Source organism: Thunnus thynnus, chromosome 6 (genome assembly GCF_963924715.1).
Source record: "Thunnus thynnus chromosome 6, fThuThy2.1, whole genome shotgun sequence".
Taxonomy (NCBI): Eukaryota; Metazoa; Chordata; class Actinopteri; order Scombriformes; family Scombridae; genus Thunnus; species Thunnus thynnus.
Window position 1 is genome coordinate 9582059 of NC_089522.1, and position 144179 is coordinate 9726237.

Sequence of the window (144179 nt, forward strand, 5' to 3'; positions counted from 1 at the left end):
ACAGACATAAAAACTGAGCTGCAATCCATTGAGCTTCTTATCATAGATCTTCTCCAGCGACAAATGGAGCTCTCTTCTCGGTTACTCTATCTAGAACAGCCAGGCTGTCAGTACCCATTGGTCTCAGCAACAACGCCACAAGGGGGTGGCATTAGCCCCGCACCTGGCTGTTAACGGTGGTGAAAGGCAGAGGAAGCTTTCCCTTCCTCTTTACAACCCCAATGGAGAAGATGATTCTCCTCAGCTCTTCACCGCTTTACACCTCTGGCTGAGGTCACTAACGACCCAGTTTCCTAATTTTCTCATGCTCTCAAAGCCAATCAAATTACAGCATCATCCAACAGGCTCTACCTGCCTAACGCTTCCAACTCCTGGGATAGCCCTTGGGTTGCCCATTGGCAAACACCCCCAACTATCAGCTTCAGTATCTGTGTGTAGTATTAATCCCAGAGTTAACTCCATTCGGGCACACAGTAACGCTGCTAGTACAGCCAACGCCTCCCTTTCCACACCGCTGTCAGACCACGAAGCCATCTTCTCAGGCAATGTCAATGCAGCTAGCATAGCAAGCGTGGTTATTGCTAATCACAAGTTTCCACTGCAGTTCTCTATGTACAGTGGCCCTGGAAACATTATAAGCCCAAAGTTCTGGTTTAGGTAACTCCATTATCAGATTTGTGGATCTACCTGGCGCCGTAACCTACTGCCTTTCTGGTGGCAAAGTAGCAAATTTTATCAAGCTCTCACCAACTGGGCAAACACTGTCTTCTATCTGCTCCTATTCCCACTATGTCAACCAGATCGAAACATTTCAGCCATCTTTTTAAACTCCATCAGTGGTTGCAAAACTTCTGTACAGCAACAGGTTATGGTTTTATCAGCCATTTAAATTTGTTTTGGACCGACCGTGATTTGTTTAAAACTTACACCCCAACTGGAAAGGGACCAGGCAACTAGTATCAAATTTCATCAACTATATAGCCTTTAACTCCTTCTGACCCACATCCCAGCAAGACCCTAACAACCTCATCTTGATTCTAAACACACCAACTCTTTATAGAGAGGGTCCTGTTGGCTCATGGCCTGTTTTTACTCATTCAAATGATAAAACTCCTAATGATAGCTGCCAAGCCCCAGAAAATCCCCACAGCATTGATAACCATTCACTCCAATTATAGTTATATCCCTGTCATAATCAGTGATAACCAAGCTGTTAAATATGACTTACAACTTTCGAAATCAGAATAACATTATCTACATTAAGCCCTGCTTTTTTACATTCCCTGCCACTCTGCAAAATGTCACTTTAAATATTAGCTTTATTAATATTAGATCACTTTCTACTAAATCACTGCTTATCCATGACATGGTAAATGACAATAATCTTGATTTTTTGGGTTTATGTGAAACCTGGCTAAATGAGGCATCACCTCCAAATTACACTAGTTTAGAGTCACATGAATCAAGAAAAAGTGGGGGCATAGCTGCTATATATGCTATAATATTCATGTTAATGGAAAATCCGAGCCAGTCATTAAAGCTTTCTTAAAGCTCATAGAGTCCACTGGTTTTACACAGCATGTTGATGTACCTACTCACCTCTTTGGCCACACGCTTGACCTAGTAAACACGTGGTCTCTTTTTCTCAGATCTTAACTATCTTACCACATTTACCTGTCTTTTAAGATCACAGCTTCTTTACTTTTAAGACTACACTGTCTAGGCATTGTATTAGCCACTCTGAAACCTACACTGCCCATTGTATTGACTCAACTACCATTCATAAACTTGCTGAGCAACTCGAGTCTGCTGTAACCACCATCGATCAATCCTGCTACCTTAACAAGTTCACTGACAATTTCAATCTCACATTGCTGAACGCATTTAATTCGGTTGCTCCCCTGCATGGTCTAACAGCCTGCTTGAATATAAACGTGCTCCTCATGCTGCTGGAACAGCTCATTTTTCTGACATGACACAAAATAATAAAAATACCTAGAATTTCTTTTTGACACTGTCACTAAACTCACTTGTAAACCTCCCTATAGGCAGCACCTCCCTTACTACAACTGCGACTTCATAGTTATTCATCACTAAAGTTGATGAAATCAGAAAAACAATATCCTCCTCCTTCTCAATTCCCACATAGGACAAGGTGGTTACATCTGAACATTCTTCTTCCTGCAAATTTACCTACTTTGAGATAATCTCCCTTGAAACACTCTCTAGACTGGTATTTTCTTCCAAGCCCACTAGTGGTTTACTTGATCCTATTCCTTCCAAGTTTATTAAGGACGTTTTTCCAATTCTCAGCCCACTATTACTACAGATAATAAACAGCTCTCTTATTAGTGGAATTGTGCCTTCATCTTTTAAAGCAGGAGTCTCACGGACACTGCTCTCTCCTGGTTTAGATCATACTTATCTGATATATTTCACTTTGTTTTACAGAACAACTGTTCATCAGACCACATTAAGATCAGTTATGGTGTGCCACAGGGTTTGTCCTTGGTCCTATTCTTTTCTCTATTTACATGTTACCACTTGGTACATTAATCAAACTAGGTTTCCATTTCTTTGCAGATGATATTCAGCTTTACATCTCCATTAAGCCTGACGCCTGTCATCAGCTGGTGAAGCTGGAAGAATGCCTATTAAAAATCAAACAATGGATGTCATCTAATCTCCTCCTTTTGAATGCTGAGAAAACTGAAATGTTAGTTCTTGGTCCAAAGCAGATTATAAAACAAATACAATGATCTCACTCTGAATTTAGCTGGTTCCACAATTTCACAAAACCCTTGTATTAGAAATCTCAGTGTCCTATTTGATCCTAATCTCTCCTTTGGAAAACATATCAACAATATTACAAAGACTGCATATTTCCATTCATGAAATATTACCAAGATTTGTCCCATTCTTTCCACTTGTTCATGCATTTGTCTCATTTAGGCTTGACTATTCTGACACCCCTTTCTCTGGCTTACCTAAATCAAAATTAGATTACAACTTGTACAAAACACTGCTGCTAAGATATTAACCAAAACTAGAAAATTTGATCATATTACCCCTGTTCTTATTTCATTACAATGGCTCCCTGTACATGCTAGATCTGACTTCAAGATTCTACCTTTTACTCATAAAATATTACATGGACTTGCGCTATCCTACTTATCACCTCTAATCACTCCTCATATACCTGCTAGGGCTCAATGATCAGAAAATGCTGGTCTCCTGACTATTTCAAAAATAAATAAAACATCAGTAGGTGGCAGGGCCTTCTCTTACTAAGCCCCTGTTCCTTAGAATTGTCTTCCTATCCAAATACGAGAGGCTAGCTCAGTTGATTAATCAAAAGTAAACTCAAAACACTATTTGTCTATTTGCATCAGCCTTAAACCTCACTTAGTCTTCCCTAAGTACTAAATTATGGTTATCCAGCTTATATTCAGTTCAAGGTGAGCATGGTTACATATTTGTACGTAAATGTGTATGTTACACATGTCTGTATGTGTGTTTTCATCTGTATCCAGGTGTGAATGTACATGAGTTTTATGTGCATATTGTGTATTGCTGTATTTTACTTTACTTTTTTCTTTTATATATTTTTGTAAGTATTTCAAATATTTTGTTTATAATGTTTTATATGTAGTTTATCTCACTTTTATATGTTTTTATGGATTTTGCTAATATTGCTCATTACTGTTTTATTATATATGTACAGTCCTTTGAGGCATACTTTGTGATATTGGGCTATAATAAATTTTGACTTGACTTGATTTGACCACCCATATACTAATACTAATATAGGGATGATCCAGTTTAACAAAGCCATTCTAAATGTTCCCATTAGTGTCAAAGCCTGGGGCCAATTGTGCAATGCTCTCTGAGTTTTGCACTAAAGATTTCAGTTCAGATTTAAAGCCTCAGACAGCTATACCAAGCAACAAATTGTTTCCTATGATAAGAAATGTCTTTTAAAAGAATGGCAGGAAGGATTGTTTTCTGATAACTTCTGTTCTGGACACAACAGTCTGAGCCCTTGTCCAGTGAGAACCATGTGTAGTCACTGCATTCTCTGTCTCTAACCCAACAAGACCACAGCCATAAACCCCCTCTGCAGCATCCAATTCCCCCTGCACACTTAAACTGTACCCACAACTGCTGCTTGAGAGTGACTCAATCCAGCTTAGCAGATACACAGCAATACTCAAATCCCTCTTCCTTTTAATTCGCACTCTCGTGGCGGGGTGTTAATAGCTTACACAACAGATGTTGAGTATGCTGCGTTTAGGTCCATGTGAGCTGAAGCCACCCGCAGTCTAAGACATGCATGACAACCTGTGACTCTGTCTCTGAGGCAAAACAAGCCTTTTCACACTGTGTCACACTTACGTTTCTTGCATGAGCCGACAGAAACAAACCCCGTATGAGAACATACACAAACGTGCGACACGAGAGGACAACATGCAAAACAGTAAGCGTGGGAGAGAGTGTGAATGAGAAGGAAAGAGATGGAGGAAGTGACAGAGAGAAAGAGAGCGATGACAGCTTCCATCTGCTGGGGAGCTACTGATGGTTTCCTCAGACAGAGAGATATCCACTTGGATCAGTATGCATGTATACCCACTAATGCAGTAATGAGGGTATTCGACAGAAGTGTGCTTTATGGCAACAATTAGAGGGGGAGGAAAGTTTCTTCATCATGTATAGAGCAGTCAATTTTATAAACAGCTGCAATTCATCTGATTGAGATAAGAGTGACTGTATTCATTATACGCTGATCAAGGCAATCCTGAAGAGTGTGAGCAAAAGCCCAAATCGAGCTACAGAACCACACCTGAGGCAAAGGGAAATTTATTTTTGCAGGTTCAAAATATGAAACTCTAGTACATGTTGAGAATTTGTGCATGAAACAAGTCTAAATACAGGATGCATAAACAACTTGGCCTTGTAATATTTTTTTCCAGGAAAAGCTAGAGCAGTTGCAAAGGCTAAAACAGGTGTGATGTGTTCATTGGTTTGACACTTTGACCCCGAGGTGCACAAGAAAGGCTGCCACATTCTCTCTTTCTCTCACGCAAGAGTTGAACTTGTCATAGGTAATATTTTCACCCATCTCGCTGTGTGGTCATCAGCACATTGATTCTAATGTAATGGGATTTTGCCTAACGCTGACATCTTGTAGTACAGGTGTGCAAAAGCCTCCAGGATGGCAGATTAATGCTGCATTCATTTCTTATGGGAAACATGGTAGATATAAGCGCCCCCTGCCCCACCCCCACCCACACGCACACACACACACACACACACACACACACACACACACACACACTAGAAGGTACCCTTCATTTTAGCATTTAGCTGATAAATAGTACGAGAAAACACAGTTGACCTCAGCTAAGGGAGTTATTACTACTCTGAAGTTCAGAGTGTTGTGATGGATCCAGACGTCTAAGACTTCCTGAATTCTGACATCAATAAACATCTGTCCATATGTATATATATATAGCCTGGTATATATTCTGTTTTTTTTTCTACCCACAGCAAATTTTTCGGTCACAACTCTTGGCATGGCAGGCCGTTATTTTTGGATGAGGAGCAACCAAAGCCTGATCTTTGAAGCACCTTTAAAGCTTTAAGAACAAATCTTTTGTACCGATTTTAACGAGTCTGGTGAGACTCTCTGCTGCAGTTTGGTTGATAGTTAGATGACTTTAAGTGGCTTTTAGTGTTTGTAATTGTTTTGTATAATTGTCACAGCAAGTAAAGTAAAACACTTAATGATTCCATAATTCATCAGTGTTATGTAACCTGCCTCTTAATATTTTGGAAGTATAATGAAGCATAAATTGCTTTACCTCCACTCAGTAACAATGTGCATAGTATTATTGTCTCCTGCACTCTTGTGGTCTGAAAGGTACGTGACGGCTTAATACTCAAAAACTCGAACATTCTATATATTTATAGATCCAAACCTGGGTATACCAAGGCTACAAGTCTTGAATTTCCTGACACTATCAGTACTCGCTACTATAAAATTGGTGAGGGATAGTGTCCTCAGAGCACTAGTAACATCTATTGATTGGATGGAGCACCAGCACATATAGAGGTGGAATCTACAGGTAGTATGAATGCAGTACAACCGTCCCTGTGAGACTCTCTGCTGACAGAAGAGGCTGGCAACACAGTCGGGGATCAGACAAATTGGAGATGGGGTGGGGGCATTTTATAATATTAATAATAGAATAAAGACGTATATAAGGGTTTCTAAATATGTTTTAGTTTGCTTCTTTTTTTTTTTTTTTAAATTTGGTGCCAATGTGATGAGATTCCGCCATCATATTTCAACCGAATAATCTTGCTGCAACAATAAAATCTTAAAGCAACTAGTTTTGCAATCTACCAATCATTTCATGACACTTTCACTTTTTTGAAAAAACTCCCAAAACTATTGATGCAGTATTAGAAACAACTGGATTTGTCTGACCCCATTGGCATATTTTATCATTTCACAACAGTTCCTATACCTTATAATAGATAATAGCGTATCCTCTTTGCATAGGCATAAGGACACCAAATAGCTACACCTATAACCTGGCCACCAGGGTCCCACCAAACACGCAAACTACAAGCAAACTAACCTTAATTTTTCAGGATAAGGCACATTATAAGATATTAGATGTCAGACTTCAAGATGGTGCCCATTCATTGCTATGAAAATGCTTACTGAGTGCCAAAAGAGTTTTCTCAAGTCCTGATTTTCTTCCACAATGTGGCCCGCTGCACATGCTTGTTAATGTTTATCTCCTTAACCCTGCCTGCTCATATCCCATAGACTTCACATTAGGATGACATCACACACATATAAATAGCTTTTCTAGTTTTGCTAATATGAAGCCTTGGATTTAGAGATGTTTGGTTTAAAAAATCATGGTAACAAGATGGGGAAATGGGAAAAATACTTTTTGGTCCAGCTGGTGATTTTTTTCTTTTTTTTTTTTGCAGTACCGTGGTTCGCCACTGGAGGAAATTGGCAGCAAAGCTGAGCAGCTGTGCCAGCTCTCTTAATACATTCATGGGTTAAAGCCACTGTGTAGAATTTGAATATGTCCAAGTTTGGTGGCCACCTATGCACACTACTACCCCCTCTCCCTCCATGCATCTGACCCAGGGAGACAGAGAAGAATGGGCAGACAGCAATTGGCTGCACAATTTTCACTGGGATTTTCTGGAAACCTACCTGTGTGCCATTATGCCAACTATTTGAAACATCAAGTAATCACTTTAATTTAATTAAATCACTTAAATTTACTTTTGTTTCTTTCAGTGATTTCAACTGATTCTTGTTCTGCTTGTTTCAACTTTTTAAAAAAATATTTTTTTTGGAAACCAATTTAAAATGCCTTCTATGCTGGTTTGCAATGTTAAACCATGCTAATGCCACTGTGCCTGCCAGTATAAATTATAATAATAATTACAATAGTAATACGTGTATTAAAAATATAAAATATAAGCATCATATTAAGAACATTGTAAACTGTTCCTTCTTACTTTTTTAGGGGTGGGGGACTCAAATGCTACTTATTAGGTCAGATTAAATGATTACAAATTTGACTTTAGGTGTTCTTTTATTATCACTATAAAGGTCAGCAGCAGCCTTGGATGCCTAAAACAAAAGGCCACATCATATATTATTATGAACACTGTAACTCGGTCCTGAATGCCAGCTGATGTGACAATATGTTTTTGACATAATGCTGTATATTTCCAACAATTTACACACAGTCGTCACACTTCACTCATATGACCATGATGCTTCAGTCCTTTACTGTGCAGCTCTGTACAGTTCTGTTTTGTACTGGACACTGCTGCCCATAGTCACACTCAATCTGACACTCAAGACTGTGCACCCATATGACGTGAGACACTCCAGCACATGACATATTTGGCTTTAAAATGACGTCACGGCAGTGTGGGGCTCAGCAAGCAGGTCGCTCGTCAGTCTGAGAGAAGAGGAGCAGCAGGAGGAGACGGACCAGCCTCCTCTCCTCTCGAATGACAAAGCTCTCATCCCCCCCTCTCTCCAACTCCTCTGAAACAACTCTCAACCTTCAGGATTCTCCTTCGTCGCTCCCCCTCTTCCTTTTTTCAGTTGCATCCTAATTTTTCCTTTTTTACTTTGTCTTACCCCTCCGCACCCCTCAACACCTCCAGAGATGTGAGTAGATAACGAGGACCCCCTGCCAGCAGTGACTTGTCTCCTCCGTGCTTCAGAGAGCCGAGCATCCTCATCTTCCACCCTCAATTTCTGGACGTTCATCTGTCTTTCAACAATGTAGGAGAAGGTGCGCTGTCATTTCAGCGACGAGGATGCCAACTACATGGCTTGTTTTTGTTCTCCGCAGCAAAATATCTGTGTCTTTGCACCCTGGGGGAAAATGAAAGATTTGCGTGAGGGCAAAGTTTGAGCGTACCTCTTTTGGTTTCCCGCTCACCTGTCCCCCTGCACGCGCGTACCTCTCTCCTTTCAACTGATAAGGAGGAAGATTATCGCCAATTAGAACAATTGACGAGCAACTTAAAAGAGACTTGACTCTTGTTGTGGTATTTTTTTAGAGGGATCTGGCAGCGTTGTTGGATGAATTCTGTGTGCGCAACGTTGAAGGATATGGCTTAAATAATGTTTGCGTTACTGACAGCTGGAGTAAGGTCCGTCACTTGAGTGTTTTTATCAGCCATTGTCGACTCTGGTGGAAACCCATCTAAATGGGAGGATACCTGAAGGACTGAGTCGGATTCGGCAGTCGAGAAAAATGTGGATAAAACGGAGTGTTGCGCGCAGGTAAGACTTCATTTTATTTCATTTAATAGCAGTTACATGGTAATTATCAAATAATTAGGGGGTAACCGAAAGGCGTAGATATTCTTTTACGTTGTTTCACATTTGACGCCGCTGTTCGACAACATGTTGTCTCAGTTTTTTAATCTACGCCACTGCAAGTTATGAGTCTGCCTGAATTGATGATTGGACTACATGTATTTTATAGGTCTGTAAAGAACATGCACACATAGGGTCTGTTCTAGCAAAGTTATTGAAATGTACGCCGAATACTCTCCGCTGTAGTGTTGACACTGAGGAATGTTAAGGCGGAGGCTTATATATGGATATGTTTTGTGAGGTTTAAAAGAATAATATGATCGAAAACTTCACATCCTGTACGCTTGGGGTCGCCAACAGTACGGCGCAAGCAACACACATATATACACTCGGAGACACGCGCGCGCGCGCTCTCAAAAACACACGTGTACAGACGCACGCGCAGACCCAACGTCAAGGTTAGGTCTGTCAGCTCCTCCCCACCTGTGAGAACAAACAAACGCACGCGCTCTCATAGAAACGCGCAATTAATGAGGTAATTAGTTGGTGAAATTATAGGTGAAAAAATGTATAAATTGATGAATATATTTCTGTAATGGTTTATGATTCAATTAAAATGTTTTTAATCTAAGAGTTTTTTACTTTAAAATTCTAGTTGTTGTTTTTTTTTTTGGGCCAAAATATAGAAGTGGTTTCTGTATTTACTGAGGCAGAGTTTATCCATGATAGAGGAGAGGACGGCATGTAGCCTGGATGGAGAGGTAACCTTTACCGTATTCATGCCAACAACAACCACTCACACTTAACCCCTGGTCTCCTATTGTTCTAACAGTACAATGAAAAAGGAAATAGTCACTGAACAAAACAATACATTGATATCTTCTTTGTTGTCAAGATAGATAAAACGATAGCCCTGAACTGAAGCAGAGGGAGGCCAGTCTACATACTTTGACTTAGTTTGGAGGTCTGCAAAAAAAAAAGAAGCTAAAATTGAGCTCATTCATTTAGCGTAAAATAGGCTTAGAGGTAATGACACGCTGTGAAATGAGACCAAACCTGCCAGCGGTGAGATTTTCTTGCCACCTGCTAGATCTCATCCCCACCGGTAGATCTAATTCCTGCCCATTTGCATCCATACATTAATTATGCATGACACACACTGTACATCTTAGGGCTGACCTCTTAGGGAAATGGCAATATGCGCTGTAGACAGAGCAGCTGTACAAGATGCAATGAAATGTATTTAGGTCCCATATCTTTATATGGTTCGGTCAGAGGTACAGAGAAACTGATTTACATCTTCAGGAATTTCTCTGTCACTTGCTGACATGATGTGGAATGTCAGAATGGGATGTGGGATGAACTGTAGCTGCTGTCATGGATTGAAACCGCTCTATTTATGTAGTAATTCACCATGTTCCCGATTGTGTTCGCAACCGCAGGCTGAAATCTTGTTTGTTATTGTCATTTATTACCAGACAGTGATGGCAACATTTGGATGGAAGGTTTTTACTGGGATAAATTCTTGCTCTCCATTAAGGGCTGTGTTTCACATGATTATTCATTGTTTTGGGAATAACAAGAGGACACAATGGGCAGTGAGCATGTGCAGAGAAAGCTACTGTACCTGTTGGAACAGACAAAGAACCATCCACCTACAGAAACTAGATATGTGGGCGTAAACACAATAGCAGTGACTTTAGCAAACCTGGAGAGAATGAGTGATAGATAGATACCTAAATAAATTAAAACCAAGGATTTTGAAGATTACCACTGTAGTTACTCTTCATGTAATCTGGGCACATTATCTCATTAAGACACCCTGCAGCCTAGGGTTGGGTAATATTTCAGTATCATTCTTTAGAGACTTACAGTTGAATGGTGTAGTGATTACTATCGTCTGATCATGTCATGTTATCATTTCACAAAAGTGTGGTTAAAAACTAACAGAGTAAGTAGTTGTATGTATGTATGTGTGAGGTTTTCACTCATGCTTCACAGTGGAACACAGTTAATTCAATATCATATTGATTACATATTTGTGATTTTTCATGCATGTGATATATGTTGATATTGACAAAATATCCCGCAGTGTGATAACTATTTCAACTGCCAAGCAGTCAACCATATTGCCCTACCTTGCTGTATAGTAAGAGACTTCTTCTGTAATGAATTTAAAAATATATATTTTTTTATGGCTGGAACTAACTTTGATTACTTCATTAATGTATGAATTTTAAAATATTGAAAATAATAAAAAAGCACTTCACAAGTTCCCACAGCCCAAGTTGTTATTTTAAAATTGGTTGTTTTGCTTGACCAACAATCTGAAACCCCAAAATATTTAGTTTGGATTCATAGAAAAGATGCTTAATAAATTACTTAAATCAATTATCAGAATTGTGGTTGATTAATTTTCTGTATACATCATATATCGACAAATCTCAACACCAATGATGTTGCAATTTTAAAATATTGCAGTGCACTACAGTGGCACATTCATGCTTATTGTGGAACACAGTTGCTTTGGGTCACAGTCAAAAATCAAGTAAAACTCTCATCATTACCAGTAGTGGGAAGGTTCTCTGTTCTAATTAAACCACTCGACACTCAAACTCTGTCAAGAGGTTTGTTTATTGGCTTGACTAGTGTATGTTGTTAAATATTGCCGGCAAAGCACAAACTATTGCACAGGATGCAAATGAAAAAAAAAGAGTTATTTTAGGAAGATGCAGTAGACCAACATGTCTAGTTGTTGAATAAAACAGAACATGCTCAACCTGAATGTACCATTTTACAGGCAAAGCAATGTGTTCCTCAGGTTTCAAACATGGTATATTTGTCTCAGAGAAGATAAATTTAGTTCTGATTGAAGATGGGAGCGCCTGTAATGGTACAAAATTTTAACAAGCTTGAACCGGATAGTGTCTCACTTGAGGGTTAACCAGCAGGGATTCATCTCTCCCCTTCTTGGCATCTCCGGGCTCAATCTCTCATTGATGTCACACAGTTTTAGGTTTCCCACAGTGAGCTCCCATATCGCTGAGAAACTGGAGATGCTATAAAGCCGCGGCACACTGCAGCTGCAAAATATCACTGGCAGAGACACTAGTTGCTCTTTAGGTGGGCCTCATTTGTCTGCTTCACCTTGACTTCAACAGGATTGTTAAGTAAAGGTGGCTGTTCCTACACATATCTATCTTATCCTGTCTTCTGGCCTGGATAAATTCTTAATTCCCATAATAACTGGAAATGGGGTAACTGTGATATGTCAAGTGATTAGAGTGTTAGTTTGAAAGGATGCTTAGAATATTTTGTAAGAAAGAGAAAGAAGGTGGCTGAATTGTGAGCAAAAATAAGTCAGAAATTCTGTTCTCATTGATATTCCCGGTGAGCCTGTGCTTAGTATTCTGTGTGTTATCCCTGTTTAAAAAAGAAAACTGTTGTGGATCTGACTAATCGTCTAATTCTGATTAATATCGCTGGCTTAATGAACCAGGGTTCCTAATATATTATACTCTAAGCTGAAGTGTTTTCACCAGTGAGAAAAAATTGCTCTTGCAAGATAGAAGTCTAGAGGTTCTCGGCATGTATATGACCAGTCGTAGTGTTCACAGCTAGTGCTATGAAGAACTCCAGGGCTAAACATGGCATTACTGTGTAAGAAGCCATCAGATATTCAGATATTCCTGTGATTTAGGTGCCATCTTAATAGCCTCTATGAGGGTTATTAACTGGGCCTCTCTGGAGCGTGATTAACCTAATTTGCAGTGAAATAGGCTGTGTTGCTTCTCTGAGATCCTATCCTCTGGAGATGTGTGTGTGTGTGTGCGTGTCTGTAAGAATGTGAGTGTGTGTGTGCGTGCGCGTCGTAAACACCCTGTGCTCAGCAGTCTGTTAAATCCAGAAGGAACAGGTTGTCCCTGTGAAATAGCGTAAGAGACAAGACATGGATGCTGGTTCATCTGACCATTCTGGAAACACCATCAAGAGAGAGACAAGAGAAGAAGAGAGAAACTTGCTGTTGCTAAGCAAAGGAGGGAACCATAAATGACTCGCCATTGACTGGCAAAGCAATTAGTACAGAAGAGACACAGGCAGAATTGGACCATACATAACTGCTATTATAAGGTTCATTTTCCCACCAAAACAAATAACTGCATAGTGAATGCTTGACATAAGAGGGCTGGGGTTCACCTCATATAGGTTTTGGAAATTGAATAATTATATTTGAATGTAAGCTCTGATGAATAAAGCATTGTGTAAATATTCAATAACAGGTATTATAACTGTATTACTATTGTTTTTTGGACTTGAAAACACCGTGAAACAAGATTTAAACCATCATGGGACAGTAAAACTCTCCACTGAAAACCAGACAAAACAAATTCTTGTACAGCTACTTAATGCAGGTTTCTGTGCAGGATGACAACCTAAGGAGTTGGCCTAACCAGAATGATGATCAACTGAATATTTGAAATTATGGTAGTGAAAATATGGTAATATATCTTGCTGTATTTCACTCAGTTTACTTTAAACTCACATATGTTGTATAAGCTCTTAGGGCTAACAATGTTACTGATCTCCTAAACACAAATCCCCACATTCAGATCTCATAAAATTCGGGTTCAGGTTTCCACCATAGTGCCAGCAGCCCTCAGCCTGACTGGGTTTAATGACCAGCTTGTCCAGTTTGGGCTACATGAGAAAGTGTGTGTTTCTATTCCACTGAAGCACATCCATCCCACAGAGTGAAGGAACTAACAGCACAGAGCTCATACTTGATTCATGTAGTGAGCTTTTGCTGGATCAATACTGCCTCTACAAAGGATCAGATTTATCCGTCATGGCCCTTCTCACTAACTGGCCTTCTCCTGGTGTGGGGAGCATCTCTCAGCGGGCCACTTCCACTAAAATACTTAATAAATGAACAACAGAAAGTCCCCCCACCTTCTTTATTTTGTTCCCAGCTACTCAGTGGTAATTGACATGGATTGAGACATAGGCTGAAATAAAAACTTTGACAGTGAGGGGCTGAGTTGATTGGAGAATTGCCCTGTTTGTTTGATTCTTTTTTTTTTCTTTTTCACTCTATTCCCATGCTCTTTACAGCCCTGCTTATCTTTCTGAGCATGTGGGTCATGTACACTGTAGTGGAGGACATTGTGCAGTGGGAGTAATTAATGGGATGATGCAACACTCTTGGCTATACACACTCCACCCACCCCACCTTTTTTTTTTTGGTTTGTTTGTTTTCCTCTATGAATTATGTTTCGACTTAAGCAATGCAACAGTGTTCTTTCAGTACAGCCATAGTATTAGCTGCAGCTGCTCAGTCTTACAGGCAAGGATGGACTGTACGTGTGTGTATGTGTGTGTGTTGCACACTACCAAAACATTTGGATTTTTTGATTTCATTGGATATTTGCCTCCCAAAGGCCTGCTGCACTGAGGCAATCCATAAATCTCTGGAACTCTTTGGAGAGCCAACTGTGGTATTTATCTCCCTAATACTGGATATCTACTGAGGAGAGCTTAACTCCTACACCTCAGAGCCTGTATTTTTCAAAGCTACACAACCACATGCAGCTGATATTCTGAAAATGCAGCCAAGGCGTAGAGATAATTCCAAACAGTGCGTTTTGAATTATGATGAAAAGATGTTTAGAGGTAAAATTTGTTATAGAAGTCCAGTGGAACACAGTTTGTCCTCCAAAGGAAAAATGTCAAAATACAAAATTATCTATCTACAAGGATGATAGTGATTCTCCGCATCCCCCACCAATGTTTTTGACCTCTGGAGGAGTCACTTAGACTGTGTTTACATGTTCAAATAAGCTCAAGTCTTAATAAATGTTATACATGGGAAGATATCTTGGATAACCAAGGCACTCCATATTTGAATGTGATTAATTAGCCTATATGCCTAAATGTTGCATTTTTTATTTCTCAGAGTCAAATAAGAGTTTAAATGGATCGTTATAAAGGAGATATTGTTCATATGACTCGACTTGAATCAGGAAACCCCCCAGTGACATGTCTGTGTCTTTCATGTTTTGTTTTTGATCAGTGGAGGAGATGAGAGCAGGGATTGTGAACTCCTGGCCAATCTCAAGGCTTATAACACTCAGTTGATATCAGTGGCATGTCTTAGTTGGAGCAGGATCTAGGAGGATTTAGACACCATAATCAACAAATTAGAAACACAACATAATGGGAATAAGTAATTTGGTTCCTGTGTATCTTGGCAATAGAGCTTTCTATCACAGAGCTATTTGAAAGGGTGTATGTGAGTGTGTGTGTGCGTGTGTGTATACATGCTGGGTTATATTTGCCCCGTCACTTAGTCTGAGAGCTTGAGCACACAGCCCTCTTCAGTTCCAACAAAGGCGTGATTGCATATTCAACGGGCAAATAGAGACTCAAAGGTATCACAGCTCTTCCTTTTAGTGGACGCAGGATGAACCTTCTCAGCTATGCTGCATAAAACTCAAATTCTTCCACAACTGTGCAGCTAACACAACCAACAAGTGGAAAATTGTCATTTGCTTGAGTATCTGGTGCATGAACCTGACTGGCTCAGAAATTATGCAATATATTACTAGAAGACATTATAATCAGAGGTCATGAGCATCATTAAATTACAAGTAAAGGTAGGTGGGCAATAATAACCCTTATAACTGTGTTGTGCCAGATATATAACATGTTAATACAACATGCAACTTAAATATCAACTCAACTTCCACACCATAATCATGAGACATTTTTCATTTATTTTGTTATGTCATCATTAAAGGATAAGGCTTTATGCTTTGTTTTAGAAAATTATTTAACCTTTTTAAAAAAGAGAGACTATATAATTGTTACCCATTTTTAATAGGAATCAAATATTCAATAGGAATCAAAGGGCTTTAGGCTGAGAGCCACAGACATGCTGGGGAAGTCAGACAGTATTGCAGGACTCACCAACGCATTTTTGGTATTGGTTTTTCATAAGATTTGTTGACTATAATATAATACTAAGCCAATGTGATGGGATTATGATAACCATATAATGCATTTTGACCCATGTCTGAAGGCCTGACAGTTATCAATAAAAAGTAACATCTGGTTCTGAAAAATAGACACACAAAGAATGATGTTCATTAGCTGTGAGGATCAAAAATCAGTTCTAGTTTTCAGATATTGGGACCTTAACCCCCATAATCTGCCATCCCCTGATCCTCCTGAAGGAGGAGGATCAGGGGATGTTGAAGCCTTATCTCTGAAAAAGTGCTCTGCACAATGGGAGAAGAGAGAGTGAAAAAAATGCCAAACAAAGGAAAAAATGAGCAGTGGATTAAAATAACAATAGAGCATTTTGCTAATGGCCAATTTTGAGCTGCTGCCACAATATGATACTGTCTGCAAAAATTATAGTGGATAAAAAAGGTGCTGATGTCTCTAGAGATGTCCTCATGCTTTGCATGCCATATTGTGTGAGAATGTTAGTGCGATGCCAGAAATATGCCGTCATTCTTTCTCTCAGACATGTTGCCTTATCAACACATATTAAGGCCTGCAGACAGATGTGATGAGTTAGACTTTGCTTTCCTTTAGTGAAGAATTTATTAATGTGAGGCACGACTTCAACAATGTGTTTAAGTTTGCCTTGAGTTTCATAACAGATTCTATTGTGTTCAGGACTGTGGGCCAGGTGCCAGTTAAAATGAGTTTTAAATGGGATAATGGAGCAAACCATGTAGCCTCATGATTCATAAATATCCAATATGCAGAACCATTCATCAAGGTTGCACAGAATTCTTCTCAGCATTTTGTATACCTTCTGACATTTTCAATTTGCTTTATCATTAACAGTTTATTGAGTTTATTGGACTGGAAAGGCAGCCCTGCCATATTTTTCATATGAATAGTGCATTTCTCTGAGGAGTTCAGCCTTTGTAATGGCCATATATTTTCCTAAATGACAGTTGGGTGTTTCTTTTAAACTGTACGCATGATTACACTCACTTGTGTGGATTTTATTTCCTTGTGCAAGTGGAGATGATTCCAGTCAATTTATGCATTGTCTCTCAACAGACACTTAGATTACACTAGACTGTAGCTCTGATTGTCTTGTCAGGTTTCAGTGCATTATAGTGAGGAAGGTTAATCAGGTGAGATCAGGACTACTTCATCAGTAAATACTTTGGACCCCCATGAAGAACAATTTGTAGAGTTGTGACATAGATAGTTAAGTGCTAGTGACCTTTGATCCATTCACTTTCTTTAGTGTGAAGCAGTCATTACAGATTTCCCCATAACCCCAGTTTATAAATAACAATATAAGCATAAAGCATATTATCAAATATCAAGCATCCTAAAATGCTGTTCACCTTTTTGCAGTAAAAAAAGCACACACTTTCTAATTTTATTTTTTTTTTATATATTTTTTTTTATGTATGTGGTGGATTTGACCTGCCGAGTGTGTAAAATCATCACTAAATTTATTAAGATTCATCCTCTGGAAACCTTGACTGTATTGTATGTAGACAATGTAGTCTGGACCAAAGTGTTGGACTGACCAATCAACAAACTCTAGTGTGGCCAAAAATTCTTGCTTGGCAAAATATCTGATGCAGATTTAGATGCAGGCACCAGGTTTGAGTCTCTTAGTGATCTAAGAATATCTTTGTAGCTTATACTGTAGTAAGACCTCCGGGTAAACAGGTGGATGAGAAGTAGATTAGAAGTAGATACATTATTTATGCATCATTTTTGATATAAATAATCTGTTAAAACCTCAAAATTTAATTCTTTAAAGAGCTTTTTCTATTTCCATCTATGGTTTCCTTGTTTTGTTGTCCTCAGTTTATGTATAGAACAATGCAAGAAGAGGAGAAACCCCTGAGAGACAGGTGTATTAAGGAGAGCAGAAAGGTCAGGGAGTGTGTTTGAGTAATCATGTGTCTGGAGTTGCTTGAATTGAAGCTTCCACATAGCCTCCCTCACTCCCCTCGAGAGTTTTGCACTGTGCAAGCACCGCAAAGCATAAGAGCCTCGCTTTTGCTCTATAATCGAAACGTCCCAAAAGTCCCCAGTCCTATCGTCTGCTTTATCCCACACACATACACATATAAGATAAAATAGCAATGCAACATTAAAACCTGTGATAAACTGTGACAAGGAAGGCAGGGATTTATTGCTATATGCATTGAAAAGCCGCCAGTGCATTTCCATACATTGAAAAATTTCACATATTCACCTTATATGCAGTATACAGCCCTGCTATCATTCCCAGTATTGCATACAGTACAGTTACATACAGTATAAACAAGTACACATGAGAAAAAATACAACAAACAAAACAATAAAATACAAAAACAAGCAACAAACAAACCAAAAAATATACATGAAAAAACTGAAATAAATAGTCATGAATAAATAGAGCAGAAAGCACAGTAGGTTAGTGGCTACTTACCCCTGTGCCCTGCAGACTTATACAGTATGAGACAGCAGTAGGTAATGCCAAACACGCCATCACACATGGCACAGATTTGATTCCAGCTGTTAAACAGGAACAAAAGGCTGTTTCAACCTTATTGTTTTTATTTTATGTGTCAGTATTGAGGTAGGTATTTGCAGTTCCACCCATTACCCTCCTGTCTCTTGAACTGCAGGTTGCAACCTTACTCTTCTCTGTTGTGGTGGGAAACACCCAAAGTGTAACATGGCACCATTGTGACAACCAGGGTTTCCACCAGTGTATTGCAAGCCTGGCGGGCTGCCGGGCCTGAGTTGACCCCCTGCCAGGCCTAAGCATCAGGGATTTTTTTTTTTAAAGTATTTTAAGATGTTTTCTAAGCTAAAATGTGTTATACATCTTACTCCTTTAAGGAATAGCTCAGTGCATAGCAAGTGTGTGGTCGAGAGAGAGAGAGAGAGAGAGAGAGAGAGAGAGAGAGAGAGAGCAACCCGCCTACCATCTGAGAGCAGGCTGAGCAGGCGGAGAGTGGGAGAGTTTCTGCTGAAAACACACAGAGATCCGGGGAGACATGAGAGCAGCTGCTCGCTAACAGCTATGTGTGTTTACAGCAGAGAGCAGGAGGGAGGACAGACGTCTTGCTGCGCTACTCTGCTGCTGCTCTCTGGTCACAGAGCAGACACTTTCACTGTACAATTGTAGTGTCTGTTGTCCAACTAAGTATTGATAACACCCTTAGTATTTTACAAATGAGTTTCTTCATTTGATGAACTTGGACGCTGATACATGGAAATTAACTAAATGGGTTTTATTTCTATAAAAAAAGCAAAATGGTGGTGGGGACGATGGGAAAGTAATGTAGGCTAATTGGTGTATGCCTGAACACCGTGTATCACCAGTAACACCTTTACACATTGCCACCCCCTGTTGGGCCTACCAACTTTTTGGCAGAAACCCTGGACAACACTTTGACAAACTCAGTCCTTGTAGGCTGCCTTTAAAAACTCTAAAGAAGCACAATGTTTGGGATAAAAATCTGTCTCAGACAGAGCATGCATGCAACTTGTTGTAATATTAGCTCTTTGGAGAGCTAACATTCAACCCTGCTCATTTAGTAGTGATTTGCAGAAACTGTACTTGAAATTTCAATGAACAAAAATGTGCAAAATAAAATAAAAACAAAGAAAAAGGGTTTAAAATACTGGTTTTACAGAACAGTTTTCTGACTGGAAGACTTGCTTTACTTCTATCAGTTTTTAAAGCACTGCAGTATATCACTTTAACCTTTCGTAATACATCTTTTTAAACAATTAGAGTTGAATGTCTGAGATTGACATTCCAAGAATTCCCAGCATTTCTCCCCAAAATCTGCTCCCATTTCCCAGGTAAGATACCTGTGAGAATGCAGGAATTTAGCATGTGTGTGCACCATCTACAAAAGACTATGTACTAAAACAAAGATGCTTTCTCCAAACCTCAATAACCTACCACTTATTGGTCATAGCTATATATCAACCTTAAAGTGCCGTTATTATGGGATCATAACTGCATCAAATTTCAGCTGCAGACTAACTGTGTCCTTAAATATTGTTTAAAATCCACGGTTGTGCTTTCAGGCATTGTCTCACACTCGCGACAAATCCACAACTTAATGAAAATGAAAGTAGGCTTTACAGAAAAAAATATGTCCATCAGGCTTTTTTAAACATTTCATTACAGATCTATAATAAACATTACAGAGAGCAGAATATATACAATTTGCATGGCTTTAATTGATAGAGGCACACATTGTCCTTTCCAAAATTACAAAAGTTTTCATATGTTTTGTTTTGCCTCTTATGTTTTTCTCTGTTTTGTGTGGATTACATATTGAAATGTCTATCAAAACACAGCTTTCTGAGATTAAAACTGTAACATGTTAGATTACTGCGTTTTACCAATCGTAAACAGTAAAAATCTATATAATGCCTTTCTAGTCCTCCGACGACTCAAAGCACTTTACAATACATGTCAACATTCACACGCTGATAACAGAGGCTTCCATGCAAGGTACCAACCGGCTCATCTAATCTAATGCACATTCATACACACACTTACACACCACTGGTGCAGCCACTGGGAGCAATGGCTGTTCAGTGTCTTGCCCAAGGACACTGCGACATGTTGACTGGAGGAGCTGGGGATTGAACCACTGATCTTCCAATTAGTGGACGACCCGCTCTACCTCCTGAACCACAGCCGCCCCACGGTGCATGTCAGTGAATGTTGTAATTCATTGATGTGCAATAGTGCACGTCGATGAATGTTGTAAACTGGGGTTTCACTGAAACTCTAGTGCTTATAGTTTGTTTGCAATTATTTGTATGCAGCATAGTTTCCTTTTAGTTTATTAAGTACCTGCAGTCATCACACAACAGCAGGATCGATTCATGCATATTCAAATTCAGAGTTGCGCTGTGCACATTTTCATGCACGTGGCACAGCAGCAGTAACTAAATCTCTCAACAGCATTGTCAAGATCTAACGGTAATTAATGTTTAATGTTTTTCTAAATGCCAGACCAGTATGCTGTTGCACACAGATTCCAAGTTTAACAGTGAAACCATTTGTAACATAACAGCTCCACCAGCACTTTTTTTATTTTCAGCAGAAAATCAGATGATCAGTGTGTTTTTTTCACCTCAAAGATCCATCTATTTTTAAAAAGAATTGCTGTTCTACCACATAATCTAATGAATATGGAAGAAAAACATTATGTAATTAATTTCTAGCAGTTCTGTGGTTAAAATTAAATTCCATTTATGGAGAGAAATCCCAGGAATCCTAGGAAAAGAGTGATTTATTCCTGGGAAGTAATCATTTTAAAATCATGGAGAATCCTTCAACTCTATCAGCAATGGCCAGATTGAGTATTTTGGTAGTGTGTAGTACCTTTGCTTGTAGTGCTTCTCTTTTACAAAGAGAGCAGTAGTTGAGCTCAATTGTTTAGAGCGTCCATACTTGAGGCTGTCTCAGCTTTACAGCACATCTCTGCTGACCTCCTCTTGAAACCAGTGATTATTCTGGGTCAGACTCTCTTAAAGCTACATGCTGGAATTAATGGAACTGGGAAGGGCAGAGGACTGTTATCATGCCCTCATTTTCTCATAACGCTGCAGTTGAGGCAAAAAAAAAAAAATCTGCTTTCCCTCACTAATCCCGGAGGGGTCAGAGTCATTTCCATAAGATGTGAATGTATGTTTTCTGTAAGAAAGCAAGGCAATTACCAGTATATTAAAGGCGTCGCCAATAAGTGAGAGGGATGCAATTATTTACTGTGCTCCAGCCTTGTGGTTCATGTTTTTTTAGAGGTCATTTTGGTCTTTGGGGAGATTAAGCAGCATTTTCAGTTCCCTGAGGCTTCATGCACTTGTGATTTTACTGTGATGTTAATATGGCATGAACCCTTCTCTATTATTGAAAGCTGTTCTGTCTGTTATCATAGTGTGACAGTGCGTGATGTCATTTATGTACTGCATATTCATCATTTCAGCTGACCAGGTAGTGATCTGTGGAGCAGAAGACAGATGTGTTTCCTGGACAGTGGATTGGTGCACATGGAGACATGGAGTTCACTTGGACATGTATATTATTTTCTGGGCTCAGCAATAATATCATGTCAGGTTGTAAACATGTCTGAACTACTGATGCAATAACAATGTCCTGTTGTCATAAACATGAGTGTTTAGGTACATTTTTCACAATTCTTTTGTCCAGTGTAATGATTCAAAGCAATTTAATTTGAAAAAAGCATTTTAATGAAAAACTAACAAATTAGTTGTTTTGCCTGTTGTATTGCAGAACAGTGGAGCGGGTCATTGCATTGACATCAATTTGATTATATAGAGAGCTGGAGCAAAACCAGAACTTCATTCAAAACATCATTCAAAATTACATTTGTAATAATTCAAATGACTAAAAAAGCCCTGGAAAACATGGGTGGTTTTTAGCGGCATTAATGATCCCCATTCCACACAAGCCCAAGATGGTCGCAGACTTGAAGTTTAAATATCATTAGCACGTCAGAATGAAGCAAGCTTAGTCGAGCTGCTGCACCTGCAGCTAGTTCAGACCAAGCGGCACCAACCACATCTTGAAATTTAAGATTCCCGGTAAGTTAGCATTAGCTTGGGTCCGAGGTAGTGGGGCATGTTTCCATATTTGGAAAGTCCTGGCTCCAAATGGAACCAACTGTAAACAGCAACTCTGGGCTTCAAACCGGCTCCAGTGCAAACCAATGGGTGACGTTGTGCCTTGCTATGTCCATCTTTATATACAGACATAGCTTTCCAGACATAGCTGTAACAATAGCAGTAAGACTGCAGGCATTACAGCTAAAGTTGGAACTGACATTAGAAGAGAGTTGTTGGTTTTCATGGATAAAAAAACAAGGATGTAGTAGTGTTGTGTTGCACTGGGATATTTCCATGGGAGCTGTAGCTTTTCTGTATGCTAACAAGTTAATTGTTGTTTAACTTTGTAAAGCTTACAAAGGTTTTGACTAATGATACGAAGTATTGTATTTGAAAGTCATTTACAGTAAAAGTTTGGACACACTTAATAAGAAAGTGTGTCCAAACTTTGACTTCTACTGTATGTTAACATAAACTATATTTATGTTATAATACAGTATGGATAGAAAACCCCAGGAATACATTTCCGTTTTCAAAAAGGCAGATAAGAGAAGCTCAATAAGAGATTACATTGAGTTAGAGGCTGGTTGAACAGCGGCTAGATGGAAGGTGACATCAGGACTTCAGCTCTTATCATATATGATTTTGCATACATTTGCTATTTGAAAAATATTCTTACCAACATTGTGAAATTGATTTCTGTATACACACACACACACACACACACACACACACACACACACATATATATATATATATATATGTGTGTGTGTGTGTGTGTGTGTGTGTGTGTGTGTATACACATACATACATATATATATATATATATACTCTTCTCTCTCACTCACACTCGAAGGGCCTTTGTTGTAATTTGATGAAGCAGTCAAACGCAGCTTGCTTTGCCAGTGGGGTCCAATCTGCACTCCTGTGTGCACTGCCCTCGCAGTGAGTCATCTGAAAGGAGAAGTGTCCTTGTTCTATGGCCTGGATGTTATCAGAGAGTTTTTACCCCCCAGAGGGGTAAGACTGCCACACAGCTCCTTCCCTGTTCTTTCTTTTCTTTCTCCATCTCTGTCGCTGTCTTAGGGTAATGTAAATGCATACACCATATCCCCCCATCTCTATTTTAAGAGTCTTCTCCCCAGTGTGAACGGGCTGTGCTTGAGGCTGGCAGAATCAGGGGAGGTGGAATGAATGGTAACACATTGTATGAGCTCTCACCAGCATCCCTCTGTATTTAGTGCATTATCAATCCATAATCCTTTAAAGTTGTTCAATCTAGCAACACAGCAACTGAAGATACTTACTAGTATGCCTCAAAGTGTATGATTTTAAAGGAAGACATAACCAACCCACATATCCCCTGGAGGCTTTTAAGGAAAGCCATGACAGTGTTGTGTTTTTGCAGGAATAAAGGCGAATCTACAGACAACTTGGCTATAAATAACGTCTAATGCCATGATCTACATAGTCACAGAATGACAGCATGAATGTTCCCAACTGGAAACATATCTGATTGTTTAGACATTGTCAAAGAAAAGACAAACATCATATTCTTGCACATCTGGTGCTGCTTTATAAATATAACATTTTTCATTTGCAGTAACATTTGTTTGAGTAATTGCAATTTTTGCCAAAATTTGACTTAATTCCTCAGAATTGGGAAATTAATTTAATTACTAATGGTTTTGGTGTTGATCATCCTCCATATAACAGTAGTATCACAAGAGGATAACATGATGAGGTGTGGAGGGAGGAATGAGAGGTTTTTTGTCAGTAGTATGTTGATGATCTCCTTTGGACACCGACTTTAAAGGAGGGGGGGGGGGGGGTAACAGCCCCTGACTAACCTAACCCACTATACTGATGTGGGTGTGGTTATGAGATACTGTGTTTTCCTATGAGTCCATAAAGGTACCAGAGGAACACAGGTATGGCTGCCAGCCAGATTCAGAGCACCTGGGCCTGGTGCTCCCATAGGATAAAAGGCCAACTCCCAGCGTTGTTCTGGCTCTCTCTCACCCAGACTCATCCCAGCCAGCATCTGCAAGCTTTTGCTTTTGTTTCCGCTTTACAACACCTTACACCCTACTGCTCACACATCACATTTACATCACTGATGTTACTGACTGTTACACTCCACATTTTGTAGTTGTGGTTATACTACAGATGTTTACTTTATTACATGGCCTTGGATCCAGGTTATGACAGTTCACTGATTGATAATAACCAGATGTTTATTTGAAATATTGCAATTGTCATCAAAACAGGGTTAAGATAACCTGCGTAAGATCATAATCTGATTATGAGAAACATGGCTAAGATGGCCACTTACGGTTACACATAAAACAGCTTATCATGGCATGTTACTGTTTTCTGATTTTCATCATATTTTGCTTTATTAGAAATAAATTTCAACTGTCTGTCAACAGTGTGAACAAAGCCAGTCTGTACACACAGGTGATGCTGACTAGGTAATCTTTACTGTGCTGAACCCAGCAATAGAATTTGTTTTGCTCAGTTTATAGGTGTTTGGTTAAGCCTAGAGGCTCCAGTTCCTGAAATGATACAACGGTTCAGCACAAAAGCACGAATCATAGGTGGAGACGTTCCTTTATAGTTTGCTCTTGAAAGGGTTTTCTTGAAAAGTCACAGACAGGAAAACCTCCCCCTCTCTCAAAGAAAACATTCAACATATCCACTGGCAACTTACCAACGTGTTTGCAAATTGAATGTGTCCTAGTATTTGATAAAGTATATTGGGCTTGACAGCTGTTGCTAAATACTGTAGTACAACTGCACAGAGTTTTTCCTGGCTCAGAATGGGCCTTTGGGGGGCGACTATGCATGATATTAAGCACGATCGGTCCGTGAACAGTAAAGGCAATGAGTCTGTGTTACCTTATTTGACAGACATCTATGCATTTTCCTGATATTTCTGACCATTTGATAAACAAAAATGTCTATTATGCTTGAGTTACCAACATTGTCTTCCAAAAAGCTCCGCTAGCTGTCTCTAGCTGTTGTCGTTTATGAACTTGCCAGATCTCACAAGAGAATCAAGCAACCAGGTCTATGGAAACAAGCCCAAATGAAGTGACTTGGCTCTCCAAAAATGAAAAATAAAAAATAAAAAACAGCACAAACGATCTTACCTTACACAATGTGAGAGAGGCTACTTGATCAATTTATATATATACATATATATATGTGTGTGTATATAAATTTATTTTGCATTTCATAAGCAACCATTTCAAGAATACTGTTACTTGCAATTTTACATTTTTATTTTTAACTCTAAAGAAGTTGAAAAATCCAACTGGCCAACAAAAAATGAAGAATGAATATATAAAAGTATGAAATTATTAAGTAATTATATATGTGAAGGCAAAACAAAGATAACACACTGTGACACACACACACACACACACACACACACACACCTTAATAACTTTTAGCCTACTTCTGTTCCTGTTTGTTTAATCCAAGAAAAGAAAATATTCCCTTCTTAGCGTCATAGTCTGGCACCATGCATTTAAATAACATATCAAAAACATCTGCTAAGGATTTTTTTAAAGATTATGTTCTCGTTTTGCATTTTCGCTTTATTAGATGGGTATAGCGGAGAGAGACAGGATGGGATATAGAGAGAGGGAATGATGGGTTGGGTCTGAATCAAACCCGGGCCGTCGCGGTGAGGACCTAATGTTATGTGGTACACGCACTAACTGGTGAACCACTGGAGCGCAGCTAAGGATTTTAATGTTGGCTAGCACATGTGTGGTTTTGACAGCAGGCAGCAATATTTGACAACTTAGATGGAGCTCAGTCAAACTTTATTTAATGTTAGACATATAGGGAGCAAGCCCAAATAAGCAACTACACTTTAGAAACAAGCCCAAAAAACCACAACTGATGACTACAAATATTTGTAAGCGACTTTACAGGAAAACAAACCCAAAGTTGCTTATAACTTAGTTTATAGTATTCAAGTGCTAGGATTAGCCAGGAGTTCATACTTGTGCCGCTAACCTGGTATTTCCTAATCGAGTGTTCAGTGGGTGTCTGGTGTTGAGTTAAGGGAAACTGAAAGACAGTCTGAGTCAAGTTAACAGTTTGAGACAAGCATAGAGGCTGTATTATGTGTAGCTTGGAAAATAGCGATATGGAGCACTGAATTTTTCTTTCTTCCTTGTCAGATCTCTTTTCTCGGGACTGCTGCTGCTACACTGAGGAGCTGCACCGTCGGGAGGTTTTGGAGGTTTGCACCATCCAAAAATAAAAAGAATCACAGGGCAGCCTGGTGCGGTCTCGGTGCTGGGAGCTGAGGCGAGAGCAGCAGATGCTGGTGGACAGTGCAAACCTCCAAAACATCCCAAAACTGCATTTCAAATGGCAGAACTCGGCCTATCTGTCCTGCGGTGCGCTGCGGCCGGTGTGCAGCAGTCAAAAGAAAAGAGATCTGACAAGGAGGAAAGAAAAGGGCAAAATGAGATCCCTGAGCTGTCAGACGCCCCCCTCACCTCTAGAACAAGCAGGAGGAGATGGTGAAGAAGAGAGCGAGTGAGACAGAGAGTTGGTGTGTTGTGCTAATTCTTGTCTCATTTGTGGTCTGATAAATAGTCAATTCATTAAATTCAGTTCCCCATATCACTATTTTCCAAGCTACACATGATACAGCCTCTATGCTTGACTCAAACTGTTAACTCATAGTCCTTCAGAATTAATGTTTCCCATTACTCAACACCAGACACCCACTGAATTGAACATACAGTTAGGAAATAGCAGGCTAGCGGCGTGAGTATGGATGTCTGGCTAATCCTAGCGCTTGAACGCTACACAGGGCATGTCTTGCAGTGGGAAAAGCAGTGGGATCCATAACAACGCGTGTCAGATGCGTTCTCATCTACTGGGAATACTCCATTTGGTTTAGGCGAGGGGTGCAGGAGGCAGGACATGACGCAAAAAGTACACTGTGGTTGTAATTCAGCACTTTTAAGATTTTCACCAGAAATAAAGCAGCTTTTATTTTATGAGAAATCACAGGAAGTCTTCTCTCCCATTAGCGCTAGCTTCTTGGCGTATCTTTCAGGCTTAAATCAATGCAGCTTAGTTGGCTTATCCAGCACCAGCTGCATGTGTAAAACATAGCATCTGAGAGGACAGTGGATGAGAGGAGAGTTGACTGCTGGAAGTCAAAGGCGTCATATGTTCTGCTTGTTCAACAGTTTAATAAATTGCTATTAAATACATTTGGAGACGATTTGAATTGCTATTTTTATCTTCAATTCTTATTATTTTGGCACTGGTGATTTTCCTTTGGCGCTGGCTAAAACCTCTTTGGGGGGACACCAAAAATTCAATATGCAGTAAAAATCCCTGCTGCAGTATTGTTGTACCGGTGGCAGTACTCTGCAGCAGTAAATAGATTTTGAAACTTGGCAGCTCATTAATTGTGCATTTGTGATATCATTCCATCTCTGTGGTTGTTTCCAATGGCTGGACTTCAGTTTCATTATTATACAAGAGAGATAACCAGAAAACATTTTAACCATTCATCCATTGCAAAATTTTCCCTTTATAAATGTTTTTATTAACAAGTAGTAACAGCAAAACAGAGTGAAAAACAGACTGAAAAGTACAATTTAGAAATAAATGATGGTGAAAAGCTATCTCCCAGTAGACATAATATACACTGACCTTACTGAAATATATCAATGCATGCTGTGACTACCAATTTATTTTGCAAAATGTGTCCCCTGAATGAGGTAAATCAGGTATTTGGGGGAAACAGATTCATCAAAACATATTTATAATGGGTTTCAGTCCTTGAATATATTACTCAATTTACAAACATGCATGTTGGGATCAAATGAAATAATGGATTAATATGCAACATATGTGTCTGTTTACATCCTTGTATCAATGGAAAAATGAATATGATTTTATTCATACAACTAAGGAGTACTTCAACTAGGACAGTGTTGCATCCGTCTCTGCCAAAAATTAGTGTCTGTAAAATTGCCTCTGATGAAATTATTAGGCCAAGATTAGGCCATAACATTTTGGGTATAAATTGAATTTAATATTTATTGTATATCCACACATGACATCAAACAAATTAAATCATATAGAAAAGTCAAGTTAGTGAAAACAAGTTAGTTGTTGAGATGCAGTCAACACGTACATGCTCACAGTCTCATTTTAACCTCTTGCCGTGTCTGTTTGGACCCACCAGAGAAAACCACCCACTGCAGCTTGAAACTCTGTGAACTGTAGCTGGTAAACCTTTTCCCCAGTGGATCCTTTTTTTTTCTCCAAGTGCCGTTTTTAGAAGTGTGTAGGAGAGACACGGATACCATAGTTCAGCGTGTAAATGCTCTATCAATTGCTAGTGCTACCCTGAATAAAAACACTGGTTATTTTTTGTCCTCTGAAATTGTTAACACAAGGCTGAATAGCAGCACCTTTCCCGGGGCAGGAAAAACCCCACTGAGAGGTTAAAAAAAATAAACCACTGATTCAGTCTAAATCCTGCCTGACAGATAGCGTCTGCCATCACACACAGCTTTTCAGCAGAGGTGGAGTCACCTTCACCAAGGCACCTTTCAGTGGCTGTGTTGGCTAGAAAATTATGTATACTCAGTGGCAGGGCTGTCGAGACCACGCTGATAAAATTTCTATTGGTGGCAGCTTGGGGACGGAGGATGAGGGGACTGAGGAAGGCATGCCTTTTTCACCTCCCTCAGGTGGGAAGCCCATCTGCTGAGGCCTCACTTCTGCAAACTCCAAAGAAGTTCTAATTAAGACCTACTTCGCACAAGTGATCACAGTGTGATGATGACACAAGAAGTGGGCCAGAGATGTTGTGCAGAGGATAATAATTAGGTGCAATATCTGATTAGCTGTAGAGATAATAGTTTTGTTTTACTGGGTCTAACATGACGCAAAGGATGAGTTCAAAGAGTCAGATAATCCTTCATTAGCCCCTTGTACTCTCATGACAATAATTTATATACACTATAAGGAAGGAATTTGCACTAAACTTTGACTTTTTTAATAGTCCCTATGTGTAGTGCTGCTTTAATGTATTCTTAACTGTTTTGCCACTTTTTGTTAAGCTTGACTTCTTATGATTACTAAAACATCGAGGCTCTGAAGCATTTTAAAAAGGCTTCTGAAAAGCCTTTAAAGTTGGCCTCATTCACAGAGACTATATCCTGCCCTTTGTTTCTTTGCTTATCAGTGCCCCACTGGCACATGGTTTGCAGAATTGCTGCGCATAATAGCCTACACAGCACTCAACTACTTTGATCTTTTCTGGGGGAAGAGCAGAATCATCAGGCACTAGGCACTGCACGCCTTTTTCAAGATGCTTGACATGTTGGAAGCCCTAAGTATGTGATGAGTTTCCTCTTCTTTGAGAAAAACCGGTGGCTGTAATTGGCCAAAAACTTAACACATGCTTCCTGATTAGTTTATACATTTAGATAATACTGATTTAGCCCATATTTACTACTGCAAATCAGTTTTGTCAGTCTCTGTTAACTGACAACGTTTCAACCGAAATACATTGAAAATATTAATAATAAAAGCTGTAAAATATGTGTAACAAAATAATCTCAAAGGTCCACTTCCCGTGAATAACAGCACAAAAAACATTCAAAACATTGACAGGGAGTAAGTGGACGGCTAGAAAAAGATAAAAGCCATAAAGAGACATTTTTGAGAAGAACAGAGACAGGGACACGATCTATACGGGCACCTGTGCCCAACGTTCCATACTTAGATCATGTGATGACACCTGAGCCAGTTGCCGCTCTGAAAAAGCTAGTAAATGAGCTTTTGAAACAAGATTATTTTGTCACACATGCTGTTTCTATGTTCAACTGCAAATTATGGTTTGTTGAATACTAAATCATATTAAAGCTGAGAGGATAAGTCGATAAACCGATAGTTGATAGTCAGTTGACAGAAAAGAATCTGAAACTACTTTGATTATGATTTTTCAAGAAAAAAATGTCAAACATTCAGTTCCAGCTTCTCAGTTGTGAGGATTTGCTGCTTTTCTTTGTCTCATAATAAAATATCTTTGGTTTTGGGGCTGTTAACAAGACAAAACATCAATGAGAAGATGTCACTTTGGACTCTGAGAGACTGACATCTTTCTGTCTTTCTGACGTTTTATAGAACAAAGGATTAATCAAGAAAATCAGCAGATGAATATATAAGGAAAATAATCATTAGTTGCAGCTTGGAATTATATTCAGTATTAGCACAAAATATTTGTAAAAACCAGCTGTACATATCTATGGAATCTGCATTGGTGCATATTATTCAGTCTCTGTGTTTATGTGTATGCATGGTGAACTGGCCTATATAGTGAATGAAACAGTGGTTACTCTCTATGTGTGACTGTTTAAATTAGCATTTGCACATATAAAGGTTAGCCAACTTTGCATCCTATCGCTGCTGACTTCATGCATGATATGTGTCATAACACTGGTGCTAATGCACGAAGAACACAGTTGCACCAGTACAAAGTGATATAGTGATATAGTGACATACAGAAAACAGTGTTGACTAGAAAATGTGACTAAGATGATGAGTAAAGCTTTGGTCATTGTGGGATTTTCATGTCAATAAACTAAGTAGTAACTTATGACCAGGCCTAACTGTACCAATTCATGCTTTCCCTGGCATTTGAAGTGTGATACAGAGAATCTGTGTTGTGAGTGCAGAGCAATAAATTAACTCTGAGAAGTTTTATCACACCCTGACAAGTCGATCTTTCACATAAATTAACTTAGTACAGACTCAGTCATCCTCCAACTGCACAGTATAGACATCTTTTTGCTGTCATCTGTTTTAAATATCTCCATAAGATACCGTTGATCTAATGCTACATACAGTATGAAGCAGAGGGAGAGAAATGGCGCTGAAAACAAGAACCCTCAAACATTGCTCTGGCTGAATTCAAAGGTCATGAAAGAGTGAAAGAGAATAGGCTGAAAACCGCGCAATCATACAACAGTGGAAACGACAGTAGAGCACTTCACATGTCAACAATCTGACGTGGGATGTAGACAACATCCTCTTATGCAAAGCAACCTATATCTTCAAGGCATAACAGCCTGTATGAATGGCCTTTTTTTTATTAACCGCTCTCACCCTTTGCTCAAGCATTTGATTCAGGATTATGCTGTAAATCTTTTTTTACAGACTTCAAAGGCTTCCCTTCATTCATTTTGGTCTTTTGATGGCATTATGTTGGTTATATGAGGTTTCCAGTTTCAAGGGCAGGTAAATGGTATTAAGTTCTGTGTGCAATGGATTACTCAGTCTAATATTTTTTCCTGTTTGCACAGCAGTGCAGCGTTGGTTTTGAAGAGAAAAGTGACAGGAAATCAGAAACATGTCCACTTTGGTTGCAGTATTGGTGAGACAGACACTGTGTGCTGTAACTCTGTTGGCAAAGTCTTCAGTTGTACTTTGTAAAGCTTATTTTCAAATCTTTTTATGTGCAAGTATACACTTATTGGATAGATTTTTTTTGGCCATAGGCATGTTGTAAACAAAGCTGCAGAATGTTATCTATTTTTGACTAACTCTAAAATGCAATTTAGCTGTATAAATCAGAGCGCAATTCATATGCCAATAATATTGTAATAAAACAGGAAACCATAATTATGTGCTGCAGACTGGTTCCCAAGCACAGAGATCATGTGTTTAATTTGGAGTTTCTGTCAAGGCCTAATCCCAATCCAAACCCTCCCGACAGTGGCATTTGTAGGAAGATGCAGAATAAGTTGGAAGTAGATTTACTGAATATAGTACAGCTTAAACTGGCACAGAGAAGAGGGAGAAGTCAAGCTTGGTGAACCCTCCTCCAGTGCTTTTTCATATTTGGGCTAAGAAGCATAATCCAAATATATTGCTCAGAAATATCACATCTTACATACATTGGCTTTCTGTTGAAATTCAGCATGGTTTGAGTTTGATGAAGGACAGCAGAGATTGGGATCCCAGATGCACAGACGCAAACATTCATTCACACTCTATGTGTTCGTATCAGCTCCGGCTTTCCAGTATAACTGAACCAGCATGATGGATGAGCTAGATCAGTACTGTAGGTACACATATACAAAAAATATTGTGTTTGTGTTTTCATCGTAGGAGTCTGCAATGCACAGAGATTTTGTTTTGTGAGTAGAAGACCACACTGCCTCTTTTATCTGCTATCTGTCAAGTCCTGCTTAAAATCATCATTCCAGCAAGTCTTCAGCTGACCTTCAAACCTGAGTCCTCCAGGCCAACAGACAAGCCAATTAATAGTTTTGCTCCATAACTTCACAGAGTAATTTCATTCCCTGTATGTCTGGCTCTAAAATAAGCTTGGCATACTGAGATCCAGGACTTGAAATTAGCCTGTTGGGTCACTTAATACTGCCTGAATAATGCATATAAAGTAGCTTACAGTCAACTTTAACTTCCCCCAGTCCTCTAATAAACATGTACATTGGAATGTGCCCTCTTCTAGCAACTTGCAAGTTTTCAATTTTTCAGCTGAATGTGTTTTTTTTTTTTTTTCCATGAAAATCCATCTGCCCGTATGCCCCACGGGGATTGCATGTACATTCACAATGCTCTGTGATGATAGAAATGTTAGGGGAGGGCAGTAGGAGCTCAGAACCAGGAGACGTCACAATCTCCACTAAAGGGATTCCCTGCCATATTGTTAGGGCTTAACTTTATACTGAAGTTAGTAATGATGGAGCATGTGCTCATAAAATAGGACACCAGACACACATTCCACCAGAAAGCAATCTGGTATGTTCACGCTGTGAATACTGCACTTTATCTGCCATCTGTGCAGTATACTTTCAGATTATATTTTCATTATGTGGGATGTCAAAGAATATTAGAGAATCCTTCTTAGATTACGAAACCACAGGTCTTAGAAAATATTATGTGCCACTTTATCTGTAGCATATGCTGCCCTTGCTGGAATTACAGTATATAAATGGTATGGATGTTATTATGTAATTATACGGTTTGAATATGGTTTGAAAGCAACCAAGTTTTGGTATTTTAGTTTAAGATATGACTGAAATGATTATCCAATTATCAAAATAGTTGCTGATTAATTTTCTGTCAATTGACTATATCGAATAACCAACTAATTATTGCAGCTCTAAATTGTTTATCAATAATTTACAGCTATGTATTACAATTCTGAACAAAAGATAAAGGAGCAACAATAATGATTTAAAAGACAATAGGCAGGGTTAAGATTTTTATTTTTTATGTTTATCAGACAGCTGATTCATGTGGGGTCTACTATGTGGCAGCCAAAATACTACTTCAGTGAATCAGGTCTATTATACTTAAATTATTCAGTAAGATGTAATTAATAAAACACATTCATCTTTAAATGTGTTTTTATGTTAGAGTTCCACATTAGGGGCACTTAATTTCTCCATTATTGTCTCTAGATTCTCCTGGTAAGCTATTCCTCAGCTTTACTTCAGTCTGGCAGACCAAATGTAGCAACCTGAGTGTTTGACGTCCTCTTTCTTCTACAAATCAATTAGGAATGATGGAGTAAATCAGCTAATTAAAATCTAAATGTGTCAGTGCTACAACAGACAATCAATAGGACAACAAATTAGGAAAGGGAATGACAACTAAGCAATGTAAATGTTACTGACTAAAAAAACGTTTTGGTAAGTTGTGTACAAATTCATAAATATATGCATTAATTAATTACAGAATGTTGAAAGGAGAGTATATAATGTTTCACTTAATTTGTTTTATTAATAGTTATATTAATTGTGTAATTTGTGTATTTGAATGTGAATGTGTTAATTAATCACTCAAACTGTTTTTATGCTCATTAATCATTAAATAATTAATCACAAAGCAAGTCAATAACAATTAGGGGGACATCACAGCCTTCATAAGAATTTTGATATGATAACAGATGAAGTAAATAAGTGAATAGTGAAGAACAAACTAGCAGATTAACTGGGAGGCACTACTGAGCATGAGCTTGTCAGAAGTTTTAATATTTTTGGACACATTGAACATCTTATAATCATAATTTGCTTGAAAACATTGGTCCTGATCGTGATACTAAGGATGATGTCGGAGTAGCAGTAAAAACTACCATAAAACAAAATATATTATCCTTAAAATTGTTAAGTAAACATTTGGAAAAATGTTCTACAGCACCAAGGTTCCTGTTCAAGAGACATTGTTTTGACATGTTTTGTTGAAAATGATAATTTGCATTAGTGTTACTCTTCATGTATTCAGTTGTCGTTTTTATTTCTAATGAGAAAATGCACACATTTTTCTCTAAAATTAGTACCCATCTTGATTTCAATGTCAATGATCTGTGGTCTTCATTCACTGGTCTGCATTTCATTACACAGGGTGACTCTTTTAGAAATCTTACGACAGGCTTGACTATCCAAGGAGTCACAGGATTCTCCTCTGTTGCCTTTTGTTGCCATCTGCACTCAGGCTGCTCTTCCAGGCTCCTATGAACTCTCCCTCATTGTTGTGGCCGTTCAAACCCAGTATTGCAAAAAAAAGAAGATGTTGCATTAAAGATCCCAGAGATTGCATTAATTTGGCTTGGAGAGTTAAAATTCGGGTGTGCTTATTGAGAAAGTGCCAGAATGTCAGTCTGAGGTCGGGGTCATGGCACTCATAATACGAATTATTACCCATATTTTTAGCTTTCAATAATGCACTGACCTTGTCACTGCTCTTTCATGACCACATCAGTCACCATTTATGGCTCAATTAAAATGCCATTCTAAATTATCTATATTAGTTACAACTTCAATGAAAGGTAGGGTGAATAATAAAAGCATGGTCCAGAATCTCAGTATTATTATCTACAAAAAGACTGACTGAATATATTTTGAATGTTATGTTGATTTGGCCTGGAATTTAAATTTAGCGGCATGTCATGATGGAGAGCACAATTCAACATGTTTTAACTGGTCTAATATGTATATATATTAAATTATATTTTAGAACTACTCACTACACCACCAAAGTCAGTGCTTTGACAGTCACATAAAAATCAAATAATGGTATTGTGAACAGAATATAATGATCATCCATTTTCCCACAACTTGTTAATTGTCTTATTTTTGCCTTAGCAACGAGAAAAACAATAGCCTGGTTTACTCAGGGCAGCAGGGCATGCAGTGGTTCAGAGGAACAGTGCATTTTTGAAACAGCTGGCTTACAAGGCACAGCCTGTTTGAATGGTAGATTAAATTCCAATTGAAACTGATATACCTATGAAGTAGAAAACGACCAAAAAAATATTTAAAATCTATAGCAGAGGTGTTATAATCCATCAAAACTTCATGAAACCTTTCATCTGGCTTCGTACAATCTCCACTCTGTGTCCCTTTTGCTGAATATTTACACAACACAATTCACACTATAATGTGGATTTTCATGTGAGTAGAATCACTTACGATCAGATCACATTCTCAACAGAAGTCAAGTGTCTCGTCAAATGTCACTACAGTACAGCTAAAGTTGTTAGAGACTTGTAAAAACATAACTTGGTGATTCTATGATCGACAGATATCTTTGTATTGCCTCTGAGATTCGATGAACCTATTCACACTTTTCCATCTATCATCACCTTTGTGATGCCTCCAAAATGAGTGCTCTGTGTGAGCTTAAATTGGCCAAGGACAGCAGAGATGAAAGATAGCCCATAATGAGGTTTCTCCCTTAGGAATCAATGTGTAGCCTTGTCCCAGGGGCCACTGAAGGTTGTCTGTAAAATCAGTCTACGACAGGGTCCTAGCCTCAACAGGCAGCCTATCTATCAACTTGCCATCTTGTTGATGAACAGGACTGAGGTTTATACATTAACAAAGGACATTTCGGGACATACTTGGGTGATGAATAAATTAATGCAATAGCTGTATTGGTGAAGATTTCCATGATATACTTGTCATGCTGTGTCTACTGCCAGCATTGTGTGTTACCTCCCCGATCATTGCACTGCATAATCAAATTGCCCTTTGGGAATCAGATGACTTTGTGTCTGCGGGAGATAATGCAGAATATGATGATCAGCTAAACCAGGCCTGACCTTGTGTGTCGGTGTAATCATCCCTGGATTGATATGAATCTGTAACATCAAGGATAAGTCCTTACTGCTTTTGACAGCTGAGAGCAAAGAGTGCAAATCCATAATCTTTCACGTTTTACAAAATTTACTTTGTGTCTGACCTTTATACTGTAATTCAAGAGGCTGTCTGTGAAGCTAATTATTATTGAAGCTTAATTGAGTAGGAGTGTAAGAAGTTGTGGAGTAGAACTTTGGAGGGTGAATACAGATGTGAATCTTTACAATAGACTATTAAGTTGAAGGTGGGGGGTGGAGGGAACCTGATTTGTATGGCTGGAACATGTAGTGCACTGTGTCTGAATCTAAAACAGTTTCTCTCATTTACTTTCTCCTCTCTCTGCAGTCCGTCTGCTTTGAGGCCAGGCAGCTGTGTGGGGCAAAGGGTGTGGATCCTGCTGGCCATGACCCACCTCACCCTGGACTTCTCTGTGTGCAGCCCCCTCAGTCAGGGTCTGGGGATCAAACTCATGCCCAAACCGGTGCCTCGCTCGCGGCCTCGCTGGCAGCCCATCTGGGAGACACCCAACAAGCTTCACTGGAGAACAGTGAGCCCTCTCGCCCGCCGCCTCCTCAACCCTATCCCTCCACCACAAGACAGTAGGGCAGGGATAGGGCCTAAAATGAAGGGTCAAAAGCATCGGAAGCCAGCACATAAAGGACAAGCAGGGTGTAAGGAGTGCCGGTTAAGATACTCTCAAATGGAGACAGGTGATCCTGTAATCGCGGAAGCTCCTGCAGCTTTATCCAGTGGGAGCAGAGGAGACACAGTGAGGTTGTTACTTAGAGCCAGGAGGCAGCTCAAATGGGACAGCTATGACAAGTCTCAGGAGGGCCGGACTACCACGGTGGCCGGATATATCGACTGGGGACCCACAGGGACAGATAGCATAGATGATGATAGCAAACCGGAGCCCAACATAACGCTGTCCACCAGGGTCTCAACTACCACAGTGGCAACAACCACTAGTACTACAACCAGGCTCTCCCAAAGGACGTTCACTGTGGTGACCACACCAGAGCCCAAGAGGCTAAGCACCACCAAGGCCACTAACAACGTCGGGGAGACTGCCAAACCACCAAAGCCATATGGAGACCCACCAGGTAAGACGTATAAAACAGCTACATAGTCATCTAGTGTGAATTTCATGATTGATATGAGTGAGTAAGCTAAAGAGATTATTGTTTTAGTTGCCTTTGGAATGTTTTTCTTTTTATTTCAGTCACACTTTACAGACTCAAAGGTCACCTCATGTCTTCAATACAAAACAGATACAGTGCTGTGAGGGTGTTCCCCCAAGGCCAGCACTGTCCAACCCTGTAGCTTGGGTTTTGTTCTGCAGGTTATAATCTTAACAAGACACTGTCTCACTTTACCTTCAACCAGACACAATTAAAAACTTCATGAAATCAGTACTGAAAAGAAATAAGAAACCTGCATGGCACAGAAATAAGCACCACTAATTTAGAGTGGTGTCTTGAGTGTATGGTATCTAGATAAATAGGAGTTTGCTCTACAAAGTTCATGTGTCTTTGGCTTGTGATGTGATGAAGTATCTAAGGCTGACATTTGTAGAGTAGAAATATAAGTATACTCATAACTAGAATAAATTCAGAAATGGGCTCGTAGGCTGATCCAGTTATACCAATTGATCCACAGAGTGATGTGTACACATTCTGACAAGATCAAAACAAAAAGACTGAATAAGAAATGTCAAGTTTTTCCATTTTATACCAGAAAAGCATCAGCCAAATGTGTGCCTGTCATGGAGGCTGGACAAGCAAACTGAGTATGTAATCCTGAAATTCTGAGAAGTGTGGATGAATGAAATAATATCACTTTAAAGGGAACATGGGTCACATAGGGGCAAAATTTTCAAGCACCACCACCATGGAGATCCAGGATTTGATTGCAACTAGCAGTACCTCCAGCTTGGTTGTGCACACCAACAAGCGCAATTGACATGTGTTCACATGTGGGAAGCCGGTGTGGGATTACATTCTTATCATTGCAGTACAGACTTCTACTGGACGGTTTGGGTGTCTTTGTTGGGGTGGGATCCAGGGAGATAGAGTGAGAAATCACTTGTATTACACACTTCTGATGACGCTCCTTGCTGGCAGGTGAAAAGATGCATCTGGTAACATTTTGTGTCATGAAAGTTGCACTTGTCTGTTAACTCCCTGGGGCTTAAATTGATAAAGTAAGAACAAATAAAATCTCCCAGTTCCAGTCATACCTGTTTTCTGTAATGATGGTGCAGGCCAAACTCTTTTCACTTTCCCACTAGTGCACAAGTAATGATCTGTAGTGATGATGTACTTTTCATTATTTGATATTGCATCTTGAGAAAATATGCCACCTGATTCACAGAGAAAGTACTGGACCATACTGTGGTCCTCATACTTGAAATATTGTACATAGGCAAATGTGATTTCCTGGTCAGTCCCTCTGTGCTGTGGACACACAAACCTCCCAGCCCGGCATAATAGATTTACCATTTCATTAAGTCCATGAGGAATACTGCTTTTTAAATGGACCATACAGATAGTCATAAAACATAAGTCATGTTTAACAACTTATGAACAAGCACTATGCTAATTGAAGCTTTTCCATTTGGTGCATTAATATAAATGTCATAAAATTAGGGAGTGAACAGTAAGGGTGATCAAAAGTCCTTCGCCACTGCCTCAATTAAAATGAAAAATGCCCTAAGGCACAGATCACTGCAGATGTATGCTGTAGATGTCCTGCTGGTAGAAAATAGCCTTCACTGATAAAATAAAATAAAATAACAAAATATCTTTCCCAGCTCAATTATGAAGTTAAGACATATATAGTAGACAGTAAATTTATAAGTTGTGCTGATGAGGGACTTCAGTGTTTATGATAATTTCATTCCAAACACCTGAGTAACGCAATGGACATTTTTTTATAGAGCTATGCAACAATGACATCAACCATATAAGTTTGGTGAAAGTTATGTTGCATCTACGGGGTCTGTCTCTGCTCTGTGGTTCTATTTACACAAAGATGAGTGATCGTGATTGAACTATACTGTATCTCCTGTATTTCTATAATGAATGTAAACAGCACAAGTTCCTGAACTGGGACCTCTGGGAAACTTGGCTCTCATAGCTAATATTACTTTGTCCTCTGAGTACTGGCAAAAAAAAGAAAAAAAAGAAAAGAAAATAGGGAAACACTCAGCTCTGATGCCAGAACTAAAATGACTGTAGAAATAGGCTTTAATGTTAGTGGTCTAAATATATACTGTGCTTTGTGACTGAAGTATGTATAGCGAATGTGAAATGAAATGGCAGCATGTAATTGTCTTGTCAGCATTGTTATGATCTCTTCATTTTCACTTGATTGGGGGAGGTGAGTGTGAGACCACCTGTGATTTAAAATGATGGTTTGATAGTGTATCCTGGAGGAAATCAGTCACCACTAACTGAAAGCTGATGAGAGAAAAAAAAAAAAGCTCTGATTTTTCCAGCCGGCTGCACATTATTGTATCAATAAGCAGACTGTGTCTCCTCAGAACAGATGAATAGAATCACTTTTCAAAGCAAAGCCCGGGTACTTAACTGTTGTAGAAAACTTTCCTTTGCCTTCACAACACATTAACCCATGTCTGCCTCATATTGGCCCCAAGGCAAGATATAATTAACCACATAGTCGGCACAGCACTGGATTGCTGATGAACTGAAACTGTTACAGGAGAGGTGTTTCACTTTGTCTCTGTCTCTTACTCATATCTTTCCTACTTTGTCTTTGAGGGTGTTTATGGATACATTACATTCAATTTTAGCCTGATTAATGAAAACTTAGATCAAGAAAAGCTCATATAAACACCTTTAAGTGATTATCTTAATTGGAACAAGATGATTATCTGAGCTCACATAACAATTTAACACCTACAGTTCCGCTTGTGTCTTGTGATTTATTACAGCATTTATTTAATTCAGTTCAATTTAAAAATAATTTGTCCCTCAACGGGGAATTTAAGGGAAGTGGTTTTGCAAAGAACTGAAGAAAGAGGACACATACACATTGTACAAATGTCATACATAATGCATAATATAAAGATACATATATGCTTTCTACACGTGGAGATCTGAAGGTTTTTTTACTCTACAAGAAGAGAGAATTCTTAAATTGGTTATTTGAAGAATAAGGATAATTCCGCTTCATTATAATTTGGTTCTTATTTTTGCAGTTTTAGCCATCGCTTCTATTAGTTAAGAAAACATCATCTACTCAACAGTGTAAATGGGGTCAAAGAGGAGTTTTATGTTTAACTTCAGTGTCCTCAGGACATTATAGTAGTATGTTAGTTCATAACAGAGTTACATAAAATCTATATATAAACATCCTTTTATGAGTGTGATTTAGATTTTAGTGGGTGTATTAAATTCATTACATAAAATAACTGTCTCTGTCATCAGTCAGTAAGGCTACAGTATTACAGCAGATCCTATGTCAGTGCTTATAACAAAGGGCTGCTTTGACACTACTGAGAGATGTTTTCTGTGCTAGACCAACCAAAACGAGTCTGGCTCACTTCCAAACAGATTTAAACAGGCGTATCAACTTCAATTTAAGGCTAATTGTGAGTGTAGGAGTTAGACTGGTGCACATGCTCACATTGTCATGACAATTTAGATGTATTACACTGAAAAATGCATAACTGGTGCAAAGACCATGTGTATGCATTATGGATGTCTGCTTTTGTGCATGCATAGACTTTCAGTCCTGCATCCACAATATATCGAGATGTAAGGTATGTGCGTTTGGCACCCAGCTGTTTGGCTATGTGGCTTTCTTTCCATTGTTGTGTCTTGTCATCCTCCAGGCTAACCCTCGCTGTGCCAAGTTAACTGTGACAACTATCTCAGGTGAATGATGTAAGATCTACTTATTTTCATGGAAATGCTCACACATTCCAATTTTACCATTTCAATGCAAGTGAGGCAGGATGCAAAACATGCAACTCCATGAACCCCAGGTGATCTGTGCTCATTGTGAAGGAAAAAATATAACTTGGGACACCTTAGGTTGCAATTTAATGCAGCTTTACACATCTTAGCAAGTTAACCATCTAACAGCTAACTCATGCTACATTGAACATTTTCTTTAAATACTTTTGTATTTCCTGACTCCCCTATTCCCTCTGTCTCTCTCATCCAGCATCTCCAACACAAACACCTCAGCTCAGAGTAAACCTCTGAAAGAAACGAACCCAGCCACCCTGACATCCACGGCATTTTCAGCTAATTATAATCTAAAGAGCTGATGAAGAAATGACATTTGGCTCATAAGATTTATTAATATTTAATTATGGATTTAACATTTTTCAGTTGGTTAATTATTTTGTCTTTAACATGTCAAAAATAATGAGAAATACACAAGTTACCAAAGTCTAAATTAATATATTAAACTTGCCCACTCAGTTGGATCGGCAGTTATAATTTTTTTATAATGATATGAAAAATAAAAGAAACTGCAAAATGTTTGACAAAGATTGGAGTATTCTGATAAATTACTAAACCAATTATCAGCTAATCAAATATTCAGATATTTGTTTCATCCATCCTTCTGCCTGTTTTCTGTACCTACTTACCCTGTTCAGGACTGTGAGGATGGAGCCTTTCCCAGCTGGCATTGGCCAAAATTTGGAGTCTGTTTTTTTAGTGCCAACATAAACTGGATCTGACCTAGTTGTGTTTCCTTATACAACTAAATAAGAAGTTTTTAGAACAAATTCTTAATATGATTTCACAAAAAAGGCTTCAGCCACTGCGGCTCAGAAAATGTATTTATCACAATCCAGTCTCACATCAAAATGTGTAATAGCTACATTGGTCCACAGAAAACGTATTCGTTTCACAATAACGGCTCTAAAATTGTGCGATGCCTACATTTTTGTTGTTGTTGTTGTTGTTGTTTTGGGGTTTTTTTTTGGCCTGTTTTGTTTTCTATTAGTCTGTCATGCATTTGAATCATTGTCTCTGCGTTGTGTAGTTATCTGAGCTGTTATGTCATTTGTGTTATTTAATGTAACTGTTTGATGATGTTCTTTCAATAAAAAACAGATTTTAGAGCCTCTGGGATTAAATGAAATTGAAATCCAGAATTTGAAGCTTTGCGATTGGCTGACTGGAAGACCCGCCTGGAAGTATTTTCCTCACTGTCATCTTCTTAATGTTTTCTTTTGATGATATCTTTAATATTTCTCAGCACAAAAACAGGAAAGTGTCCTTAATAACTCAACAATATGACAGGTTAATGTTAAAGCCATTATTTCTCTGATTCTGAGAAATACAGTTATATCTGAAATAAATCAACATCTTTACTTTTTCTAAACATAGATCATCTAGATGCAGTGTAATTACTAATTCAGCTTTACTAGATATTTGATATATTCAGTAGATATATCATTTTACGACCTATTTGCAACCCTGCTTTGCAAACCGGAAGAACTATAACTGTGGTGCTGATTTGTATCAAGCTGCACGGTGCAGCTCTGGGGAATTGTAGTTTTTAAAAAATATTAGTGTTTTTCCTAGAACTGGAAGTTGTAAATACTGAATTGACAGTACACTGAGGAGTTTAAGGGGATGGTAAACACTGTGTTATCAGATCTTAAATATCTAATTGTTAAATGGGTGAAAATTCATTTTAACCCTATTTTACCCATATATGACAGTGCCCCCAGTCGTTGACTATACTCACATGGTAGCTGAGGTCAAGAGCTCTCTATGACAGTTAGTCTCATGTCTGAAGCCCCTTTTGTTGCTGAATTATACACCTTCAAACATGCACCGAGGTCAAGGTTCAAAGGTCAGTATTTCAAAGAGGGAGCAATGTAGAATCTTCATACTGACATATGTTACTCTCCAGGTCGAGACCTTTCCAACGATGTATTTGGTTTAGTTCTATGACAAAGTTTTAATTTTCTCATTTCATGGACACAAATATCCCAGGCCTAGTTTCAGAGAGCAGTTTGATATAAAATGAAGCTTTTTGTTTGTTTGTTTTTTGTTGTTCTCTGGACAGGAAAATGGATTATATAACTCCCTCATCAGTGCTGGTCACTCATTGACATGCAAGAGCTGTCTACATGGAACTGAGACATGTACTTTTCCCTCTAAATGCACTTTAATACGCTGTGCTGCTAACTGCTCATTCTTTTTTCGTTTTTTGTTTTCTCTCAGGATTTATATGTTTTTATAATTTTTTTAAGGGAATTTTTAGATATACAGTATATCTTTATCCTTTATTCCTTCCAGTTGCACTACTGTGGGCTGGTAAGAACAGCATTTCGTTTTTTTGTGTATGCAAATACACAAGAAAATGACAATAAACTAAATCTTGAATCTTGAATCTTGTTTTTTCTATTTTAGTGAAAATAGTGACCAAAGAAAGGCTCTGGAGGAAGCCCTGAAGTGCTTGGGTTAGAGTTTGTGTTACAGTTAGGGCTGAAAAGACCAACCTGTTCTCATTCCCAAGTCATTAAATACCGACGCATGCATCAGCTACAATTTACACAACTGGAGATTTCTTGTATGTTTATGATTCTTGGTTTTGGGCTTTTATCTCAGCATGACGTCGCCCATTCAATCAGAAGCTTTTTTATTAGCCAATGCAAGCATACGAAGAATATTTCTTGGCATTTGCTCCCAAAAAATGCAACACAGTAGAATAAAAAATAGACAAAAGTAAGGTAATAATAATAATGATAAAATAAACAAAATAATAATAAAATTAAATTGAAATGTTAATCTGTTTATAGAATGGAATAGTAATAGTTTTGAACTGGGAAACTTGAAATGAAATATTGGCTGTACAAAGGAAATATGGACTGTGCTATGGACAAAGAAATGAAGTGTTTGAAATATATGAAGGTGACAAGAGCAAAAATTAAATGTGACATGTGCATAAACATTTAAATGATGTATCAGTGGGGGTTGAATGCAATGCACAACCTCAAGTCCAGTTTGATGAAATGTATGAAAGTGACAAGTGCAGGGATTAAATGAGGGATGTGAAATGTAATGTCCAGTTTGATAACCCCGTCTTCATCCTGTTTATATGGCCATGTTACAAGATTTGATACAAACACACACACACACACACACACACACACACACACACACACACACTAGAATGCATTGAAGTGCTTTATTGGATGAAGTGGCTCAATATTAATTGAGGAAGACTCTATGTTTTGAGAAAGATGAGTTCATATTAAATATACTCAGCCACATATTCTTGGAAATATAAAACTAAATGAGCAACTTCACATTTTACAATCACAGGCTATAAAACATATTTTTGAGTTGTGGCCGACCAGCGTCAATTTGACATGGAGTGAAGCACACCGAAAACCCCAAACAGTAGTCGAACACGCCACGTTCGCCCACAACACAATGCCCTTCCTTAGCCTACTGCTATCAAAAACTGACAAAGAAACCCTTTATTTCTCAGAACTGAAGGAGAAATAATTAAAACTGATGACTTTAACATTAACCTATCATATCGTGGATTTATCAAGGATACTTTCTTGTTTTTGTGTTGAGAAATGTCAAAGATATCATTAAAAGAAAACCTTAACATGGTGACAGTGAGGAAAATAATTCTGGGCAGATCCTCCGGTCAGACACTTAACAAAGATTATGAAAATAAAATGCACATTTCTCACAAGAAATGTTATCAAAACACATTTTAATGCCGAAACTATCTTAAAATATTGCATTTCCCAACCATGTTGTTGTTGTTTTCTCAAACAGAAACTTGACAGTCACATGATGTGGACACAGGCCAATAGAAAAGAACAGACCAAAAAAAAAAAAAATAGGCATCTCACAATTTTAGAGCAGTTACTGTGAAACTAATACATTTTGCGCTGTGATTTTGATGTGAGACTGGGTTGTTTATCATTGCTTGTCAGGCTCTCGGTAACAGTGAGATTACTGTATGTGTGTTCACCCCTGCAATAAATGGGCGCCATGGACTAATTCACTGTGACTCATGAATACTGTAGGCAACCAGCACAAATGTAAGCCATTAGTGTGCTTTGTCTCAGTTGTGTATGGCATGTGTGTATCATGACCATAATCATCTCATGCTGAGTGTGTGGGGGTGTGTGCACATCACTGTCAAACATGGATGCGTTTGTAGGGAGAGAGTAGGGAAGGCAATGACTCCAAAATGCTCTTCTCACATAGAAGTAGATATAATGAGCATTAGTCTGGATCTTGTTAGTTAGACTGTGGTCAAATGTAACCACTAATACATCAAGTGATGATGCATTTTTGACAGCGTATAACACCTGTTCCATTATTAAGATAGAAAAGAAATGGAGGACTGCAAGCTTCAGAGCACACCGGAAAAGTTGTCAAAATTGCTTGCCTCCTGAAATTAAATGTCTCCTCACATTATGTCAGATGTTCTTCCTGCACAGTAAACACACAAACTTTGGACCAACAGACAGAAACATCATCCACAGTCTCCTCATTAATTATCTGTTTTTTCCATTGTGCAGAAGAGTTTCCCCCTGGCCAGTTAGTCAGTCATTTAACAATATGATCATCCATGTGATACCAGCTAGGGCTGTAATGACACATGGCAACAGAGTCGCTCCTCCGTCCTCCAGCCGTGATCCGGGAATCGTTCTCCCTCCACCATCATCGAGGATGTTCCAATCGCTGAAATGCATCTTAGTGGAGATGAGGAGAGAGGAGGTTCCTGGAGGGGTTTAGAGCGTGGAGCCATGGGTATATCCTCTGCGGAAGTTTAAATGGACAGCAACTCCCCTTTGATTGAATGTCTTTATTGATTGACAGTCAGGCTGTTGTAGTAAAACAGCAGATCAGGAAAACTACTTATGGAACAGGAATGACAGCACCAACAGCCGCTTTTCAAATTCATTCATTAAATAAAAATTACTGAATCATGAATCAATCATAAAAAACACTGTAACTTTTTTTTTTCTTCATAAGCCAAAAGGCTTCTCCTTTCTTCTTTTCCGTCTCAGTACATCTCAGCTCCTTCAGGAAAATATGATGCTGCACAGCTGCGTGTCTACTATGAAATCATCCTGAGCCTAAAAGGGACGTCAGACTTTCACAAACTAAATTAGCAATATTTTATTTAAGCATATTCTGTAGGGTACAGCTGTTTTTATTGCTCCTTTACGTCGGTCCTGTTCTTTCAGTAATTAACTGAATTAAATTGTCTATTTGTGTCTTATTCTGTGGCAGCCAGATAAAAAATGGAGCATCGCAGGTGTTTTCCTTCCAGCTATCACTATGTAGAAATTAAGTAACAATTTAAATGATTAATTAATTAAACATGAATTTTAAGTTTAAAGTTTAGAGTTTAAACTTTTACTTAATTTCCACATAGTGGTAGCTGACTTCTTCATATTTGACAGTTGAGATGCTGTGCGTCATGAGTACGTGCCGTCTCTTCAAAATTACATTGCAGTGAGTGAGGACGTCCCGTCTGATGGATTAAATTTGTCCGTCTTCACGTCTCTTCCTCATGTCTCTCTCTCGCATCCTCGCTGGGAAGAGCTATGAGGCGAGGAAGAGACGTGAGTGAGGGCTACGTGTCATAACTCCCACTCACTGTTGGCATCGATAGTGCAGGACAACAAAAAAGGAGAGTTTATTCTGTTTGTACAGAATATGCAACAAGTTTAGACCCTCTGCGTTTAGGTTTCCCTTTTGTACTATTTGAATGTTTTCCAGTTATTAATGTCATCTGTCAGCATGTGAGTCTCAACTGAAGTTTAATGACTTGAAGCCTTAGATGGCTTTAACTCTGTAAGAAATACCTCAAATATCTAATCAATATAATTAGTAAGTGAATTAATAACTGAAATTTAATGTACAATTCCCTGACAGTGTACCACCACTGTGCATAGTCAACATTAGAATTCATCTTGTGTTGTGTGGAGGTTGTGTGGATGCTGCAGTTCTTCGGGGATGACTCCTGTTGCTCCTGCCCTCACAGCGCTCTGGCCATCATACAGGAGGTGTGAGAAGAGGAGGAGGAGGAGTTGGGTGGATGGGGGGGAGGTTATAGCTGTGGTGTCTCCAGATGCTCACTGATTGTTCCTGGTGATTGTGCTGCTAGTAACTACTCCCCCCTCTACTCCATGCAGATGGAGCTGTCAGCTCCATTATGGATATGAGATGATTAAAACTGCAGTCAGTAAAGCCACTACTGATAACTTGGGGCTTGTCAGAGGTCTGAAAGTCGCAAGGTTACATTTAGAGGTTTGTGTGGACTAAGTAACAGGTACCATGTGTTCCTGACAGATACAGTAGAGCCTTACAGATTTATCCTGTGGACTCCTGAAACAGACAGATTTAGTGGATTATTTCAAATAGTAGACGGCATTCAGTGTAGGGGCCAGCAGGTGTTTAAAATAAATAGATCCATATGGCAACAGTTCAACTCACATTATCAAGTTTGTGAAGGGAATGGAGGATTAAATGAATGGAGTAAATAAATAAAATCTACATTGACTGTAGAGCAAAGTGAGCATGTAAAATGTATGTTAAGTGTCTCAGGAATCTATTTTTAAAGAAGCGAGCTCAGTGAACATTGTAATGCAGCATTTTGACCCATGGTAGAACTGTAGAGGCGTACAATACAGCCTCTTCAGCAGTGAGAGAGACACACATAGAGACAGAGAGAAACCACTTTTCCCAGCGGTTACCATGGCAATCTAATAAATTTGCCATTACTCTCCGTATTGACTCTCAATAAAGTCGGTAAAAATGAATCTCCTTTTCTCAAGCGTTAAATATGGACTTAAATGCTGATGCCCTGTGACAGGCGTACAGAGTCAAACCCCCTTACCCTGATTTACAGAAAACTCAGCCAAGAGGAGATGAAGAGGCCAGACTGAGCAGATGCTGTTTCACTTTCTGTTTCTCCACTTCTCAGCTCTTTCTTCATGGCTTGACACATCTGCCTAAAGGAAGAGAAGTGCAGATGTTGACTGATACACTATTTTGAATAGAGGAGATTGTTATATCAATCAGAAGGGATTGGGCAGGATTTTGATATGAGCCCCTTACTTGTGTGTGGTTTCATTTATTTTAGGTTTTGAGAGATTTTTCAGTTTTGTTGAAAAATTACAGAGCATTACTTGACAAGAAAGACAGAGAGAATGATACAGTATGCAGAAATATTGGACTCCAATCCAAAACATAGCAGGTGCATGTTTCCCAGCCCATTCACCTGCTAAACAATTCAGCTAAGCTTTGTTTGATAAAAAATACCTCCTGTCACCAAAATGACAGTACACAGATTTCAGTATGGTTGATTGAAGTTGCCTTAGTAACAAGGCCATTATACACCGACCTGAAAATTGCAGCCGTTTTCATTTGTCTGTTGTTAACAGGATGAGCAACTGTGTGTTCCACACTGTTCATAAAACTGACAGACACACTAGACAAGTGTATCCTCTCGTGAGGGACGCCATCATAGAAGAAATACACCCTGGCTTCCTCTTTTTGGGCCATTTTAGCAATTGCCATCCAACCTGGCTGAATTATTCAGCAATGCCTTTGACATTGAGAGACAAGGCATGTAGAGTAATTGTTTCTGATCTCACCCTCTTCAACTTTCCCCTCCTCTTTCTCTCTCTGTCCTCCTCTGCTCTCTTCCTTTCTCAGCACCCTTCACTTCTTCAATAAGTGTTTTAGATTGCCTGGTGACTCAGTGGAAATCAGCCTAGATTGACACTTTGACACCAACGTTAATTGGCAATTCCTTACTATCAGCAGGCCGCCTTTGGCGGAAATCTTTCCCCAACCTGTCCTGTTCAGGCGTCTAGTTGTGGCAATGACAATCTTGAAAGGGTCATGAGGTGTATTAGCGTGTATTAAATATGCCTGTACAAATGTGCATTGTGGCGTGTGGGAGTGAGGTGGCTCAACCTCTGTAAGCTGCAACTACATTTTACAAATGAGGGGCCTTCCCCACATTTTTCAGGAGCTTTTAAGCCAACACTGTGTGGGTGTAGGCACCATTAGCCCTAAATGGCTCTTTGCAATTCCTGATAGGGCTTACAGTACCACTACACATTAATGATCTGGTAGGCAGGTTGCTGTCTGTCATGGTTAAATATCACAAGTATCAAGAGTGATGCTGTTCCCATAAAGAGTCTGTATATGTACATGCAGGGTATAAGCAAACACATTACTGTTCTCCTGTAGCTTTCTTCTACCTGATGTATATTTGAACAACAGGATTTTTTCACAGAAGACATTTTGACATGTCAAGATCAAGATATACTTTATTTGTATCCAAAGGGAAAGGCATATTTACACCAGGAAAGGCACAGGTGTAAATAATAAAATGAATGATGGCTGAATTCCATTTGCCTGCTTCGGTTTCAGGGTTCTGGTATTGCACATGCTTTTGCTCACTGTCACACTGTCATGGTTTACTGAAGATTAGAGCCATTGTTGATGTTATTAGTAACACTGTGTGCTTTTCCCACGATGACAAGTCATAATGTCTACCATGAAAAAGGCCTATTGTCTATATAAAAAAAAGACAAAACACCCTTTATAACTAATTATTTAATGAAAAGGAAAATCACATATTGTGGATATATGGCAAATATATACAGTATATATATACAAAAGCTAACTGCTGGTTTGTCACTATATGAGTAACACCTCTCACATTGCACATGGTCATTTGTTCTATTGTTAATATAAAAATATTGATTAGTGCAGCTTTAAAGACATCCTGATCTGGTAACAAATTCATTTTAAGCTTACTTAAAGAAACAGAAAGTCTGCTGTTAATGTCAAACTGTCACAAACTCATCCAGCTCAGCTATTAAGAAGAACTGGGTTCAGGTCTGTGGTCAAGCTACACACAGTAACTCACATTAGGAAGGTTAAATCCTCACCAACTTCTGCCTCAATTCAAATGTGGTTAAGGATGTTGTGTCCACATTTTAAATATTAATGTAATGCTGTTTTTGCTGTGTTGTTAGGCTTTTTTTAACCTTTAACTTTGTAGTGAATGTGTTAGAAACCTGGTTGTATTTTCAGCTGTCTGCTTGACCTTTCTGTTGTGTTTGGTCATGTAGATATTTTAAACTGAGGCAAACATTGTATTACTAAAGCTAAGTGTATATCTTAAATGCATTCAGCCTGAAAAAAAACAAGATAAAGTGATGTGACAATGGTAAAAACCATATTGATGAGTTTCCAAAGGTGCTACAAAGCAGACATTACCTGCTATGCACATTTATTGACTCCACACTGAGTTTTTGCGTCTAAGCTTGAGATCTTTTATTAAAACTATGTAGCAAGGGGAGATGTCATTTAACCGCCATGCTTTTCTTTGACATGTTCATCAAACTGTCATGGCCAAGAAAAAATCTAATTTATTTTTTGCTGGAAGCTTTGATGGGGGCTCAAATCCTGCTGCCATAGAGGTCACAATCTCTGTCCCCTCTTCTCTGTATCCCTTTCTGTCCCTTCCTTTTTCTGTCCCTCTCTCTCTCTCTCTATCTATCTCCTTCTCAGCCTCTCTTTGTTTGGCAGTGATTTGACCAAACAAAACCTAAGCAAGGTGACTGCCAAAGGTGATTTTTCAACCTGACTGCCAGGACACAATGAGTTTTAGATAGGCAGGCCAAATTTCCTCCCTCCAACTGGCAGCGCTGGATGAAAATAGAAATGGCCTCTGCACTCAGATTTGTCACCCATGTCATTATCTGCTCTATTATTCCTGCACCCTTAAGCATACTGCCCTGAAAATGAGGTTATAATAGACCTAATGTTGGTGTTTGTGTCGCTGGACCTCACGTTCTTGCTTTCATTTGCTTCATTAAAGAGCTGTATAAGGTACGTGTGCATATGTCTGGCTCCAAACGGCAGCTTGAAGTAACTCTTTATGAGCTATTTGGACTTAAATACCCTGTAATCGTGTAACATAACATCAGTAAACTACACACAGCATTCTCAATTGGATTGGAGACTTTGATATAAAATCACAGGCTGACAGTGCTGCTAAACAGCATGTGTTGTGTCCACTGACATCACATTCATCAATAGATTGTTGCATGCACAATTTTACTCTATTTCACTTGTTCCCTGTCCATGGCTGTCGATAGGAAGTTGGGATAGGACGCAACTTAATGCAGTCCCTTAATGTGATTTAATCATTTGTGGTATTACAGGACAAAGTACAGCTTTTGATTTGAAATCTCCTGCCTAAGAAGTGCCCTCTTTCTCTCTGAAATCAGTGTAAAATGAGACAATTCTCAGTAGAGACCTCAGCTATTGATCAAGGTCAGGGGCAAGCTCTGCTATGCCTGAACTTCGACAGATGTTAATTTATGACCAAGCACTTTCAACCTAAGAGCCTTGACGTCATCCGCAGACAGGCAGAGGGGGAGATATGATGATAGAGCGTGAATATGAGGAAAATGGCTTGCCAGATAAGTTAATGTGCCTTTGCCGTGGCAGGGGACTCTGATTGCGCTGGGAAGGTAAGGCTTCCCTTAGCCAGGCGGAGATATCATTAATCCAAGTTTGACCTGGCCTGCCTTTTGCACGGCCCTGCCCAGAAGTTTATTATCCAACAGGAGGCTGTCCAGGCAGCAGGCAGGCAGAGGAGAGGCCGTGTGCTTTTCCAAAATGACCGAGCAGCACTTCCTTTTGAGCCTTCCCGAAGACAAATTGGCTTGAATCAGCAGCTAGGCAGCTGGCTGATGGAGAGGTGAGATGTATAAGGCCCACGTTGGCATTTTCATCATGACGGCTTTTCTTTTTAGTTTTTTTTTCCTCCTGCAGCATGTCACCTGCTGCAGTGTGTCATTGTGTCCTAGTCACTCTCATGCTCTATCACTCACCCACACACATACACGACACACTAACCGTGCAATAGGCATGCACTAATCCTCACTTTAGACATGTACAGTACCTCAGTTTTGTTTGTGGATTACTGTCCTCTGGCTAAAGTGAGAGATCAGCACATGCGGGAGTCTTTAGACTGTAAATAAAAACAACGCTTTTGTTCATTAGTCACACAGAACAAAGGGAGAAAGCACAGAACATTTGGTCCTCATTCATATCTGCAAGCTGGTTAAGATGCAGTACTTAAGCAAAAGGCTGCAGTGCCTCATTTAAAATATACTCATAATTTTATGGCTTTGCAATGTCCAGACGGCTTAGCAAAACAAAGCTATAAACCAGATACCTCCAGGATTCAACAAAAGTGTGTGATAATGTGTTACATACATACAGTCTGTACGAGTTATTTTCTCAACCTGTTCTTTTGATATCACTATAATTGGGTTTTAATTTTGTCCAACAATGACGTTTCCTTAAAGCAGGCAGACAAGTAGATCTTAAACAGTCCAGTGTATCATGAATATTAATAATCAGTGGGCGTGCGCTTGGAGGCAAGTGAGCTTGTGACATCTGGAGAAGTCCTGGCTGAAGTTACTCTTTCCCACTGTCACATAAATACTGCGGTCCAGATACTTAGTTTAGAGGCAGAGCATTGAATTACCACAGAAACACTGAAATCAATCAGTATTTTTATAGTTACAATGGATCAAATGATGTATAATGTGAAAAAAGTCATTTGTATTGACAGAGAATGATCACCACCTCTGCAGTTCATCTGAGTTACAGCATTGCATTGCACAGCATTTTAGCTTCTTTTAGCTGATTGTTTTGGGACTTTTGCCCACAAACTCAGCTCTCATCAACCTCAGTTTCAGTTTCAAAAGCTGTAGCCACTGTATTCTACCTGCCCAGCATCAAATGACATGACAGACAATACCGACTATAGCTGGTAAACATAGGAAGCATTTAGCAGCTAAAGAGTGTTTCTCTCAGGGTTTGGTGTAAACCAAAACAGAGCTGAAAGGAGAGAGAATATTAAACTTATTTTCATCCAGGGACCCCAAACATGACTACAAATGAATATTATTTTTAGCACTGAATGTGTAAATGCACAATTGTGCCATTTTTAAGGTAATGATACTTGACAGATGTAGTGTTTTCAGCTGTGCTGCTCCTGCTCAGAGGGACCAAAAAAACCCCCCAAAAACAGTTTTATGTAGCATGAAAATGACTTAATTGTAAGGTCTTAAGAACTATAAAAATGTCTGAAACAATTTCTGAAAAACCTGAATTGCCTGCCTTTAAAGAGTTTGATTCAGTTTACTTTGCGCAGTGTACATTTGATGATACCAAACCAATGGTGAAATCTGACAGTATGATGTGAGTGGTGCTGGCAGTGCTGTTGAATTTATTTTTTATGAATGTTTATTTGATGCAAGTTGGTCACATTAAGGTTTCATACTGCTCTGATTGTTATATTGCTCAGTTCTAGTTTCAACATGTACAGTAGCTGTTAAGCCACAAAAAGGCTTTCGGCAAATGCTTGTTTATTTTGGTATTTAAATAGTTGATAGTATGGTAAACAATTACAGTGTCTAAATTTGTCCCTGTGAAGCCCTTAAGAATAGCATGAACAACACCTAATTTCTCGCTCTAACAAACCAGTTTTAATGCTTGTGTGTGTGTCCTTATTCATCTACCCTGCATTTAACATGCCTACCTTTTCTCTTTCAGACAACCTATCAGGATCACCTTTTGATCAAATATTGTATTTGATATACTATATCAAAAAATCTGTTCTCACTTAATGTTTAAATAAAAGCCTCAGGGCAAAATCTACAGAGATTCTTTGAGGTGAGGAAAAGCATACAAGCTCTTAGTGTGTGGGGTTTCTTTTGGAGAATTCATCTGGTATGAAAAATAATTAAAGCAGATCTTACTCTAGGATTTGGTATACATTGGCATAATACAGTCAATAAACAACCACAAACATATATGAATTTGGGTTTATTTTCTTCTTTTAATGATATAAGAATAATAAGTTTTATACTTGGAGAAAACTTGGACTTGAACTTAGTTATCCATTACAGTTGGCTCTACTGTAATGGAATAATTCATATCACTCTTAAATTATGAATAGCAGTGGGTGACAGTGTCATCAATACTTACTGAAGAGCAAAATTGCTCTGGGTTGTCATCCTCTACTTTTCTAGTGAGCTGCCCTTGATACTTTGTATAGTGCTGTGGGTTTGTACATTACAGAAAACAAAGGAGAAGCAATGTGCACGGCTCTCTGCTGTGAACAAAAAGAGTGAGACCATTTCCTCCACAAATGACTGTAATTCTCTGCTCTTCTGGTTTTTTTCCATCTTTTTGCAGGTTTGGCAGTTCACCAGATAATCACAATCACTGTGTCTCTCATTATGGTTATCGCAGCCTTGATCACAACACTCGTCCTTAAAAACTGGTAGGAAAGATTCCTTTACTTTTTACCCATAAAGACAGCACACTGTAGCACCTCACACTTTGTTAGAAATCATTGTAGCTGACCAAAGGTACAAGGTATGATTTTATGTTTGTTGTTTGTCTTTGGTGCGTGTTTTTGTAGCTGTGCGCAGTCGGGAAATGGTCGCCACAATAGCCATCAGCGCAAGATCCACCAGCAGGAAGAAAGCTGCCAAAACCTGACAGACTTCACCCCAGCCCGGGTGCCCAGCAAGGTGGACATCTTCACTGCCTACAATGACAGCCTGCAGTGCTCACATGAGTGCGTTCGGACTGCCGTGCCCATCTACACTGATGAGATGATCCAGCAAACGCCCGTCTACAAGACTGCTTACAACGGAAACAGGTACACTGGCCAAGGACTGTTTATAGCATGAAAGGTGGAAGCACATCAAAACAGGAAGAAATACATGTTCCAATACTTTAGGTATCTGACAGTTACAAAGAATAATGACAATCATAGTGAATCAAGGAATATTTGAATCAAGGAATACTTGGACTCCTCACACTATTAAATGTTTTATGTTTTGTTATTACTCTGAACTGTTATCAGCTTTGGTCAGAGGTTTGTGTGAGTAAATCAACACATAGACATAAATTGGTTGTCTGTAATGCTGTTGTCCATTGCCTCATCCCTTGTCCATCTGCCTGACACCTGGAGTGCTGGCTGAGCGGTGTGTCTCAGCACGCTCAAGCTGCACACAAAAATCTTAATGTAACAGAGATTTTTGTTGTGTAATGAGTCAGTTTATAGATGTAGGGCAATGGGACTTCAAGTCTTAACAGTGCCATTTTCTGCCTACTTGATATTTCTGACAGCATTTCAAATGGCAGACAGTTATAATACTTTGAAAACTGAACTTCAATACCTTGTCTTGTAATGTAATGTCAGTCAACTGCACACAACACGTCCATGTTTACCAACCCAGCCGATCTGTGCTGCTTTTATAGCAAAGGACAGGAAAATAATGTAACACTGGTGAGTCACTGGTGTGTTTGTGTTTCACTCTGAGTTTAAATTATTAATTTCTGTGGATGAATATGTGTCCCTCTTGCGTATGTTGGTGTTATACCTCAAACTCATCATTATATGTGTAACGTGACAATAGGCTTGGTAGAGTTTTGACAGTGTTTACTAGATAACAGTAACAGTCATCTAAGCTGCTGAGCAAGCAAAGATGGTCACGCTTACTCTTTGTATTCAGACCCTGCAACAGATTCATTACATTGGCAGTGAGGGAAGGATAATTAATCTGGTATGAATAGTCCAGTGTGTGGATTTATTTATTTAAAGTCAGGAAGAATGCCTACGCTACTGGTGCCATCTCTCATGTTTAGCAATAAGATTGCTAACATTGATGAATACAGGATTTTTACCTCCTCTTCTCAGTATGTGATTACCTCAGTCTCTCTGTTTGTGTCTGTGAGTGATGGTTCCATGTTGACTGTGTCATCAAAGGCTAACTATGAAGATTATTAGGTCTTGAAGGAGGTATGCAGTCTATTGAAAAAAATGTTTGTCTTTGGAGGAACCCTAACTACACACCTGCTCCACCATAGGGTCACTTCAGAATCAATTCAGGTTAAAAGCTTCCTATTGACAACCAACATAGTACTAATGGGATAAATATGGTACCAGTCAAACTGCATCATATTCATATCAGTTGTTAATGCTCTAACCTCTCGCACTTTATCCCACAGGCCCTCCCCCACTGAAAGACAACTGATTCCTGTGGCCTTTGTGTCAGAGAAATGGTTTGAGATCTCTTGTTGACAAGCTGAAGGCCTTGTTCACTTCCTGTAGGTGGAAGAGACTTCCTGAATTCACGCTCTGGTAGGTACTGCGCCACTTTGTCCCGTTGCAAATCATTGCCTGAGTCTTAGCCACCTCCATCCCTGTGGTGATGCTGCCCCACTTTGGGAATAGAAGGGAACTTGGCATGTTTGTCATTTGTGACATCATCATGACATCATTATGCCCCCTCTCCGTCTTCTGTGCGGTTTTGAAAAAGGATTGAGAAATCCAGTTCAGTGTATTATCATAGGTTGTTAGTTGATATAAGAGACTATTTGTGTATGCATCAGCATTAACAAGCTATATGCTCATAGTTAATGATTTCACTGCTCATATCTAAAACATTTTCATTAATATGTATGTCACCAACCTCGTTCTTACACCAATAGCATATTGTTTTGAGCATTTCTAGGAGTGAAGGGGCATTTTCACTTGACTTGCGACATATTTTTATCCATGGCTATATGCCAGAATGGCCTGCATTTGAAATTCAAAGCGTGAAAGTTAAACACATGCTCTGGCCCCACAGTGTTGCTGGAAGCCCGGAGGGAGGTGTAACGTCTGCTATTGACCCAGATTTTAAAAGGAATAGATTGCCTGCAGGTAGTGTAGTGAGAGGACAGCGCCTCGCCGATGTCTGGACACACATTAGTCTCAGTCAACTCAGCTCTCTTAAGTGTGCTCCCAATGCTGAAGTCTTAAAAGACATAAGATCCCTTATTATCTCTGCAAAGTTAATGTATTTCTTAGGCTTAAGTGTGTGTTTCAGCAGGCCTTAACATTACAGATTTTTAACAAAGCATTGCTCTTTCATCTGGTGTGAGAAAGGCACTTGGTTGCATGTTTTTCAGGCCAGACTTGGATACCAATTCCCCCTAAATTAAATGGAAAGTAGGCTAGCTTTGAAAATCTTATCTGTGTTACAGTGATTTCTTTATTATTCTCTGGGCTGATGATGAGGGGTAATTGTGATTTTGTTCTCTTACATCTCCACAGGATCCAGTTGGAAACAATAAACACACAAAAACAGCTTCTTTTGTAAAATAGTGTGATCACTCTTTGGACACTGGTGAAGATATTTATTTTTCTAGAGATGACAAGCAGAGCAGCCACAACGCTGCCAATCCATATTTCCAGGAACGTGCAGTCATTTAGATATAGATCATATATAGGTACATTTACAGGATGTGTGAGGCAAGACTGTGACCGTCACGGATGTCTCAAGGAAAACATGGAAGTATATTTGACATTTGACAAAGGCACCCAAGGAGCTGCTGTGGGTGGAAGATGAACTGTATTTCTGAACAATGTGCCAATAATGCCACTATGTGCCACAACCTGGATAGAAGGAAGTTTCAACAACAACTGATGGACTAAACAAAGAGCGCTATATTAACCCTGTATCGACTCCAACTACATTGTTTTTTTTTTTGTGTGTGTTTTTTTAAAGAAATGTGAAAGTTAAAAAATGCTACAAATGTATTTGAATATGTTTTGAAATAGTTTTAAGAAATGTGTTGCAAAAGAGTCTAAAAGATATTTATATGAAGCACTATTCTATTAGTCGGGGAAGAGAGAAGATGGAAAAAAGAAACGGTATATGCTTTATTGAACAGTTGATTTTAAAACATTGTTTCTATCGGTCCCATTTTAAAAACAGAATAGTTATGTCTATTTTTTTACACAGAAGAGTCTGCCACACCCCTAACAGCGGAGGTCCGAAGCACCTGGGATTTAGCACTGTTAATTAAATATTCCCCCACCCAAGCTCAGAAAGAAAGAGAAACCATCTGAATACACATCGTGCAAGCCAATCTGATGCCTGTTCCAAATGCTTATTATGTGAGATTTGTAGCTGAATTTGCTTAAACGAAAAATACACAAAAGGTTTCTGTGGTGCAGGCTCACTGCTGCAATGAACCCCATAGCAGCAAATTCATATATAGATTGTGTAAGGACCGCTACAAAAGACTGCATGGAGCTGGACAGGACACTCATACTGCCTCAGGTCTGTCTAGCTCTCTTGCACACTTCATTTTGGTTTCAGTCTCAGCAGCTGTTTGGGATCAATTCTAATGATTAGTTGTGATTCAGATCGGAGCTGCAATGCTGAAAAGGGTGGAATAGATTCAATATGAGCTTCACATTCAAATAATTCATGTGATAATTTGCATAAATAGGAAGGAGATTGAAAAATTAATCCCCCTACAGATAATAAATGAATATCCCCACCCAACTCCCAGATTGGTTCACTTTTGACAAATTATTTCTGAAGTCTACAAGGCTGAATTATAGTCAGAGAGTCAAGAAGAACATGAACCAATTTGTTTAAGAGAATAAAATTATCCTCAGTTTTTAAACATAGACTTTGAGAAGCTGTGAAAGAGGTGCTGCAAAGGGGAGTCCCTCAGGATCAAAATGATGTGCATCATGTGTTTTAAATGCTGAGTGCAAGCAGGAAGGAATTCCCTCACCAAATGTGGTTAGTTCACTTCAGTGCCAGATCCACTCAACAGTTTGAGGACAATTTTTCTACCATATCAGAATTTCAGCTAACACAGACAGTATTTTGGGGATTGGTGACAAATAGATTGTTTTATTTTGTGCTAAAGGAAGCAGAGCGAAAATATGATAGACTTATGAGAAAGAAGAGTTGAATTTTATTCTTTTAGAAACCTAAAACACTCAGTGTCAGTGTATTGTTGAAGTAAGAGGATTATGACAAGCCAATCAGCCACCGCCAAATTGGTTTAAACTATCTCTTAAGTAAAGGTGAGGAAACTCCATGGTCAGGCAGGACAGTAAAGCTCTCCTGAGAGCATTCTAGCACCAATAATTTTATTATCAACCTCAAGCTCTGAAAGACAGATTACCTTTGTGCTCTGAAACTTTTGAGCAGGCCGCCTATAAATCTACCTTTATTGTGCTGTGGGTTTGTACAAAGCACAAATACAATTCTGTAATTGTAAATGTTTTTGGCTGCAGACAGCAATATGTACAGATCAAAAAGGAGGGTTTTATTGTGTGTCGACAGTGGATCTCCAGTAATTCTCCTTAAAGGATTCGAGAAAACAGGTTGTTCCAGTGAGATCAGTATCCGTAAATGTGAGCCATTCAGGAGGTGCCAAGATGGTGTGGGATAAACACTGTGGTGCAAAACTCAAAACTGCTTTTGCCCATTCACAACATAAAAACCACTCTCATGAATGACCCATACCAGTTCAGCCTCACATGTGTGTCAGGCTGCGGAGTTGCTTCTTTGACATAACATATATTTTTTTGAATGAAGAGTGTTATCTTAATAGTCAGAGGGTTATGAAAACTTAATGTATATTATACATGTGTAAATGTATTTTCTATATATTTGCTTCTATTTGTGTACAGGTGTGTTATATTTTTCAAAACCTCTCCTGTTTTTGGGAAGGTTTCAGCTAGGTCGGGGATAGTGTCTTTGTTTACATGTGTAACTACGGTATTTCTTTCAAAACACAAAACTAACCTTGTGCCAAGCTTCCTACCTGCACTTTCAAGCAGTACTTGTATTATATCTTTAGCTAGCCAGTATAATACTTCAGTAGACGCTGCAATAGTTCAGAGACTGGAGAGTCATTTCCAGGTGGAATGTGTGAAAGTAACAGTGCTGAGTGGTTTGAAGAAATGTTGTGATCATATCTTGGGTTCTGCTGTATTCATGGTTGGCTGGGAAACCAATGACTTGCTGTTCTTAAACATCATTTCTACATGAATTATAATATACAGTGTTTCATCACATGAATAATAAACAGTGTAAATCCAACAGTAGCTGCCAAGAAACCAACTTCACTTGATCTAGACTGGGTTGCATTCATTTGTCATATTTCTCATATTGTATTTGTATATACATATCGCTACAACTGCCCCAGACAAATGTATGATTTGTCACATACTTTACTGTAATAACTGCGAAAACTAACAAATATTATATTTTATGAGCATATGAAATAATCAGGGAAAGAATTGTAAAGAGAGGATGGCTAGGACTTTGTCTGGATTTTCCTTTTTGCTGCAACTGCTAAAAGAGGTACACATAAGGATGTGGGAAACTATTTCATTTATCAAGGTTTTTAAAGGATAATTCTAGTTTATTTCAACTTGGGCCTCATCTTTAAGTATAGGCATGGGTTGGCAATTCTGGTCTGTTGATTGGCTGGTCCACCTCTTTGGTCCAAACTGAAATATCTTAATAACAATTAGATGGATTTCCATGACTATTTGTATAGACATTCATAGTCTTCTTAATAAGAATCCTAATGAATTTGGTGATCCCCTGACTTTACTTCTAGCACCAAAATCAGGTTGACATATTTGGCTCATAGTGTAATGTCTTGACTACCGATTGATGTATTACCATAAAAATTGGTTGAGATATCTTTGGTGCCCACAAGATGAAACCTAATAACTTTGGTATTCCTCTGATCCCTTGACAAGCATGCTAACACACTAAACTAAGATGGCGAACATTGATGTTCATTGTCATTGTGAACAAGTTAGCATGCTGACATTAGCATTTAGCTCAAAGCATTGCTGTGCTGCCTCACAGACCCACTAGCATAACTGTAGACTGTAGACTTTGTCTTGTTAGCTTTGACCAACATTTCTATCGGTTATGATGACATTGTACAGCAATATAGCTACACTGAAATCCTCCAAACTGTGCGCATGTAGCGGCATGTTTAAGTAACCTACATAAGGTTAGTTATTTAACCTACAGTAGGTTAGTTAATCCTTCATTTCAACCTGTAAATTAATGTTTTCAACAGACAGTTTAGATATTCATTTTACCATTCACCTTCCTTTTCCAAATAAGTCACTAGTGTTTGCTAACAATATATCCAACTGTTCATGTTACCCTATCTGAGTTATTTTTAGTGATGTTGCCACATTCCAAGATCTCAACAATTAACTTGGTGAGTACAATGTTATAATTACTGAAAGGAATGATGGCCAAAAGTATGAAAATTAGACCCAAGTTGTACTAAACCTGAATTATCCATTAAGCATACATACTGCAGATCGTTAGCGATCTTTGCTGAAATATCAAGGTTTTCCCAATCACAGCCACAACTTTAAGAAATTCGGTCTGCTGGCCATTTGAGACCAATGCAAGTTCTGAATTGCTTTGAAAACTGTTTTATCAAAGGAGGTACTTGTGGTTGCCAAGTTTCTGTACTACTTACACTGTACCTGATAATTGTAAAATGTCAATGTGAGCCTACTGAAAATCGTTGAAATTTTTGTACCAAGCTGATAATGTGTGGGACTGACTTCTGATTCTACCAAATCTGATTAGACAAAGGGGAACTTTGACATTCTGAATTTCTTTCTGTGTTTAATACTGTGGGGAAAAGGTTTCTAGGGTTTCTAGGTAAGGTCACAGGGAAAAGCTTGTTTGCATTGATTAAAACTGTAGGGAGCTGCTAGCTAAAAGCGATCCACTTTGCATTTCTGAAGGACATTTAGATGAGGAAAAATTTAACTCGCAGCTGTGATATCAACAGGCACATGTATCTGGAGACATTGGCAAACATCACCCTTCCTCCTTTTACCTCTGTCTGAAATCCAACTGATATGCAAGGAAATGCCTTACTGCGTTCTTGCCTTTTCAGTTTATATTTCAGGATAGCTGATGAGAGTGGTGTATTACAGCTAAGAGGGAGGAAAATGATTCCACTCCACTGGTCAGATTTGATTCAGGTAACGTGAGAGCAATGCAGGCAAAGGCAGGAAGAAAGGGGAGGGGGAGCTTGTAGAAAAGTCTTAAATAGACACCAAAGACTTGACATGCCTTTTTTCACAACAAATGAATATTTTGCGGCTCCCGCCTCTGTCTCCTCAGCAAGCCACGAAACCTATGTTCCCTTCAGCACAAACAAGCTATCAATCAGCAAGGCTTTTCCTGTCAAGATGAAGGATGCAGCGCGCATTCATCTACAGGGCCTGTGATTCCTGTTTGCATGTCAGACATAAGAAGTGGACCTTATTGACATGTGTTGTTTGAATTAGATGTTGGCTCCGAGGCCAGGGCTTGTTTTTTCCATATCATCGGAAGCACTCACATGAGATGAGACGAATCAATGTATCGATTATGTTAAATCATGGCCTTCGGGTTTCTGAATTTCCGAGAAACATGTTTCACAGCCGTCAGTGATGGTGATTTAAATAAAGACAGTTATCAATAGTAGGTTTCTCAAACAACAAGGTGAGACTCAACAGAGCACCAGAGAAATAGTTAATTTAACACTGAAGAACGCAGCTCAAAGGGAAGGAAAAGGTTTATCTTTATAGACTGATATGTATCTCACTGAATCCATTTTTTATCCCGTCAGAAAACTGTAGCTCCTCACTCCGCTTCTCCTCATTGTTAAAAAAAAAAAAAAATCACGTACTGTGCGCTTACTGTATCTAAAGTGGAGGGCTCCGACTCTCCTCTCGGGTCATGTTTTTACTTTTCTATTCACAAGAGCTAAGGCACTGTCACTGTCAGTGCTTATCAATACAGTCAAAGACTTGAAAAAAAAACAAAACAGCAGCACTTTGTTTGCAATATCACAATTCTCTAATAATCCCTCTGTTAGAAGGTGATTTGCATGGAGGGCCTCTGACTGCCTTCAGAACAAAGTGAAGATCTGGAGTGAGAGACAAGGAAATTTGGGATAACAGGAAAACAATGATTCATGGTTGCATATTTTCAGAGTTGTTGAAAATCTGAGTGGACAGAGGTGTAAAAAATATAAACATAAATAGCATACGTACAGTTTCAATTTCAAGGGGTCAGGAAGTTGTACAGGATTATTTTCTTTTGGGAGTGGGGTGGGGTGTGTGGGGTATTTTCACATGGGGGCACACGTGGTTTGTTCATTAAAGCAGACTTACAATCACAATTCATACCTACCATGAAGGAACCTGAGTCGAGTTGTGTTGTCGCCATAAAAATGAAGAGTTTGTACTTTGTGACTCTTAAAAACTTTTTATATTTGTGTTTAATATATCAATGAGTACCTCTGTTAACTTTTGTATAAGACCTATTACTATAGTATATACAAACACACATACACACACAACACACCTCCACAAAGGGACTCCAGTCTGTCTCTGTGACGGCTAAATGTTGTATAACTTTTATTTTGTGTCTTATGAACCACATCTCTTCCTTTTGTAGTTATTGGTAAACGTTTCGATTTCCAGGTGACTTTGATTTGGTTACTCTTGTACTACTAAGCTCTGTATTTGCAAGCACTGTAAATGCGATTCTCATTGGATTCGTCCTCTGTACATTTAGTACTCTGATGTTGCTATTAATAAAACGTAAAACAACATGGGCTTGTGCTATAGGGAGTTTGTTGAGAAGAGTCCAGGGTGGGCAGTGATCAGGGCACAACAGCACAAAATAAAAGATTTGAATATGACTTCAAGCTGGGTTTTGTATGAGTTTGTCAAATCAAATGACATGGTTATTTTATAGTTGCTATGCTTAGTTAGAATTTTAATCAATGAATAATTATCTTGTTCAATTTGATACATTAATATTATTACTGCCAACAAATGAGACCAGCGCTATAAGGGGAGCACCATCATCTACCAGCACTCACACTGCGTGACACTGGATCAGACTTAATAAGAAATCTGCAGAGGGTGCTGCATGAACTGAGTGAAAAGTCAATGAAAGAGGTCTCACATTTTATTGCTTTTAATATAAACAAGACAAGATACATAAAACTTAGTATCAACATCATTAACAATGTAACTATAATGTTATCTCAAAATATCAAACACATATTAAAAAGCAAGCAGAACATTAATGCAGGATAAATAGAAAGTAAACCTAATATTGAAGTTTTAACCATAATTAGTTTTGGCATGATAATTAAGTTGTTATCACAGTTTGATGGTCTTAGAAAAATGCACTTTTTGCAATTACAATAAGTCATGTTCTCGAGAAAATTCTATCTTGAGATAAAGGTGTAATCTCAAAATAAATGATAAAAAATGTTTTGCAACTGCAACCGCTCTCGGCTTCCGAAAAAGAAAAAAACACTTTTCACCAGATTAATGACTTGTTCTGTTTTACAGTACATTTCAATCATTTCAATTCAGTATCATCTATTGGTTATAACGGTCATTGTTAATATAGTAATATATGACTAAGCTTTAAATAAAGCTTAGTCATATATTAAGCTTTATTTAAAGCTTAAATAAAGCTTAATATATGACTATATATCAAGCCTATATAAGACTATATATAAAGCTTAGTCATATCTTGCTATAGCTATTTGTCTGTATATTTACAATTATATGTTTTAAGCAGATGTGTGTACGAGTGAGTCTTATAAAACAATCCAAACATAGTATTAAAAAGACTACCCCAAGACATTAATCACCATATTATTAATCAATAAATATTATCAGGTGCCACGGTGCTGTGTAGCTGAATTGGCTAAAGTGTAATGCATCACTATAGTTAAATTTCTCCCAGTTTGACTGAATGTGTAATTGGCTGGGATCATCTCTTCATGGGTCTAAATCTGATCAACTGGGAGTCTATTTGGGTTCATTGACACCGGAACATCTATCATACTTAGAATAAATTGCACAAAACATTCACTGATATAATATCACACTGTGTTATTGTCAATATTATTATGGTCATTATGATCCAGTTATTGGCTCCAATGCACCATTGCTTTGTTAACTGACAAAAACAAAGCTGGCACCATGGTCCCTCTGGATAAAAAGCTCCAAAATGAGCAGTGACATATTTGTAGGGAGAGCCATAAGTGCTGCAACAGCTATTTTTCTACCTGATTAAGGTGTGAAATGTCTGTTCAGCTGGCTTTTCTTCCTATCCAGAGCAGTCAACCATTAGTAAAAGCATTGATTAAAGCTTTGTGAGCACAGCCTCTATTTGTTTAGTATTCACTTCACAATGGTTTTGCAGGCTGGGTGGAGAATCCTGTTTAACATTCGACCCAAAGTTACAGCCTGATCCCAGCAGTTCACATGAAGAAGCTTTGAAATCACCAGCTCCCAGTGGCGTTACATTTCTTCCATGATAAATTTCATTCATCTTATTTAATGTTTGTTTGGCTGCTGATCAATAAATTAACCACCATGCTTAGAATTAGTATATTTAGACTTTTTTAGCTACATTAATTATGTAGATTTTAATCCTTATTTTCACCTAAACATGACATTTCTGATTCGTCAAAGTTGGTATTGCCATGTCCTGTAGTGTGTTATAGTGAAGTGTTCTGTTTTATACTATGTGCTAATATAACTTTGCACAATTGCTGCTAATTCATGTTAGCATCTAAGTGTTTTAGTTATGCTATATTCAGTATAAAATTTGGTTTTGATTGATCAGTGTGGTTATATATTAAAGGACAAGTTGGATTATTACAATTTAGATCCTATTTTCTTTAGTTCAGACAATTTCTGAACACTGTAGTCACTAAAGAAATTGCTAAATACAAAGTTGTTCTGATCGATCAACTTTATCCTATGATGAAACATTTCTATCCTGATGGAAGTGGTCTCTTCCAAGATGACAATGCCCCAATTCACAGGGCACGAGGGGTCACTGAATGGTTTGATGAGTATGAAAATGATGTGAATCATATGCTATGGCCTTCACAGTCACCAGATCTCAATCCAACTGAACACCTATGGGAAATTTTGGACTGACATGTTAGACAGCGCTCTCCAGCACCATCATCAAAACACCAAATGAGGGAATATCTTTTTGAAGAATGCAGACAGAAACTTCACCAGTGAGACTAAACTGAGCTGAGCGAGCTGAGCAGCTCGCTGTTTGCTTGTTTATTCACAGTTTATTAATAACAAACGTGTCACATTTCTAAATTGCACTAAAAGAGCGTCTGTCTCCACAGTAAATCACCTGTTGAGTATTTGATGGTTGTTTATTTGTACTTTAGAACATAACTGCTGTGAAACAATCAGAAAATAACATATTTCTGTCATTCACAGGCTTACTCTCTCTATGAGTAAGCTTTCCAGCCTGTCTCTTTGTCACTCACTCATGCTCTCAGTGTGCTTGCCCTCTCTCTCTCTTTTTCTCGTCTTTTTTAAAATGATGAAGAGAGATGTCCCCTCCTCTCTCTCATTGCAGGGTTGTAAACCTCTGATCGAGATCATGCAATAGCAGAGCCCAAAGGCTCCGCCCTGCAGGTGCAGAGCAGAGCAGCTGATGGCTTGTTCATTCAGAGTTTAAGTTTATCAATATTTAATGTGCCACTTGTCCAAATCGCACCAAATTCGGCACAGCACTCCCTGTCTTTCCTAGCCATACAAGTACCAAGTGTGGAATCGATCTGATGAACAGTTCAAGAGATACATGAAGGACATACAGACATACAGACAGATATTCCTTCTTATAGTAGATAGATGCTATCAGTGGTGTCTGAGATATTAAGTTACACAGTGACAAATAAGCAATCTGACAATTCCAAACTCCTTACACACACACACACACACACACACACACACACACACACACACACACACAAACCTGATCCCATTGATGAGACAATAAATGTTAATTTCCCCAAGCAGTCAGTTAGTGTTTTTCCATTTAACAACCTCTTCTGATCAGAAGCTGAGATCTATCCCATTCTTCCGTGTCTTCTTGCCTTGTCTCTGGGTTGTCGTATTCATTCTGTCTCGCCCTCGCTTTCTCTCGCATGCTGTCTGGATGTTTTTGGGACCACCTGGAGATACAGTTCTCCTCTCCAGTTTGACGAATCGGCATGGGCAGAATGAGTCCTCCTCTGTGCTCCCTAAAGCTGGGCCCTGTCCTCGGGGAGGCCTGCCAGGCCGCATTAGCATGAGGTTAGTTGGATCAGTCTGCACTGACTGTGACAGGCTTGGAGCCCCCCTTGCTCCTCATACATTAAATAGAATTATGCAGCCCTGCCTGCACAGACGGGCCCGATCAATGGGGTGGACGGCACATGCCAACAGCTGCCAGGGAGATACTTTAGTGCAGTGAGATCAATCCTCACTGCAAACCTGAATCTGTCAAAGACTCTGCCACCACCAAGCCCAGACAGCGCAGTCAAAGTTGATTAGCTCCTTAGTTTTCCAGTGTGGAGTGGAGAGCAAAGGCTACTTCTGACAAGCAGCTGAGACAGGTGAGGGAGGGTGAGGAGAGGGCATTCAATCCTGTTGCTTCCTGAATCAGAGAGCATGTTCTTACTCCTACTTTGTTTGTGCTACTTGTACTTTAAACTAGTCTGCAAGCAGTGGATTTGGGTTGCTCATGAAAATGTCTTAACAGACTCAAATGCACATCTACCTCAAGCTTCTTCCACTGACTACAGCTGGTCAGGGTTCCCTCTAGAAAATACTGTTTAATCCTGGCAGTTTGGCAACTTGAAAACTGAAAAAGGTTGTGCCTAAGGCAACTTAAGTTCACAGGTGACATTAGGCTGCCAGTGTCTCAGCCATGCCATTAGCTAAAGCAATACCTGCACTCCTGGATGAAATTGGCCATCCTACGAGTCTCATCCATAGACTGTATACTTTATAAAGGTGAACGTAGCAAGGTGTGTTGTCACCCATTGGTTTGCACTGGAGCCCAGAGCCTAGAGTTGCTGTTGGTCGGCATCATCTTTTCCGTTTGGAGCCAGGGTCTTCCAAATTAGGAGTGCTGAGTGTTGCCTGTCATGCTCTGGAAACCATGCCCCGCTACCTTGCACCAAAGCGAACACCAACCGATGCACTCTTGGGCTAACATTAGCTACTTAAGCTAAATTGTGCTAATAGAGCAGGTGTCATAATCACTATTGCGACAATAGTCCAACTCATTGCCATTGTCTTGTTAGTGTAATTCCTTAACTACAAACACAGTAGAACTGCATATCTGGAGAAAAATCACGGTTTATTCTTTAAACAGAAGCTACAAAGGTCCAAGACAGAGTGACTCCAGGGGCCGGGGAGAGCAGCAAGTGAACGAACTGTCAATCACAGCTGTCAATCGCAACCACACAACAGACATCAAGAACTACTATAAGTCTTCAAATCTTATTAACAGATCAATAATTTCCAAAATGACCATCAGCATACTTATTAGAATGCTTGAATTTACCAATTAAGATGATAATGACTGATGAAAAAATTATTGACTTAGTATATCTAGAGAGAAGGTGGTGCTTTTTGAATGGGAGTCAGTTGGAGCCAGGGATTTTTAGGAGACGGCATCTAGCAGCTGTCAGTGGCATTGCACTTTAAGGGACTTCCACATTGGCTTCAGCCTCAAGCTGTGGTGGTTGCCGCTTGGTCTCATCTCATATCCTACTGTGATTGTCCTTCTTCAACAAAGTGTCATGCAGGGTCCCAAATTGTCTCTACCTGGTAAGCTTGTAGCATCAAGGCAGCATTAAGTGCATAAGGGCTAACCACTTGTGGCTGTGGTTGGGCTCAGGTTTGGGTGTGGTATACTTTTTTTGAGCTGCAAGTATGAAAAATGGCATTGCTTACTAGAGAGAGTGGACGTGCTACTAGCAGCACTAGCCTTGGGTACCATCTGGTGTCTCATCCATTGCACGAAATATAAACTAACCTGGCAGAATCCATACAATCCAGGTCCAACAATTGGGTTAGCAGCAGGGAGAACTGGGAGTGCTAACAATAGTACTAACAATGAGGTGTTGCCAAACTGCTTCAGTTGGTAAATCCACAAAGTCAAGACCCTTTAGAGGGTTCCCCCTCTTCTTTCTTTTCACATCAGACCTCGGAATCCTCCTCAGAGACGCTATTCCAAGGAGTAAGCAATGTATTGTCAACAGACTGTACTAACAGCTACTACCATTTGTTTGCCTCCATACCTGTGAACGTGTCACAGCCTGTTTCCTGAGCAGAACTTCATAAAACTTGCATCTCTCCAGGTTTATGACCATCCACACAGGTCTACAGGTTGGCAAGTGCAGCTTTAGCCTGCAGCATACCCAGACACACAGGACAGGTAGTGTGGGTGTCTGCTTAGAAGGGGAAGAATCTGCTAAAGCAAGCTTCTAAGCTGGGAGTGTTGCATCAGCATCAAGGCTACACCTCAGTCCCTTTCCCCTGTTTACAGATTTACTCTGAAAACAGATACAGAATTGGGGCTGAACTCCATCGTTTATAGAGTGTGGCACATTGATTAGCACCTTAAAGGTAAAACTAACTAACAAGCCTTAGTAAAGCTCATAGATGCTACACACATTTTAAATATATATATATGGTATATGAGTTTCCTAATGCAGTATAACTAAGGATGGAGTTTGATAGCATTTTATCAAATCCCAATCCAGTATCTAATACACTTATGGGATCTGAATTCTTACAAATCCCTTAATCAAGTCTTATTAGGATTAGCCAGGGTGACCATATTTTCAAACCCCTAAACCAGGACCCTTAAGTGTACCACACATTCATGCATGTATGCACACATGTATGCACTTATGCATACCATACCATACCATAGGCGTTTTCATGAAGATAAGGTACAATTATTTCAGCTCTTAGTACACATACTGAGCGTACCTTTCAGCACCATGGACAGCACCTCAGCAGACGAAAAATTATGTTTTGTCTCCCAAAATCCACCAAGGTATTTGTCAGTCACAGTGCGCATAAGTCCAGGCTGCCAGCTAAATGGCCGACTGTGACATATTCTCTGCCAGCTTTTTTTTTAAAACAAAACCATGTACAAATTTTTTTGTGACCTATAAATAACTCTCTAGGTGGTAACATAAAAATAACTTACATCTTCACAACGCTATGCCACGAGCTGGTCGCGAGTTTTCAAAACAAGTTTACAATTGCTACAATTGTTTACAAAACGTAAAAAACAAAACAAAACAAAAAAAAAAAAATTAAAATGTCAAAACATTAAATCAACATTGCACCTTGTTAATAATAATCTGACAAAGAGCCTTTAAAGAAAGTTACCTTTAAGAAGATTGCCATGTAGGCCTACTTATGCTTTGCATTCTTTCTTCTTAGTTATAGTTTCTTTTCTGGAGTACTCAGGGAAACCACTTCTTACGTTTGGCCGTCTTAATATGATCTTAATATCAGCATTTTCACCATGCATAACTGAAAATGTACTCTTGCAGTATGTGCAGAACGCAGCATTTTCATCACCAGGTACTTTACGAAGGAAGGACTAAGCCTCATGGAGCTCTGGAGAAAAGACAGACTCTCTCTTTGGTATGACAGCTACTGTAACCGTTAACATGCTGACAGGTTCTGTCAGAAAGAGCCGCAAGCGTCATAGCAACAGCCTTGACAACAACACATTGATTGCCATATATACAGACAAATCAGTGTTGAATTCAGACACGTGGTGAATTGTTTATGTTTTTATATTGGGTTGGGTAATACTGTGGGACAGAACATGATAAATGATATGATGTAAGCAGTGAAAACAAGTGTAATATATTTAAATTGTGGCGAAAACTGGGACAATTTGGTAGTGAATGTTGAAAACTGGGACATTTAAGTGTTTTACAGATATTTGTTGGCACTCAGGACATCAAGTTTGAAGCCGGGACAATCCCAGACAACAAGTCATTGTAGGTTTACCTTTCAACATTAAGTAACTAAAATAACCATAACCCAAAGATATCTAATCGCGGTGTTTGGGCGTACGAAGCATGGGACTTTGACACAGGAGACCTGGGTTTATGTCTTGCATTCTGTGTGTTTAGGCAACTAGAACACTTGGGTTAAGATGAGGGAAAGAAAGGTTGTGGATAAATACTGAAAAGGTCAGCACATTCTGTGCTTTTAAAAAATATATTTTCACCAACGAGATGCAAACAAATATTGTTCAATATTCAATTGTTCAATATTAATCCTTCCTATTTATACAAATAAAATATGCAGTTAGAGCAGCATTACATTCATACTGGTATTCATAGACTGCAAACTGTTGCAAAAATATGATTGTGAAATTCAGTCATTGTGGTCCAGATTGACAGGTCAACCTCTCAGAGTTAACCTTGGTGGTTGCTGCATGTCTGTCACTCTTGAACTCCACCCAGGCTACTCAGATTGACAAGTTTGGGATTTTCTGGCCTCAAGACCTGCTAGGTGGTGGCAGACGGTTCAAGCTTCAAGACACCACTGAAAAATCTATAAAGCAGGTGACAACGCAGACGCTAATTCCATTTTTTTCTAGAAATCTGTTACTAGAACATAATCCTTTTACTGCAACCCAAAAAGAGAATTTTATAGCCCTGATAATGAGCTAAAAAAGGACAATGAACACCAGAATATTACACAGAGCTTATGGTCAAATGCCATGCTATAAAAACACACTCATCCTTAGCGCCTCCAGTAATGCATTGTTAAGTCTGCAAATGGCAAAACATTTTCGGGTGACAGACTAACTTAATGTCTGTCACTAAGAAGAGCTGTGAGATGCCAAAGGGTGAGAGAGACCAGAGAAAGAGAGAGAGTAACACACAAATTTGGAGTTAGAACTTTTACCGTTCCTTCAACAAACTTGAAACCAGAGGCGGCCGCAGGAAAGCGAAAAAAAAAAAAAGACAATTTAATTCCTCTTGCAACTGAAAGAAAGACTCTGAAACAGATTAAAACCTGGAGTCTGGAGTTGCCAGAGGTGATTTGTGGTGATGTCATCCAGCTAAAATAGCTGCTCATTAGCACCTCTGAAGCAGGTCGTATGATTAATCGTCACCAAAGATTTACAATCCAATTAGAGAGTGTCTGGGTGTGGAACAAATGACTCACCTTTGAGGGAAACACATCAATGAAAAGACCCAAATGGGCTTTTTTGGGGCAATTTTGGTGTTACAGGCTGATTGATGCTGAAGTAGATGGGTGATGTCTCCGGGACTGTGGATGTTTGTCATATCCGGAGGCCATCACTCACCATGCTGGGTGGCTTGTCGTCGAAACATGGCAAGTCAGTAGATACACAGTTTATTCTTGACATCAAACACTTTGCTGAAGTGATTTTACATTACATTCTGTCAGAGACCAGCAACACACAAAAAAATTGGGTCTCATTTTGAGCACATTTGTGAGTGTGTGCACACATGTGCCTGCGAATGCATTTCTCAGGGAATGACTAATTTAGCAGCGAGCGCTTCTCCGCTCTCCAGCCTAGCCTGAAGTTTTAATCCCCACATTTGCATGGCTAAACATAGATCAGCCTCAACACATCCGCACTGGATATCGACTCGAGGAATATAAATGCTTGTTGTGACTGCACGTTGAAAATGTTGATTAAACATTTATGAGCTTGCTGCTTCTCTGTGTCTGCGACGGCCTCTCAAACACTACCTGTATATGATACAGCTAAACAGTATATGCACAGGTTCCCAACTGAAGTGAAACAACTTCAATTTTTTTTTCCCTTGTTGGGGCCAGGACACTCTGTGTTCCAAAGAGTGATTCAATTCCTTGCAAATGGGCTTCTCCAAGAGCTTCTTTGCTGAGTTTAAGGAGAGAGCTCACAGATGCGGAACGGATGCAATAACCGCCGACTCCCTGGCTGATAGAATAGCTTTATCACACACTACTTGCGCTGTTGAGCTGGGGTATTCTATCTTCTGGTATTTTCACACGCACAGAAATGTACAAAGACACACAAAGGCACTAAAGAGACGGTGATATACATGACAATGAAAATCCTGTTGGGTTTGTAGGAAACATCTTACATGCAGTCAAAATATATTGATTCCCATTTAATTAAGCAGGAATTAAACTCTGTGTGTGTATGTGTGTGTGTGTGTTGTGTGGCTGGTAATAGTAGCTGACGTTGAACATGTCTCAGCAGCTGCTTGGTCCTCCTGTTTGGCAGAGCTTCTTATCTGCGCACTTCTAAAGTAGGTCAGCTCTTGACTGAGAATGTGCCAGAGAAATAACTCCAGTCACTTGTTAGTACAGGTTAATTGATATATGGATCAATAAATGTATGAATAAATGCAGTTTTGTTTCTGTTTTTTGTCATGTCAGGAAAATACTATGTGGCTGAACATACAGGTTGTGGGCGGACAAAATAACAGGAACTCCAACCAATCCAAAGCGAGTCAAAACAATACCCATGCAAAAAAATAAATAAATAAAAGTCCGACCTTCATTTGGCTGATATTGTTGAGTTTGTTTACACTGTATCAGAGATGTTGGTTAAACAGTTCATTCTGGAGGCCAGTGTGTAGTGCTGTTAGCTGTTTGCACTCTTCAAAAAGATATTCCCTCATTTGGTGTTTTGATGATGGTGGTGGAAAGCGCTGTCTAACATGTCAGTCCAAAATCTCCCATAGGTGTTCAATTGGGTTGAGATGTGGTGACTATGAAGGCCATAGCATATGATTCACATAATTTTCATACTCATCAAACTATACAGTGACCCCTCGTGTCCTGTGAATTGGAGCATTGTCATCCTGGAAGAGACCACTCCCATCAGGATAGAAATGTTTCATCATAGGATAAAGGTGATCACTCAGAACAACTCTGTATTGATTTGCAGTGACCCTTCCCTCTGAGGGGACAAGTGGACCCAAACCATGCCAGCAAAATGCCCCCTAAAGCATAACAGAACCACCAAATCTCCTCACTGTAGGGGTCAAGCATTCAGACCTGTACCAGTTTTTCCTTTAATTTATCACCCATCTGTATATATCAGTGGAGGCTGGTCCATAAAGGCTATCTATTTTTTGAGAGACAAAAGGGAGATCAAAATATAGAAAAGAATATTTGGTTGAAATAAACCTTTACCAAATCTCAGTATTATTTATAAAATATTTTTTCTCTCTTCTTTGGAAAAAATCCATTATTGAAATTCTGGTTGAAATGTTTAAACAGCGACACCTGCAGGGCGGGAGGAGAAAGAGCAGTGTGTGTGGAGTGGTGGTGGAGGAGAGTGAGGGGGAGTGGGGGACAGAGGAGGACGGGGGCCTGCTGTCCTCCGCAGGGCGGGATCTCTTACATCAATTTAATGTACTTCTTTTTTTTTTCATACTAATGTTTGATTGGCCAAGACACACAAAATGATGCTCCAAGGGAGGCTGTCCTCCCCAACCAATCAACACCCAGAATGCAATATTGACATGGAGTTGGTCCAATGATAGTTTCCAGATTTCATCTTCAATTTTCTACCACTGTAAAGCCGCAATAGATAACGAGCAGTAGATAGCTCCTTGCATTAGCCAACGCAACAGTTAGCTTGTTGTAGCAGCCTGAAGGACTCTTTATACATCCATGGAAGGACTGTTAAGGATTGTTGTTAAGCTAACAGGAGAATGGATCTGGACTGTGCGGTGCAGCAGCGGGACGCCGCCGGGGAGGCTGGAGAGAGAAGCAACCAGAGAAACAACCAGGAGAGTTAGCTTGTTTGTCATTGTTGCTAATGATATCAGACTGGTTAAGCAGCAGCCATAAAGTTCTGTTAACTAACAAACAAGATGACCAACAGTCACAAATGGATGTTATAACATGGATACTTCATCTCAATGGTAGAAAGAAGAAGACATCAGATAACGTGAGTCAGATACAGCTTCTCTCTCTCTGTCTCTTTGGTTGCTGATTTCATCTCTGATGGTTAAATGTCTGTGTGGCTGTTGTGTGAATTTATCTCCTTAACAAGAATGCAGCAGAGATGATATAATGTGCTGTGGGTAGTTTGTTTGTTGAAGTTACAGTGAGCTGTCTGGACTCACTCATTCATTTGGAATTGATCCCAATTTTAATTGAGTGGTTGTTCAGTCACCTGTTGATGTTGTGTGATTAGTGAATGAGTGTGCAGGAGGTTTGGCTGCTTGTTGTGACAGTTTCTTCAGTTCGTTTTTAAACTGAGCCATATATTGAGTAATAAGTATCTAGAATAAGATGTTAGATGTAGAATAAGTGTTAACTAGTGGTGTAACGGATTGTAGTTGATCCGTGATCCGTATGGATCGCCTCCCACGCATGTGAACTGCGGATTAATTGCAAAATTTAATGTCTCATTTAAGACAAAGAAAAACAAACAGCTGTAAGTACAAGTCATGGACAGATAGCGTGTCGCTAACAGGGATTTTGAAGAGCGTCAATCAAACCAGCATCTAACAGGTCCGAAGTGACATTTGCAGGTATGTTTACCTGCTGTTTAATGTGCTGCAGCTGAGCAGCTAATTAGCTATGTAGCTGCTAACTGACGTTAGCGGTGCACTTTTCTCCACTGTTAGTTTTGTGGCTCGTTCAACAAGCTGCAGGACAAGACATGTGTTCATGTTTGTAAGTTATCATCAAGTTTGATGATGTGGACAGAGGCTGTTTCATTCACTACCGTGTTTAAAAGAGGAAGGTATCATGCTTCATATTGTAATTTAATTTAACAATTGAATTTTTTTTTTAATTTAAGATTTTATTTAAACATTGGACATCTTACATGTTGTTTTCATTTAAGACCATGGGCAAAAGTTCCTTGCTGTTCCTTGCTCTAAGTGTGTTACAGAATAAGTGGAAAACATTTTGTTTGTCTCCCCCTTTTTTTCTTTTTGCTGATCCTAAAAATGATACGATCCATGACTCAAATCTGTGATATGATCCGAACCGTGAGTTTTGTGATCCTTTGCACCCCTAGTGTTAACATATATATGTATATATGCGTGGATAAGAGTGCGTAAGTCATGTATTTGATACATGCATTAATACTTTTTGAGAAGCTACACTTTTAGATCTATGAACGTTTTTAGTGTTCAATCTTTCTAGTACTCAGCACTGATCTGGACCTGTATCAGATCTTAAGCTTTGTGGTACTTTATATATTTCTGTATACTAAGAAAATACATAGGAAATGTGTAAATCATGTGATATGTTGTCTCTTTTTGATGAGATCATAAATCTGTTGTCACAATAGAACAGTACTATAAATTTGAATTTCACTTTGTTGGTAAAATGACACATTTTGAACCACTCCACAGCTAAAATGAGCACTTCTTTGTTTAGAAACAATATGTATAAATGTCTTTAAAGAAGCAGCCTTTTCACCACTCAGGGGTTTTTGTTTTTGAAAGCAAATTGATTTATTGGCATATAAAATTGCACCCCTTCCCTCTGATTTCATCAGGTGGGAACAATGTTATAGTTTGATGCGGTTTGTTGTAAGATTCCATGTTGGTTTTCCTCCTGTCCTTCCCAATTTTTTGAGTCACCAGCTGCCACTGGTATATATATATATTACCACAGTGTTAGGCTGAAGACAATACAGAAGTACCTTCTGCAGTGCCACAGACAGCTGCCACATGCTGGCTCCAATTGACTCCCATTCAGAAAGTCCCCACTAAGTCAATAATTTTCGTCAACAGGTCATTATGGTCTCAATCACTGAATTCGGGCCCTCTAATAAGTGTGCTGGAGGTCATTTTGGAAATTCATGCTCCATTAATAAGATTTGAAGACTTATAAAAGATAGGGATGTGCAGAAGGCCCATTATTTGTGTTTGTATTTGTTTCTGTATTTGTTGAGGCAGCAAAACTATCTGTATTTGTATTCAAATAAAAGTGGAAATAGGCATAACAATCCTGTTTTTGTTTTTAATACACTTCTAGTTTTAGGATATTTAAGTGTTAAAATATGTGTTCTTCAATAAACTGTTGTAGCAAGGGAGGGCTCCCACACCAGGTCTTGAATCCTGGTCTCCCAGACTATGGAAAACTGCACTGACCATTCAGCCAAAGGGTTCAGCTTAACCAGACACACAGACCTGCAGTTATTTATACACCCATGACACAGAGACAGCCAGTAGAGCAGAGAGACGGAGACAGCGATGTAACCTTGCTACACTCCAAGTCCCGACTTGCTTGCTGTTATTTGACTTTTTTTTCTTTCCAAAAACAAATAATTTTCAAAATATTTGTATGAAATAAATATTCGTAATAACCCACTATTTGTGCTTTTCTGAATACTGTATTCAGACTCGGCTAAACCCCTCATACAACGTTTTGATGTCTGCCATGTGGGTGTTGATTGACAGCTGTGATTGACAGTTGGCTCACCTGCTGCTCTCCCCAGCTCTGGGACCCGCACTGAGTTGACTATTGTAGCAATATTTCATTAAGTTTAGTGTTACTAGAGTATAATGCCTGTCTTTTTAGTACAATTTAGCTAAAATAGCTAACATTAGCCCAAGTGTGGACTGCTCAGTTTTCCCGGTAAACTATCATTCGCTTTGGTCCAAAGTAGCAGGGTGTGGTTTCCAGACTGTAAAAGGAAACACTGCGGACTCCTAATTCAGAAGGTCCTGGCATCGACCATAGACAGCAACTCTATGCTTCAAACTGGCTCCAATGCAAACCAATGGGTGATGTCAAACCTCACTATTTTTTTATTTTATTACATTATTTGAGAGGGACAGTGCATATAAATAACATCTCTGAATATATGCCAGAGTTAGTCAGACAGGCTTATTTTCATCTGTAGTCCCTGGGCAGGCAAATAGTTGGAAACACAAACATTACAAATAAAAGCACAGAAAATACAATCAACAATAAAGTGGTGAGAATATGCAGATACAAACAGAGCCTGCACTACATAGAGACAAGAAAGGAAGCTCTTAAGACACACAAAATAAACAGTAGTGTGACAACAATCAACAAATCAACAAATAGGATGACAGCACATTCAACAAATAGCACAACAACACACTGTCAGGACTGCTGAAGTGTGGATATTATGTACAGAGCCTGTGATAAGAAGGAGCAGCTCTTACATTAAGTATAATAATGATCTAATAAAACACCTCACTGTCCTAGTGTTCACAAGTTTGATTTTTAATGAACCAGGCTGTTAATGTTGTGGTAAATGAATGGTAGTTGGCACAGTTTCTTATGTATTGTGGCAAGTTGTTCCAATCCTGAGAGGCTCTGACAGAAAAAGCAGATTGGCCAAGACTACTTTGTCCTCTAGGTCTAAGACAATCTCCTCGAGTTGTTGTGGTGGAGGAGCCATATTGTGTAATACCTTGAAAATGAGACACAGTCTACTGTATTTAACCATGTCTTCCCAGCTTAGTAAATTATGCTTTTTCAAAATATTGCAATGATGGTCTCCTTATGGCTTCTTGTCTAGGGTTTTTATTGTTTGTTTGTTCAGTGATTCTGTTGGCCTTAGTCTGGTTTTATTGACGTGTTCCCAACTTGTCAGACAGTATCTGATGTGTAGGAGAATCATTGTATTTCTAAACATTTTAGCTGCATTAGTGGTCATGCAGTTCCTTGTGAATTTGACCCTAACCCTAACCCTAACCCTAGATTAAATCTAACATTCTTTGCAATTTTTTTTTTACCTGTGATATGAAAAACAGATTTGAGTCAACAGTAATGCCAAGGTATTTAAACTCAGACACAATCTGTAGTTTTTTTCTAGAGACTATGATATCTGGATGTGGTGTTGAGGTTGGTCTTTTTGTGAAAAACATGCTGACTGTTTTTGTAATGTTAAGCTGAAGGCAGGATTGAACTAGCCATGTGTTAACTCGTACTATTACGGCAGACAGTTTTGATGCACCTTCATCTTTGTTTTTGCCATGCACATAGACAAACGTATCATCTGCGTACATGTGGACAGTATTGTGAGAGCAAAATCATGGTAGATTATCTACATACAGGCTAAACAAGAGTGGGCCTAAAATAGACCCTTGTGGGATACCGGTAGAAGACTTGATAAAAGCTGATTGTTGGTTGTATACCCTCACACATTGGGTTCTGTCTGCTAGGTATTTTCATAAAGTTGAGTACATTATGGGAGAGGTTGAACCTGTGGACCTTCCCTGACGTCCACTGCAACCCCGCCCACTGGCTCCTGAGCCAAGAAGCCAAAGCAACCTCTTAAGCAAAAGGCAGAGGGACGTCATATCCCCCACAATCAATACATACAAGAGCACAACAACAAACAGTACAAAGCAAAATAAAACACACAGGACACACCATACAAAATACAAAATACAAAGCTACACACAACAGCACATCACATACACCCACAATGTCAATTAGAAATTAATAATGTAATGTAAACTTGTCAAAATACTCCAGGCCCAAAAGTAGGCCTAGACTAGCTGTAGTGACAAGAGATACAAAATGCTTGCTTGGAAGGCTCAGTACAAAAAAAGGCAATCATTTCTGTATTTTAATGACTATTAATATACTTGAAATGAAATACCTATTTTGACAATACATTCATATATTTCATCACATCAAATCATATCACATCACACAAAAGCTAAATCTTTATTTTCTATACTGAAGAAAATCTGCAGCTTGACTCAGAATTGCACTGACTGCTTGATCGTCTCTGGCACACCTCCCACTGTGCCTGTTGTCCCATCCCAGTCAGGTTCAGTCACGTTCCTGGTGAGTCACCAAAATATCAAAAGAGCACAGACAAGAAAAAAAGTGAGAGATTTTGTCAGGGTGCAGTTGACAAGAATGCCATGTTTTTTCCCACTTCACAGGCACAAAGCCACAGTACGTATCATACATACCACAGAATGGGGGGCCAGTATGTTCACATGTGTATAGGCAGCATACTGTTATTACACAGAATCAGACAGATGTGATAGCGGTGACATGCTCAGTCTTAAATCACCAAGACTGAAGGTCTAAAACCACAGCTAATGACTCCTGGAGGCTGCAGGATTCATTACACTTAATAATGACTCATGGGATGAAACAAACAACAAACCAATATGACTATTAAAGGGGAAAATGTCAAGTTGGTCCTAAAGGTGTTGCCAGAGGAGGATCAGGGGGGTCATTAAAGGTCATGAGGTCATTAAAATGAAAGTGGTTCATCCCTTGGGAGCATGAACATGTTCAGTTAATCTTCCAATGTGGTGCTATTGGTGCACAACTAGAAATTTTGGCCTGACGATGGAAATAGAGGACAGGCCAGAACCAAAACACTGCGTTGAATTTAACTGTCTGGGGATCTTGAATGTATACACAACATATTGTATACAACACATTAAATGTAAAAACTGGTTTTCTTGTTGGCATTCTGATTCGTAGTCATTGGAAAGTAAATTTATTGTAAAAGTGGTTATGCAAATGTGATCACAGTGACAATGTTTAGCAGGTAATGTTTACATGTATGTTGACAATACATTTTCTTTTTGTCATATCATGGTAAAATATACGGACTGTGGGTGAACAAAATACCAGTAACTTCAGCCAATCTAATACAATCTTAAACAACATCTATGCAAAACATTATAAATTATAAGGCTGATAATGTTGAGTTTTTGTTTACACACTGTCAGAGATATTGGCTGAAAAGTTCATTTTGGAGGAAAAAAAGTGGTGCAACACAAAGTTCAGCTGAGGCTGATGGGAATGTCATTAGTTTTGCAGGTATTTGATCATAAAGCAAAGTACTGGGCAATTTCAAATTTTGATGATGGCACTATGGTAAGTTACATATTCACCAAAGTTATAACAGTTCATCCTGGAAGGGGGACGTGGATGTGTGACCAAATTTTATGGCAATCCATTCAGTTGTTAAGACATTTTACTTTGACCCAAAAATGTCAATCTGCTGGTCAAGGGATCAACAAAGTCAAAAGACTTTGTCCTCATTTACCATGGAGATTTCAAATATCTGCACCCAGTTTCACTATTAAATAGTTGTTGAGATTTTTCACTCTGAGCCAAAGCAGTGGACTGACTTATAGACCAACTGTCAATGCTATACCGAGAGCAACACCGCTAGCATAGCTGAACACTTTCACATCATCTTCCTCCAGCTCTGTCATTAGTGGGGCAGCACAATGAACACTGAAATGAACCATGTCTACTTCATCATGACAACAGATTTACAGATACCAGTTGAACAATGCGAGCAGCTGTTTTTGTCCTGTGTATTGATAAGTGTTGTTGGACATCCAAGATGGCTACCAGAGGGTGTATCACCTGCATATGCAGTCTGTTCTTTTTTCACAGTACAAACATATGTCAGAACAACATGCAGTGGAATTTTTTTTCTTTGGTACATAGAGGGCAGATCAGTGTGAACATATAATAAATCTGCATGTATGTAAAAGGGAAAATGCCTTTGTCAGTCTAACGCCAAACTGCTACCTGTCCACACAAACTGACAAACATGTTCTCAGCAGTTAGCAGCAACTCATGGGAACACAGTGAAGTCACCTCCTGTGGGTATTGATTTCTCTCCCTGTGAATGTTAAATGTTTATTAAAAGAGTTCATCAGCAGCAGGAGAGGCAGGGTGCCTTGAGGCGCTATCCTCTTCTCTCACAGAGGAAGCCCACCCCCCACCCTCCATCTACCCCACCACCACTTTATTCCCTTCCTTTGAGCGAACACAGATTGACTTTAGGACAGCCCAGATCCGTCTTTTCCCATCTTTCTCCGGGGCACGGACCGCTTTCTTCATCGTCTTGATGTCCTTCTTCGCTCGTCCACACAGAACTTTGATTACTTTCCCTCAGCCTAGTGGCTCTGAATGGCCGGTCCGGGAGGTCAGGAGTCCAACTAACAATACAGGGAGCAGGGAATAGGGCCGACTGAGAGAGCTCCTGCTAGATTCACTGTCCGCCATCTATGACTTGTTTTCTTTCAGCTGATGGAAGATGACTTCCTTCTCTCTGACTGAGTTCTCTTTCAACCAGGCGAGAGAAGATCAAAGAGGCAGAAGTGACAGCGAGCGTGAAACTCATTTTTGGATTTGACTTAAGAGTTTACTGTGCCTACTTTATACATGTTTTCCTTTAATTTTCTCATCATATTTAAGCAGACAGGTTTGTGCATCAGATTTGCCATCTATAATAGTTTTGTCAGTTTGTACTTTACATGAATCCACAAATTGAATATGAATAATGTGTATATCTGAAATTTTATTTTTTAGCAGAACTGTAAATGTGCTTTCAAAGGGATCAACTTTAAAAATCAACAAAACCTAATCCTTAACTAATAAACTCTGTAGGTCATTTAATTCAAAATAAGAACAAAGCTGACCCCAGTTTAAACTTGAGGGGGTTAACTGAGATCAAAGCTGGTTCTGATGTAAATATTTTAAAGAGAGTGGGGGAGGAGAAATTGCACTTTGCTATGAGCCAAAAACTCTCCTGTCGGTTTTGTTCATTGTAACATTTGCTCCTGATGAGAAACACAGCCACTGGGTGATGTTAGAATTAAACAAACTGAACTTGTGCACATTGATGCAACCAATCCTCAACATTGGGTGTGAGTGTAAACATTTTGTGTGAAGAGCATTAAGTGGATGAGTGGAGTGAAAAGAAGTAAGGGCAAAGAGGAAGTGGTGTAAAAATGTAAATATTGTTAAGTATCTCCAGGAAATTTGATCAAATGAAACATTACAGTTTATTTTTATACTCAATTTAGATGCGCTTTATGAATAAAGCCGATGGTTTGTTTTTTTTTACAATGTTACATGGATGAGTATAACATGCAGTGAAAAAACAAGGTTAGACACACAATTTTCTGTCAGTTTAATGCATATCTGTGAGTGGAATTATTTCATCATGTATCATGTTCCATTATGAAATGAATTTGTTCTGTTTGACATATACCTATCCAGATGCTAATTGCCTGCCGGCAACAGATGAGGTGGCACACTGTGATTATAATCACAGATAAGTTGGAGATTTTCATATTTTGCAGACAGCATCCCGCCGGCTTGACCTTTCAGCTATTTTCATGGGACTGCCCTGTTTATGATCAATACAGCAGCTGCCCTGCTGGGCCCTGTGTTCAGAATCTTTTATTTCTTCCAAAGCCTCCCAGTTAGTCTGTCATTATAGTATCATCATCACATTGAGTCCTACAATCAGGTTTGGTGTCAGGTCTGTTTTTGGAATTATTATTTGTCAGAGCATCGCTTCTGATGCATTTCCATTTTTTATGTTATATGTGATCAGCCGATCATTACGGACTTGATTGTGGCTCATTACTACATAAACATCACTCACAGTGTTTTCTTGGTCCCCATCACGGCCGCTTGATCTCCATAACACAGGTGTCTGGTCCGAGGCAGTTTGTGTTCCCGTCTAGTCCCACTAACCGATGTGCTGGCATCAAATTATTGTGGTCAAAAATGTCACAGTAAACAGAGTTATCACAATATTCATCTTGTTAGTGCTAGTGCTTTTCTTTTATTAAACCTAACACCAACAGTAAATTGCATTTTGCAACTTTTGTTCACTCTGTGGAAGTATTAAAAATGCACATCAGCACACAAAATACACTTAAAAACACCAGCAGGTAATTTGTACTAAAGGACAGTTGACTGGAAATTACTTTGAATGCAGCATAGTGTTTAGGTTTCTGTGTGATATTGTACATCCACTCATGTTTTCATACAAGTTCTGTTTTATTTTGCTTGCCAGCTAACTTGCTACATCAATGACAAGTAATGAAATAAAACTGGCTATGAAAATGGCAGCAAGTGTGGATGATATGTAGGTGCAGCGGCACAGGTTGCTGTACTTTGACTTATAGAAATATCAACTATTAACCTCTAATATGTTTTTTATTATGGTGACAAACATTAAAAATTGCTCCTACTGACTGCTACCACAGCATCTGTTGACTGAAAATGATCCATTAAAAAAAGCACCAAATTGTACGCCGCCATTCACACACCTCCTATGTGACGGTTCCACCTGATTTCAGCCTGGTTTCATGCATCCATGTAAACACAGTGAGTGTAAACCAATCTCTTAAAGTGATTTTGAGTTATCACTTTTTAGTGAATGGCATTTCATGCAGTTCTGCAACTACAAAACTACAAAAATCACAGAACCTGATAGGATTCAAGAGGCAATAAGTGAGAGGCTGAGTTTTAAAGCCCACTCCTCCACAAAAATGTGGTTTTCTTCTTGTTCCTTCAGTTGGATGTTTGATCTTCACTGTGCAGAATGACAAATGTTCAGAGTTTGACACTAGAAGGCTGTTTTCACATTCATGTGCTGAAGGGAGAAAATTTCTCTGTACTCACTGAAAATCAGAGTTTAAGACTTTTACCTTTGAGCATGATTTGTGACATCACAACAAGTTTGGAGCCCGTCATCATTGAACTTAGTGGTATGCAACTTCCAAAGATGTGATATGGAGACCAGCACACATACTCTGAGAATGGATTTTAGTAGTATAGAGGAATAAATACATTGTGGTAGTAAGTCCAACTTTCAGTGGAAAAGAACATGAATAACACACAAACTGACTTTGCAGCATCTCTTATGGAAAAACTTCCCTGTGAATACGTTTCAGTGATCAGTGTTTGACTGAATGGCCAATTCCTGTCATGATTTTAATGGTGGGGGGAAGATTATCATTTATCATCATTACCACACACACACAGAGCTGTGCTATCTCTGAAATACTGAGAGCTCCTTTGTCAGTATTGTTGGAAAGTTTGAGCTTTCAAAGTCATTTCAGTAGGTTTCATCAGTGGCAGCTGGTGAGAACATTAATTGCCAATCAGTTGATCCTGCAGTTTGCAGGGGTTAAGACCATCTCATCTACTTAATGTCATCCACTGCCTCTCCCTTCTCACATTGATCGGATGTTGTTTAATTACCAGCCAACTGTAGAGACTCAATGAACTATTAAATAACTTAATGATTTGGCACTTTCCCCCCAATAGCTCGGATCCAGTGAAGCGGCTCCCTGCACATATAATACAAATGACTACCGGCGGAGGTGTATCAGCCTCGTGCTCACACCAAACACATTGTAATTTAGTTGCTATGAACCTCAGAGGCCGTGTAAGCACCTCAGAGATCATAAACACTACAGTGAAAATTGTTATCCCAGATTTTCTCTTGAAAGGGCTTTAAAAACACAGATAACTCATTTATTTTGTCAGTGGTGACTCAATCTCCAGAGCTTGTAACACTCAGCCTTTTAAATTCACCTGCATTGCACTGCCATCCCTCCCAGAGGTGCTGTATCACCAAATTGAACAGGAGCGTTGCAGGCTTTATGGATTGGAAATGAGATGACTGCCGTCAAACCCACCATGACATCATGTGTCAACACTTACAGCGAGACACACGGCTACTGTTTCATACCACCACTACCTGCTTTTTCTAACTGCTTAAGTGGAAAACTGAAAGTTGTGGATTATTAAAGGCAGCTAAAAGGCAGCTGCGATAACTTGGTGCCACTGGAGAGATGTCAACATGATCCACATGGTGGCCAAAGGCAGCTTTCATCTTACAAAAGATTCTTTTTAATGCTCATCAGCCTGGAACCTGGAGAGCTCACGTTGTATACAGTAAACCAGCTAGCCTGCCTGCCTGCATCACCCCTAACAGTCAATGCAAATGCATGAACATCTTACCATAAATCATTCAAACATCTCTCTGATCCTAGCCAGCACTGAAAGGGAATGCAGAATGTACATACTTATTAAAGGACCATACTGGTGGGTTTTGCATATTTTAACCCATTAACAACAGATTGTTCATATTATCATTACTGCTGACCACTTTCCAAAGCATATCATTCAGTCAATTTGCAGAAACATGAAACTTCCCCCCTCACATGTGTATTAGGTAATATGTGATAAAAACTTCAACAACACATTAAGGGCAATCAAATGTTAATGTTAAGTCTTAATCTGAGTCTGAGCTTGATTTTCCTACCATCCTAGCACGATCCACTCGCTGCAAGGTAAGAAATCAATATGAAATTTTGACAAAAACACAAAAACAACAGCAACAACTAAAATACAAACAATCCGTAAACAACCAAAACCATATTTTTAAAACATGGCATAAAGTCCAACTGAAACTGCATTTTATTATTCCTCTTTGCAGTCAAAAACATGTTTTTAAAGGTGCAGTGTATATGATTTAGTGGCATCTAGTGGTGAGGTTGCAGATTGCGACCGTGAAACTCGCAAAAAACATGAAAGGCCCTCTCTAGAGCCAGTGCCTGATTTGTCCACTCTGGGCTACTGTAGAAACATGGTAGTGCAACATGGTGGGCCCTGTGGAAGAGGACAAGCTCCCTATGTAGATATAAAGGGCTCATTCTAAGGCAACCAAAATACAATGATTCTAATTTTCAGGTGATTATGTAACGGATAATCAATGAGTAGGTGTGCGTTAAAAGGTTTTAAGGCACGACATGGAGGCGAACCACACTGCACACCTACAAGTTGTTATACCATGGTCATTTGCCAACGACATAAAATGAATGCATTCGCAAATTTTTGGTGAAAGTTTTGCACTCAAAATCGAAAGGTTATGAAGTAAGAGCTTACCGTTGTCATGACAACTTGCCACACTGTACTCGCCGCCAGCCTTGAACCGAGGCTTAAAATTCACATAAGGTGTCATTAAGCATAACTGCAGAGTATGTCTCCAAATCAGTGTTCTTTTGTTTTTGGTAGAAAAAGTCTCTCAGTATATTAACTGCCCATTTTGTTGCCTTTTTTGTATTAATCTCATCCTTCTCTTCCACTATCATTTTAAGCTCTTCAGGTTTCAGTTCCTTGTGCCATTTTTCGCTTGGTTACTTTCTTCTCCATTTCTCTTTCCTCTGCTGCATCCCATTCTTCAAAACTTCATAACGAGTAAGCTTTGACAGCTGTGCTCTTTAATGTTGCTATGGTTACAAGTTGGGTAGTGGATGAATCTTGAACAGTGATTAAACTTGAGCTGAATTACATGTACATTAAACTTTTTTAACACACCTTTGCCAGCCAGAAAAGAGTATTCACTCAGACCATGGTATAAACACTAATTAAAACATACTTATGAATATTATATTCCATTTCTGCCAAGTTCACTCCACTAGATGCCACTAAATTCTACACACTGCACCTTTAATTATATTGGTAATATTAAAAATTAAAATTAAGAAAAAAGGTCTTTGGGGAAATATCAGAAATGCTCCTTTTTGTCTCAGCTGGCCGGAGGGGTGTGTTGGTCCTTGTGTTTGATTGACAGTAGCTGGCAGGCTACTGGTGTTACACCATATGCAACGGAGACAAAGTAAACAATCTGGTGTAGTTACAAGTCATGGACAGACAGTATGACGCTTACAGGGATTTTGAGCAATGAGCAAATGAAGAATGAGCAAGAGCAATGACCAAACCAGCATCTAACAGGGCTGAAGTGACATTTGCAGGTTTACATGCTGTTTAATGTGCTGCAGCTGAGCAGCTGATCAGTTATCTAGCCTGCTAATTGATGCTAGCGATGCACTTTTCCTTTTGGTGGCTTGTTCAACAAGCCAAGGTGCAGGATAAGGCATGTGTTCATGTTTGTAAGTCAGGTTTGTTGTCAATAAGGTTTGTTCTTCAGTGGCTCTTGTGTTGTGTGGCTACTGCTATCAGGCTCAGTGTGACTGTCTGCTCCACCAGTGATAGAACTCTTACATTATTGCTTTATACATGATTTGATTTTTCAATATCTGTATTGTAATTTCCTTCAGAATTAAAGAGTTCAGTTACCATTTACCCATACCTATTATTGAGAACTGACTCAAATTTGAATTAAATGTATTGATTGTTTCAATCTTAGTGTATACAATTTATACTTATGATGCAATTAAATTTCATGCACATTTTAGTGTTTAAATGAGGAATTCCCATTGTCATCATTAAATAGTTCCATTGGAATTAATTTCTTTTGCTCATAATATTCCAAACTAAATTTTAATTGGCCCTTATTTTAAGTGTACAAATTGTATTTTATTGTGCAGCTCATTAAATTGTGCATAAAATTATATATATATATATATATTGTGAAAATTCACTTGTGATAACAGATCTTGCTGATTCCAAAACAATATGAAAGTTCTTGTATATAATCTAAACTTCAGTGATAAATAATAACAGTTACATTTTTTTATACTTATACTTCTCATGGAAATTAGTCATTTGTATCTAAAAAATGATTTAATGGATTCCACCTTGAAAAGTGGTGTCATGATCCAGCTTACTCTGGATATAATGCACTTTTTTAGGTTGGGATAATAGACTTGTTTAAGCTCTGAAGCTTTGAAGTGCTGAAAAATACAGGCTTGTGTCAAATCATCAACAAGCAAATGAAGCTAACTCTGTTGTCTGTGTACAAAGATCGGGGCTCAGGGCCATGTGTACATGCTCAACAAAGTTGTTATTTATTAGCTGTGACTCAGGAGTACTTTCTTTATCTTGTTCCTCTTACTACCATCTCTCTCTTTTGCCCCTCTCTTACATGCAACATCCCATATACTGCTATTATTAGCTTATGAATTTGTCAAAACTGTCATGTAATTATGCTTTCTTTGGCTTACAGCATAGATATTAGGGTTGTGCAGAGAGCCCAGCAATTGTATTTGTATCTGTATTTGTTGAGCCAGCAATATGTGTTTTTAAAATATGTGTTCCTCAATAAACTGTGAGGGAGGGCTCCAACACCAGGACTCAAACCCTGGTCTCCCAGCCTACAGAAAACTGCACTGACCACTCAGCCAAAGGGTTCAGCTTAACCAGACACACAGACCTGCAGCTATTTCTACACCCAGAGAGACAGAGACAGCGATGTAACCTCGCTGTACTACGAGTCCTGACCTGCACACTATTATTTGACTTTTTCTTTACTTCCGAAAAACAAATCATTTTTAAAATATTTGTACAAAATAAATATTTGTAAAAACCCACTATTGGTGTTTTTCCAAATACTGGGTTCGGATTCGGCTCCACCCCTAACAGATATACGTGTTTATATGGATACTACTTGCTGAACATTTCCGAAAGTTCTTGCCAACGTATTAGAACAGTTGACACCTTGAGCAACAGCAGCAAATGCAGTCCAGTAAGGAGCATGAGCCCAACAGGACAGGACATTATTTTCGAGGAGATGACACTCAACGGAGTGTGAAAGATGCATGTGGCTACTGATTATAAAGCTCAGTTTAAAATAGTTGTTGTCACCTGCCTTTGTGACCAAAGGCAATCGGTGCCCGTCTTTTGGAAGCTCTCCAAATATGTTCGTCCTCTCTGTCCTTAAAGTCTACAAAGACGGAGAAGGTGAGTCATCCATTCTCAGCCCTTTCCTTGATGCCGTGGCAGAATCTGACCATCCATCCCTTCTCGCTGCACTGCAGAAAAGCTATCCATTCATCCTCACTATACTTCATCATGACCATTCATCCATCTTCAGCAGCTTGCAACCAAACATTAGCATCATTGCACTATACATCTTTGATGGCTTTGGAATACAAATCAGGATGTATACTATCCAAGTTTGAGTAGAATTTATAGAAGTTGAACTTATTCAAAAAATAATTATATTTCAAATATGATTGAGAAAGATAATTATGTTCCCTTTGAATTCCTGGTAGGCTCCCTCGACTATCAGGCAACTTTAACTGACAAAAATAGTTACTGACGGTCTTTGGAAAATTAGACTTCATGCCCAAAGCAGCATTTCCTGGTGCAGCATCGCACTGCTGTTGAAGACAATTTTACATTTCAAATGTCAGGTTTGATTTGTCACCTTCAGTGTCTTTCGTGGCCTCATGTAGTCAATTATAGAACTTTACAGTCTAATTTAGTGGGAATGAATGAATGAACTCTGTTGTAGCAGAGCTTATTTGTAGCTTATTTATGCTGATGGTGATGAATGTGATTTCAGATGTGAAGAAAAATCTGAATGTAAGATAATAAATTCATAATTTCCTAGCAGTCCAGGACTGTGGCTGCACTGTGCATCTCCAGGTGTATATGAATGTTTGTGTTTGTTAATATACACACAAGCATATTTATATATGCTTGTATATACAGTGTGCAGCAGCAGCACAACCTCCTGTAGCTACCCAAAGCTGCAGCTGTGTTGTCTTGCTCTCAGCTCCGTAATAACATACTTTGCATGTACAGGGCAACAAAGAGTGGCGCAGATGTAGTTATTACACACTCACAGAATATTAGGTGCTTTATGTAAGAGAGATACTCCACAGCAGCAATAATATGTTACACAAGTTAACAAACCTCTTATATTACTCTTCCACTCTAGGACTCTACTACAAAACATAGTAGACAGTCTAAATTTAAGTCATTTTAAATGAAAACATGCTCTGTGTGAAAAGATGAAGACTAAATCTTCATAGAAATTAAGGCAGGTGTTTATGGCTGTTTCATCGCTAATCTGATAGTGACCGTGTGATGAAAACCTGATCAACTGGAAGAGTTCTAGCCCTAATTCAGGACCCTAATGAAACCACCTCCCAGAGCCCATGGAATAAAGCTGAAACTCACCAGATAATAAGATTTATAAATAGAAGATATAGATGAGACTACTGTTTTAATCAGTGGTATTGCTGCATTATATTTTCTAGCCACCAGTGGCAGCACTGAGCGCACTGCAGCTGAGCAGTTTTCTAGTCTGTCAGCGAGGAAGTAATCCTGTGCCATTTGTGATTTTACATGTATTGACTGAAATGTAAGAAGCTTTTTCTCAGTCAGAGTAAAAATCATGTTTCTTGTTACTTTACACTCACTTGATGTTTTATTCCCCCGATCTTACTGATACTGAGGAATTCAAGAAGCCTCCACAATATATTTTATCCATATTTGATACATAACTGTTTGACTTATAAAAACAGCAATGTTGTGATTAGCACAACTTAAAGTTTAGTTCATGGTCAACACCACTGTTGATCAAAAAGCCTCAGCTTTTTCTCTGAAGTGAAATATTTGAACTAGGTCACTCATAGTGTGAGGAGTGGGCACAAAATGACCATGCAGCTTGATGAAGAACACTTGAAATCACCCCAGAGGGCAGAAGATAGGTTCACTGAAGAAAAAAAGCACCATCAGGTGCATTTATTGAGGATTTTTCCTGTGGTTTTGTTTACTAGCCTGCAGAGCAACAGGCAAAGAGCCAATAACATGCAGTTTTTTGCATCAACTATGAACAAATTGCTTGAAGGAAGAAAAGCAACTTTATCTGTGTCCCAGATTACTGAAATGTGTCTCCTACGAATAGCCTCATTCTCAGGTTTTATGTCATATTCGCTTCGAGTGCTACTTTTGTAGTCAGAGTTACCAATTTGCTAGACAAAACCAGAAAAGACCTTTTGCCTCTGAGTGACACAAGCACAGGTACAATTTGAAACTTGCATCAGGTACCTTGGCGCATTAAAGTTTGGGCTTACCAAAGCAGCATTTTCTCCCCGACATCATTCCCTAAAGATGTCCTGGTAGTTCCTGCATATTCTCCCTCATCCCCCTCATCTCCTGACTCCCAGCCTTTTGCTATTGTAATGTAGGGTGGAAGAGTAGAAAGTATTGAAAGCCTTGTTTTCAGCAGCTGCTGTGTATGTCTCTGTTGAGTTTTTCCTAATTACCTCCCAAAGGAGCACTACTGCTGTCAGACAGAAAGAGAGGAGGGTGAGAGGGAGCGATATAGAAGAGGGGAGACAATGTAGGGGATAGATGGGAAGAAAGACAGAATGTCGACGAGAACAGGAAGACAGCAATACATGGAGAAAACAGAGCGAGCAAGGGGAGATAAAGTATAGGCAGAGAGGAGAGGCTTGCATGCAATCTTCCATTTAGCCTCGCTCTGCCATGTTTACTGTCACTTCAGCTCTGGAAAACAGGTAGAATGCTTCCATCTCCAGTACAGGCTTTTGAAAAATGCATGGAGCCACTGTCTCACCAAAAACACTCCATCTAATGGGTTTTAACATAAGTGTAGAATGCTTGTTTCATCACATGATGTACAGCAGTTCATGGCAGTGATGTTCTGGTGTGATGTATGTGCTATATATAAAATGGCAAGCTAATAACACAAGAATAGCACCAACCAGGTGTATGTTGGTCATTAAACCTGACATATCCACAGGCTAAATGCTAAAAAGCTGTAGAACTGGCTTCATGAGGCCCTTTATCTGCACTGACAGTGTTGCTTTCACATCCTATTTACTATACACTCACACAGGGAGACTGTAAATTCTGCTACTGTGGCCACAAGTAGCAACTACAGTTTAATGGCACATTGAATTTCCCTTCATTTCCCCAGATTCTCCTGTGTCAGTTGCTTTGAAGACATCATCATCATTGGGTGATGTGAATGAAGGCAAGTAGAGTGGAGAGCCAGAAGTTTTAGGTTCTGTTCCACAAAACCTCATTCAAAATCACACTGACATTTGTGATGATGCAGTTGACTAAAATACTATCAGATAACCTTGCTCAACAGTATGCTGTGTATTTCACTCAATTTTAAGGTAAATAGAAAGAAAGCGTTTTACAGTGTAACTTCTCATCATTTACCACGTAATTTCCCAGAATTGAGGGTGTAACTTCCTTGTATGTCTTTTTCCTCGCTTGTATTACACAGTAAATTACAGTAAAATTAAACAGTAAATCTCAAGAACATGTATTACTTTTACAGACAGAAATTATGGAGACATTGCAGTAAATCACAGAAGCTGATGAAACAGCGGCGGCTAGCCCAGAAATTATGTCAGAGTGTTTACATCTTGTTTTACTTAGGTGTTAAAACCACTGAAATAAAATGTATTGAGCTAAAACATAGTGTAAGTAGAGAACAGTAATAAAGTCAGCATACTGCCAGAGTAATGTCAGTTGCATAACAATATCTACCTAAAGTTTGCTAACATTAGCCACCATAAGCTACTTTTCATATCAGACCAAATAAGAGTTTAGGTGAGTGTACTCATGTGTTTTACCTTATGAATTTAACTTTTTTTATTTGTCAGAGGAATATTGTGTTATTATTTCTTTCAAAATGTACACAGTCTCACTTTTAAATAGCCATATTATACAGACTACTTTCAGTTTGACCCTGTGACAATCTGTCACCAAACTAATTAAAAACAGAATTTCAGAGACGGTGTGGTATTACAAGGAATTTGTCACTAATCTTGAACAGTTCAAGATTAGTGACAAATTCTCAACAGCAGGACAAACAGGAGGCAAATCCTGACATTGTCAGACAGGATCTACATTTTCATGCACCAGTAATCTGGTTATTGGTCCACATTCTGGTTAAGGTCTTTCTGCTGAAGCTGACATTATCCTGACATGAGGTGTCTCTCTTACCATAAGTACACAAATGAACATAATCTTCTGGCTGAGTAGGTCAAACAAAGGAGGATGATCTCAAGTCAAGTGGATTGTTTCATTTTGACCTGGCACTCATAATACTCTGAGTGTGTGAGACTGACAGTGAAATTCAAAAGTAAACACTGTTTCTGTGCCTCAGTAGCACATTTAATATGGGAGTAACCATATTATTCATGATCAGAGAGAGACAGAGTTTTATTCTAACCCACTTATTCTATTACGTATTCACACAAAACCAGGTTACTGGAGTAACCAGGCCAAGAATGTAGTTCTCCATGAATGGAATTGAGGCCACTAACGGAGAGACACAACACTGTAGACAAAGAGCTGTATTTTGGGTGATTTTATGGTAATGCAGATCAATTTTACATACCATTTCAATTAATTACCACTGGAGTTCTGTTGTGTTACAGCCAATATGCCAATACCAGTGAAATATTTTTTTTACAAGACACTGATTCAATATCTAAGCCTCCCGGTCTATGTGTGTGTGTGTGTCTGAAATCATATGGACAATTGCCCAGATTGATCAAATGTGATAAAATCAATGGATACAAATGTACAAACATTTTTAGGCAGTTCCTGTTTCAGCGAAGCAAAGCCTGAAAATTAATACGTTTCCTTCATAGATTTCATTACTGCCACCACTTTTCATTACAGGAAGCTTAAACTTGAAAGCTATAAGTCATATATCAAAATGACCAACAGTTCACATTGTAGCCCCTCGTCAGCACCTCTACCTTCTTGAAAATAACACAGGATTTGGTCCAGCACTTACAGGATTAAAATCACAAAGCCTTTCTAGTTATCACAAATCACTGGATATCCCAAGCAACACCAGTCCTGTGTATACGGGGCCTCAGAGAGCTATATTAAAGCACATTCCCACTGTGATAGGCTTAATATGGTGGCTGTGAAAGTGAAGCACTATTACTAAAGGAGATAATGTGTCGATTATATTTGAGGCTGGATTTCTTTGCTCAAAAATCAGAAAAGATCTTAGGACCACTTGCTGTAATTATGGTCTGATCTGTGATCTCTGTATAAAATATGTTTGGAAATGTAAACTTTTTTAAAGTTACAGTTTACTTCCGCAAATGCACTGCTGCTGCGAGCCATCTTAATGTAGCTGTCCATGGTGCTGAAATAGTAACGTAAGCTACAAGTGTTTGTTAGCAATGCAATATACAAAAAATAAAGACAAACATCACAAAAGGAGCAATGTATCTGGTTAATTATCACACTGAGTACATGATGAAAGTAGAGCCTGCAGTCTTGCTGCCTTACCAACATTATTAAATCTTGCAGTAACACTTCTTGTAAGTTTCCCCAAGGAGACACATTGTCAGTGAATGCAGGTGTTGTCACTTTGTTATCAGATTAACATCACTATATAAAGCCTCCAGAATAAACCAGAATAAAATAAAGTGCATACACACACCAGTACAAAGACAGAAAAAGTATGGGAACAAAGAAATTTCAGTGTTTGCCAAAATGTAACCTCTGCATATTAATATTTTGAGGTACTATATATGTTGGTGCAGTGTATTAATATTTGGGGTACAATATATTGCTGTTGATTAGGATGAGAGGAGTTGATTTAATTGGCAATTACTGAAGTTCCCCTCTGACTAGCCAACATTCATCCAGCTCCAGCCCCTATTCCCAGTTTGCACCATGATGCAGCTGGATTGTGCTTGTGCCTCTGGTCACCTAAACTTCAAAAACATGTTGGTGCTTTCACCCAATTTTGGGAAAATATAGGCATTAGATTGGGGCCACATGAGGTGAACACATATCAGTATTCAGTATCGCTACACAATCAGTCACTGCTCATCCTAATGAGGGCAGATTTATTACAAAAAAAGATGCCAATACTGTCCACAGTTTACTTGTCTCATCATAAATAAATGAAGGCTCCTTACAGCAGGCTATAGAAAGCCTAATTAAGTGGATGGCTTCTGAATTCACAGATGGGTTCTTCTGATCAGTGTAAAGAGCACATACTGTTTAAAAGGCAATAAAAGGACTCAATGTAAACTGTCCATTGATCCATTTATCCTGGCTTACATCCAGCATTCTTACCGAGGATCAGTGTCAAAGCCTTGAATGTGTCCTCCTCGCAGACATAAGACCAAAGATACTGTACAATTTGGAAATGCCTTCATTTTGGGATAATTCTCATTGGAATCAGGCAGAGATGCAACACAAGACCAAATACACAGCCTGGGATATCAGTTTGCGGAAGCGTTGACTACTGCTTGTGGGGTTTCCTGCTGCAGTTATTGTATGGAAGAGTCCAAGGTGGATTTCTCCTTTGTGAATTTACTCATGGAATTGAAATGGGATTGGGCAGAGGTATTTATTTATTAATATATCAAGTGTGGGGCATTACCTCGGTGGCATATTAATTTCTCTTCTCCCAGTGCCCCCCCCCCCTCCCCCTCCCTTCGACAGGCGGCATTAGTAAATGTGTGCTGACAGCAGAGGTTACCTTGAGCAGGCCGCTGGACCTGGGGGCTGTATGTCTTCATTTACCCCAGTATCTGCAGATGCCAGGGAAAAGGGAAAGTTATTTTCTGTGTCTGGCCCGCGGGGAAAACTGAGGCTAACGATCTTGGCCATGTTTATTGTTACCTTGCTCCTAGAATAGCACTTTACTTTTAGGAGCAAGCACCAGGGAATGCAAGCAAGAGGGATGAGAAGGTATGGGTGCGTGGGGTGTGTCTAAGTGTGTGTGAGTGTAGCAGGGACAGAGGTGAGAGTTGAGTTAGGGGTGTTTGGGTCACTGGCTGGACACACATTCATACACAGTGAGAGAGCTTTGAACCCAGAAGTCGGCTGTGTAGTGTGATTATACTGAACCTGTGTGTCCACCTATTAATCATCTGGCCTACTGGAGGTGGATTATTTAGGTCAACCTTGATGCAAACACCCTCCATGAAGTTACTACATAGTGCTCCATAGTACGAGTCCTTAGATCAGTATGGCACTAGGCTGCGTAGTATAAGCTAGTGTGATGACACCACTTAAAGGAATAGTTTTAAGAAATACTGCTTTCTTTTTGAGAGTTACTGTAGATGAGAGGATCGATACCAGTCTCTTGTTTGTGCATTATATATGGAGCTGGAGCTGGGAGGCAATTGACTGAAAAGTGATTGTCCAAACACAGCTTTGCAACTACTGTAGGCACGGCAGGTCTGTCAAGCTCTGGATTTCTCCACATGTTAAAGCGGTGCGTATGGGGCTGTAGTAAGAGCGATAGTAAGTAGTAAGAGTTTGGAGGGTGTTGTTTTTCTCCCCTAGCTATTACAAAACCCAAGTCACACAAGTAAAAGTGTAAGGAATGGATTAAACAGTGTGTTTATCTGCTCTAATATAAGCTGCAATCATTGGCAGTATAGCTCACTATCTACCTGAACTCAACATTACTTCCAAAGCCAAGATGCGCATCATCAACTAGCGTTAATTACATTAATTGGAGGGGTTACAATTTTTAAAAATGCCCCATTCATGGCTAGCACATGCACTTCGTAGTATTTCCTCACTGTGAAAGTCAGTCCTGGATGGTGTCAGAGTTTATGTTAACATTAGCAGCTCTGTTCTGAGTCATAACTGTAACTATTTCTTCCTCTAAACTTCAGCTCTCCAGCTCTTCTCAAAAAACGCCACAAAAACTTTTCAAACTCTTCTTTCACCCACAGTTTCTGTACTTCATACACAATTTATGCATTACACATATCACAGTCATTTAATCTCTTTCACTATATCACATTTAGGCAAATTAATGCTTTAAATTTTGAGTTTTGGCCTTTAAAACATTAGCTATATATAAGTGAATACTTGCAAATGTAACATCGATAGATAGATAGATAGGTAGGTAGGTAGGTAGGTAGGTAGGTAGGTAGATAGATAGATAGATAGATAGATAGATAGATAGATAGATAGATAGATAGACAGATAAATAGATGTCTCTCCAGTCTTTCCCATATTTCACACTGAGACATTGTCCTTATCTGCTCCGAACAGAGCAGTGCCCTCTAGCTCTTTCTTTTTCATTATAATGGAATAGATAAAGAGTGTATGTGGACAGTAGGGAACAGGAGTCTCAGCCACAAAGCCAAAATGAAGGGTTATTACAGTTAAATACAGGCTGACACTCTGTCGGCTAATCCTCAGGGCGGCCATTACAGAGAAAACTAATAGGCACATCAGTAATCAGGGCCAAATTCATTGTCTTATCTTGGCCCTAAAAGAACCTCTAAATAGCACCATAACAATCAATGTAAGATGATATCCCCCAAAATGCAGTAAGAGGTACAGACTACAGTTGCTTCATGAGATTTTTTTTTCTTTTTTTAAGAAAAACAAAAGCAATGGTTATAAATTTAGTAGCAAAAAATGACCTATAGTTACGTTTGAGTGACATACGCCATCTATTGGCTGTAATAATTATGACCCCAGTGCCTAAACCTAACCAGACCTCAACCACAGTATTGTCACACCATAAAACATCATTATTTTTTAACAATGATTTGCAACTGTTTTGGAAAGCTGCTGATCGAGGTGGCATATTAGAAAACGCTCCTCTGGGTTTTTCTGGAGTGCAGGTACAATCGACCTATCTGGTCATTTAATCGTAAGGATGTGTTGGACCTCAACCCCATCCAACACATTTGGATAAATTGGAAGTGTGAGCCAGGCCTTGCCACCCAACATCAATGATCGAGCTCATTAAGGCTCATGTGGCTGAATGGGTAAAATCCCTGCAGCCAGGTTCCAAAATCTTGTTTAAAGCCTTCCCAGAAGAGTGGAGGCTATTATAGCAGCATATTAATGCCCATGGTTTTGGAATGACATGTTTGGGTGTCCACATACTTTTGACCATATTGTGTGTATGAGAAAGTCAAACAAAAGCAAAATCATTGCAAAAACTGTCAGTCCTGTCTGATAAAACACTAGGATAATCGCTAACTCCTTTTGCCAAAGATGTTGGTTAACTCATGAAAATGTAAGAGTGCTGAGCTAATTGCATTGAGATCTGAGGAATGTCTATAAAGTGTCAAGGGGGTAAACCCTTGACAATTCCATTAAATGTCCGAAGATGCACAGAAACACTGAAAGGTGGAAAGCATACATCATTCAAATCTACCCTGATGCACTGCTGTTAGTGCACTCAATTTATTGAATTGAGTTTAGTTTTAATTTGCATCCTAATTTGACCCTGGCACCTCTGACTAAAGCTCAGGGCGCTTTTTTTCGCTTCCCACTTTGTAATCAGTCAGTTATTCGTGAGTACTTTGAATACCAATGGTCTTACTCCTCCAACTGCTAAGAGGTAGGAACATTTCAGACAGTCATTGTTCACAGACTCAAAGTGTATGGGTGTTGAAATTTGATAACCCATTTTTTTTTGGTAAACCAGCTACAAAAAATAGAGATAAAACTCAAGTGCAAGCTGCCACTTTGTTGAAGTGCTTAGAAATACAAAACATGATGACTGGATAACAGGTTGAAAGAATATGTCAAAGCCAAAGTTAAGATTTGAATTTTCTGAACACCATATATATTAAACACTGCTATGTGTGATATCTCAGTTATGTGATTTTATCATAAGTTACTCTTTGTGTACTTTCATTCAACTTTAACTTACACTGACCTACATTCCCCAGAGCGCCTTTTGGCAAACCCCAGAGAATGTGCATGAATGAATAATTTTTAACGTAGGTGGAAGGTGCAACAGTGCTGTTGGAGTTTTCCAGTCACCCTTCATACTGAAAATGTAATGATGCTGCATTATATTCTGGTCTATTGTAGCTACTTTTGGTAGGTATAGTATCTCCACATCCTCTGTGATGTATGACTGTTAAACATACATGTGATGTTCCTTTTTGATTTTGAGGGACACCGAACCTTATATTTACCATTCTTGTGTCTGGATCTACAGTTGACGACTTTATTCTCTCTGGTAGTCTGTCCATCTGTCCTCTTGTCCAGTGATGTGGTCCATTGCAAGGTATCTTTAAAACACTTGCCGGCTTTTCATATTTATGGTCACCAGAAGATGAATACTGATGTTTTGATGGCTGTCTGACCTTCCTCTCTAACACCACAATCACCACAATTTCATAAAAATGTAATGAAATGCACTGAACCCTCTCATACTAACAGGAAGATTTATATTCATTTGAGCCATCACTCTAAAGCTAAGGCCAAATAATCAACTTTGTGGAAAAGATAACTAACAGCTTAACTGCTGTGAAATTTGCATTTGATATCACTTTGAACGAACAACCCCACTAACAGCAGACTTTACACTTGCACACAAATGACATAGTCTAACGTTGTGATTGTCAAGACAATTACTAAAGACATCCATGCTTCCATTCCATAAACCTCTTCCACATAAGCCTCCTTAACTTCCTTTGCAGTACCATCCAGAGTTCAAATTTTGATTTTTAGTAGTCTCCAAGCCCAAACTGAGAAAACCCTGATGACGTCAATGGGGGTTATACAGACTTGACAAAGTTTCTCAGAAGACATCTTATAACAGTTTTTACAGGCTGAGTAGTAGTAACCATGACAAAGTTATATTTGTGAAATTAATGGAGTCCTCCTTTCAGGGCTGCTAACTGGACTAACCTTAGAATTTCAAGGTGTCAATATACCCAATCAGAAGTGCTTTTTGTATAGTCAAAAAGCTTCAGAAACCCCCTCACCATCCAATGACGGAATTGGGAGGCTGTGTCCGACAGTTTCCGTAACCTTCTAAAACCAACAAACTGACATTCACATCCACTTCACGCAGTAAGCAGGGTGTGAATATTTCTTGAATGTTTCATGTACACAACAAAGTGCAACATTGTGATTGCCTTCTCATATTTAAACTATTATTGTGTCTCTCCCCTTTCTGTGACAGATGACTTGTCATTCCATCTTTAAGTGTGGTCATTCTGAACAGCTATAAACAGCGAACAAACTAGTTCTTTTCTAGTGTGATCTTTATTCTTTATCAAACTCATACTCACAGATATTACACAGTATAGCTACTGGGAATAAAGTCGTTTACAATCATTGTCTTCGTAATCAACATTTATGCTATAGCTGCCTTTTTAACATTGCTAAAAGATTTTGTTGTGGATTCCTCTTTTTATCATTTTACAGTCAGCTGAGCATGAATAAGATATGTGAATGTCTTATTGTAAGGTTGACTGCAGAAGCCCCACAGCTCCAAGTTTCCTTGCATTAAAATATGAGTTTGTTTTTTTTATCTTCACACACATTCCTTGCCATCCTTTCCAATTTTTTTAAGTTGTAGGAAAAGCTTTATCTGTTCTAAAGCTTTGAGAGAGAAAAAACAGCTTGAGCAGTAGAGGTGAACTGGCTATTTGTTTAAATTGTGGACCACATATGAATAACTCTTGGCTCTGCACATATGGTTCCTGGCTTCTGGAGAAAGATGAGTCCTGTTTCAGGTCATGCTTCCCTTCAGCATATCAACATATTTCCCTCATGCATATGAGGGCAGGCATTCAGTGGCATGATAATCACTCCACTCGAATAACTGTCCACATCCCTCTCTGGCTTTACTGACCGACTGCAAAACCCAAAGGACGGTCCCTTCTGTTGGCGATGCCAGCCACACGCTAAGCCCCCATCCATCTCCCTTGGCCTTTTTTAGCAGTTTTGTCCTCTTTCCTTCTCCATGCCTCCCTCTCTGGTTCTCCATGGGTCCCCTAGGCAGCGGCAGGTGCACTTGGGGGGCTGTGGAGGGTCTTTGCCAGGAGCTTGAATGAAGCCTTTATAGACTGGCTTTCAATGCCCCCCCTGTTCCCCCCTGTGCTATCATAGGAAAACCACTATCATCACTGTTATGATCTACAGCCCTCCGATCGTGGCTGCTCCTTGCCAGACGAGGGGCTTACAAAGACCTCCTGGGGGGTTGTGATGCTCCATTTCAATATCAGACCACCCCCATCCCCCCACCCCCACCTCCTGCCAAACACACACCAAAGACACAGAAACTGCATGTTACTTCAAGGCAGCCGGGCTACAGTGACAGAGAACAAGACAGACACAGGAGTCTGACAACCCAGCATTCAGTGGAATTACTGCAGAATTAAGCTGGTGAACTGAGAGGAGAGGAAAAATGAGTCAGCACAGCCTGTCATTGTCACTAGTCAGGCCTAACACCAGGGCTGCTGTAAACCCAGAGATGCCAGTTAGCTCTTTAAAAATCTGCAACATTTTTATCTAAACAAACATGTTATGCAACTATCACCGATTGCTATGCGGCAGTGTGCCAACCTATTTACAGCTCATGGAAGCTTTCACATTTGCTCTTCTAAAGATTCAGTGTCTTTACTGGCAAAGAGTCATCTGGTGCACAGGATGTAATGCATTACATTCATCATGTGTGATTTGTATGAAATTATTGCAATATCTGGATTGCTAGCATGAGCAGTTATGGCAGACAAAGAAATTAATATTGGTTTCTGGCTAGTGTCCGCTGTGGATGTGTTTTTGTTCTGACATCCACAGTGGTTGTGTGTTGGCACCAACACAGTACCTTTTGATTCAATGTTTTGTTCACCACTGGGTGCAGACAAAAATAACCTGCTCACCAATCAGCAACGCCAACATCGAATGACTATTGGATGATTCTGCAAAAATCCTGCTTGTTTTCTGAACATTCATTGCCAATGTCTCTTGAATTCTAGGGGTGTAAAGGTTTCCTGATACATATAGGAAAACTTATACATAACCAGAGATGTGACCACATTGATACACGACCACCCCTGAAGCAAATTTTGAGTGAAATTCCTCAAAAAGGTAAACATCTATCGCTGATCTTTCCATGTAACTTTAGTATGCAGGATGAGTCAGTTTGTGTGACTCTTTATTGTTTCCACTGTTCCCAAAAATCTTTGCATTATTACTCTGCAAAATGCTCAGTGGCATCATAATATACACTCAGTTGCCAGTTCAATAGGTACACCTAGCTAAAACTATCACACTCTAAAACAGCCCTGCAATGAATCCTACCTACATGCAGATTGCTGAGATTGTTCATTTTTTGTTGAAATTGTTTCAGAGACTAATAATCTGGTGTATACTTGTGGCACCCCAAACGGTGCTAAGACGATGCATGGGCTGACAGCAAAAGCAAATAATGCATCTGTGATCATCTAACGCTATACTTCTAAATCACAGTGGTAAAATATATAGTTATATTTATTATAGTTTAATTACTTCAAACCATCATCCTTTCATTCACTAACAAGTAAAAATAAAAAGGCAAAAAATAGCCACAGCTGAAATTAATCATATCAAATCAGCTCTGAATTATTTATAATTTAGATTATGAAACAGCATCTCTAGATATGTATAAAAGCATCTGGGAGGCATAATATGGCGACAACAGTATGGTTAAGATATGGATAAAGTTAGTCAATAGTCAAACACTTCGGTTAAGGTCATGGCAATGAATGTCAGATTGTTCTTTTTGTCTTTATAAATTCTGCCAACACTGCTGTGTTTTTTGTATATCCTGCAAATAAATATAAACCTGACCTAATACTGTCCAATATGTCCATGTTTTGCTTCTATTGTTTGCTGAGCTCTCTCAACTCTGTAACACTTTCATAAACTAAACAAAAAGACTTCTTTCATTATTTCCTCTGTGTGTATGTGTGTTGGCATTATATTATGCAAAATTATTTGTGTGATTGAATTGAATTCTTTGAACAGTTTGTCCTCAGGATTCTGAAAAGATGGACTGATTGTCGACAATTGGCGAATGAGCAGTCATTTGTATTTGTCCATTACAGAAAACATTAAATTAGATTTAAACAATTAAATTGCAAACAAAGACTCAAATGAAATGGAAAGTATGGTGGAAACATGTTTGTGTTTGAGATCCAGTAATGTTTCTGTAATATGCACTGAAGTCTGGCTCTGGATTAGTGGTCATAGTCAGCAGGGTCAACATGTACTGATGCACCTGAATGCTTCTGCCCTCACGAGTTCCAGGTCAGCAGCACTAATGATTGTTACAATCAATGAAAATCTACTGAGGAGAATCCCTTCTGTCTTTTACAGTAATTTGATTTTTGACTTATTTATTTATTTTTACAAAAATCAATTTGTACTGCATCAAAACTATTAAAGAGGAACATCTCTTTCCACAAACAGTATCCCGAACAGAACAAACTGTGAGTTGTTTTAATAGAGCTGATCCCTACCAAAGAAATAGTTAATCAAAATTTGTGTGAAACCAGCCCTTTAAATCCCACCATAATAACGAGTGATAGAGTCAGAGATATGACAACGGCATAGTGCACTTCTGTGATGGCGTATCGACAGGCTTTAGCGGTCAGAGCAGGACAAACTTCTCATCATGTGTTGATGCCCTGAGAGCAGATGCAGGGTAGGAAAGGGTTAATCATGTAAGGTGCGTCCAAAGTCACTTCCTCATTCACTTAGAAATGAGCTTTCCCCTTCATCCTTCGTTGTATATTCATGAAGGTCCTTTAACCATATGCAGGGACCACTTCCCATTCCATCCTCATTGCCAATGCTGTTTTAAAGGAAAAAAGCCCTTAGAAGGGCAATATGTTAATTATTAATTGACCCATGCACTTATGCACTGTAGTGATGATGAAGATATGCTTTTAGAAGCCCCTGTAACCCCCTCTTCCATCCACAGCATGCTTTAGATTTAAGACCTTGATGGAGAAACAATGCAAGCAAAAGCCAAATTGCAGAGTTGTCCTTTGCACCAACAGGGGTAGGAAAATATATTGAGTTGAACTTTCTGGGAACAAATGCCCCCCACCTACCCACAGTGTTTCACAACGATCTTTTGTCAAACAACGCAGCGACATTACCCTCTATCAAATCAGTTACCCATCAGCCATCACTCTAATCCGGGGGTTTTTAGCGTTGGCACTGGCACTCAATCACCGGTGCCTCTGTGGATTTCCAAAATGTACTGATCTTGCCAAAGACTCCATTGCCTTATTAAAGTGCAGTCACAGAGGCAGTGCTGTCGCCAGGTAGGATGCAGCAGCCTAAGGGAGGAGAAGCTAGTGACAAGCGAATTCATTACACCACTTTTGTTGATGGTGTTGTAAAATAGAGTGTGGGATGCTGCACAAAGGTCATCCGCTCACACGTTTTTGTTGTTGGGGAAGGATCTGAATGACTGAATAAGCTAGTGACTATGTCTTGACCCCTTACTTGCATCTGACAGTCTTATTGATTTTTCACAGATTCTTGTTGTGTTTGAACTGGGTGGGCCAGGTTATGTGACAAGCACCTTGATGGTAATGTTTTTGTCTTGAATTGCAGTATTAGGAAATCATTTTGCTTAAAGGATATGGCTGGCGATTTTCCATATTTTCTTGATGTCAACAAATCTCATGTTTGGAGCCTTACCAACAATGAACTGATCTACTTACAAGTAGTGTGTGTATCCAAAGCCTGATACGTATATCTTATTCCTCTGTGCTAAAGAGCTCTGTTGTTGTCCTAAAACTATTAAAAATGTGCCCATGAGCCACACCATCGCACTGGGTGACATGCTCCTTCACCTTGAAGATTATGGTCTCTGTAGTTTGTTTAAAAAACAGCCCCAAAGACTAATAACAGCGATCAAGTTTTCAGTCTCTGGAGAGTAGTTCTGTGTAAGGCAGATGGCACTGTGCATGTACAGTATGTGGGGGAATGTGATTCTGTTTACAGAGCTTTGCTAGCTTGTTGTGCTACATATCACAACGTCTTGACTTTGTAATTAAGTTCTTTGAGAAATGTACAATTTAGATATCTTATAAAACTGCACACATACATTTCATAAGATTGTATACAAAGCATACCAGTGATTCATCACTGGAAAGCTCAGCGTAGCTAATTTAATGTCAAATTTAAATCATACTGGTACCCTCAGTACAGAAACAATGGCATAAATAAACAGAGCAAAATGCCTCTGAACTCTGAGCAATTTTAAAATATCTGCTAAGACTTTGTAGAAAGTATATAATATGTTGCCATACTCAATCTACAATGGATTAAACAGTCTGCAGTGGATTAAACTGCTCCTGCATCTGGCCCAAACCTCTCATTATAAAACAAACAAATGTTGACATTTTGAAAACACAGCGAAATATATACGGTATAACCAAGGGACTCATTAGCCACGTTAAGATACTTAATTGATCCCAAAGTGATGAAAACGATTGGTTGTACAGAGGCTCAACTTTAACTCCTTGTGCTTAGAGTGCAAACAGAGCAAAATACAGTAATTGCCAGGCAGCTGCAATGCAATAAATGCTTAATTGGTCTGTGTTCACATACTGTAATATAAAACATTATATATGACATTCTACACATTGGTGCCATTTTCCCAGAAGCCCGAAGCACAGCAAGGTGAGAAGAGAAACTAGACTGCAATTATGGTGTGAACTCTTTATGTGGGCTCTTAATTAATCAACCTTTACAGTACTGGGGTCATGAAGAGGTTGTAGTCTTCAGGAAAGTATTGAAAGAAGCTTAAAGATGAAAAGCGTTGAAGTGACTATCTGTCAGCCCCCCCCTGACCTTTCTCCTTCTGTACCTTTAAACTCTATAATTATACAGTCCTGTAAAGAAATTCATTTGTGAAATAAATTGGCTCCATACTAGGCTTAGTTGCATGTCACCTCTCAGCTGATAATGCCATTTATTCACACTCCTTCAGGTAGTGAATACAATGTTGGTGGACTTTTGTTTCATTTGGAGCTTTGCAGGATGCTCCATCTCTGTCTCACAAATAGTAGGAGGAGTGGGAGCTTGTTGTAAAAGTAAACATCCGTGCTTGCCAGCACCCTGCCAGTGAGTATCGGATGGTAAATGTTCAAAGCGAGCGATGCATAATGAGAGATGACATATTTGTTGATGCATGTTGTTTCCATGCTGGATGAATGTACAGAAAGTCTTTGTCATTGTTTACTATAAGAATTATGATTCATGCTTTTGCTGAGTGGGCTTGAGAGTGGACCACACAAACAGCCTTACTGATCACAAATAAATGGGAAATTCATTGAAATGCGAGACAATCCATCAATGTGTCAAAGCTGATATCAAATGCTGTCCCTCCAGACTAAATAGTGGATAAATTCAGTGCTGTGAATTAAGTCTGAACATTAACTGAACATCTGCATAATAATTAACAATAAGGGAGAAAAGAACTTGTGTGTGTTTGTGATACCAAATGATGCCTGGAATAACAAATGAAAACAAAACACATCCCACCACTTGCCAGCAGTGCAGGGTTTGGTATAACAGAGCGGGGAAGTAAAGTAATGAACTTTTCTTCAGTAACAAGTAGCATGAGGGATTCTAAGTTGAAATTCAGTAATTACATTACAATTATTTATCATCTCTGCTAGACATTGTGGGGATCTGTGTTTTGTTCAATTTGGAGGGTATATGAACCCTGCATATTACAAACTTTTATAGTGCTGTATACAGCCACTGGAGCTAAGTTAGCTGCTGAAAGTCAGCCAACTACCTCCAAATTGTGGACCGGCTGCATGTTAAACCTAAAGCAGGTTAGCAGAGCAACAGCAGCTGCTGCAACCATAGTGTAGTGAGTGTCTACACAGGATGCATTCATGCATAGTGCTGAATGTAGATCACCGGCATTTTGGCAGCACTCAGAGCTCAAAACACAATGACTGAAGTTATGCGTGTAAAGCAGAAGAAAATAGACCTGAAGTATAAAAATATGCGTCAGATTGTGGTACAAGCGTAATAGTGTGAGGGAAGTGCAAGCTGTTAAATAACTTGTGTAGACAGCTGTACTGAAGAAAACAGAAACATATGTGCTCTTATATCTTACATATGTGTTTAAAATACAGCTTAAACGCCTCCTGTGTAGAAAAGCCTCTATGTAACAAGTCATTTTATTAATTACTTCTGCTGTTGAGTCATTAATAAAGTAATGTATCTGTATTTTCAATGAATAAAATGTCAGGAGTATATGACCTTTTCCAAGTGACTTGCCCAACACAGTTAACTACTGATTAAACTAGAGCAAAGAATAAAAAAAATTAAAAACAAATTATAAGAATAAAACAGAAATTCTTAATTCTGAAAGTCAAAAATTGAGAAAGATTCATAAGTGCAGGACATGTTTTGGGAACATATAAGGACAGAATTGCAAGAGTAATAGCCCAAGTCAAAAAAGGACTAGCGTTACAAGATCTCAGTGAGCAGCTGGAATTCCTGCTTGGTATAATCAAAGATCTGCCATCTCATTATGTTTCTTTGCATCCAAACTGAAAGCAGAGAAAGATCCATTTGATTTTACCTTGAGCTGAAGTATCAGTTGCAAGTTCTCCACCTTGTACAATAAGTATGACTAATGCATTTTCTATTGGCTTTATCATGTGTCTACAGACATTGCTGTCACAGAAATTTGATAACAGCCATGCACGCACATCGTTTGAAACCAAAAGCTTGTTAGCATCACTATTTTTAAAGTTGCATTTTTTTGGCCACTTGCAGAATGTGGAACAAATAAAATCATATTATCACCATATAAAGTTGTTATGGCAATACACATTAGCAATGAGTTGCATTTATCGTCATGTTCCTGTACATCTGAGGAATGTAAGTCCAATATCTAATCTCCTTTAAGCTCTTTTTTGGTCTCCTCCATCTAGCTCTTTAGATTTTAGATGCTCCCAGCCAACTTTATCTGTCTACTGTTGGTGCTAAGAAGGTAGCATACATCCATCAGTCTATCAGGGCTTCTGCTGACTCGCTGCTGCTGAAAATGACATCAATGAGTTTAAAGAGTCTAAAACGCTCTGTAGAGTTCAGGGGAACTGCAGATTAGGATTTGTCTATGGGGGTTTGTCTCTATGAGCAACACCTTTCACAATACACATAGTCATTTGATCCAGTAATAATACAAAAATATTAAATAGTGCAGCTTTTAGTGCACAGGATCTGCCAAAATACGTTTTGCACTAAATTGGGATTTTACCAACCAAATTGCATGAATTTGTCTTGCAAACTGTCAAACCATGACTTCCAGATTTATTACAGTTTTAATTTTTTGTACTTGCTCAATAGTTTTGTCATAAAAAACATACATGTAACGGCATATCTGGGACTGGTAGAATTTGGACTGGTGTCTCTCTCAAGTTTGCCACAGCAGAACTGATCCTTCCATCACTACCACGCTCTGCTGCTCCTCTTGTAGTTTATATGTCTATTATCCACTCTGTGTCTTAATTCATTCAAGCAAAATACTAAATTCGCCTGAATGACATTGAGGTAGAGCATTAATGGCCTTGAAATGAGCACTGAACTATATGGAATTAATGTTAATAATGTTTAGAGCGACTGAGAGTATGTTTACAAAATGTCTGGCTTTGATAGGATGAGAGACACTCACATAGACAGCAGCAAGTCTCTAATCAGTGTATCAAATCTTTTGCACCACTTCACACACATAAGTTTAGTCTGAACTCCTCTCGCAACAAGACGCAACAATATGTCGCACTGACAGTTTTACCTTGTTTAAGTTGTAAAGGTTCTGAAGCTGTCTTTGTGTTTTACAGTTTCCAACCTGTGTTGGCAACACAGAGAGGAAAAATGGTTCTGCTGTCCACAGGGAGAAGCCAAATGAGGATTTAGAGAGAAGTGAGGAATACTGACAGCCTCAGATGCCTCCAGACATTGAACAAATGCATAAACTTTCTGGGAATTAAAGAGGTTCATTAGAATTAGTTTTTTTTTCAAATTCCATTTACTTTTGCAGAATATTTCCCCCATTTTCTTCCAATTTGCAATAGGAGAGAAGATACTCATCCTTGACCATGGTAACGCTAACTATCCCCCTACCTTACCTGTCACTAATATGTGTACATAAATGACATTGTCTTTTTTAATGAAGTGAAACTTCTAGGACATAGCATTTTGTCTGTGTCATGCTTCCATAATTTAACATTTCATTAGCTGAAAAAGGATGCTGGGACAAAATGCAATGTGGAAAGGTTACAAATGTTAAAAGGAGAAAAGAGTTTGCTGGTAGTCATCTAGCAGCTGCTAGTCCGTAGGTCGATCTTTGCACAGTAGAAACATCTGCACCTCCTGCCTTGAAAACTACAAAATGTATCTATGTATGTTGTTAATGTGATTGTGCAGTACGAAGCCTAGTTTGGTTTTTACAATAATCATTTATAATAATAATTTCTGTGCATTTCATATGTACCATGTTAACAATCTGTGATGGTATTATGGGTTTGACTTTATGCCCACAGGCACAAACTGTGTTTTTCAGTTTAATGAGATTCTGTGTCAGTAAGTGCTACATTGCATGTACTATCAACTAAGCCTGTATGTTATTCAGTTTTAACGAAAAAAGTGAATAAAATCTCTTTGTGGCATTATAAGATATTAATTTAAATTCTGCTTAGGTTACATCCACTCCCAGTGCAGTCTTGCTTGCCGACTGTCCTGTAATGGAGATGCAGGAGCTTCCAAAGGGGTTTTTATAAAGTTCAGATTTCAGAGGTGGTTGACAGCTCTGCTCAGAGTGGTGGATGACATGGCCTCATCGGAAATGTTTTTTGTAGTTGAGTGATGGAAATATCTGTGGAGGGCCCCAAAAAAACTTGACTTTCTGACTTTTTCTCCTGACTGCTGAGGGAAGGACCAAGGACAGGGTATTATAACATGTTAACCTTGTACAAGAAAAAGTGAGTCTATCAAAATTGTACCCTTTTAAATAGGTGAAAAGAGAGACAGACTTGAGTTTCTATCTCAGCCAATTAGAAATGGCAGATTTTTTTCAGCATTTCTGGCAATTTTTTCTTTTTATCCCTTCCTAAAAACCTTTCTGAGAACATTAGTGATTCTTCTTTTTTTCTGATGGTCTCGAGTAGGCCCGACCCTGGAAAATCTAAACATCAGTGAATTCCCTCTTGCTAATGGAATACTATGTACTCACACAACATAATGTTTTACATGACTCAGCCTTTATGCAAACTTTCTGCTAACTAAAAAAGTTACTGTGCATCAGAGGCCATGTTTACTGTACCATCTTCCAAACAGAAGATAAAGCTGCTAAAAGGAAAAAAAACTGGGTGCAAGCAGGCAGTGAAATCTTTTTGGATTCTTCTCACGCTGGCTGTGCTCAGGGTGTGGAATTTGTTAAGCAGTGATTATTGTAGAATCCTATTTACTCTGCATTAGATACATAAACTTTGTGATTATGTGAGCTGGGGTGTGAGTGCACGTGAACTGTTTTTTGGCACAGGTATTATAATCGCTGTTTCTACAGTACATCTATGCTGCACAGGGACGGCTGGTTGACAGAAAGTAAATTCCAGTGGTTTAAGGGTGATGAGAAACCCTGAGTGTGAGGGAGGCTTCATCTGTCTCTTTGGTCATGTTTGCTGAGCTGGTGGTTTTTACCTTAATAACTCAACCCCCACGTACAGAGAACTGGACCTCCCTGACAGGGATCAGCTCCATCCTTGCCACAGAGAATGGGGGAAGCAGAGATTGGGGGCCAGAGATGAGAAAAATCATGGAGTGGTAAAAACCACAGAATCACTTAAGTGAAGTGGCTACTTGCCCTGTGAATCGGCTTTTCAAAGCTGGGGCCGACTGTCGAGCAGACACAAGCAGAAAAGGAACGCTGGTAACATTCATGGGGCGAGCATAAGAGCACTAAATTACACTCAGTTGTCTGTAGGTCAAGAAGAATGACCTGTACCCATTGAAACATCAGAAGACAATGCAATATTAAACACCATCCAGCATGAAAATATCATTAGTATAACAATATTAAAAGTCTAAAGCCCTGATAACTCTAGAGGCCGCATTATTTAGTAATGCATGTGAAATTTGTCCTTGCTGTGTCACCAGAGAAAAGAACATTAAAATAAGAAGGATATATCCCCTTGGGAGCATGAATGTGCTCAGTACATTTTATGTTAATCTGCCTATTAGGTTATGAGATTTCACGCATACCAAATTGACATTTTGTCCTGAGGGTGATGCTAGTGGAAAATATCCAAAACAGAAATGGTTCATCATCTGGGGAGCATGAATGTCCTCAGTAAAATTCATGGCTAATGCTTCTAATGCTAATGTTTCGTGAACAAAAAACGTTGCTACTAATGGCGCTAAAGAAAATTTCAAGATTTAAGATGCAAGATTAAAGCTTGGTTTGACTTTTGAGATCAATAATGATATAAATATTTGAGAGTTTAAAAAATCTATCCATATTATTTTTTTTTACCATGAAATGTCTTTGACAAGAATCCCTTAAGTTTTGTTTTTGAAGACTTGTGACCAGGATATATGCTGAGCGCAACGCTTCCAACAGGTGGAAAATAAACTTGTCAGGGCTCTTTGGTGAACTAACTAAGTAATGGCAACACAGTTTCTAAATTATTTCAAATATGTCTTTTGCAATTTCCTGTTACTTTTCAGCTGATGTCTTTGCTGATACTGATATATTTGTGGGCAGGCTAATTTATTACCATTTCAACATAGCTGATGGGAATGCTTTGGTGACCTTACATAAGATAAAAGAGAAACCACAAGACATACAGATACACATACTGATGAAATTAGACAAGTAGTAAAAACAGACAAAATGACCGTGTCCACTAAGAAATAACACCTCTAAAATAAATAAATAAAACCAGCTGTTGGCGATAGGCATCTGTTTTGACCAGATGTTGTTAATCGATAAAAGATCAGGGGTCACCAAAATGTTTAGGAATCGTCCTTTGAGGACAATGAATACATGAAACTATTAGCATTGTGGTCCCCCCCCCCTCCATTGATTCAAGTGGCTGAGAGCTGGAGAAGGGCCCTGGAACTTGTTCGAGGGATTTTAGATATTTATGGTGTCAGAGCTGTAGTTAAGCTGGTTTCAGGGGGACCCGATTTTCTCAATGTGCTCCTGGCTGGAGACAGCATTTGTCAAATGCTGACTGATCCCAGTCAACAACAATGAACAGGAGGTGGGCAAATCAGTCTAAACTATAGCAAACACACACATTTCTTACAGTCAGTGAAATTCAGTGTTCATGCACACTCCAGATTGTTTCACTGAAACAACAAATCTCTATAAATCACATTCACCACGTCCACATTAACATAAACTTTGATCCCATCACAAACATGTATCACTGTATTGTATTTGAACTGCATTGCTGAGGTGCAGATAGAAATTGTTAGTGCTGACATCTTCGCTCTAGCATTTCGGCAGGATTGCTCTGTGCTGAAAAAATGATGACGGAAGAGTCAAAACAAATTGATGTGCTCCTAATCTGCATATTGATTGGGAACTTCATCAGGCATCCCTAATGAGTACACAAAAAAGACTGTGAAGATGAGATTGGTGATTATGATGAAGTTGCCATTCAAAATCATACGTCGCTCTCCAAATCAAGATCCACACACATTTTAACATAATCAATTATAATGTTTCTTCTTCAGATTTACAAGAGGGACTGCTCTCTGCAGATGTTTACTAGGTGAATGTTTTGAAGATTTAAATTATAACAACCTCATATTAAGTTTAAAATGCTCAGACAAAAGTATATCACTATTGCATAGTGCCTTTTTTAACAGTTGTTGCTAAACAACTTGTCAAAACTGTATTATAGTATGATAATTATGTGATAAAATCACTTGGATGTATGAATCAATGGGATTCCTTTCGTAATGCTTTTATTTTTTTCCACAATATTATGGTGTTCTGTGGCTAAGCTGGCAAGCACATGTAAATGAACACCATAATTTGTAATGTCATAAGCAAATATCCCATGAAAAGTAAGGCATGGGGTCATGGGGTCTAGGGCCATGCTAGCAGCTCTCTCAGGCTGCAACTTAGGCTCAGCGGTTCTAATGTTTTCATGGTCACATCTTAGCTTGGTGTTTTAGCATGCTAACATTTTGCTATAGCATGTATAATAGCAATGATCACAAAGTACAGCAGTGGATGATGGGAGTTTGTTTTGCCAGTATTTGGTCATAAATAATGATGATGGCGCCAGATTAAAAGTCAGAGTCAGAGGTTATATCAATTCAACTTGAGGGGGGTGTATCAAAAGTCATGGCAATCAATTCAATTGTTGGTACATTTGACTTTGAACCAAAAACCTCATGGCGGCACTAGAGGAAAGGTAGTAACCACTGAATCCAATGAATCCAATGTCAGTTGGATTCATACTCATGGGACACCAAATGTCATGGTAATCCATTACATAGTTGTTCAGATATTTCACTCTGGAATAAAGTGGTGGACCAGACTGACCTACATTGCCATCCCTAGAGCCACTCTGTTAAAAACAGTGACAAAGCTTTCTCATTGTGTCATAAAGCCAACAACATTCCTCTGGTTAGATTTCACATTTTTTGACAGTTGTAAGGATTTCTGCCTTGCAATGTTGTAAGTATGTCCACATTCCCTTGTGTGTTGTAATCCCATACCTAAGAAAGGCTTTTTCTCCCTGGGCATATGTGTCCCCTGGCGTCCCAGAGTCAACCATGGCTGCAGCAAACCAATTAAGTGCTTCTCTGGAGTCCCATCCCAACCTGACTGTCAGCCAGAATTTTCACTCAGCACACCTTCTTCCTCCCCAACAAGAGCAGGGATCCCCATGGATGTATCATAAGAGCTTGATAGGGCTCCACAGCTCAGCCTTGCAGTCAATTTTTCTTGGTGGTCACTTGCAATATTACAATGAGAAATACCCCTGTGGCCCAAAAAGCATTTTCCCCATGGACCACCATTGTAAAAGAGACATCTGTAAAACTATTGATAAGACACCCCAATTTGCAAACAAGGTCATTTATGACTCTTTCTATTATGGTTTTTGATGTAAGTTTTATAGTTGTAAAACTTGCCTCTAGCCGAGAAAAGCAATTTAAAAATCTGTGACGTCATCTCAATGTAAAGTCTATGGGCTGAGCGGGAACAAAGCTCTTATAATACATCCATGGCTGAAACAATGTGCCTACATTCGACACTCAGGCCTGTTAAGCAAAACACTAATGGGACAACCACAGCCTCCTGTTGATGACCTGCGTTATCTAACTTTGCTATATAAAGTCAAAAACACTGCATGTTTCAATAGCCAATTTCATTCTGTTTCAATAGCCAATTTCATTCGGAAATTGACAAAGCAGTGTTGCTGTTAAAGGAGAATTCTAGTTTATTTGAACCTGATGTATTTCCCATAAATGCGGCCATTGTGCCCTATGTGTCATGATAATTTTGTTCTCTCCAGCTCTGTTATAGAGATTCCGGCAATTCACAAAAAGACGTTTATTGCACAAAACAACAATCATCGGGGCAAGCTGGTGAGACTTCTACATCTTTCCAAATGAACATGATTTTTACATGAATTGCTTCAAAAGTTTGTTTCTGAGTCTGAATGAAAGTAAACACAGAAACTTTTTGCCTGTAGCAGCCATTATTGCTAACTGCATAGGGAACTACATCTGGGGCAGCTTGCTTGCGGGCTCAGACTACAGGAGTTTTAAAATCCTAATTTTGAAATTGGGTTGCATTACGCACATAAGGAGAAACTTCACAGATGTTCTTTTCTCTAATCTCAAACATACTCATACTACAAGTTTTGCAAATAATGGCGCATCACACACTACAGGATTATTAAGAGCCAGAGGGAGCAATGCACCACATGATCTCATGTGATCTCATGGGGACACAGATGTAAACAAAATGCTTTGCAGTGAGTAAAAACAAAAGCAAAAGGCTAAACGAGTCTGGATGAAAAAATGGTTGGGGAGACGCGTTCAACATGGGTTGTCTTTTCCTCAGCGAGAACTGGAGGTGAGATTTTAAGGGCTAGTATGTTTACCACTGCTTGACTAGACTGCCAGCTGCTCTGGGACTAACATTAACTTTTAACACTTCCATCTCCTTGTACTTCTCTTTCTCATTGGCTATTGTGGTCCCAGTCGGCAAGCAATGATGTAATCATACAGATTTTAACTCCTAATTATCAAATTTGTCTGAAATTATCGGGCCGGCCCCGATGAGTCTGCAAGCAGTTCTGAAGGTTTGCATTACCAGATAATCTGGGCCAAACTTTGGTACCAACCAAGGTCCCAGATCAGATTTCTCCTCTGATTGTTGGGAGGGGTGAATCAGGGATAAATCGGCCCAAAACGTCAGGTGTCCACAGATGATAGGAATCCCAGCTGTCTAACTATTACAAATGGATTTTCACCTCCACAAAATCCACAAAAATTGAAGGATGTTGTTACAGTCAAAAGCAGAAAAACAGAATGAAATTGGCTATTGAAACATACAGGGCCCTATTTTAACAATCTAAAGCGCACAGTCTGAAGCGCATGGCGCAATTGTGTTTAGGGTGTGTGCAAATCCACTTTAGCTATTTTAATGGTGGAAAAATGGTTGCTGCGCCAGGTGCATGGTTCAAAGGGGTTGTCCATAGTCTCCTAATTAATCATGGGTGTGTTTTCGGTGTAAAATGCAATAAACCAATCACAGTATCATCTCCCATTCCCTTAAAGAGCCAGGTGGGCTTGTACTTTGGCGGATTGCTATTATGATGGCGCATTTGCCAAGTAGTAAGAAGGAGCGCTTCTTGCAGAGGGAATGGATCTGCTCGTGCGCTTTCACTTTGCGCACAAGCCATAGTAACGAGCATAACGAGCAACGAGCATAACAAGCAACGAGCACACTTGCCTCTGCTGCTCCTGGACCCTCCTGTGGTCAGTCCCAGACCACCAGTTTAAGATCCTGTTCATTGATTTGTTGTAAATTTATCTTCGTTTGGTTTTTGAAAAGGTTTATCTTTTTAAATACAGCTTTGGTTTCTATATTTTGTTCAGTCATGGAGTAACAGGTCAAATCAGTGGGGTTTTCATTGCTGAAAGTATGGAAACCTGATCACTGTACTCTCAAAAATGTTTGTTTGTTTGTTTTATTTGTTAAATATTGTTCAAAAATTAAATCATTAATTTTAATCATGTAAAGAATCATCAACACAGTCATCAGGACTTGATCAGCTCTCCAAGGTGCTGATCCTGCTGCTGGCAGCAGCTAGAAGCTGTGCAGATTTATTTCTTTGTTAGTTTAATCATTGTTTTCACCTCATTTATTTCCTCATGTGTTCCTCATGTCATCATGTATTGATGCAGCAGGAAAGTCAATCTATGTCTGATCCGTTGTTGTCCGTCTGTTTAAATACCAACGTGTATTGCTCGTCTATTGCTCAAAATGATAACTGCGTCGGTCTTAAAATAACAAAGACACTTGCTTGGCGCTGCTTTGCGCCGGGCGTAAGATAGGGCCCACAGTGTTTTTGGATTTATAATATAAGGTTAGATAACACAGGTCATCAACAGGAGGCTGTGGTTGTTCCCTTAGTGTTGTACTTTGAAGGATCAATGTGTGAGAATTGGCCACCTGATCCAAACAAATAGGGGGCAGCATATCATCCCCTCCCTTCCCCCCAAACACATTACCCCACCACCATTATCACTCACTGAATATGGTCTAAAGCTTACTGTTTAAAGTGAATTGGTGCTATGCCATTGTCAAGCTATCAACATGCTACAGAGACATTAGAGACAATGGTAAATTACAAAAGAGCTGCACAGATCAGAAAGCAGTTGCAGCACGGAGATAAGTTACAACATGACTCTTAAGTAACAACTAAATAGTTACACGCATGCCCTGAAGGTAGGTGTAAATCATAAAATGTCTCAGAACTCACTAATGGTAAAACAGCACTTTTTCTGCCGCACAGCATAATTTTTTCATTAACTGCATACCATTTTGCAACACAGTAATCCAGTAGAAACCTAATTTATTAATATGATATTTCAATATCAATCCAGCTTACTACAATGTGCTACGATGCCAAATGGCTCATGCCAGCTTTCACATAGTTTGTGCAACCCAGTGCAGTTTGTCAGATCAGATGATATAACCAAGCAGCAACCTCCAGAGCTGAAAAATGAAGCCAATGTGAAAGTGCCAAAAACTGCAGTTCCTCGAATGGCCACTTGAGGCTGGCTTCAAAAGCAAGTCAATCCCCATAGATCCCCATGTTAAAATGAAAAAATTTAATTTAAAATTTAACTTTACAACAGAAATAAAGATGTTTACAGTCTGGTACAAAAAGGGATATGATCTCTATAGCTAATTTCCCCTTTCATGACAACTGCACATGGGGGGGAATTTTTTTATAACTCACCCGTTTAAATTTTATTAAGCCTTAAAGTTATGCATAATTAAGGATGTGGCTGCTTTGAGTGACAGGTTATTTCAGCAACCAGGCTTCATTCAGCTCCACCTCTTTGTCCATTTTGGATTAGCCGGGAGTTAGGCGGAGTGAGGCGCTGCCGAGATGTCAGCGGCTGGAACCGCCCACTTTGAGCTTCAAAATCACTCTGCAGAAACCGATGGGTGATGTCACAGTGGCTACATCCATATTTTTTTACAGTCTATAGATGTAACCAACTGATGTCTCCCCTATTTGAAGCAGCAGCCAGTGTAGGTATCAGATCAGTTTAGCCTGCCAGATCGACTCGGTGTCTGTGTTTACAGATGATGTCACATATTATGATGGCTGTATATCTGTATGGTCGTGCCGTGTGTTTGCGCTGCACATTACCATTTAAATGAGCAAATTTTGCCTGTGCGATTGTTTGTGTAGAGAAAGAGGTCCACATCTAATTTAAATGTCAAACTTAAAATGTAAGTATTTCATATCTGTTTGTGTAAGGAGTGTAAGATAACTATGTACATACAATATATATACATACACTACTTTATATATATATATATATATATATATATATATATATATATATATATATATACATATGAAAAATTTGTTACATATATACTATATATACAAGGAATATGAATAAGCTACAATATGCTACAACCTAAATAATTATAAAATAGTTTAATGATCCACTTACTCCAACATGCCAATAATTCTAGAATTCCACCAGGAATGTTATGGCAGCGCAGCACTTAGCTGTAGCATGTATGCTAGAACCTGGAAAACTGATAAATTCTTTCCATAACTCATGGCATCATGTAAAGGACAATATTCTTAAGTTAGATTAGTTAACCAGTTAACGTAGCGAATGTTATCTAACAAGCGAAGACCACAAGGAAGTGCGTCATCACTACTCTGCAGAACACACAGCTGGGACCCCGTACATGGTTACTTTCTAGCCTGAAAAAATATTGAAACTTAATAAAGTGACATATTAACAGTCCTACAGCAAAAATCACAACAGCATTCAGCCTGGCTCTGCCATAACTGCCGGTGACTCAGGGCAGTGCTACTTCTTCTTTCTCTCATATTGGACTCAGGGCAGACTGGATGCTACAGTGCCTCACTATTGTCCCTGAGGTACAAAGTGGTATTACGAGACAGTTCGTGCCGGACTGGGCCGGAGCTAGCTGGTTAGCTTGCTAACTTCAATAGATATCCGTGCAACACAAAACATATAGGTCTTTGACATAACATCAAAACTCTTATTTCTTCACATTCTGTTGATAATTTTAGTTAATTTTGGAATGTTTAAAATTAAAATTCTGACCAGTTCTTACACATTGAACCTTTAACAGGTCTGAGGGTTGAATGTAAGCACACTGTTTTTGTTGGGGAGGGAGAAGGTGTGCTGAGTTAAAATGCTGGCTGACAGTCAGGTTGGAATAATTTCTTATTTGTTTATTTGAAAAGCAGCAGATACTGAACAAAAGCATTGTAAGCAAAACAAAGCAATTCATAATATCATAGCAGAAGCTAATTTGCAGTTTTGTTATAATGGATTTTGACTATAAGGAGATGCAATACAATTAAAGTACAATGAAATATGGGAAGGGGCAGTGCCACTCACAGATATTACTAGTTACTTCAAGGAAACTTTTTAAATTTGTATTTTAAATGATTCCAAGTAAATCAGTTTATATGTGATGGGGTAAGGAACTGAGGAAAGGCTGTCTGGAAGGTTTAGCGATTAGGACTTTTGAATTCCCCACAGATACAGCTATACTGTAGTAATTGAGCCAAAAATCTTAAGAGCTTAGATTATGTTTCTATGAGCTTTGGCAGACAGGGCACGTAAGATGTTATAAATAAGTTTAATGTTTGAAAATTTAATGACATCATAAATTAAATTAAAATGTTCAACTTCTGTAAGATGGTGAAATGTAGCTTCCAGTACAGAGTTTTGACTGTGTATAACGAGGTTTGATAAGTTTAAGACCATGAAATTATGCAATAACTTAATTTTGAAAAGATCATTGAATGCATAAAAATGTTCACAGCGAGGAATTGTAAACAGTTTATAATGAATCTCGTTGTGCATACATTTTAGCTGCTCTGGTCACCATTTCAACTGCACTTTAAGTGAGAATATAATGTTATATTAAGATACTGGACCCCAGAGACTTGTTATCCATGTAAGCACAGTTTCAAAAAAGGTCAGCAGGAGCATATAAAAGGTCAACGGATGCTATTAAATGCTGCTGCTCTGTTTGTGTCCACAATTCATGCAGGAAGTAGACACTGTTTTCTTAACAGTTAATGTTCAAATAATCCTACTTTACTGTCTATCAGGTGTGTTGAAACTGAAACTGTAGTTCTGTTTGCAATTATATCAGGGATACCACCTGATAAGGTATGTTCCACGACTTTGACTGGTAATGTGGAGGCATCCATTATAATTGTGGAACACACAACTCAGATCCTGCTTATTTAACAACCACTTTAAGTAGGCTGGGTGGATAGATAGAACTTTTGTTCATCAAGAAACAGCTCCGATGCATAATCCCCATTCCCCAACCCTGGCTGTACTGAGCCTGGTGTATCCATTCAGACAGTGACAAGGTCAGAGCCACATATCAACTTTGTACATATTCTGTATTCACATAATAATCCATTCCACTTGAGTAGGCTCAAATGTTTAAGTTCCTTGGAAGAGGAGGAATATAAGATGACAAAATGCAAAAGTTGCATCCCTCAAGTTCTAAAAGCTCAAGTCTTCTAGTAAGCTATATTTTGTCTGAATAACCCAAGATTTCTCCAAGATATCCGTTTATTATATCATATTGAGAAAAACTGCAAATCCTCACATTGGAGAAGCTGGAACCTACAAATGTTGTTTTTATCTGATACTGTATTTGAAGTAGTTAAAATATTGAATTGATTATGACGGTTAATTATTACCTGATCAACCAATCAATTTATATATTAATAATTAAAGCACTGTATGAAACCACAACTCACAGACCAGTCTTTCAGCTGTAGTGGGAGACAAAGCAGGTGAATTTTTCATTGGTTTGCGGTCAGCTTCAGAGGATAATAAGCTCTCACATCTTTACCGCTTTTTGATGATTTGAAATCTGAATTAGTTGAGCTGAATCTGGTGTGATGGAGGCCACAGCTAGACATGACTGAAACAATAGTAGGACAGGGAGGAATGAAGGGACGTAGACATGTTTTGGACAGCAGAGAACATGGGTTGTGTGTTGCTGCACTAGTAAACTTTCATAGGAGCTGTAGCTTTTTGAACGTTAATAAAGCAATAGCTGTTTATCTTACATCACGGTGGGTTTGAATTCTAATCTGCTCTAATTATCTTTCTTGAGTGTTTATTTGCAACTTCAGAATATTGTCTATTGTTTGTGCCACTTACTTTTCAGATTTGCAGCAGGAAAGGATGGAAAGGAGAAATGATGCACTTAAAGGTTACCATCTAAAACAACTGTCCATGGCCGGCAACAGGGGTGTGCACAAAGTCAGGAGAGTGGAAGCTTTTTTTTGTACAGAGATAATCTGTTCACCATGGCAACAACAGTGCTGTGCAGCCCGAGGCCAGCTTACTGATTTGGCTTCACAGTGCCAGGATAGTGGGCAGTCATTGCTTGGGCAGAAATAACTGTCACTGCAGCATCACCATTCAATAGCTCTCTCAGCCCACACTCATTTCCTGCTATTCACATTTGTAAAATGTTGTACCGGCACTTGGCAACTGTCAATGGCATTTAAATTCCACGATCGCTGCCTACTCAAAATAAATGAAGACATATCAGAATAAGTCACTGTAATGTCCGAATGTAATCCATCTACCAGATAAGGATCTATTTTTAATGGATGTCATTTCTAAATCCATTTTCACTTAAACCCCACCAGCAGTTTTCTATTGTATGATACCTGCCCTTGTGGTTTTCGGTCACCATTATTTAGCCCTCAGGGAATGTTGGCCTATGAATCATAGCACGTCCAGTCTTGTCAAAATGAAGCCGGAGAATATCAGGACTCAGTCAAGCTCACTCAGTTAAAAACCGCAACCTGGATGACTTCCTCTCCATCTCAAGGGCTCCTTAATGGGTCACTAAAGGTCAAGTGCAGCAAGTCACCTGAACCTAAGCAATGACATTTACCACTTGTACAGAGCTTAGAGAACACTGGGAGATCTGAAGGAAGCATGGGAGAGATAATACAGCAATGACAAAGAATATAACCTCCCATGGGGAGTCCAAGACCTTTTATTTAATATTTAATGTCCTTGTGTTTACCTGGTCTGAGGAGACCTTCAGCTGAAATATCATATGGGATTTTCTGCATCTGGACTATCAAGATGTCCTGAATTATTATATTAAAAATAAATCCACTGCGTCTATAATCTGAACATTTTCATGCCACATTTCTTTACAGACCAGATCAGACAAAGACATTCTCCTCTGACTTTCCAGTAGTCAAACTTTATTCACCCCTCAGGCCATTATTGAAGGGATTTACATGCATAGACGAACACCGAGTGGGAGTACAACAACCACCTCTATTAAGCATGCAGGAAATAAACCCACCCCTCACAACAACATCAGTTAACACTGGATAAAAGGTAAAAACTGAGGTCAAAACTGAAAAATGAAGTACACACTCAATCTTTCTCCTTCCACTATCTTTACACAATGCAAGAAGATATCCAAATATGCAGTATATCTATGTAAATATGTTAAAGCTATATGTTATAGCTGTTTGTTTAAGACTCTCCAAACTCATATGGGCAGAATTAGACACAAAAACCTTCATCCTCTGTCTCAGTTTTTCTTCGCATTAGATAGTAGTGTGTTTTTTTTTTACTACTATTTGTACCAAATTACATTACATAATTTTTGAATTAGAACAGATCACGGCCTTAATGTACGGTAAATATATGTCTGTATTCTGTATGTGCTACAAATGAATGAATGAGTGAATTTAGTGGTGGGTAAACTAAGCTACTGTATAATGGCCATTTGTTTACAATGGTACTTATTTGTCCTCTAGTTGTCACTGGCTAGAGGTTAAACTTTAACCACCTTTTTAGTTACTGCTATATCACTTCTAATAATGAGGCTGAATTTAACACAGTCCACGAAATAGAATGGGAGTCTTCATCCCAGCGGCTCTGTGACAGCTATTGACTTAATAACGGCGGTGGGTTGGACTGTTGGGCTGTGCCAAAAGCTGCAGTAGGGAACAGTGAAGAAAAGGGATCTTTTACAGCTCCCATTGTTATTAATAGAACCTTATTAATTACTCACTGAGGTATTAAATATAGCACAGACAACAGGCCTCGGCTCAGCTGGAGAGCGACGTCCATGCAGCGCTGCTGAACGTGGAGCTGGCCCTGGAACAGCTGCTCAGGCCTCAAACACCTGAGTCCACAACGAGCCAAGCAGACACAGATCATCCTGCCCTCCATCAGCTGTGGATTAGCACTGGATTTGCCTTCTCCTTGGCAATGCGCGATTCAATGGCACCACCAATCTGCAAACTTCTGAAGATCCATAAAAGACAGTCATTTGCTGTTTCTCTACACCTGGTTCTTTAAGAGTATAACTGGTGGATTTAGAGTTTTAGCTCACTTTCCATTGGTGTGCTTCATCAGCTACAAAATGGTAAAAGGGAATTTAAAGTGTAAAGATTTGTTTACATTCAGGGTTTCTCACCCAGACAGTGTGTATCTTTAAGACCATTGATACAGTGGCTCTGAGAGCTCAACGTATGGCAACTTAAGAAAATACATGCAAATAGACAAAACACAAGCAAACTAAGAAAGCATCTTCATCAATTTGCCAATGTGCACTATTTAGAAAATGCGCTGCAAATACAGACATACATCGTATTAGCAGTTTCATACATCGGTGAAAAGTTTTAAAGCAAGCAGTGGACGCAAAGTAGGTTGTCTGTGTGAAATATATAAAATCCTGATTTCTGATTGATCAGAAAACGCTTGTATGTGTCATTCTGGGGGGCATGTAGTTGTTTAATTTGGGGGACTTTTTGCTGTTGCTGAAACAAGCCTGAACTGAAATGCAATGAAATACTCCCACTTCCAGCAGAAGCACTTTAGCTCTTTACTTTGAGTTCATAATTTTTGTATGACCCATACATGTGGCCATCAAAAAGCTGTCAGCAGTGATGGTCACCAAAATGCAGAAGCCCTTGCGGCAGATGATATAAATACACATCTTGCCTTTCAGGTACAGCAAAAGGCTTTTATGCTGTGACAGAAATGTATGTACATGTTCCCTTTATTGCAAGGCTGATGTGCCAGCCTACATTAGAGCCATTCCACAATCTGCATGTACTGAATATGCATCAAGGCAGAGGAGGGCATGTACTGTGTGGTTGCAGCATCTGTGTCTTCTTTGTTTCCGATGAGTGGACCATTTTCTGATGCCCAGTGACAAGCACCACGGTTCACATCACAGGCAGGTTTCCAGCCGTGTGGTGTACAATAAGAAACACACTCGTTATGCTGTTGAGGAACACAATGCTCGCTATGACATGAACCAGTAACAGCCAGAAAATGTGTCGTACTTGACCTCTGAATTGGAAATTGTTGGTATTTGGTATGTATTTATCCCATGCTGTTACATCTGGCAGCAGTTAAAAAAAAAGAAAAAGAAACTAACTGTGAAATACACAAAAGGTCTTCCTTACAGTAAGGTGAAAATGAGGTGTGAATAGAATCTACAGAAGAAAAAACCCTTTTTCATCCTACATTACTTTGTCTCCACATCAAGTGGTTACCTCCAAAGCAGTATAGAGAGCATATCTGCAGTGCAATTGTTTGATTTTGTCAACAAAAGAGACTTTGAAAAATGAAAATAACAAACAGCACCAACCATTCACTCATGACACTCCGACTCATTGAAATTGCCTTTGCGCTGCAGCCTTGCCAGTTGCCTCAGAACTCTGTAACCTTTTGTGGAATGCAATGAGGATCAATGAAATTGCACCGGCTGCGGCAATAGCTGTAGTGCTCTCGTGTATTGATCGTAGGTTGTCTGTGGCTGTAGTCAATAACCTGTAGACCAGGGGTGGGACAATCAGCACAATCCCATAAGGCTCCTACAATGTGCTTTCCACATAGGCTTGCTATTAAAAGATGATTGCATGGCTTGTGAAACGCTCGATAACAAATCTAAAGGTGGCCATAATGATAAAAGTTAGTTTGTCGCTTCGGTGGGAGTCCCACAATCCCGAATGCCACAGTGCCAGTAAAATGGACGTTACATAATCTATGAAGTTTATTGAGCGATTATATTTATTGAACTCATAAAAACTAATAGGAATTGCAGGTCTCTGGTTTGGCATTGAGTATCACATGTTCTCAATATGCTTAATGAGGATGAAGAGGTAATATATCAGCACAGTAAATACTGAAATGATCAAACTATTTTGTCCTTGTGTTTTTTGGTTGACAATGCTGAAGCCTTTAAGCCCTTGCAGCTGATGCATTTATGTTCACTCACTGCAGTTGCAGTCATCTTTTTAGCTGTTAACTAAGGACTGACTAGGACTAATAGTGAGTGACACTAATTGAAATTAACTTTTTCAGTTCAGTTGTTTCAATTATGTTTTTAAAGTCTAAATCTAAAATCTACCAGATGGATTGGAACAATTTCTTTGAACAGACGTTTGAAATTTGGTAAGCACATTTTTCAGATCTTTTTTATGTTTGATGCCTTCACAATGTGTGCTAGTGTCAGATTTGTTCTTATTACCCTGTGTTGTTACTCTGTGCTGTCTATTTTTAATTTAATGCAGACTGCACTGCAGAGTCCAACACAAATACCTGCAAAATTAATCAACTTCAGCTTTACTTGGTCTTCAGTGGTTAAAAAAAAGCTGCACTTTAAAACTATAAAACACAGTAGATATGTGATTTCTTCATTTTAAGATGAATTTAGTTAATTAATTGGCATTTTCAAATTATCACTAAAACTATAATTTTTAGTGCTTCCTATAATAGGCACAGGGCTCAAACATTAGCAGGTAGATGTTGTAGAGGGAAGTCTTCCCCTGAGTAAAGCAGGCTTTAAAAACCTTTGACTTACCTCACCAGAATAAGCCTCAATTTACATAACCTCATCCATCTTCTCTGGAAACCTGTGAGTCACAGGAGAATAATTGTCCTAAGCCCTGTTGATTCAGAACTGTACAGATTGTCAATGATTGTCAGTACTCGTAGGTTAATAATCCAATAGTCAATGGATCAGTTCAAAGTTGCTTTAAAGCCATTCTCTGTCCCTAAAGACATTATCCGAAGCCCTTAAATCTGTAACTGGCAACCCAATCAGTAAGCAGTCAGGTTTTGGAGAGAAAAAGCCTGTAGTGTGACACACACAGCCACACAGTGGATCACTTTAACTTAATTCGATTTTTTAAATCAGATATACAATCTCAGAGTTGTTTATCACCACAGAAGCGACATGTTCCCTCTAATTATTATGTAGTATTGTTTGTGTGAGTCAGTGTTCAACAGTGGGTGCATTTTTTTTTCCCAGGCAATTATCTCTCCAGTGTGTTTATGTATCTCACAGTTTCTCCAAGTTGAGCCTAATAAATATGTATGATTGAAGTAACCAGGTCTTTTGTTACTTCATGTAGAACTAATTAGAATTTAATGACAGCTTTTAATGATGTTGAATCTAGTCGGCATCTAATTAATCACAATTTTATGAGCAATATATCGCTACATTTATCATTTATGTTATGATAATATGAATGCATTTGTGAACAGAGCAGCTGACACACCCTTTGCTCCACTGACGGCCTGTGACTTAGAACAATATTCTGGTCCTGTTTATTGTCTTCAGTTTGAGTTAAACTTTACAGTAAATGCAATCCTTTTTTCTTTTGACGTTCAAGGACAGTTATTCATTTAGCATTGAAAACTAGTGCCTAAACTAGTAATGAGTTTGCTTGATTGTTGCACTGACTCTTCTAAATTGCAACCTGAATATAAGTCAAATTGTGGGAAAATTGAAATTGATTGGACCCACACTTGACAGAGAGAAAGGACAAATTTAGAGAATCTCCATTTCTCTTTGTACAAGGAGCAACTCACACTAAATCATAGCACTGCAGCGCAACGCTTATGCCATGGATCTTATAGAGTCTACTCAGCATGTCCAAGCCACTGGGGAATCTGCCTGCACTCATATCATGGAAACGTAATACCTGATCTTGTGTGAAATATCAGTCAATGACCCAGTCAATATCACAGCCCTGGCCGCAGAGTGCAGGGTAGATGAACCCTGACTGAGCCACTGTTGTAGTAGAACAGCACATTTTAACTTGGAGATTGGTTTTCCCAGCTGACCGTTTTTCTTGGTGTGGTGCCATGTCATATGTTTATAGCTGATTTTAAATGTTTTTATTAGTCAACAGTGGAGAGTGATGGAAAATATGAGGAGGGTTGAGTAAAAATGTACAGATTTTCTCACACTTGCAGACTTCCCAGGAAGTCCCCCAGTGTCAAGAGTTGTTCAGATCCACACATCCACAATTGGGCTCAAGTGGCCTGGGATGCAGACTTCAGCAGACTAAGAAGATTATCCATATTCATTGTAATATGGATGAAATAATGTAAAACAAAACCATTAAACTAAAGCAAAACATCCAATCTGGAGCCTACAGTACATAATTTCTGTACTGATTTTTAATGGCATCTATTGTTTTTCCTTTTCATTTTTGATGTATAAAAAATGAATTCAAGTTTCTGGTTACTAGCATTTCAAGAGCTTTCAATCATATTTCTGTCCAAAGATGATCTTTAGCATCAGATGTGAACAGATAGACTATCTTTGAGCAGATACATTGGTTAGGATTTCTCCCCCATAAACAACCACCTGTTATCACGTTCCACACTTAAGTGATGTCCATAGAGCTGTCTCCATGACAATTGTGCAAGCTCAGTCTGCTGAGGAAGACTGTAGAATGTAGTAGAAAGCTCTGGGAAAGCCAGTAAGTGGACCTTGAGCTAATTTTCTTTTTTTTTCTCAAACCATGGTTTCCAAGGTAAAGAACACACTGTCATTGTGCTGATGTAGGGTGGTTTGGCTGGTTTTATATAAGAAAATGGGTTAAGAATTGTATTCATTTCCATGGAAACAAATGAGTCTGGTCTTCTATAGCGCATTTATTCACCTCACAAACTTGACTTTATGATGATGATGATGATGATGATGATGATGATGATGATGATGATGATGATGATGATGATGATGAGTCAGTGAGTGGATTTGGATGGCATATGAGTGAATGACTAAACCAAAAAACTCCCTCTGTATGAGGCATTTTTAAGAATAAATGTAAAGGAAAGAAAGGAAGAGCAAAACTTCAGTTCAACTGTCACTGCCAGTGTTTATTTGTAGGATGAAATGATTGATCAGGCAAAATGACTTTTTTTCCAATAACACTTGTCATCCAATCATTTGTGGCTTACATTTGTAGTTGAAGAAATAAAATGTCTTACAGTAAAGGCAACTGGATTAATGGACAGTTTCCAGTTGTTGGTAGCTACTATATCTATAACCACTGTATGTTAGAATATATAGCTTCATTCAGTTATGCTGTGCTGGCATATTTTGTACTAACATTAATGATTTAGCATAGTCTGATGGTGTCTGTGCCGTTGCTTAATTGGCTGCGGTTTACATTAGTTACAGTATTAATGTTTGGGCAGCAGTGTGTTGTCAGCTTGCCATGGTGAGCAGTGGTGGTAAAGGTCTGATTATATGTAACAGGTACAGTGTGGAGCAGGGCATTTAATCATGGTCAGTGAATCCATCCCAGGTAAATAAAGGTTAATAAAAAGTGTAAATCTGTGTATAATGTTTTTCACACTCCAGTCTCATTCTCATCAGTGCATTGATCCATGCACAGCACCCTTAGCTTTCTGTAGGGATTGTAAACCCCACTTTAATGAGTTGTATTTGTTGCATAGAAAACACAAGATCACACCATAACAAAGGCCAGAACTTTTTCTTTAGTCCGCAACCATACCAGAGTTTGAATTACACATTTCATTACATGGTGTGAACACTTGACTGTTCAATTCATACAATAAACTTAAAGTAATCACACACAGAGAGTAAATATATATCACCTTAAATCACATGAACATGAGTCCCACCGGGCAGTCCAACCAATGTTAGAAACAGCTCAGTGATTCAAGGTTAACATCCTGCAGGGACAGTTTGGCCACAGGAGGGTTAATCAACCAATCAGCCACAGCCATCTATAAAGGATGCAGTCGCCTCCACAGTCCTCATGTGCTATGTTTGTGTACAGCCACACAAAAAAATCTGTTAACAATTAAATCCGTTATATATGGTATATTGATATAAAAGTGCTCACCACAGTACATTATCCAGAAAAAGGGTTGGTAACCCATGGAATAGCTCTGCAGAGCTCTCTGCAGCTGTGCAGAAGCGTTCCAGTATATATGGTTGTCCTGAGGATTAGTTGACTAAAGCATATTTCATAAATTATCACACAAATTCTCCTGCCAGATTTAAGCTGATGTGAAAGCAGTTTCACTCAATATGTAAAGTAACAACAAGGCAAAGAGTCTTCGGCAAAGCAGCACTTTGAGCTAAATGCTAACATCAGCATGGTAACATGACAATGCTAACATGCTAATATTTAGCTGACATAGTGTGTACCAAGGCCTCCCACTTTTTAAGTCACGAATCATTGTATCCCCACAAATGCCCCTATTGCCTGCTTGCTGTTACTCAGCCGCAGAAGTGTTACTGTCCTGTAAACTTGTAGTTTTGGGTAATTGAACAAAAAAGCTTATATCTAATCCCACAAGCACTAATTAGCGGCTTTGTGTTTGGAAATATACTGCCATTCTGTGGTGCACACAAGCTATAGTAACTCCGCTAAAGTTTAGTAAGAGTCTCCGGCAGTCGATCTAGTGCTACACACACACACACACACACACACACACACACACACAGCGTTTGGCCCCATACTTCTGAAATTAATCAGGTGTCCCTGGTGTGTACCATATTAATAATTTTAATTTAGTCCATTAGAATGCATACAGAATACTCACAGCAAACACAAAGTACAACTGAGGCTGATGGGAATGTCATTAGTTTTGCAGGTATTTTGTCATAAACCTGAAGTCTTGGACAAATTTAAATTTTTACCTGATGATGGCTCTGGATGAAAAGTTAAGTAATCTCAAGATTTATTACAATTCATCCTAAGGGGGCCATAAATGTCTGTATGAAATTTCATGGAACTCTATCCATTAGTAGTAGACATTTCTCTCGAAATCACAAATGTCAGCCTTATGGTGGTCAGTAGGATTCATCATCATCATCATCATTAATGCCTGTACAAAATGTTCTGTCAATCCAACTCAAAAATATATTTCAAAGATATTTCACTGGATGAGTGGGAACTTTGATGTGCTGGTGATGCCAGATACAAATCAAATGATCACCAAAATGCACGAGGATTCATCCTCTGGGCACGATGAATGTCTATATCTGTATCTTCATAAAGCCATAAAAACTGCACAGAAAATGACTGAGCCTACACAGGTCTAGGCCAACAATTATCAAAGCCTCATCTGCCTTGTTACTGTGAGCTGTTCTTGTACCATGAGAGCATCAGGTATAAATAAATTAAAGAATATCGCCATGGGTGTATAATTATTCTTTCAGCAGTGTGCAGGTAATTTTATGGAATCACATCTCAAAAATGCACAATGTTCTTTCCATGCTAGAGGACATAACCTCCTGCAGAATGATACCTACAGAGACCTGTGAAGTAATTTATCAGTTAGATGATTACAGATCCTGCTCTTCGATTTGAGTGGTCTCCGTGCTGCTGTTTACCTGTTCCCACCCTCCAGGGCACTGTGTGTGGGGAATAGCGGAAAAAGAAGGATCTACTTTTCTCCATCAGATACAACTATTTCAATTTAGGAAGCTTTGCTGCCATTTCAGCTGTCTGAACTGCTTCACTGGCAGTGGGAGAAGCTTGCAAATCTTTGTTGATGAGACTATTTTCAGTGACAGAACACAAACTGCCAAGTAAATCCTCTTGATAGCAAAGATTAATTACTATTGAGACTGCTGTTAGTCTTTTTGCTGCCTTGATATGCATGCTGGGGCATTTGGTGAGAAAAGATATTTTATTATGAGATTAAAAAAGGCATATTTTTTTCAAGTTCAAAGGATGCATGTACCCCTTTTATTCCAAACAAACTAGCCGCTATAGTCCAAACCTGTGGTTCTTTTATTTCCCAAGAGTCTTTCCTTTTTCCTCTTGCCTTTAAGCTTATGAAGTTGATTCATTAAGCTTGAGGATAAGAGTAAATGTTTTTCTCAAGTTGAAACATTTTAAACTCAAGTGTATGCATCCTTGCCTCAGTTTCTACCACCTGGGTCTTTCCATTGACTTTGTATGCAATTGTGACACATCTAAAATTCACCTTGCATTGTCTGAACACGTAGTTGGTTGGTTCATTCAAGTCTTTGTTTATTTCCATTTTAGACAGACATTCCTGTGTGTTGCACTGCCTTATATGTGTTTTTGTGCCCTCAGTAATTGCTTGCAGGTTTGGTGGCAGTTGAGGGAAAGTACATGTTACATTTTTCACTTACGTTAAACCACTGATGTAACATGAACAATATTGTGGTCCAAACATAGATCGCCACAGTCATTTAGGAGCCTGGTTTGTAGAGAGTCATCAGATGATGACATCTAAAATGCAACAAATTGACTGGTTGTTGGGCAGCCAAGGTAACCTCACCATTAGATAACTACTGTGTTGACTAGTATTATCTTTCAGGATATATTGCCACTGTTACTTTGTCTCAGTTTTAACAATTTTGTGTTTGCCACAAATTATACTTTTAGCTGGCTATAGAATTATTGCTGTTTTGGTCTTACTGTACTTTTTAGTACTTTTAGTTAGGTCAGGTCGATTTATTCATAGAGGAGATTCAAAAAAACAAATGTTGATGAAAGTACTGTACAGAAAGATAATACACAAATATAATTATGAAAATCAATCAACAAATGTATAAAAATGTAAGAATCAATTATTTTGGCTAAAATCTTAATGACCAGTTATGTCATCATGACGACTCTCAACAGGCTAAAGAAAAGAAACAAGATCAAGACAAGAGGATCTAGTGGCAAACTATTCCACATTTTGGGGCCAACAACTGAAAATGCACAATAACCTTTCGATTATAACTGGAAGTATGGACCGATTAAGAACTGTGATTGGTCAGCAGATGTGAAGGGTCTGGAGGTGGAATAGGGGATGAGTAGAGTAGAGAAATGTTCTTTCTTCTTGGTACCAGTGAGGAGTCCCGCTGCTGCATTTTGTAAGCCAGCTGCAGGCGAGCAAAGAGAGACACTCTTACACAGAGAGAATTGTAATAGTTGAGATGAAAAGACATAAAAGCATGTACTATGGTCTCCAAAACCTTAACTGACAGGAATGATTTAGAGGGAAGTAGCTGGTGCTGTTAACGGCATGATTTGATTGCTTTGATTTGAAAATTTTAAACCAGAATCAAAGATAACACCTATATTTCTTGCATGGGAATTTACATGTAAAGACAATGTCCCAAGAGTGGTAATTATGATATTGGAGTCGTGTGCAGGGCAGGAGATCAGGAGCTCAGTTTTTTTCACATTTAGCTGTAGAAAGCTTTTTGCCATCCAGGATTTACCTCCTTAAGGCAGTTCAGCAGGAAGTTAAAACAGCCCGGATCACCAGGTCTTAGCTGTAGGTACAGCTGGGTATCGTCTGCATAACAATAGTAGGAAGTAGGAAGGAAGCAGAAAGATCTAAAAAAATTTAAAGAGTGTGATTTATGAGTGAGTCTAAAGACAAAATCAAATAATGTGTCACCTTCAGGACAGCAAACTCTATGATGATGGATCCTGCAGTAAAGCGGAGTTGAGAGTTGAGAGAAGTTTTCCAAGAGTAGGATAAAAACTAAAGCTTTGAAACAAACTTTTTAAAACAAGACAGGAAATAGCAATTACCATGGCGCTACTTATTATTAATAAAATGCTAGAATAAATAATGTCTAGCACTACCTTAAGTAGCTGTGAGGGAATAATGTCCAAAGGACATGTACAAGGTTTCATATTTAAAATAATATGTGTCAAAGAGGAAAGAGAAATAGGTTCAAAGTTGATTTGAGCCAAGGAGCATGAGTGTAACTCTAACGGGTCATACGAGAGGGGTAAAATCTTGGATCATGCAATGTCAATTTTGTTAAGTAAAAGAATCTTAGGAAATATTCATGGCTATCAAGTGTTGCTTCAGAACAATTTGTGACTGCAGGATTGAATACTGTATTTATTGGGTCTATGGGCATGTTTGAAGATAGTATCAGAAAAATATATAGTATTTAATATGCTGTTCATCTTTTTTCCATTTACCCTCTGCTCTCTTGCACTCCTGCCTAACTAGATGTGCGGCAGAGTTAAAACAGGACTGAGCTTTGATTTGAGGTTTTCTGACTTTGTAGGGGGCAATAGAGTCAGCAGGGGGAGCTTTAATGAGAGCAGAGAGGCATCTAAGAGCTGCTTAGCATCAAGAAGAGTGATAGACTAGGTATCTGAATAATTTCCCAGCAAAATGGATTTACGAGTGAGGAGGGGAAGTGAGGTGGAACTGACAGCTTTTATCTGGACACTGGGGACCAAAATTCCAAAAGTTACAACAAGTATATGACCATGAACACAACATTTGTTACATCTGCTAAGTTGTACACAGTTCTTGTGTCTGAACATAGTGGAGCATATAGCAGCTAAAGAGTCAGATATTTGTTTCAGGAGTTGGTGGAGGTCAAACAATAGCTAAAAGGAGAGTGAATATTGGACTTCTGACAGGTGGCCAGACACATGACTCAAAATTAATTCTAATGTTGTGTCTGCTGGATGTGTAAATAGACAATTTGCTCATGCATTTACTGTAACACCTTAACAAGATTATGATGAAATCAATGCAATGTTTTCAGTGGTTCACTGTCTTCAGGAGTGACCAAAAAAAATGTCATCAATGCAGCTTTAAACTCTCTCTCATGTCTTAGTAAAAGATTTTATTTCCCATTCTCCCGAGCATTCCAGTTGTTTCTTCTGGACCCCACTTTGTTTCATTCTTTCATTCTCTCTGTTTGAGTTTGTATCGTTAAAACTCCTCACACCACTGAGTGTTCGGGTTGAAACAGAATTTGATGTACCGTCTGAAAAATGAAACATTTGATCAAGAGAGGCTGCGAAAGCAATACAGTCAGTCTGAGGAACATACTGTATGTCAAAATCAGTGGAAATATAATTAGAGCTGCTGCATTGCGTTCGGATTGCTGACATAATCAACCCCCCCACCCCCAATTGCATTATTCATAAATGTTATAATTCTCACCCATATGGATGCCATTCTTACTGCCAGTTTTGGTAATGTGGATTATGCCACTTTCCCATTGTGGCAGTGCTGAGATCTTGCACTGATAAATTAAGTGGCTGTATCATTTGCGGAGTATAAATGGAATGAACCCAGAATAGAGAGGTCTTTCATCTTTTCTGATAAGACTGTCCTGATTACATCTAAATGTAGAGCAACATTTAGAGGACTATCAATCAAGTGGAACCGTGAAAAAAGGGGTTGGGGACTGAAGGAATTATGACCCAAAATGGCCTCCCTCCCTTTAATTTCCTGTGACAGTATGCATTAGCTCTCATCGCCACCTTACTGCCATTAGAATGGCAAATGATTATGGCTACTGCCTCCACCAGCAGTAGAGAGGGAGCTAATGTAGCGTTTTCATGATGTTTTCGTCTCACATCCCGCCCCCGTGATGCCGCCTTTGCATCTCTGCCTCTTTTAAGTGTCTTTTTAGACTTTTTCCACTCTATCAGATTCCATTCATTTTCACTCTTCTGAGCCCCATCTGCCTCTTGGGCCCTCGGGGCGAGCCTTTAAAAAGCTGTACGTCTTTTTTGTGTTCTCCCCCTGCTAAGTACAGTAACTGGAGTCAGTCAAGCTTCAAACTAACTCAGTGTTTGAGTATCCTTGTACAAAGGAAGGGACTGCTTGTAAGTGTTGTGACGTGTTTGCCTCAGCTCTTGTCCTTTGCAGTCTTCCTTGCTGTGTTGGAATGATGAGATGTGTGTTTATGTGTGTTTGAGATAGAGAAAGAAAGAAATTTCCTGTGTGCAAGAGAAAGATGTGTGATAATGCGAGGTATCTCTAAAATTGCAGGAGCGATGAATAGGATTAAAAGACTGTTTCCCATCATTGATGATGAGGTTTGCCCCAGTTTAGATCCCCACTGGACGTCTAATTAAGATCTGCAGCTGGTTAGCATCGTCATTTACTTTCTCGCACACACTGACTGGTATTCACAGAATACCATTGCATTATAAATCCACCATTATGCATGTATGAGTGTTTACACTGCAAATAAGATGTATTTTATCATTGTATTTACAGTGTATCTCCATTTATCACTGGTGTAACTAATGACCACGATGATGGATTGCAGTAATACTGTGTCTATCACTAGGTCCTTAAGTCCTCTTACTGTATATTGTGTTGGTAAGCCATCTCATCTATCATCCCCATCCCAGTACCCTGCTGGGTGATACACAGCACATATTCCATGACCATGGCCATACACTGTGTCATCCTTAATGGGAACTTGCTGCTGGTTTTGACAGGGGAAATACATAGGAAAGCCGTGCACTGTGTTGTTTGGTGGGTGACATCAAACACTTCTTCACTTGATTTGTCAGCATCCACGGAGACTTTTGGTTCTTTTTAATAACAGGATGAGAAGTCCTTGGACAGTATCCCCCAGCCTTTTGTCTCATGGCCAACATGAAAAGACTGCAGACTGAAGAAAACAGTGCCCTCCACAAAGAGATTCCTTCACAAAGCTGGTACATCTTTATCAGTTACAGGTTGTGTAATAGGATATTGATTTGCCTTGAGAAAACACTTAAATACACAGGATCCAAGCATAGGACTGCAACTTTACCAGATGTTAGACCAGCTCAGTACATCAGTATTAGAATCAACAACCATTATATTCCAGGATTATTTATTAGCTAGGAAAACAAATAATTCTTACTTTGACTGAAATGTTTTCATCTATCTGAGGAAAGGCAGTTGGTTTACGGAGTATAAATATTACATGTATCAAAATTCTTTAGGCATTCTTTCACTGGAAGTGAAACCAAAGCTGTGTAATATCATTAAATATCACCATCTCAAAAGACAGAGGAGATTCCACATGCTAGTTGAGTCATGGCTGTAAAAGTAGCCGGACCAAATCCCAGCTTCTGACTTTTCACAGCTGAAATTTTCATTCTATATTATGTAGCACACCAAATAAATGAGGAAAAAGTACCCAATTTTGGTGTATTTTGCCCCTGAGATTCAAGTACATTTCCAAAACTGATTGGACCCCTAAAGAACTATAAGAACCTATAAAATAATCTGCCCTGATTCAACAAAATTAGAGAGAGACAAACACTTTTCCACTGAGCTCTACACCTTGAGCCTCCCTCCTCCCCAAGATAAAGTAAACATCATTTCTGACATATATTACACCACAGTACAGTAAAATGGCACAAGAGTCAAAGGTTAAATGTCATAACGTCTGTCATCAAATGTATCCCACAGTCATAATGAAGTCGTTTGCCATGAACTGAGTGCCACAGCTCATGTGAAGTGACAGTTTAATGTCCTCATTATAATAGCTGAGACAGTAGCTCTTCTGATCAGTCAACAGGCACAAGGCAAGTTTGCCTTGCACTGGTTGAACTAAAGGCATATTTCATTATAAATCTAAATATGAAAAGCAGACATGTTGGAAAAAAGACAGTCTGCAAAGCAATGAAATCATATTTTAGACAGCATTAATCCGTTTAATCCCAAATCTTTTCTTACAATTTTTGGTTTTATGTTGGTTAATTAAGTGAAATATTTGGTTTTATACTTCGTCACAATAGTGACCGGTGGGAAACAGCATAGTCAGAATTCATACCAATTCATCAATTAGACCTATTTACACATTTAAAATCTTAAAATAAAAGTAGCATATGCAACATATAAGAATGACATTCTGTTAGAATTTACTTAACAACTTTATTACTATTTTCCATGTAATACAATGTTTGAACTGTAATACAAACATTGCCGGCAAACTCATCTGAGGTAGGCTCATTCATTTATGACAAACAGAAGCCAGGATATGGAAACCATACACCATGTAGAACCCAACATGTAAGGGATAATGCCTGACGAGTTGTCCGTTATCAGGAATTAATGGATGACGGGGAGGCCATTAATAGGAATAAATTGACTGGAGCAGGTTTAGTTTGCTTTATGCAATCTGCTGCAGTTGGACTATAGGTCATGAAATCTGGAATCTGGGACACGGCTGGTCGTTTTGATCTTTTAGAAAACCTGTCCCTATTTTGCCATATTTTGAGGAGATTTGTTTTGTTTTTTGTGGCGTTGTGCAGTCTCGTTTTCCTCAGGGCATCTCTCCTTTTGGCTGGTCTCTGTGGGAGACTTGCCAAGATATGGCAGTGGTGATGAGTTTGTGTGTGTGTGGGGGGGTGGTTTCACCAATTGGTTCTCATGAACATCGGCCTCATCCTCCAGATAGTTCACCTCTGCATCGCCATTCATAGTCTATCTGGCAAATGGCCCATTTCACCCTGGTACTCCCTATCTGAGCCATCACTATCACAGTCACTTTCAATTGTTTCTTTCTTTCAAGTAGTTTTAAACTGTGTAAACAAAAGAAAAAAAGGATTAGCAGCCAAAACCTGTGTTTTCAGTTGAAACACTGTGTAGTATACCAGTAATAAACCATTTAAAGAATATATGTACAAAATATAATAATTCCATCTGTTAATTTAGGTGTTTTACTTCTTTTTGTGTGAGACTTCTGAGGAAGACATTGCCCTCTTCTCATTACTCAGTTTATACATCCTCAATTCCTTCCCTCACCTCCTCTCCTCGCGTCTTAGTCCCTCCCACCTGAGATACGAGCAGAAGAGGTGAGGAAGAGACACAAGGAGAGAGGAGTCAAGGCAACAGGCATTGAACAAAATGAGACATCCTTGCTTTGGAGCCGTCATTTTAAAGCGACCACAGTTAAATGTGACACAGCTGCATCATCTGTTCATTGTTTTGTTACTATGTTAACACACACAAGCACACACACATATATATATATATATAAATAGCCTTTATATATTTTATTGAGTGAAGCACTACAAATGGTTTATATATTGCAGCTATATGTCACACCCCCTTTAGATGTAATGGGTGCCAAAAATACTTACCCAAAGGATATACCTGTGCATCCTTGCTCCTCTCTCCTCGAGATGCATTTTAGGAATTGGGAAGTCCTTAAACATGACGCGCTGAGATTGATTTCCGGGTCACAGGCAGGAGGACGGAGGAGAGAGGAGACGATGAGGCACAAAATAGAGAAATGAGAAGAGCCCATCTTCTTCCAGAGGTGCAAGCAGGAAGTAAACTGATCCAATCATGTGACTTTTCACACTTGTCACATGACTTAAGTCTTACAGCACCTCAGGCTTTACACATAAAAACCAAACTTTATTCACATGAGGTTTCTTTTTTTTTCCAAAATGATGGCACAGGTACAAAACATTTGAAGAGCTTAGCTCCAGTTTGGTGACTTTTGGTTTCACAGAGTCTTGCTCTTGAGAAATGGTTCACCACAGCACCCATCTAGTCTGCCCACACAAGGATTAAGGCATAGCATTATGTTTCTCAAAATTAAAACCACATTTCACCCGAATCCCATTTCCTCCTGCAGCTAAAACAATTTAACAATGTGTCCTTAGATTTCCAATGAAATCCATCTTGGTGGCATTAAAAACCCTCCTGCAAACTTAAGACTATATTCAAACCTCCCTAGCAGCAGCTAGTGATATATATATACATGTAATTATATTTCTGTTCACTGGGGAACAATGTTAATGTCTTCACTCCCAAAATGATTTGTTGATGCCAATTCTTACTCACATTTACAGTACTTCTTTGTCTTAAATAAATAGGTCTGATCATGCTTTCCCTCCTCCCATTGGAAGGTTGGAACAAATATACTCCCATTAGCAACTTTGTAAATGTTACAAAGCTTTATAACCAGTAGTAGAGTGTAGGACACATTGCAGCCTTTTCTTTAATTTCATGGGATAAAACAACCCTTCTTTAATTGCAAATTGAAATTAAATGTGAGTGAATTCCTCAGACATGGCTGAGTGCCTCACCCATGGATCCCGAACCGACCTCTTTGCCGAGTGGGGGACACTGTAAAAAAATGGAAATTGAAGAGGCCTCCTCAGAGACTATATCTGACCAATAACTAAATTATGGCCTTAATTAAAAGCATAAATGGTATTTGGCGTCATTTGAACCATCAGAAAGGACCAGATAACAACAACACATGGACAGAAAACCCCCTTTCCTTATCTAAACAGGCCAGAGTCATAAACTCTAACTCACATTCCTGAAGGACATTCAGTCTCTCTACAAATCTGAATTTCTGTGAATTAAATGTCTAATTATCATGTAAGTCATGTAATATTGTTTGTCATAGAAATACATAAAGAATGGTGTAACTTTGATAGCTGTGTGGCATGGAGGAGGATTAGGGCCACATGTGAAAAATTTGATTTCTGAGTTTAAAATCAGAACTCAAATACATTTTTCACATGTGGCCCTAATCCTCTTCCGTAGTGTGGTAATCTATTGAGGAGACATTCATTTTGATTTTATTATATTTGACCACACATGACTGAACTGTTCTCTACTCGTAAGGTTAGACCTTAAAATGTATATTTTTTTAATGTTAAGAGTTAATGAATACTTGTATGGCAAATATGCAATAGTATTTTAAAATCAACTAAGTGCTTAAATTTTTTTTTTTAATCTATTTATTAACCTTATAGACAATCATTTTTTAATAGTTAAATTAGATAAGTAGTTGTATTGAATAAATAAAGTTTTCTGAAGTAATAAGAATGTTAGAGATAATGTGTGAAGAACTTCAGGTTGAACATTTTCTTTTACTGTGAAATAATAATTATTTTGAACGTTTTTTTTATTATCAAGTAAGAGTCATGTTGAATTTATATTTGAAATGATGTCAGACAAACCTTAAAAGTCCCCAAAGCAAAGAAATTGAATATTCATCAACAATTTGGCATGAAAACATTTAAAACACACCCAAAACTCTACCTTCCTTGTTCAAACTTATAAAGATAACCTCAGATGGATGTCCTTTGAGCTGGCCTCTAGAAACTAGCTATGACACAATTCTATTATCTTTGTTTTTCAACCATATATTAGTGTATTTTAATCTCTTATTGAAACAAGTTCAGTTTATTTTTTATCTTATTTGTAACATTAAGTCTTGTGATTCCACGAATAGTATTTGCTTTTGATGTCACATCATCTCACATGGAGTTATCCACTACTGAATAGAAGTCAAATTCAACTTTATTCTGCATCAAACTAAAATTACAAGAAACCAATGAAAACCTGAATCCTTAACTTAAACTGAAATGTCACTTTGAAGAAGACAGCGACGCTTGAAACTGGATCGCAGCCTGCTTGCTGACCACAGTACGGCCAACTGGGAGTTAAGCTGACAGACTCTTTCACTGCAGCCTGAAACAAGGCTTAACCCTCTTCACCAGTGCTTCAATACCGCTGCGCCCACAAGGACTTGCCCACAGCCCACAGCTCCATCTGGTCTGTGCAACCACCAAACATCGCCAGTGACTCTACATCACAGCCATCTACAACTCAACCAACACAAACCTGGGTCTGCTGAGGCGACATCAACTACAACATATCCTTGTCAACAGTAAGGCATAACATGGCTTTGTAATCAAGGGTTGATGACAAATAATATTAAAATTAAAAAGATAATATCTTTAGAGAACAATTTTCTTTATTATTTTATTTTATTATCATTCAAAGGCCTTATTATTCTTTTTCTTCATTATCTTATGCTTTATCATATATCCCCAGATGTTTAGCTATTAATAAATGTCTTCATCTATCGTAAGAAGTTGTTGTTGTTTCTTTGGGAGAGCAGAGAAAACAGAGGTGACTGCTTTGAAAAGAACTTACAGTTATGAGACTGATTAATTGACCAAATTGAGAATTAAATTCAGGGTTTATTATTTTCTCTGGACATTAAAGATTACCTTTCAGGAGGTGGTGCCCATTAAACAGGGTTTTATATTAATTAAAGTCGATAAATTCCCACAAGAGCAAAAGTAATTCTCTGCTTTTTATTTTTCCTTTAAGGAAAATGCCAAATGCCACTCATAACTTTGTGAGTGACAGACTCACCCACAGTTCAATCTAGAAGTCTGCCTTTCATTTGCATACTAACTCTAATATTTATAAATATTTCTTGCACTGTCACACAGTCAGTCATCTGGATATTCTTCACTATTTGCTTCAATCAGTCTCATTTTGTCACGACCTGTGTTACTGTAAACAATCATCTTGTTTCAGTCAGGCTCTAAAAATGTTGGGTTCTAGGCTGCTTTCAGCTGTCATTTCAATGCATTTCCACACCTCACTTTCACTCCTTCACCTCCTGCATTCCTCAGGCAGTGACACGGTGTCATGCAACTCCTGCGGCCAAATGAATAAACATTGTGCACACGCAAAAAACATGCAAATGCCATTTCCCACACATAAACTGTTATTTATAAAAAAGCAAAAACGTGCAGTGAGACTTTGTGCACCTCATGCATACTTCAGATCAGACCAACACATCCTCATAATTAAAACAAATAGGTCAGTTTTACCTGCACTCCAGAACGACCTGTTGGAGCATTTTCTAATATGCCACCTCTGTCCGCAGCTTTCCAAAACCGTCATAAATCACTGTTAAAAAAGAATTATATTTTATGGTGTGACAACTCTGTGTTTAAGGTCTGGTTACGATATGGCACAAAAACCACTTGGTTAGGGTTGAGAAAGATCATGGTTTGGGTTAAAATGATTACTTGAAACATGGTGTGGGTTAAAGTTGCTACCTTAAAGTTAGGTAACTTTCGTTGTCATTGCAACAATAAATTTTACAACAATCGTACTTTGAAAAATTGTCCCGACTCGAGGTTGGAAACGGGAAGCGAACAGTGGTCTCTTGCAGCTAAGTCCACTTTTTGCCATCATCTATCAAGCTATCCACCCAATCCCCCACCTCTGAATATGGAAATTTGTCATCGTATACTGACAACATCTGAACTGTATCACTTTTCTGGGTCATAATTACTGCGGCAACTAGATGGCGTCTGTCACTCAAACGTAACTATAAGTCGCTTTTTGCTTCTGAATTTACAGCCTATACTGTGGTTTTCCTTGGGAGGATGGGTTGGATCAGATGCACATCTAGGTTTCTAGTGTGATCAGGAGGTAATATAATAAGGTGAAGGTGAAAAAATAGTTTTTTTGCAGTGTTCCCAGCAAAAAGACATATAATTACTGATCAATTGGATCATTTTTATATTTACAATGGAGGAATAATTTTAAATGTTTTTATTTTATCATTTACTATGAAGGACTGAAGGAATCACTCATTGATATGAATGGTTGATATAAAACTGCCAATGATGGTTTACAAGTACATGTGATGAATTAATGATACAGATGCTATGAATAACCACAGTCATGCATAACAGTAATGCAGAGTGACGGCTGCTCTGGCATTGATGTAGGACTTTGCTGATGCAACACAGACAGTAACATTGCACTACCTTGTTGATCTTTTCATTGACAGGTTTAAAGACTGGTGAATGGATGTGGCTGCATCCATTCAACGCTAACTGTGGGTAAAAATTTCTAAAACAGAACTACAGTAACATACATTTTTATTAAAAATAATGAGCATTCATATTTCTGTCCTTTGAGTTTTATGCATCTCTCACTCCAGGTTCAGTTCAGTGAGTTCCTCAAAAATCCTGCTCCAGGTCACTTCCATCCAGTTGAAGATTTAACTCTATAAAAACATCATTACAGTTACCAAAATCAATGTCCACTATTACCCATAAAAGCGTTTTCTGATTTGACACCTCTATGGTTAAGGTCAGGTTAAATTTAGGCAACTGATACTTCTTAGATAAGGTGAGAGAAAGTTCATAGTTCAGTCAGTTGCCAAAATTGGTTGTGTTTTAACCATGAAGGTTAAATGTAATGTATGTCATGGGAACAATAAACATGCAAATTGTATGAATAATACCAGTAACTCTTCTCATCTTTCTTTTAATTAGTCTTTAATTCATCTTTGCATTGTACAGTATATATTAAAAATGTTTTTAGGAAAGTCACTACATGCAGTCACTACAAAGGCTAACAGAGCAGCCTTATGGTGTTTGTATTCAGTAGATTTTGAGACGTAACCTCGAAATTAAATCAGGAAGCTCTCACTTGCTCTTTGAGTCTCAAATACACACTATTACATTCCTACATGTAAGTCTTTGTGCACAGGAGCAGAATGAGTACAGACCTGACCATTGTAAAATTTCCAGTAAAATTTTAGTAGCATGGGGACGGAGAATTAACAAGCTGAGTTACTGAACAGAGCAGTTGCTCAGAAGGATCGACAGGAGATTTATTTAGGTTTGGTTGAGTTATTCGGTTTTGATCCAACAAGAGCCTTTTCACTTGAAATGTGAATGTAATGGACTTATTGGTGTGTTTACAGGCTTAGG

General features: G+C 38.9%; 1 protein-coding gene across 1 annotated transcript; it reads left to right on the forward strand.

The window, feature by feature from the left end:
• Positions 1-6111: 6111 nt before the first annotated feature.
• Positions 6112-64251, forward strand: ajap1 (adherens junctions associated protein 1). The gene is made up of 6 exons (XM_067591612.1): positions 6112-8845; positions 37036-37793; positions 54978-55065; positions 55207-55449; positions 56805-56937; positions 57895-64251. Exons 1-5 carry the CDS (start codon positions 8817-8819, stop codon positions 56875-56877), a joined length of 1191 nt encoding a protein of 396 aa, XP_067447713.1. The 5' UTR covers positions 6112-8816; the 3' UTR covers positions 56878-56937; positions 57895-64251.
• Positions 64252-144179: the final 79928 nt, after the last annotated feature.

Coding starts and splice junctions, on each gene's coding strand:
- ajap1 (XM_067591612.1), top strand. CDS start 8,817: ATGTGGATAAAACGGAGTGTTGCGCGCAG. Junction 37,794..54,977: donor GCCATATGGAGACCCACCAG/GTAAGACGTATA, acceptor ATCTTTTTGCAG/GTTTGGCAGTTCACCAGATA. Junction 55,066..55,206: donor ACACTCGTCCTTAAAAACTG/GTAGGAAAGATT, acceptor GTGTTTTTGTAG/CTGTGCGCAGTCGGGAAATG.